At 40.0% G+C, this 144179-nt stretch overlaps 1 non-coding gene and 2 gene segments (V, D, J or C); all 3 read left to right on the top strand.

Annotated features, from left to right (window-relative positions):
- The first annotated feature begins 13229 nt into the window (after window positions 1–13229).
- Window positions 13230–34118, top strand: LOC131273840 (immunoglobulin kappa variable 1-12-like). The segment is given in 2 exon segments: window positions 13230–13310; window positions 33711–34118. A coding segment is annotated over 1 exon segment (324 nt).
- A 16365-nt stretch (window positions 34119–50483) lies between these two features.
- Window positions 50484–50617, top strand: LOC111765417 (small nucleolar RNA SNORA9). The gene has a single exon (XR_002797769.1). It is a non-coding gene; the product is annotated as a small nucleolar RNA SNORA9 (small nucleolar RNA).
- A 74338-nt stretch (window positions 50618–124955) lies between these two features.
- LOC101432591 (immunoglobulin kappa variable 3-20-like) lies at window positions 124956–125553 on the top strand. The segment is given in 2 exon segments: window positions 124956–125014; window positions 125195–125553. Coding segments are annotated over 2 exon segments (408 nt in total).
- Window positions 125554–144179: the final 18626 nt, after the last annotated feature.

Below are 144179 nucleotides of genomic sequence, written 5' to 3' on the forward strand. Positions count from 1 at the left end.
GGTGGCTGCTGGGTATGGGGAATTGGAGGAAAAGATGAGATGTGGAAGCATTTTCAGGACTTGGAGTTGTCCTGGGTGATGCTGCAGGGACAGTTACCAGACATTGTATGTCCTCCCATGGCCCACTGGATGGAATGTGGGAGAGTGTGGGCTATGATGTGGATCATTGACTATGGGGTGCAGTGATGCCCAGAGATGTTCTTACCAGGTGCAATGGATGTGTCACGATGATGGGAGCAAGTGTTGCTGTGGGGGGAGTGGGGGGTGGGGGCGGTGGGGTTAAATGGGACCTCATATTTTTTTGGAATGTAATTTTTAAAAATAAATAAATAATTTAAAAAAATTACAAATTATACCAACAATCAAGAAAACATGGTCTAATCCCATGAACAAACTAAAAATCAGGAAGAAGAGCAGAACATTGAACAACTAATCAAAGCTCTCAAAACAAATATCACAGACCAATTTAATGAAGTGAAGGAAGAGATTAAGGCTATTAAGGAAATGCTTGGAGAGCATACAGAAGAAATTGTGAACATACCCAAAAAGATAACAGATATGATGGTGATGAATGGCACAATCCAAGAAGTCAAAAATACACTCTCAGCAAAAAAACAGCAGATTTGAAGAGGCAGATGAAAGAATTACTGATGTGGAAGACAGTACATCAGAAATCAAACAGATAATAGAGTTGATCAAAAAAAGGTAGGAAAAATCCAGAAGGAACTTAGGGACTTGAATGACTATACAAAATGCACAAACATATGCATTATAGGTGTCCCAGAAGGAGAAGAGAAGGCAAAGGGAATAGAATGGGTGTTTGAAGAAATAATGGCTGAAAACTTCCTGAACCTATTTAGGGAGATGGGTGTACATGTTCAGGATGCACAATGAACCCCAACAGCATAAATTCCAACAGGCTTAGATCAAGACATATACTTGTCAAATTATCCAATGCTCAAGACAGAGAAATTACTGAAAGCAACAGGAGAAAAGAGAACCATCACATACAAGCAAGGCTTCATAAGATTAAGTGCTGATTTCTCATCTGAAACCATGGAGGCAAGAAATAAGTGGTATGACATAGTCAAGATACTAAGGAAAAAAATGTCCAGCCGAGAATACTCTATCCAGCAAAGCAAGCATTCAAAAATGATGGAGAGTTCAAAATATTCACAGATAAACAGAAACTTAGTGAGTATGCCAACAAGAAATGGCCCATCAAGAAATACTAAAGGGAGTTTGACAGGAAGAAAGAAAAAAACAGGAGAGACAGAGTTGGAGGAGAATGTAAGAAAAACTAAAAAGACAAAAAGAGATATAAAAAAACATATGACTTACACAAATCCAAAGAGAATATGGCTAATGCAAATAATTCCTTGAGAGTAATAACACTAAATGTCAATGGATTAAACTTACCTGTCAGAAGACACAGATTGGAAGAATGGATAAGGAAATATGACCCATCTATATGCTGTCTACAAGAAACCCATTTTAGATGCAGTGATTCAAGGGGTTTAAAGTGAATGGCTGGAAAACAGTCTTACATGCAAACAATAACTAAAAACAGGCAGGAGTAGCTATATTAATATTGGACAGAAGAGACTTTAAATGCAAAACTATTGTGAGAGACAAAGATAGACACTACATGTTTGTAAAAGGGGTAATCATAAATATTCATGCTTCTAACCAGGGTGCCTCCAAATATGTGAGACAAACACTGGAATAAATAAGTGAATGAATACATGCCTCTACAGTTACAGTGGGGGAACTTAATACACCACTATCATCAAGGAAAGAACATTTCAAAAGATCAATAAAGAAAAAAAGACTTTGAACAATATATGAGAGGATTTGGACCTAATAGACATATACAGAACATTACACCCAAATACAGCAGGGTATACATTCTTCTCAAGCACACATGGATCATTCTCCAAGATAGACCCTGTGTTCATCCACAGAGATAGACTCAATGAATTCAGAAAGATTGGAATCCTACAAAATAATTTCTCTGACTACAGTGGAATGAAGGTGGAAATCTGTAAGGGTCAGAGATACAGATTAGGCACCAAGATTAGAAGTTAAGGGAAACGGACTTGGCCCAGTGGTTAGGGCGTCCGTCTACCACATGGGAAGTCCATGGTTCAAACCCGGGGCCTCCTTGATCCATGTGGAGCTGGCCCATGCGTGGTGCTGATGCGCAAGAAGTGCCCTGCCATGCAGGGGTGTCCCCGCGTAGGGGAGCCCCATGCACAAGGAGTGCGCCTGTAAGGAGAGCCACCCAGTGTGAAAGAAAGTGCAACCTGCCCAGGAATGGCGCCGCCCACACTTCCCGTGCTGCTGACGACAACAGAAGCGGACAAAGAAACAAGACGCAGCAAATAGACACAGAGAACAGATGACCGGGGGAGGGGGGGAATTAAATAAATAAATAAATCTTTAAAAAAAAAAGAAGAAGTTAAGCAACACACTCTTAGACAAACAGTGGGTCAAGGAGGAAATCTCAAAAGAAATCAATTACTACCTTGAAACTAATGAAAATGACTACAAAACAGATCAAAACTTATGGGATGCAGTGAAAGCTGTACTGAGATGGAATTTCATAGCCATAAATTCATACATGAAAAAAGAAGAAAGAGCTAAAATTAAAGACTTAACTGCACAATTGGAGGATTTAGCAAAAAAAAAAAAAAAAACACATAAAAACCAAAGGTAGAAGAAATAAAGAAATAATAAATATCAGAGCAAAATTAAATGAAATAGATGATAAGAAAGTACTAGAAAAAATAAAACAAAGAGCTGGTCCTTTGAGAAGATCAAAAAAATTGACAAACCCTTAGCAAAGAAAAAAAGAGAGAAGGTGCAAATACATAAAATAAGAAATGAAATGAGAAAGGGGATATCACCACTGACACCACAGAAATAAAGACTATCATAAGAGGATACATTGAAAAGCTACATTACAACAAAGACAATTTAGAGGAAGTGGACAAATTCTTAGAAACACATAAGCAGCCTACATTGACAAAAGAAAAATTTGATGATCTCCACATAACAATCACAAGTAAAGAGATAGAAGCAGTCATTAAAAACCTCCCAACTAAGAAAAGCCCTGGGCCAGATGGCTTCATAGGTGAATTCTACCAAATATTTTGGAAAGAAAAAACACCAATATTGCTTAAACTCTTTTAAAAAATTGAAATATAAGGAACATTGCCTAATTCATTCTATGATGCCAACATTACCCTAACACCAAAGCCAAACAAAGACACCACAAGAAGAGAAAATTACAGACTAATCATTCTAATGAACCTAGATGCAAAAATCCTCAACAAAATACTTGCTAATAATGTTCAGCAACACAATAAATGAATTATATATGATGACCAATGGGTTTCATTCCTGGTATGCAAGGATGGCTCAACATAGGAAATCAATGTAATACACCACATTAAAAGATGAAGGAAAAATGACACATCATCATATTTATAGATGCAGAAAAAACATTTGACAAAATACAGCACACTTTCTTGATAAAAACACTGCAAAATATAGGAATACAAGGAAACTTTCTGAACATGATAAAGGGTATATATGAAAAACCCACAGCTAACATCATTTTCAATGGTGAAATCCTAAAATCTTGCCCTCTAAGATCAGGAACATAGATGCCCACTATCACCCATTGTATCTAACATTGTGATAGAAGTACTTGCTCAATCACTGAGTCAAGAACCAGACATAAAAGGCATTGAAATTGGAAAGGAAGAAGTCAAAATTTCACTATTTGCTGAAGACAGGACCCTGTACATAGAAAGCCCTGAGAAATCTGCAACAAAGCTTCTAGAACTTAAAATTATTTCAGTAAAGTCACAGGTTATAAGATCAAAGCACAAAAATCAGTAGCATTTCTTTACACCAATAATAAACAATCTGAGGAGGAAATCAGGAAAAATATACCATTTACAATAGTAAATAAAAAAATCAAATACCTAGGAATAAATTTAACTAAAGGTGTAAAAGACTTATACAGAGAAAACTATGCAATACTGTTCAAGGAAATCAAAGAAGACTTAAATAAATGGAAGAATAGTCCCTGTTCATGGATAGGAAGACTAAATATCATTAAGATGTCTATCCTACTGAAACTGATCTACAGATTCAATGCAATCCAAATAAAAATCAATAGAGAATTTTTTTAATGAGCTAGAAAAACTAACTATGAAATTTATTTGGAAATGAAAGCGGTCCCAAATAGCCAAAGAGATATTGAAAAAGGAAAATGAAATTAGAAGAATCACACTACCTGACTTCAAAACATACTACAAAGCTACAGTGATCAAAATGGCATGGTATTGGCACAAGGATAGACATACTGACCAGTGGAACTGAATTGAGAGTTCTGATATAGATCCTCACATATAGAGTCATCTGATATTTGACAAGCCACCAAGCCCACTCAACTGGGAGAGAATGGCCTCTTCAACAATGGTGCTTGGAGAACTGGATATCCATACACAAAAAAAGGAAAGAGGATTACCATCTCTCATCTTAAGCAAAAATCGACTCAAGATGGATCAAAGACCTAAATATAAGAGCCAAGACAATAAAGACCTTGGAAAACAATGTAGGGAAACATCTACAGGACCTTGTATTAGGAAATGTCTTCATGGTCTCCACACCCAACACATGAGCAGCAAAAGAATAAATAGATAAGTGGGACCTCATGAAAATTAAAGCCTTTTGCACCTCAAAGGAGTTTGTCAAGAAAGCAAAAAGACAGCCTACCAAATGGGAGAAAATGTTTGGTAATGGTATATCTGATAGGAACCTAATATCATGCATATATAAAGAAATCCTATATCTTAAAAATAAACAGACAAACAGCCCATCTCATTTCTATTAAACTAGTGATATTTTAAAAACAGAAGACTACAAGTGTTGGGGAGGATGTGGAGGAATGGGAACCCTTATCCACTGCTGCTGGGAATGCAGAAGGATCCAGCCATTCTGGGGGAGAGGTTGGTTGTTCCTCAAAAAACTAGCTATAGGTTTGCCATATGACCAAGCAATTCCACTGCTGGGTACATTCACAGAAGGACTGGAAACAAGGACACAAACTGATATATGCACACCAAAGTTCATAGCAGAATTTTTCACTCTTGCCAAAAGTTGGAATTAATGCAAATGACCATCAAGAAATGAATGGATAAACAAAATGTGGATTGTACATGCAATGGAATACTGCTCAGCTGTAAGAAGGAATGCAGTATTAACACTTGGGATAAAATGGATGAATCTTGAGGATCTTATGTTGAGTGAAGCAAACCAGGCATTGAAGGACAAATACTCCTTGACCTCTCTGATATGAAATAAGTGAACCAAGCTGTCTCAGAGCTAGAGACTGGATGATAGGCTTACAGCAAATTGTGGGGTAGGAGAGCAGGTTTGTGAGCTAATGCCTACATGGGTGAAATGTATGATAAATTGGAGGTAAGTAGTTGTACAGGGAAAGGATAAGATGGGGACATAGGGATACTATCAGGTGGGCTTTACAGGCTTAAGGTGGGCTAGCATTATGAAGATGGGTCAGGTGGCCAAGGAATTGGGGGGAGGGTTGTAGTGAGCAGATGAATATGGGAAATTGTCAAGTATGTTCTTGAAACTATAATGTTGAGAAAACTCTTTAGAAAATATAAGGAAGGGTTACTTGTTTAAGGTGATTAATGGGGGAGATCTGGCACAGGGGCAGGCTTTTAGGGAGTGTGTGAGTGCTCATCTTGTCATAGTGTGTTAAAACACTGGGTGGAGACACATACAATGAGTGAGGATGTGTACCCCCACCCTTGGGAGGCCTGATGTTCTCAAACATAGGGAAGGGTTGCTCTTGAGAGAATTGGTGGCTCCCAATGGAGGACAGTCTAATGTGTCAAGCTCTCAGCATTGTTGCAAGTATCTATGAATCTGGTCCTTCAAGCAGTGAAGATTGATTGTCACTGTGGGCCCTGAAGAGAGGGGGAGAGGAATAGAATAGATGGAAGCAAGGTAACTGGGGGGCAATGGAAGTGTTCCACAAAATGGTCCAATGATGAATATAGGACATGTTAAATTTCAACAAGAAGTTATAAAAGTGTATAGTCTAAAATGTAAACCATAATGTAAACCATAATGTAAGTAAAATTTTAGAAGAGTGTACAGACTAAAATATAAACCATAATGTAAACTAAAATGGAACCATGTTTGGTAGCTATGTTTCAATATCTGTATATCAGTTGCAGCAAACAGAACATGACCATGTAAAAATAGCATTGCTGGGGAAGGGGGAAAAGGGTTTGATGTTGGGTATATTGGAGTCCCCTATATTGTATATGTGACTTTACTGAGATCTAATACTTTTTTGAAGATGAAATTAAAAATTACAAATTAAAGGATGTAGACACTGAAGAAGGAACAAATTGCCCTGCCACTGTACATACAGGGCAACACCTTTTACAGTGGTGAAAGGGAAAATGTCAAAAACAAATTATTATGATATAATTCATTTTTTAATATCCCAATTTATTTTTTACTTTATTTTAGTTTTTCTAAATTAATATGTATTCTATTTCTAATCTTTAAACCTATCATTACTATTTGATTTTCCTACTACTCGAATTTGGCAATATATTAGGCTTCATTTTTTAAAGAAGTTTTGACCACAGAGTTGTTCAACTATGGCAGGGGAGGAACACTGGTGTGGGGTGTTATTGATGGGGACACATGATTGGGCAGGAGCTCTCCAGGGCATGTATATAGGGTGTGTAAAAATGTTTGGATATTAGTTGGGTGTTTTATAGTAGTTACAGTTACAAACAACAACTGAAGGAGTGCTGAGTTCTTAGACAGGTGAGCTCTGTCACATTCCCCAGTGGAACAGCAACAATCTCCCAAGTGCAAGTGCAAAGACCAGTGAAGAAGTGTAGTCCAATTATGAGCCCTTGATACTGATGACTATGCTTATGAGCCTGTGTGCATGAAATTTCAACTAGGTCTAGAGCTGCAGGGTCCCTAAGAGTAACCTCCTGAGAACCTCCAAGTTTTTCAAATGTGGCTACTCTCTAAATCAAACTCAGCTTGTAAATGCATCACCTTCCTGCCAGCATGGGACATGACTCCCGGGGATAAGCCTCCCAGGCACCAAGGGATTACTACCAATCACCAGGTGGTGATGCAACTAGAAAAAGGCCTTGAATAAAAGTGGGAAATGGCAAACACAAATGAGTTTATATGGCTAAGAGACTTCAAAAAGTGTTGGGAGGTCATCAGAGGGGTCACAAGCATGTGTCAGCAGCATCCTAGGAACAAACAAAGTAGATATAACCCCAGGTATTGGTGCTCCTGAGGGCTATGGAGACACACAGGCCCTATGGTCATGGCATATGGCTCTGGAGATCAGTGCCTTGTCAGTGGGCCCTACTCTGTAAGTTGTGCTCCTGAGTGTGATGGAGTTGGACTCAGATGTGATCTTTCTACACATGCCTCTTCTGTCACTTTTACTGAACCTATGGCTGATGCTGGTGTTGGTGTATACTCAGGAGACTTGAATTGCTGACCTGCCCATGTACTAGCTACTTGCAACTTGCAGTTGCCCTAAATGAAATTGCAGGCACAGATGCTGGACATTATATATCCTGCCATAATTCACTAAATGTACTGGGGGAGAGTGTAAACTACAGTGTAAACTTAATCCATGTGGTGCAGCAGTGCTCCAAAATATGTTCCCCAAATGCAATGAATGTCCCACAATGATGAAAGAGGTTGTTGATGTGGGTGAAGTGTGTGTAGGGGGGAAGTAAAAGGGGACCTCTTATTATTTTTAATGCAACATTTCTTTTGTGATCTATAATTAAATAGATTTTAATAAAATAAGGAAGATTTCAAATCAAAGCCCTAACCTCACACCTGAAAGAACTAAATAAAAAGAATAAACTCAAAGTAAGCAGAAGGAAGAAAAGCAAGTAAAACAGAGAGATAAAAAAATAGAGAACAACAATAACAACAAATAGAATCAAGGTAACCAAAAATTGGTTCACTGGCAATGTCAATAATACTGACAAACCTTTAGTTAGACTGACAACAAGTCAAAGTTTTTGTAATTTAAAAACTTATTTAAGAGTTGATATCAACATGGCAATGTAAGACTTCTCCTGGAAAAGTCACCCCCTCAGAGTCAACAAATAAAAGGCCAAATACCACTGGATTAGCTCTCTGGAGGACAACAGAGACAGGAGAAGGATTCCATCAACACTGAAACAAAGAAAAAGGTAAATATCAGGGTAGAGAAAATATTTGGAAACCATATATCTGATTAGAATTTACCATCCAGAATACATAAAGAACTCCTAAATTCAACAACAAAGAGACAAACAACCCAATTTAAGAATAGGCCAAAGACTTGAATAGACACTTCTACAAAGAGGATATACATATGGCTAAAAAGCATATGAAAAGATTAGGGAAATGCAAATCAAAATCACAATGAGATATTTCACACTTACTATTAATAGAATGGGCACTATTAAAAAATCAGAAAACTATAAGTGTAAAAGAGGATGTGGAAAAAGAAGAAAACTCACTCACTGTTGGTGGGATTGTAAAATGCTGCAGCCAGTGTAGAAGGCAGTTTGGCTGTTCCTCAGGAAGTTAAGTATAGAATTGCCATATAACTTGGCAAACCTACTACAAGTTATATACCCAAAATAATTCAGAGCGAGGACTTGAACAGGTATTTGAACACTGATGTTCATAGCAACATTATCCACAATAGCCACAAGATGGGAGCAACCCGTGTGCTCATCAACTGATGAATGCATAAATAATATGTGCTGTAGATATACAGTGGAATATTATTCAGCATTAAAGAGGAATGATTTTCTCGTTCATATGACATGGATGAACTTGAAGACATTATGTTGTGTGAAATAAGTCAGACACAAAAGGACAAATATTCTATGATCTCACTGATAAGAACTAATTAGAATAATTAAACTCAAAGAGTTAGAATCTAGAATGTAAGTTACCAGTGGCTGGGTTGGGAGTAGGGAATGGGGAAGTTATTGCTTAATTTGTACCAAATTTCTGTTGGGTTCATTGTAAAGCTTTGAAAATTGATGGTAGCCATAGTAGCACAACATTGTGAGTATAACTAACAGCATTGAATTATATAAGTAGATGTAGTTAAAAGGGGAAATTTTAGGTCATATATATGATACCAGAATAAAAATTAAAAGATAACGATTGGGCTAGATAATATAGTGAACCCTATTATAAGTGATGGGTTATAGTACAATTACAAAAATGTTCTTTCATGAATTATAACAAATATATTACACTAATGCAAGATGTTAGTAATAGGGTGGTATATTGGGAAAAAATACATCCTAATGTAAACTTTGGACTATAGTTAATAATGCAATTATAATATTCTTTCATCAGTTGTGAAAAAGGTACTATACTAACATAAAGTGTTAATAATAGGCAAGTGCGGTCTATGGGAACACTGTATTTTAAACGTCATTTTTCTGTAAATCTCCAGTTTATTTCTAATTAAATATATTAAATTTCAAAAAAAGGAAAAGACCTTCTTTTACACAAAATCAAAAATAGACTATAAAAATTAACTATAGCGTTAATTTTTCTCTTCATTTTGCATACTTCTATTCCTGATCTTAAATGGGAGGACAAGCAAATTAATTCTCTTTTCCTTAACATCCTACATTTTCTATGAAATTTGAAACTGTCTTATTTCAGTCTTTATCTTCCAAGACTAAAATGATACTTTTAGTTGTTATGAGAAGTGGAGACTTTTCTTCACCACATTTATGCTTTTGCTCCTTTCAGAAACATATTCTTAGCATGTTAAAAACCAGAAGGGGACAAATCAGCCAGAGGTCAGCAACTGTGGCTGGTGGGAGGAAGCCTTACATGGATCAAACATCCACAGCAAATTGTGTAGGAGGCAAAGTCTGACACTTTCAACTCAGCAAGGCACAGGAGTTTACTTTACCTGAGAGGTAATATACTGCTCTCTTTTGTCCCTTCTAAATGAGTAATTAACCTGTATATTAGCAATGGGTACCCTGTGCCAGGGAATTATGTAAAGAAGAAATCCACTGAGTATACATTTGGGCCTTTGTTTCAAATCATCTTAGGAGAGAAGATGTGCCAAATTAAATAATTTGTTCCATTCTTACCAGGTATGCATGTAGCACCTCAAAGTACAGCACATAAAAAGTTACAAAGGACTTTAGTTGACATTCTTCATTTTCCTATGTTACAATGTGCCATGCTAATTTTATTAATGATGTATAGGAAACACATGAATCAATTATTATTCCCCCAGATTCCCTTAGGGTCAGTTGAGGATGGCCCAGCATCCTTAAAATACTGCATAGCAAAATATCTCTGTGGACACAGTTGATTGTGTATAAATAAAATCACATCAAGAATGTGCTTTACTTTTTATTTTAATCTTAAATAATATAAGGGATAGACAGACTGGAGGCATAGTTACCTTTCAGTAATAGAGATCTTCATTGGAAAGGGAAGATTATTCAATACACACATAATGTAAGACCTTTGACAGCCCCTCTAAAACGGAGTTTTAGAACCTTCAGAAACTGTGCTGAAATTTTATAGAATGGATGCCTTTATATACCTGAATTTTTCTGTAAATAGTTCATAGTTATTATCAGATTCTCATATCAGTCCCTTTCCAAAACAACTTCTGTGTAAGTACTCTAGAAATTTATCAATTCCAAATGTAAAGATACAACTAGAAATCAATGTTTTGGGTTTGTTTGTTGTAATGTATGGGAGACTTGATCATGAGAATTGCTGGGGCAGTGGCTGGACTTAATTTTTGTAGTGATACTGTTTGGGGTTTTCTAAGAGTTTCAATTTCCCATATGCTTTCCCCAGCCCCACACCCCAGATAGCTCCCTTATGGTTTGCTCTTTTTTTTTGCTTGTTGTCTGCTCTTTGTCTGTTTTTATTTTAGGAGGCACCAGGAACTGAATCTGGGACCTCCCATGTGAAAGGGGGGGCACTCAACTGCTTGAGTCACATTCACTCCCTGCTCATTTATTTTTGCTCAATGTCTGTTCATTGTTCATCTTTTTTAGGAGGCACAGGGAACAAATGGGAGGCAAGTACTCAACTGCTTGAACCACATCAGCTCCCTCCTATATGCTTTATCTTTTCATTTTCATAGAAATCCACGAGTCTCAACAGGCTATGCTCAAAGAAAGAAAATAACACTTGGCCAACTAGTACTTAGAAAGAAGAATAAAAAAGAGGAAAATCCTAATGGAATACTCAATTCAATACTGTACACCATATCAAAGGAAACTTAGAAAGTTCCTTTTTCACAATTAATGAGTCCTTCCAAACCATACATCAAACCATTTTCAACAAGCATATACTACATTTTTCTTAAACATAAGCTCTCATGTTTTATCTTTCTTATTAAAGATAAATCGTTTATTGTAGCACTGCCCAGTCTTTTTCCTCTTTTATGAAAAGCACACAAAACAAATATCCAGTTTAATTAATTATCGGGAGGCAAAGACAAGTGAGCAAATCCTTGTCAAGAAACAGGGACTTTCCGTGAAGAGCTCCCAACCACACCTCTTCATATCAATAGTCACTATATTGACTTTTAAATTAATTGAAATATACAGCACTGTGTTAAGTAGTTTTGCTTATTTTGAAACTTAACTTTAGTTCTAACTGAGTTCTGGCCAGTTGCTTTATTTTATTTTCTCTCATATATTATCCTGCTGTACAAATACACCACACTTTGTTTATCAAGTCTTCTGTTGATGGACATTTGCCTTTTCTGTTTTTGATCACTGCCAACAAGTCTGCAATAAACATTCTGACCCATGTCTTCCAAGCTCATAAGCACCCATTTCTGAAGGAGGCAATATACCTGAATACTGAGCTTCCTGAGATCAAGTTTACATGGTGGCAAGCTGTTTTAATGCGGTCCCACACATTTATACTCTTACCCGGAGTGCAGGGAGCTCCCCATTGGTCCCATCTTTCCCAACACTTGGTATTGTCAATTTTAGCCAGTTGGGTGTGTGGAAATATGTCAAGATGGCTTTAATTCGTGATTCCACCGTCACTCAGGAGGTTGAATAGCTTCTTATGAACTTGAGCATTTGTATTTCCCAAATTATTTTGCCTATCTTTTTATTGGACTGTTGAGCCTTTTCTTTAAATATTCTGCATATGAGAATTTTCATGAGCTCTAGAGGGCTGGGGACAGGGACAAGAAACCAGAAGCGCCATTAGGGTTCCAGAGGGTAACTGCCCTCAGGACGGTATGGGAGGGGTGGGGGAGGGGCGCTCTAAGAACCCGGGGGACCGGGGGGCTCTGTGTTGAACCTGGAGGGGAGCTGCTGATTGGGCGAGGGGGACCTTATAAGACGCCGGTCGCCAAGGCAGCCCCAAGTGGGAGCTGGCTGCGAGGGCGCTGGACCCCGTGCGCCTGCCCCTTCAGCTCCCGTGCACCTGCTGCTGCCCCGCCGGCCTGATGACCTGCTCACCTGCCCTGGGCGCCCCCCACCTCTGCTCTGTATGTCTCATCCAAAACCTCCCCAGCCCCTCGCAGCCACCTCGTCGCCCCTTCCCAAATGCCAGTCTTCCCCACTCCCCTCCCTCCCCTCCCCCTTCCTGGGCCCCTGGGGGCTGCTCCTCTGGCTGCTCCTCCTCCAGTCCTGGTCAGTGCTGGGTCAGACAAACACGAGTGTGGGTGAACACTGCTTCCCCACGCCTTCTTCCTTGTCACGGGCTGTCAAGGGTTTGAAATGACCGGCATCATGCCTACTGCTATCAGGCTGAGTGCTGGGTCCAAAACCTGCAGGTTCCACACGAAGGGAAGATGACTTGTTGGCACCAGGAAGCAAGGAAGCCTAGCCTGGTAGGAGTCAGGAGCCGGGCTTGCTGCCGTGGGCTCTGTGCCAGTTGGGCATCAGGCTCTGCCAGCTTAGAGTTGGCCCCGCTGTGCTTCATGTTTCCACGAGTGGGTTGTTCAAGGCTCTGAAAGCTTGGCGGCTGTGGGGCAGGGGTGTCTAATGAGTGGTGTGACTGCGGCTCTGTTTAAAGTTCCGGGGGCCTTGTGAACTCTCTTTTCTGATTTACTTATTGGCTTCTAGAACATCTAGTTTGGAAACCAACTCTCCTAGAGACAGACGCGCCTCGGGGCTCCGTGTGCAGTTGGCTTGATGGGAGCTCGCGAAGCACAGCAGCAGCCTGCTCAGGTGAGTCCTGACCAGCAGGCAGATGAGTTACTGTCCTTCCCTCTGTCAAAAGCATCATGGACAGACTGTTGACTTACCCAAAGCAGAAAGTCCACAGGATTGCCCAAACATAGAGATACCCAGTCCCAGTTCTGCAAGTCTTCACTCTTACTAAAAGCCAGCATCCTCCACCCTCCCCAACCAAAACAAAACTGTCAAGCAAGTAGGGACACAGGAGAAACCCCCATAGGGAGAAGCAGGGCCCTTTGGATCCTCATGCCCCAGACTCCAAGGAAGGGATCTAGAAAGTCCCACTGGTCAGGGACAGCAGTGCAGCTGGGCAGAATGGCCCGAGCCACCCCACTCAAAGAACTGTTTCTGCAGAGCCAACCAAATCAATGAAGATAGAGATTTCCTTGCTCGTAGGCTGCCCTTTTCATAGAGCAGATGCTCTCTCCCTCATCCTTGAGCATCTCGTGTGCTTCCCACCTCCACCCTTGCTGACAACTATGTCCACCTGCACAGATCCTGACAGCCATCCTAACCATATGGAGAAGCATGGCCTTCAGGACCATCCAGAAGGCATCTTCATCTTGTGCAAAACATTCCTTGGTGTGTGTGTGTGTTGCCAGGAGGCATTTTATTTTGTTGCTCTACTGCAGGGAACTTGATTATCCAACTTCCCTCCTGGAAAAGGTCACAGGCTCTGTAAGGGAAGGTACTTGTCCATTGTCCTGCCTCTGGGGTGTTCCTTACAGGGCAAATACTCAGGTATCCTGAGACTCATTTATGCAGAATTTGTCCTTTTGAAACAACGTTCTACTTGATTTTTCACTTCAAATGAATAATTCCTTGGCGAGGATGGTCTGCAGAGGTAAACCCAAGCATCCCATGGTGGCTGGCCACAAAGATAATGACCATCACTGTTGGCCTCGACTTCTATGAGATTATGTGTGAGATCTTAAGAATTGTGATGCCACCCTGTTCATAAATGTGAAGTTGACTATGACCCATGGTTTTGTCGACAAAGATGGAAAAAAAAATGTATATCTCTTCTTTCTTTGTATTGCTCTGATTTTTTCCCCTCTTTCCAGATTCTTTCATTAAAATTTTGCTGTGGCCCCTCTCATGTTACCACACACTTAAGTAAATCAAATTCACCTTCCTTAGCTTTCAAAATGATTCCTCTTTGTATTTTTGCTTTCACCATGCAGTATTTTCTTATTTCTTGGAGGCTGAGGCACTCCCAGAAGCACAACTTCAGAGGCCCCTTTCAGAGAGACTGATTCTGGTGCCCAGAGAGCTGTGAGATGTCACAGGAACACTTGTGACAGTGACAAATCAGACAGCACATATTTATAAAGTTCCACATTTTACACACCCCAGCTGAGAGGACCCCAGATGAAAGTGAATAGACTTCAGAGGTTTGTTTTTTTCCTCTCTCCTGAGAGGTGAGTTGTTTTTTTTACACAAATCAATTTTATTGAAACATACACCCAAAGTGTACAATCAGTGGTACTTGGTAGTATTTGGTAGTTGTGCATTCATCACTTCAATACTTCAATCATTATTAGAGCATTTTCATTATTCCAATAATAAAAACAAAAAACAGACCAAAAAACTTATCTTTCAGTCTTTCTGTGCTTCCCCTGCTGTACACAGCTGTTATTGTTTCTGTCTCTCTAGTTTATTTGTATATTTTGTAAAAAGTCATACATGCAGTATTACCCATATTCATATTTCACATGAGGTTTCACTGTTATACAGTCCCATGTTACATTTGTAAGCTTTCCCTCTAGAAAAATACATGTTCTTAAACTTTCCCCTTTAATCACTCTCATATCCATCTATTGGCACTGCTAGTTACAAACACTATGATGTGCTTTCACAGTTTCTATTCACCTTTAGCAGAGGTTTTAATTTGCATGAAACAACTTGGTGCTGTGGATGAGTGTGAATTACACCGTAGATGTGTTTTCTCCTAAGATTCTTATACAATTCACTTTTTGAGAAATCAATATGTTTGCCATTTGTTGTGGTACCTATACATTCCAGAAATTTCCTATTTATTTTGCCTATGTTCATAGTTGCTGTTTATTGGCTTACAAGTGCCTTGTAAGTGCAGGCTTATATTACAGTGAAACAGGAAGGCAAATTCTTTCCTGTGGTCATTTGGAATTGGGTTTTTAAATAGCTTTGATTCACCTAACTTCAAACTTTATAATGTACAATAATCTACTATACAATAATGCACTGTTTCTCAGATATTCTATCTACTTAACAATTCAGACATTATGTGTCTTGTGTTCAGAAAGAAGCTGAATTCTGAAAGAAAACATCAACTTTTAAAAAAAGTTGACCTAACAACAGTCTGCATTTAATTTTCATTGGAATAACAATGATAACAGTAATCATCCTACTTACTTATATCAACACATTTATCAGGTATATCAGTTATATCTATACATTTATTGATATAATTGGTATATCATAACACAATGAAGCAACGTATTTATATATGCGTCTCCTCACCAAGAATTTTCTCATTTCTCTGTTGTACAGAATTTTTTTAAAGATTTATTTATTTCTCTTCCCTTCCCCCACCCCAATCCCAGCTGTCTGTTCTCTGTGTCTATTTGCTGCGTCTTCTTTGTCTGCTTCTGTTGCCGTCAGCAGTATGAGAATCTGTGTTTCTTTCTGCTGCGTCACCTTGTGTTAGCTCTCCATGTGGGCGGCGCCATTCTCAGGCAGGCTGCACTTTCTTTCGTGCTAGGTGGCTCTCCTTATGAGGCGCACTCCTTGTGCGTGGGGGTCCCCTATGCAGGGACACCCCTGCATGGCACGGCACTCCTTGAGCGCATCAGCACTGCGCATGGGCCAGCTCCATACGGGTCAAGGAGGCCTGGGATTTGAACCATGGACCTCCCATGTGGTAGACGGACGCCCTAACCACTGGGCCAAGTCCGCTTCCCCCAGAATTATTTTTAAAGATTTATTTTTTTATCCCTTCTTGCTGCTTGCTTGCTGTCTGCTCTCTGTGTCCATTTGCTGTGCATTCTTCTGTGTCTGCTTGTCTCCGTTTGTTGTGTCATCTTGCTGTGCCAGCTCTCTGCAGGTGCGGGCCATGGTGCAGGCCATCAGCTCTCCACAGGTGTGGGCTGTCACACAGGCCGTCATCTCTCTGTGGGCACAGGCCATCAGCTCTCCATGGACACAGGCCATCAGCTCTCCATGGGTGTGGGCTGTCGCACAGGCCATCATCTCTCCACGGGCGCAGGCCATCAGCTCTCCATGGGCTCAGGCCATCAGCTCTCCATGGGCGCAGGCCATCGGCTCTCCACAGGCACAGGCCATCAGCTCTCCACAGGCGCGGGCCATCAGCTCTCCATGGGCGCAGGCCATCAGCTCTCCATGGGCTCAGGCCATCAGCTCTCCATGGGCACAGGCCATCGGCTCTCCACAGGCGCAGGCCATCAGCTCTCTGCAGGCACAGGCCAGCCTGCCTTCACAAGGAGGCCCCAGGAAACGAATCCAGGGCCTCCCATATGGTAGATGGGAGCCCAACTGATTGAGCCACAGCCACTTTCCTGCACAGAATTTTAATTGCTTGTGGTTGCTTTTGCCCATTCTTTTAAACAAATCAGGTATATTTTTAGAGCCTTTGCAACATATTTACTTCAAGCAGTTTATTCATTTATCAATGAAAAACTAGACTTTTTGACTAATGTACGTTCTTGATTTCTTTTTATGGATTCATAGGTTAATAAGTCTAATTTAATTTTTTGAAAGTCTTTGAATATTTTTGTTAAGAAATGAAAAACTCTTACAATTTTTATAATTGTTTTCCTATTACTTTATTGATGTACAAGTGATGTATATTAAAATGCACCTGTGTGATTTGTTTGGTTTTACATGTTTCCAAATCCATAAAAAACATTTCTATAACCAAGATAGTAACCATACGAAACATCCCCCAATTTTTTCCTTCAGACCCTTAATAGTCCATCCACACATCTTCCCTACCAGGTCCTGGACAACCTTCAATCTACAATCTGCCATTATAGATTAAAATTCATTTTGTAGAATTTTATATAAATGGAATGTGGAGTAGATACTGTTTTGTTTGTCTGGGCTCTTATATGCACAATCATTTTTAAATCTATCCATGAAGTTGTGTGTATTGATAGTTTGTTACTTTCATTGCTGAGTTTTATTCCATTTATGGATATAACACAATCTGTTAATACATTTACTTGTAAAATGCATGGAAAGAGTGTTCTACTTAATGCTGCCAAATTCACAATTTCCAACAAGAAAATCAGCCAAGCAGAAAACATAAAGCAACCAATTTCCCATCTTTCTTGAAGCAGTAGAATCCACTGGAGGTTTTTGAGAAACCTGGTTATCTCTTAGAGGCAGATTAAAATTCCCAATGAATGTTTTTTGTGCCTCTTTCATTGTACAATTTTTGAGGTTCTCATTATGTCAAGTATTGCTATTTCAGCCAGTTGACTTCCTACCACACAATTTTCTGTCTGGACCTGGTTTTTATGGATTTCCATGGAAGCCTGTCAACATTGCTGTCTCCTTGGGAATTATTTTCATTGCTATATTCTTATGGGTGAATATTCTAGATGTGAGTATATTAACTTGTAGGTATACTGTAAGTCATGAAAAACCCAGACTTTTTTAGTCACAGGCCTTTTGTTTCATTTTAGATTACCAGTATGAATGCAAATTAATGCTTGAATTTGAAGCTAACCCGGTTATATAGTTTTAAATGTCTGGTAAACAACTCAGTAAACAAGACCACTGTATAATCTTAAAGTGAACACTTCAATTTTAAAAAACTTTCTGTCAAAAGTGAAATATTAGGTATTAGGGAGGCACTTCCATTTACTGTTCATAGAACTCTGAATTCTCATAACCATCCTAGAAAGAAATTTCATATTAGATAATGCAATGCCTTAAAAATTTATCTTTTTATTCAATATGAAACTTACTTTTCTTCTTTGCTTTAATTGCACTTTTGAGAGTTCTTATAAATCCTGAGATAGATATTTATAAATGTATCCCTCTAGTCATATAAAAGGATCTGTTTTTGACCCATAGAGGAAGTAAGAATTCATTTTACATACCAAAACATTTGTAGCATTATTTTATGAATATGGCAGGATGAAACTTGAAGTCCTGCTTCATCTGAGATCATCAGCAAGGCACACTTAATTGATATTCATAGTTCACTGTTAGGTACTAAAGTGACTTCTGACTCTAGGCCAAAGTATCTTCTTTCCATGTACTTTTTGTATATCCCCTAATCTCCCTCTTGTTTCCCCTGGGGATTTCCTTCAGATGAATTCCATGATTTTCCAAGTTGGACCTTTCTGGATGCATTTTTCTTTAACATTCTAGTGTTTCCATGTTACAATAAGATTCCATTATTACATAAGTTTTTCAGGCTGGCCTTAGCAACTAATTGACACTTATAATATTTGAATGGGGAAATATGTTCTAGGTGGAAAAGAGCTGCTACTTCACCTGGTATTTCAATGGGTCCCTGCCTAGATTTGATTATACCATAATTCAGTGATATTGTTTGGAAATGATGGGGGTTTTGAAGAACATTCTGCCCTCTACAGGAGACATCACCTAGCATTTCTGTTGTTACTTGTGCATTTTGTCCAGCAGTCCCTACTCTCCTGATCTGACCATTTCTGAATTTGTATGGGACAATCATATGACCTGGCTTATTGAAATTGTCAATTCAAACAAATATCCAACTCTTCATAAGTTATCTAATGTGCTTTCTGGTAATTGAAAGAGGTGTTTCTTAGTCCAAAGATTTGCCTCTACTTTTGTTTGCTCATGGGGTTTTTTCTTTTGGTCTCTTTTATTTTTTTAATGTTACATTAAAAAAATATGGGGTCCCCATACACCCCCCACCCCCCTCACCCCACTCCTCCCCCCATAAAAACAACCTCCTCCATCATCATGAGACATTCATTGCACTTGGTGAACACATCTCTGAGCACCGCTGCACCTCATAGTCAATGGTCCACATCATAGCCCAAACTTTCCCACAGTCCACCCAGTGGGCCATGGTAGGACATACAATGTCTGGTAACTGTCCCTGCAGCACCACCCAGGACAACTCCAAGTCCCAAAAATGCCCCCACATCACATCTCTTCCTCTCACGCCCTACCACAAGCAGCCACCATGGCCACTTTCTCCACACCAATGCCACATTTTCTTCTATTACTAATCACAAGAGTTCATGAATAGATTATCAGTAAGTCCACTCTAATCCATATGCTATTCCTCCATCCTGTGGACCTCAGAATGGTTGTGTCCCCTCCACATCTATGTCAAGAGGGGTCTTAGATTCCACCTGATGCTGGATGCAATCTTCCTGCTTTCAGTTGTAGGCACTCTTGGCTCTCTGGTGTGGTGGTTGACCTTCTTCATCTCCATGTTAGCTGAGTGGGGTAAGTCCAATAAACCAGAGTGTAGGAGTTGCAAGTCTGTTGAGGCTCAGGGTCTGGCTATCACATGGTCAGTCCAGAGATTCAAGTCCCCTGGGTATACATTAAACCCCAGCAACAACTACAGTTCCAGTAAAAGCAACAGGAGAGACTTGTGGACAAAGATCACATCTGAGTCCAGCTCCATCACATAGAAACACAATCTCCAAAGTAGGGCCAACTGACATGGGACTGAACTCCATCTGCCATGACCATAGAACATGTGGGTCTCTGTAGCCCTCAGAAGAACCAATACCTGGGGTTTTATCTACTTTATCTGTCTCTGGGACTCTGGTCAGGTGTGCATAAGGACAACCTCTCTGATAACCTCCCAGTTCTTTTTGGAGACTCAGCCATATAAACTCATTTGTCCTTTCCATTTCCACCTTTTACTCAGGTCAAAAAGCATTTTTAACTCAGGTATTATATGTAGACTGAGATATTCTGCTGGCCTGAGATAACCCTTTTATTCAAGGTCATTTTCTAGTTACATCATCAGCTGGTACTTGGTAGTAATCCCTCAGTGCCAGGGAGGCTCATCCCTGGGAGTCATGTTCCATGCTGGGGATGGCAACCCATTTACATGCTGAGTTTGGCTTCAAGACTGGCTACATTTGAGCAACACAGAGGCTCTCAGGAGGTAATTCTTAGGCACCCTGCAGCTCTAGGCCTTGTTCTTATTTCAGGTGCACAGGCTCACAAGCATAGTCATTAGTATCAAGGGCTCATTGTTGGGCCTTCCTTTTTTTTTGGTCTTTGCCATTGCACTTGGGGGATTGTTGCTGTCACTTTAGGGACTGTGATAGAGCTCCCCTGGCTAGGAACTCAGCACTCCCTCAGTTGTTGTTTTTAATTATAACCACTATGAAAATATCCATTTTTATCTACCCTGAATACTACCCTGGATATCTACCCTGGAGAACTCCCTGCCAAACATGTGTCCCCTGTCAAAAACATCCCACACCAGTATTCCTCCCCTGACATTGTTGATCCTTTCTGTGATCCAAAACTTCTTGAAAAGTGAAATCCAATATATTGCCAGGTTCCATTAATAGTAAAATGGAATATGCTGATGAGTTTAAAGGTTAGATATAGAATACATATTAATTAAGGTAAAAATTAATTGGGGTATCAAAAAATTTAAAAATGCAAAAGTTTTGTTTTTGATGTTTTGCCTTCCATCACTGCAATAAGTGTTGCCCTGTATGCAAATTGGCAAGGCAACTACTTCCATCCTTTCCTCAGTGTCTATGTCCTTTCTTTTTCTTTTTTTTCCCCTAAATATTAAGCTTATCTTCACAAAAGTTTTTTAGATCACAGTAATTCATACATACAATATACAGTACTCCCACATATCCAACATAAAACCCTCATCCCTTCCACAGCAATAATCTTTTTACATATTCATACTATATTTACTGAAACTGATGGACAGATAATGAGACAATAGCTTTCAAACAAGGTAATATTTGGGTTTACATTGTGGTTTATATTTTAGACTATGCAATTTTCTAAATTTTTCGTTATCTTATGTTTTACACCATGATTTACATTTTAGCCTATCAGCCCCTCTATATTTTTGGTGTAATTTAACATGTCTTATATCCATCCTTGTGTAAACTTGTGGAACACTTCTATTGCCCACACAGTTACACTGGTTCCATCTATTCAATACCTCTTTCCCCCTCCCCTTAGGGCCCACAGTGACAGTCAATCTTCATTGCTTGAAGGGCTATGCTCAAAGATACTGCAACAGTGTTGAGGGCTTGACATGCTCAACTGTCCTAATGCATTGGGAGCCACCATTTCTCTTGAGAGATACAATTCCCTCTATTTGAGAACATCAGTCCTCCCCAGGATGTGGGTATACCCTCACTCTCATTATATGGGTCTCTATCCAATGATATACCCCACTATGGCAAAATGAGCACTCACACACTCCCTAGGAGCCTGTCCTGCATCATTATCCCCTTTAAGCATCTTAAACAGGTAAGCTTATTATATTTTTGAAAAAGATTTCTCAGCATTAAACTCTCAACCAAATACCTGACAATCTCCTATATTCGTATGTTCCCCAAATTTCCTCCCAATTTCTTGGGCAATATTACCCATCCTCCCATCCCTAGCCCCCCTCAAGCCCACAAAAGCCCAAGCAAAGACAACACTATGCCCTTATTTTATCCCTTCCTTGTACAAATACTTACCTCTATCTTATCATAGATTTCACCAATGTAGGTGTCAGCTTGCATCCTTCCTCTACCCCTCAATTTCCTTTAAGCCTATTATCCAGTCTTTAGCTCTCTGAGGAAGCTTGGTTTACTTATTTCATATCATTGAGGTCACGTAGTATTTGTCCTTCAATGCCTGGGTTGCTTCACTCAACATAAGGTTCTCAAGATTCATCCATGTTATCACGTGTGTTTGTAGTGTATTCATTCTTAAAGCTGACTAGCATTCCATTGTATGGATATACCACATTTTATTTATCCATTCATCTGTTGATGGGCCTTGGGGTTGATTCCAACTTTTGGCAATAGTGAACAACGCTGCTATGAACATTGGTGTGCATATATCGGTTTGTGTCCTTGTTTTCAGTTCTACTGGGTATATACCCAGCAGTGGAATTGCTGGGTCATATGGCAAATGTATAGCTAGTTTTTTGAGAAACTGCCAAACTGACCTCTAGAATGGCTGAATCCTTCTGCATTCCCAGCAGCAGTGGATGAGTGATCCCATTCCTCCACATCCTCTCCAGCACTTGTAGTCTTCTGCTTTTCTCATAGCTTCCAATCTTATGGGAGTAAGATGGTATCTCATTGTAGTTTTGATTTGCATTTCCCTGATAGCTAGAGATTTGGACATTTTTTTCATGTGCTTTTTAACCATTTGTATTTCTTCTTTGGAGAAGTGTCTGTTTACATTTTTTCCCATTTTTTAAATAGGTTGTCTTTTTATTTTCAAGATACAGGAGTTCTTTATATATGCAGGTTATAAGTCTCCTATCAGATATATGGTTACCAAATATTTTCTCCCATTGTGTAGGTTCACTTTTCATTTTCTTGACAAACTCCTTTGAGGTGCAGAAGGCTTTAATTTTGAGGAAGTCCCATTTATCTATTTGTTCTTTTGCTGCTCATGCTTTTGGTGTGAAGTTCATGAAGCCATTCCCTATTACAAGGTCTTGTAGATGCTTCCCTACACTGCTTTCCAAAGTCTTTATGGTCTTGGCTCTTATATTTAAGTCTTTGATCCATCTTAAGTTGATTTTTGTATAAGGTGTGAGATGGTAATCCTCTTTCATTCTTTTACATATGGATATCCAGTTCTCCAGGCACCATTTGTTGAATAGGCCATTTTCTCCCAATTGAGAGGGTTTGGTGGCTTTATTGAATATTATACGACTATATATATGAGGATCTATATCAGAACTCTCAATTCGGTTCCATTGGTCTGTGTGTCTCTTCTTGTGCCAATAACATGCTGTTTTCACTACTGTAGCTTTGTAGTATGTTTTGAAGTCAGTAGTGTGATTCCTCCAATTTCATTTTTCTATTTCAATATGTCTTTGACTATTCAGGGCCTCTTTCCTTTCCAAATAAATTTCATAGCTAGTTTTTCTAGTTCATTAATGAATGCTGTGTTGATTTTTATTGGGATTGCATTGAATGTGTAGATCAGTTTTGGTAGGATAGACATCTTACTAATATTTAGTCTTCCTATCCATGAACAGGGAATATTCTTCCATTTATTTAGGTCTTCTTTGATTTCCTTGAAAAGTGTTGTGTAGTTCTCTGTGGATAAGTTTTTTATATCTTTAGTTAAATTTATTCCTAGGTATTTGATTTTTTATTTACTATTGTAAATGGTATTTGTTTCTTGATTTCCTCCTGAGCTTGCTCATTATTTCTGTATAGAAATGCTACTGATTTTTGCACATTCATCTTATAACCTGCAACTTTACTAAATTCATTTATGAGTTCTAGAAGCTTTGTTGTAGACCTCTCAGGATTTTCTATGTATAGGATCATGTCATCTGCAGATGATGAAATTTTGACTTCTTCTTTCCAATTCGAATGCCATTTTATCTGGTTCTTGCCTCAGTGCTCGAGCAAGTACTTCTAAGACAATGTTAAATAGAAGAGGTGATAGTGGGCATCCTTGTCATGTTCCTGATCATAGAGGGAAAGATTTTAGGATTTCACCATTGAAAATGATGTTGGCTGTGGGTTTTTCATATATACTCTTTATCATGTTCAGAAAATTTCCTGTATTCCAAATATTTTGCAGTGTTGTTATCAAGAAATGGTGCTGTATTTTATCAAATGCTTTTTCTGCATCTATAGATATAATCATGTGATTTTTTTCCTTCAGTGTGTTTATATGGTGTATTACATTGATTGATTTTCTTATGTTGATACATCCTTGCATACCCAGAATGAATCTCACTTGGTCATGGTATATAATTCATTTAATGTGTTGCTGAATATGGTTAGCAAGTATTTTGTTGAGGAGTTTTGTGTCTAGGTTCATTAGAGAAATTGGTCTGTAATTTTCCTTTCTTGTGGTGTCTTTGTTTGGCTTTTGTACTAGAGTAATGTTGACATCATACAGTGAGTTAGGCAATGTTCCTTCTGTTTTGATTTTTTGGGAGAGTTTAAAGAAGATTGGTGTTGGTTCTTTCTGGAACATTTGTTATAATTCACCTGTGAAGCCATCTGCCCCAGGACTCTTAGTTGGGAGGTTTTTATTTTTTATTTTTATTTTTTTTGACTTTTTTTTAATTGACTTTGTAATAATATCACATTAAAAATATATATATATGAGGTCCCATTCAACCCTACCACCCCCACCCCGCCTCTCCCCCCCCCCCCCCCCCAGCAACACTCCTTCCCATCATCATGACACATCCAATGCATTTGGCAAGTACATCTTTGGGCACCTCTGCACCTCATGGTCAATGGTCCACATCATGGCCCATACTCTCCCCCATTCCATCCAGTGGGCCCTGTGAGGATTTACAATGTCCAGTGATTGCCCCTGAAGCACCATCCAGGGCAGCTCCATGTCCCAAAGACGCCTCCACCTCTCATCTCTTCCTGCCTTTCCCCATACCCTTCAGCCATCATGTCCAGTTTTCTCAATCCAATGCCACCTTTTCTATGTGGACATTGGATTGGTTGTGTCCATTGCACCTCTATGTCAAGAGGAGGCTCAGATTCCACATGGATGCTGGATGAAATCCTCCCACTTTCAGTTGTAATCACTCTAGGCTCCATGGTGTGGTGGTTGTCCTTCTTCAACTCCATCTTAGCTGAGTGTGGTGAGCGCAATAAGTCAGATTGTAGGTGCTGGAGTCTGTTGAGGCTCAGGACCTGGCTATCACATTGTCAGTCCAGAGATTCAAATCCCCTAAATATATCTTAAACTCTGACACGAACTGCCCCTCCAGCACATTAGCATGAAAGTCTTATGAAGAGAGATCCCATCTGAGTCCAGATTCATCACACATAAACACCAGTTCCAAAGAGGGGCCATCTGACCTGGTAGTTAACCCCATCGGCCATGACCATAACTCCCATGGGTCTCTTTAGCCCTCGAAGGAACCGATATCTGGGGGTTGTATCTGCTTTATCTGTCTCTCAGACTCTGCTCAGTTGTGCATAAGGGCAATCCTTCTGCCAGCCTCCAGACTCTTTTTTAGAGACTCGTAGCCATATAAACTCATTTCTCCTTTCCATTTCCCCCTTACATTAGGTCAAACAGCATTTTAAAGTCATGTTATTTTATGTAGACAGGGATATTCCACTGATTCGCATTGAACCTTCCGTATAAGGTCATTTTCCAGTTGCATCATCAGTTGGTAGTTGATAGTGGTCCCTCGGTGCCAGGGAGGCTCATCCCCGGGTGTCATGTCCCACGCTGGGGGGAAGGCATTGCATTTACATGCTGAGTTTGGCTTCGAGACTGGCCACATTTGAGTAACATGAAGGCTGACAGGAAGAAATTCCCAGGCACAATGCTACTCTAGGCCTTGTTCTTATTTTAGGCTTATCAGCTCACAAGTATAGTCATTAGCATCAGGGGCTCACTGTTGAACCCTCACTCCCTCCCGGTCCCCGCCGCTGCACCTGGGAGACTGTCGCTGCTCCCCTAGGGACCACGACAGAGCACCACTGGCCAGGAACCCAGTACCCCCCCTGCTGTGGTTTTTAATTGTTGCCACTATGAGTATATAGTTGGGAGGTTTTTAATGACTGATTTTATATCTTTACTTTTGATTGGTTTGTTGAGATTTTCAATTTCCTCTTTTGTCAATGTAGGCTGCTTCTGTGTTTCTAGGAATTTGTCCGTTTACTCTAAAGTGTCCTTGTTGGGATATAGATTTTCAAGGTATCCTCTTATGATAGTCTTTATTGATCTTCTCAAAGAACCAGCTCTTGGTTTTGTTTATGTTTCAAGTTTTTTTTCTATTTCATTTAAATCTGCTCTGATATTTGTTATTTCTTTCTTTTTTCTTTTGGTTAGTTTGTTGTTGTTTTTTTACTAATTCCTCCAAGTGAGCAATTAGTTCTCCAATTTTAGCTCTTTTTTAAAGAGTTTCAGCAAGATTGGTGTTAGTTCTTTCTGGAATGTTTTGTAGAATTCATCTGTGAAGCCATCTGGCCTTGGGCTCTTCTTAATTGGGAGGTTTTTAATGACTGATTCTATCTCTTTCCTTGTGATTGGTTTGTTGAGATCATCAATTTCTTCTTTCATCAATATATGCTCCTTATGTGTTTCTAGAAATTTGTCCATTTCCTCTGAATTGTCATTTTTGTTGGAATATAGTTTTTCAAATTATCCTCTTATGATAGTCTTTATTTCTGTGGGGTCAGTAATGATATCTCCTTTCTCATTTTTTATTTAGTGTATTTGCATCTTCTCTCTTTTTTTCTTTGTTAGTCTAGATAAGGGCTTGTCAATTTTATTGATCTTCTCAAAGAATTAGCTCTTGGTTTTGTTCATCTTTTCAAGTGCTTTCATATTTTCTATTTCATTTGATTCTGCTCTTATCTTTGTTCTTTGTTTCTTCTCCCTGTGGGGTTACTTTGTTGTTTTTTCACTAATTCCTCCAAATGTGCAGTTAGCTCTTCAATTTTTGCTCTTCTTTTTTGATGTATGAATTTTTGGTTATAAATTTCCCTCTCAGTACTTCTTTTGCTGCATCCCATAAGTTTTTGTATGTTGTGTTATCATTTTCATTAGTTTCAGGGTAGTTTTTTATTTATTTTGAGATTTCCGTTTTGGCCCACTGTTTTTTCTAAGAGTGTGCTGTTTAATTTCCATATCTCGGTGTGAAATCTGGGCCTCTGGCCCTTTCAGATTTGCAGTTCCACTCCACTGTGGTCAGAGATATTATTTGTATGGTTTTGATCTTTCTGAATTCATTGAGCCTTTCTTTGTGACCTAGCATATGGTCTATCTTGGAGAATGATCCATGTGCACTTGAGAAAAATGTATATCCTGCTATATTTGGGTGTAATGATCTGTATATGTCTATTGGATCCAGCTCCTCTAATATACTGTTCAAAATTTTTGTTTCTTTATTGATTCTCTTTTGAGATGTTCTGTCCAAAGTTGATAGTGGTGTATTAAAGTGTCGCACTATAATTGTAGAGGCATCTATTCTTTCACATAGTTTTTCCAGTGTTTGCCTCACGTATTTGGAGGCACCCTTGTTAGGAGCATAAATATTTAAGATTGTTCATTCTTCTTGAAAGATTATCTGTTTCACTAATTGTAGTATCCATCTTTGTCTCTCACAATTGTTTTGCATTTAAAATCTGTTTTGTCTGATATTAATATAGTACTCCTGCCTTTTTTGGTTATTGTTTGCTTTTAAGATTGCTTCCCAGCCATTCACTTTCAACCACTTTGAATCCCTGGGTCTAAGATGTGTTTCTTGTAGACAGCATATAGATGGGTCATATTTCCTTATCCAATCTTCCAGTCTGAATTATTTGACAGGTGAGTTTAATCCATTGACTTTCAGTGTTATTATTTTCAAGGAATTATTGATGTTAACCATATTTCCTTTGGACTTGTGTTTGTTATATTTTGTCATATTTTGTTTGTTTCCTTTTCTTTTTGTCTTTTTTGTTGCTCTTACACTCTCCAACTCTGCCTCTCCTGTTTTTTTCTTTCTTCCTGCAGACTCCCTTTAGTATTTCTTGAAGGGCAGGGTTCTTTTTGGCATACTCTTTTAATTTCTGTTTATCTGTGAATATTTTGAACTCTTCATCATTCATCATTTTTGAATGCTAGCTTAGCTGGGTAGAGTATTCTTGGTTGGAAATTTTTTTCTTTCAGTACCCTGACTATATCATACCACTGCCTTCTTGCCTCCATGGTTTCAGATGAGAAATCAGCACTTAATCTTATGGAGCTTCCATTGTATGTGATGGTTTTCTTTTCTCTTACTGCTTTTAGAATTTTCTCTTTGTCTTGAGCATTGGATAATTTGACAAGTATATGTCTCGGGGTGGGCCTGTTGGGATTTATGGTGTTTGGGGTGCATTGTGCTTCCTGGACATGCACATTCATCTCTCTCAGTAGATTTGGGAAGTTTTCAGCCATTATTTCCCCCAACACACCTTCTGCCCCCTTTCCCTTCTCTTTTCCATCTGGGATGCCTATAATACATATGTTTGTGCACTTTGCATTGTCATTCAGATCCCTAAGTCCCAGTTGGATTTTTTTTTCTTATCTTTTTATCAATCAGTTCTACTCTCTGTTTGATTTCAGATGTACTGTCTTCCATGTGGCTAATTCTCTCCTCTGCTTCTTCAAATCTGCTGCTATTTGCTGAGAGTGTATTTTTGATTTCTTGAACTCTGGTGTCCATCACTATCATATCTGTTATCATTTGTGTATATGACTGCAATTTCTTCTGTATTCTCTCCAAGTGTTTTCTTTATATTGTTAATCTCTTCCTTTACTTCATTAAGTTGGTCTCTAATATATGTTTTGAGAGTTATAATTACTTGTCCAATGTTCTGCTCCTGTTCCTGGTTTTTAGTTTGTTCATTGGATTCGGCCATGTTTTCCTGATTATTGGTTTGGTTTGTAGTTTTTTGTTGCTTTCTGGTCATCATTTTATCTTGACAGGTTTAATCAGTTCCTTAGCTTCTTTGTCTAGTCTTGGGGATTAATTAGTTGTTCATGCATAAGTGTAATGCCATCTCTTTGTCACTTTGTTCTTCTTACTCTATTTTCTTGTTGCTGGCTAAGTTCACTTTGAAGGAAAATATTAGGGCCAGGGAAAGCAAAATGAATAAGAAAATGTATAAAGTAGTATTGGTAATAAATGTTAACAGAGCCACAATGTGAGATCTAGAAGAATAGATACTAGACTCATGTAAGTTATGTAGAGTTATAGCAGTAAGTAGAGTACCTATAATTGGACGGTCAACTGAATATGGGGAAGAATATAGTATGAATTAAAAGGCCAGTGTTTTCATGAGAGAGCAAAAGAGAAAAGAATGACAATAATATCAAGAGTGGATAAAAGACAGAAAACAGAACAAAGGTATAAGAAATAAAAAGACAATTTGGGAACCAAAGAAAGAGAGGTGGAATGTAAGAGAAACAGTAGATGAAGGAGGATAGAAAGATGTAGGGAAAAGAGGATCGTATAGGTGTCCAAAATCAATACACACAGAAAAGAAGAAATGGAGGATGAGGAAAGACAGCAAATGTGAAGCATTCCCTGCAGCACCTACTATATAAAGAAAATAAAATAAAAAGAAGAAAAAGAGAGAAAAGGAAAAAAAAGAGAACAGAAAAAGAGGGGCAAAGAAAAGGGGGGAAACAAGCTAGAAAAAGAAAAAGAGAAAAAGACTAAATAAATGAAAAAGGACCTCAGGGATAAAATGGGAGAAAAGATGGGAGACCAGGAGACAATGCAATATTAGCAAAAAAGAACCAACGTTTCAAGTTAGGAATCCTCTTTGCAGTTAAATAATACACTTAGGGATCTGACCTTCCCCCTTTCTCCTTTCCTCACTTCTCTCTCTCCCAGGGCAGCAGGAAAGCTACCTAAAAGGTCCAGTAGGAGATTCAAGTAGGTCCTTATTGAACCAACTCAACACAGAAGACTATGACTCTTTATTTCCAGCATGAGAGCACCTACACCTCACTGGAAACCCCAAATGTGCTATTGGAAGCTTGGATAGCACCTATAGTCACTTCCCCTTAGGTGTGCTAGGGGAGGTCTAATTGATTTTCTGACTCCACCTTCTCCCAGACCAAGTTTCCCATCCCAGGACGTTTAGGTAAATTGGGCTTTCTCAGCAGATTTGCCTCTCCTTTCTTCCCAGACTCTCCCCAAGTCAACTGGTACACTCCAAGTTCAAGGAGAGAGAGAGAAAAAAACAACACAAAACACGGAGGGCTTGGGTAATCCAGGACCTCAGATGGACCTCAGAGTGCAGTGGATTCGGGGATGGGAAGTCCATGATATTGCAGACTCAAGGTGTGTGAGTCTCTGGAACATGGGCCACTAGGGTTTAAGGGACACAGACCTGGGAACCATGCATCTGGTTAACATGGGGCCTGGGAACACCGCAGCACAACAAAGTTTTCAGGGATCACAGCAGCCGGGCTGCCAGCCCTAGGGGGAGGGGTTCCATCCACAACTTCTGACCTCCATGTCAGAGACCCAAAATTCCACCTCTTGTAAGAATCTCTTCTGTCACTGTCTCACCAAATCGACATCCAGACATCTCCTGCCCTGCAAGCCACCGAAACAGCCTGTTTAGGGTTTGGTAACACCACAGCACAACAGAGATTTCAGGATCACTGTGCCTGGGCTGCCAGCCTGAGGGGGAGGGTCTCCACTCACAACCTCTGATCTCCATGTCAGAAACCCAAAATTCCACCTCTTGCAAGGATCTCCTCCGTCACTGTCTCACCAAATCATCATCCCACCCTGCAAGCCCCCAAAATGTCTGCTCTGGGCTTGGGAACAACCCAGCACAACAAAGCCTTCAGGAATCACTGCAGCCGGGCCACCAGTCCCAGGGGGAAGGGTCCTACCCACAATCTCTGACCTCCATGCAAGAGACCCAAAATTCTACCTCTTGCAAGAATCTCCTCTGTCACCGTCTCACCAAATCGATGTCCAGATACCTCCTGCCCTGTGAACACCCAAAACAGCCCGGTCCAGCAGGACTCCGACCCTGCCCAGCCGCATCTCTGCAGGAGAGATTATGAGGTGCACTCACTCAGACACCATCTTGCCCCACCTCCCCTGCTCATGGGTTTCTAAAACAATTCCTGAATCTGAAACTTGTGTTTCCATTTAGGAATTGACAAATAAATGATTTGAGGCTAACCATATCATATCATATTTATTATAAAAATATCTGTAATTCCTGTTATTAAAAACAAATAGATTTGTACATGTTTAAGAAAGGTGTAGACAGACTTTAATTCCAAAATAAGGTATTTGCCTTAGTGCTTGTACCACAAATTGATTTTTTTAAATTATTTTTTATTTATTTCTCTCCCCACCCCAGTTGTCTGCTCTCTGTGTCCATTCTCTGTGTGCTCTTCTATGTTCACTTGTATTCTTGTCTGTGGTACACAGAATCTGTGTCACATTCTGTTGCATCATCTTGCTGCATCAGCTCTCTATTTGTGTGGCACCACTCCTGGGCAGGCTGCAACATTTTTTTGCTCTGGGCAGCTCTCCTTATGGGGCGCACTCCTTGTGCATGGGGCTCCCCTATGTGGGGACTCCCCTGTGTGGCACAGCACTCCTTGCATGCATCGGCACTGTGCATGGGCCAGACGGGTCAGGAGGCCCTGGGTTTGAACCTTGGACTTCCCATGTGGTAGGCGGATGCCCTATCCATTGGGCCAACTTCGCTTCCCCAGAAACTTATTGTGAAGTATTACTTACCACTTAAATGAGAAGTTCTTTTTAAAATGCTTTTCTATTTTTTCACAGATATCTCCTGTCATTTCTCTTTCCTTAGAGAACCCTGAGTAATACAGGATTCATTATTCTAAACAATCCAATATTAAAATTTCTCTTGCTTATGATTTTGAAGCCTTATCAGGATTTAGAAGATTTTTATCAATAAAATGTTTTGACATTAAATTTAATTTTGTTTACTTGCTCTTAGGTAGAGCATAGATTTTATCCAGGCAAGATTTTAGCTTATGTTGTCTACACAGTGTTTTCTCAATATTGGTTCTTGGTGTGGGTTCTAATGCTGTTAGAAGAAGATTCAGTGATTTCTGATGCCTGGTATCTTGATAACTTGGAAAAATTTAGAATTAATGGCTTATTGATCTGAATGAAGGAGTAGATAGCAATACCACCAACTGAGAAAGGAGACTGAGAGGGGGAATAGACTGTGGGACTCAGGAGAAGAGGAGTTTGATTTAGTGTAGAAATTCTTAGGGAGCACTGATGATCATCTGAGGTTTGGGGTGAGTGGTGTCTGGCACAACCTGGCTCTATGGACAAAGTAAAAAGAAGACACTGTTGATGTGTATCAAGAAATGTAAGGCTCAGGAAAGACTCCAAATATTGCTGGGCAAATTAATTCTCTACTAGGCATTTAAGCCAGATGTTGTGAAGGTTAAGTGGAAGGAGCCATTAATTCCAGAGGAGAATGAGGAGAAATAAGCATGATGCAAAATGGGGATAATGAATTCCATACGTGCATCATATGTGGGGCAATTAAGATATAGTGTTTCTTGAGATCCATGGCCTCAATACATTATGTATTAGGTCAGATTAGAGAATTCAGTACCAGTCAGGGAAGTCTGAAATCCTAAGTATTGTCCTAGATAACAGATCATGTGCCTTTGCTCCTAATAATTAGGGTATTTCCATTTTATTCATTTCTCCTAATTTTCTTATGGGCAGGTCTATGTTGAGAAGACAAAATATCTGAGACTTTGAAGTACTGCATGGGGGAAAACAAAATACTCATGAAAATAGTATCCAATTATAAAGAGAAGGTATTTTTAATTTTTTCAGGTTTCAACTTGAATTCTTTCCATGCATCTTCTGATTCCATTATTGGATGATTTCTTTCATTAGAGTGTCGTAGATCAAAATTTTCTATAAACAATCTAAATCTTTGGGATGCCTTTGAGATGTTGAAGAGGAGCTTCAAATATCTGTTTAAAATCTAGACTGAGATAGATACACCATACGTGCACTGCATCTTAATCTATCCAATGATATGAGTATATTCCACCTAGGTTTGGGAACCATATTTATAACATTTAATTAAGTTCTGATGTTACACTTACAGATGCATGTATTTTCTTACAAATTCCTTTTGTTTTCAAGATGGGTGCGGTTGATTTGAATGAGTACAATTACTGATAAAATATTTCATTTTCCAAATTGTGCTGAATATTGTTGAAAGTTGTGGTGTTAAGCTGATTCTTGCCGTTTGCAGGAGTGTAGTTACATTTCCTGGGGTCATGCTATTTTTATCTCTTTCCATTATTTATCTTCACAACTCACTGCACAGGTACATTTGCCTTTATACTCCCTATTGATTTGCATATGCTCCTTGGGGACTTGGTTGTCTGCTCAGAGCTCTATTAATGCAGTTTCCCTCAAAATGGGCACTGAGTACATCAGATAGGTGAGCAAGATGATGTCACATTCCCAACTGCTCATTCTGCTGGTGTTCTGGTCCTCAGGTGAGAGATTTAGAAGGGTATTATCTTTATAAATTTTGAGAATGGTTTTAACATGCAGAGTGAGCAAATCATTTCATCTAAAGCAGATCTGAATATACATGATAAATAAGAAAACTTAGTTTTAGGTACATATTTTATACATTCATGATTTAATGTATTCTCTATATTCTTTTCTGGTTGCAGGTGCCAGTGGGGACATCGTGATGACCCATTCTCCAGGCTCTGTGGCAGCATCTGCAGGAGAGACCATCACCCTCAAGTGCAAGTCCAGTCACAGTGTTAGTGACAACTTACATTGGTACCACCAGAAACCAGGACAGGCTCCTAAACTGCTCATCTATTATGCATCCAACAGGACATCTGGAGTCCCTGATCGATTCAGTGGCAGTGGGTCTGGGACAGATTTCACTCTCACCATCAGCAGATTCCAGCCTGAAGATCTGGGAGATTATTACTGTCAGCAAGGTAGCAGCTATCCTCCCACAGTGCTTCAGCCTCGAACACAAACCTCCTCCCCAGGGCTGTAGGGCAGTGAGTCTTGCAGCACCAGCTGCTTCCTCCTCGAATAGATTTGAATATGTTTGCTTCCTCCATCTGTCTGAGAAATCACATCCTTTAGGGGACTGTACCATAGAAATCTTTTTTTTCTCTTAGCCAGATCAAGTGACAGGGTGAATTGACTCTCTAGGTTAGGGTCTTTTAAACTTTACAGCCTTATGGATTGATTACCTATTCAATGTATCTCCTTAATGTTTAAAAATTTATCATCTTCTTTCCTTATCCCTTCCATATTCTTCATTCTCCCCCATCATCCTTCAACTCTGGTCCTTCCCTAGATTAAATCCTTGATCCTTCCTATTCAAAGCTTTCCCTACGGAAGGTCATTTACTTCCCTTACTCTTTTCCTTCACTGGACCCTTTGCCATCCATGCCTTTCTTTTCATTGTCACAAAAGATGATCTGATTTGCTACTCTACCTTCTTTTTTAATTTAGATAACCATTTTCATTTCTTATTGCCATCAAATAGTAACTGTGGGTGCCTTAATATACTGTATTCATTCAAGACTGCTTAGGTTATAAGGGATGATGCTCAGCCAATGAAATATGATGATTTCAGTTTGGCCGCTGCTTTTGGCTGGAATTGAAAGCTCCACTTTCAAAATAAGGGGAGGAAGAGACAGTTGGGCACCAACTTCAGCTACTGATAAGTAAATTCACTGGACAAAAATATAACCTTAAGGACAGTTACGTTTGAAATAGTTCCAGTGAGAAAAAGGCCAGGACCTGGCATCTTAACTCAGCACCTGGCAGAGGGGAAGCTGGGATGAGTGAAAATCACAGTGTATTGGGGACCGGCTTCCTTCCATCCAGGCCATATTGCAATTCTAACCTAGGCCCCAGCCCCACCTCTACAGGAAGGAAGCTGGGGCCTGAGGCAGCCTCTCTAGGAAATTACTGGCCAAGTCTCAGAGGCATTTGATCACTGGATGTTGCCAACGCAAGTCACACTGGGGGAATTCTGTGGCTGGAATTGGAAGCTCCATTCCCAAAAACAGGGGAGAAGCAGATATTTGGCCACTGCTTTCAGCTACTGATGAGTATATTTGGCTTGTTAAAGTATAATACTAAGAATATCTAAAGTTTGAAACTGTTGAAGTCTGAAAGAGACCTTTGTACTTCATTTTGACCCTGCCCCCAGTGTGAGGGGAAAATGGGCTGAACAAAATCACAGTGACTGTAGGAACCAGTTTACTTCACCCAGATCACCCTGAAGCCTTAGCCCAGGCTTCAGCCCCAACTCTTGCAGGGAGGAGGCTGGAGGGCCCTGCACAAGCCTATCAAGGTAACCACAAGTACATCTGGTTAGCAAAGACTGAATAATCAGAACTCTACTGGGGCAAATGTGGTCATCTTTGGACCTGAACTGCCTAGATCATTGCCCACATATACAGCTCCACCCCTACCCAAGGCAAGGGAGAAAGGGATGTGAAGCTTCATCAGGCTCTCTGGGCAGCTATAGAGTAGGCTAGCACAACTTGTATTATTCCACAAAACTGTGACTTTGTCCCTTCCCCTGGGAAAGGAGAAAGTTGGGAGAAGCTTCCTTGGTCCCTGGTGCAATGAGGGCAGCTTCAGCCTCCATATCTTGTAACACCAACTACATCCTTGGCTCCTACTGCACAACCAACAAGGGAGAAAGGGCAGGAAGCCTGAAACTAATGAGAAAAACTAAACCCAGAATAAATACTCTAGTAAGCCAGATGTCAAGACACAACCAAAAATTATAATCCACACCAAGAAACAGGACGATATGGCCTAGTTAAAAGAACAAGATAAGCCTCCAGATGACATAAAGAAGTTGAGACAACTAATCATAGATGTTCAAACAAATCTCCTTAATAAATTTAATGAGGTGGCTAAAGAGATTAAGGATATTAAGAAGACATTGGATGAGCACAAAGTAAATTTGAAGGCGTACATAGAAAAAAAGCATATCTTATGGAAATGAATGGTGCAATATGTCAAATTTAAAAATATTGGAATCATAAATAGCAGATTTGAGGAGGCAAAAGAAAGGATTGGTGAGTTTAAAAATGGCCTCTGAAAGTGAACATACAAAAGAACAGATGAAGAAAAGAATGGAAAAAATTGAACAAGGTCTCAAGGAACTAATGACATGAAAAATCTTGAAAACATACATGCCATGGGTATCCCAGAAGGAGAAGAGATGGGAAAGGAGGACAAAACTAATATTTGAAGAAATAATGGTTGAAAATTTCCCAACCCTATTGAAGGACATAGATATCCATGTCTAAGAAGCCTAATGTATTCCCATTCAAAATACTCCAAATAGAATAACCTCAAGGCACACACTGATCAACATGTAAATGCCAAAGTCAAAGTGAGAATTCTGAGAAAAAGATAAAGGCAATGCATAAAAATAAGGATACCCAATAAGATAGAGTGCTGATTTCTCACAAGAAACCATGGAGGCAAGAAGACAGTGGTATGATATATTTATGATTCTACAAGAGAAAAACTTACATTCAAGAATCTTATATTTGGCAAGATAATATTTCAAAAATGAGAGTGAGTTTAGAATATCAGATATAAACAGAATCTGGGAGAATTTCTAAAGAAGAGACCAGATCTTCAGGAAACACTAAAGGGTGTGCTAAGCCTGAAAAGAAAAGACAGGAGAGAGGCCTGGAAGAGTATCTTGAAATGAAGATTATCTCAATATAAGTACCAAATGTTAAAAGAATGGTGAAAATAAAATATGGCAGATAACACTCAAAGAGGCAGGAATAAACTAACCAATGATATAAAACACTAGTATTCAGAAAACTGCAACTCAGTGTTAAAAAAAAAAAGAAAAAGAAAAACGGCCTAAATAAATGGAAGCACACTCCATGCGCATGCATTGGAAGACTAAATATCATTAGGATGTCAATTCTACTCTAATTTATGTATAGAGTCAATGAAATCCTGATAAAAATTCTACCAACATTTTTTAAAAATTTGAAAACATAATTATCAAATTTATTTGGAACAGTAAGAGGTCCTGACCAGCCAGAAACATTTAAAATGGAAAAGCACTCTCATCTCCAGATTTTAAAGCTTGTTATCTAGCTGTAGTGGTAAAACAGCATGGTACTGGCATAAAGACAGACACATAGACAAATGGAATCCAATTGATGCTTCAGAAACAGACCTTCACATGTATGGTCACGTGAATTTTGATTATCCTGTCCAATCTACATATCTTGGGCAGATCAGTCCATTCAACAAATGGTGCTGAAAGAACTGGGTATCTATAGCCAAAAGAAGAACAGAGGACCCCTATCTCACACCTTATCCAAAATGAATGAAAAACCTAAACATAAAAGCAAGAATCTTAAAGCTTCTAGAGAAAGTGTAGGAAAATATCTTCAAGATCTCTGGTAGGTGGTAGATTCTCAAAGCAGATAAGAGAAGGCCAGGGATGGGCTACTGATATTTAATGTCTATAGAAGTTTTAATTAACTTTTCTGTATAAGGGTGGAAATGTATAAAGTGTCTGATAATACATAGCAATGAACAGTTAGTTTATAAATGGGGATGTGGCTGAAAATGGTTGTAAAAGAAAATCAACAGAATGCTAGAGAATGTTCTAGGAACTGAAAAGCATGATAAACCAATATGTGGATGGGAATGGTGTTTGATGGTACAAATGCAGGAGTGTCCTTTGTTAGCTAGTGGAAATGTACATCACTACCCGGGGTGGTGGGAATGTGGTGAAGCATGGGAAAAATACAGGTGGATTGAACTGTGGATTGTAGTTAGCAGTAATTAAATATTTTTCTTTTTTTTAAAGGTATATTTATTTATTTCTCTCCCCTCCCCTCCACCCCTGTTGTTTGTTCTCTGTGTCTATTTGCTGCGTCTTCTTTCTTTGACTGCATCTTTTGTTGTCAGCAGCATGGGAATCTGTGTTTCTTTTGGTTGCATCATCTTGCTGCATCAGCTCTCCATGTGGGTGGCACCATTCTTGGGCAGGCTGCACTTTCTTTTGCACTGGGCGGGCTTTCCTTATGGGGCACACTCCTTGCATGTGGGACTCCCCTACGCGGGGGACACCCCTGCATGGCAGGGCACTCCTTGTGTGCATCAGCACTGCACATGAGCCAGCTTCACATGGGTCAAGGAGGCCCAGGGTTTGAACCGCAGACCTCTCATGTGGTAGACGGATGCCCTAACCACTGGGCCAAGTCCGCTGCATATATAATATTCTTGCATCTATGCCAAAGATGTACTTTGTTGATAATGGGACAGTATGCAAAGTGTGTGCCAAATGTACACTCTGGAGGTGATAATAATCAGATGACATTATCTTACCTGTAACAAATATCCTGCCACAGTGTGGTGTGTTGCTAGAGGGATGTTGTTTGGGAATTCTACAAATATACAGATTGTTTTATAGAATTACAACTTCTTTCATAAAAATATATTTAAAAAATAATAACAGTGTGTTTTGTGGGAAAATACACCAAATGTAAGATAATGATTATAATTAGTAGTAAAATTTTGACAATATTCTTTCTTCAGGTGTAACAAACGTCTCATGACAATGCAAGTTGTTGTTGGAGGGTTGATGTATGGGACTCCTGTATGATGTTATGCTTGCTTTGTAAGTTCACAACTTTTACTATGTACTTTTTTTTGTATCTTTATATATAAATGATACATATATAATAATAATAGGGTTGGTTGGGGGAAAACACTTTAGTTAGTAGTAATATATTGACAATGCTCTTTAATAACTAGTTAAAAATGTTTAACAACAATGCAAGGTACTGGTGGTAGGGTGAGGTACAAGAGTCCTGTATGCTGTTATATATGTTTGTTTTGGAAGTGTTCACAATTATTACTATATACGTATTGTTTATGTAAGTTTATGTATGAGTGACATTTGTCAATAAATTTAAAAATATGCATAACCAGAAAACAATTTCATAGACTGAAATAATTGTTGAATTAATGTTGTATGTTCATTCAACAGGGAATTTTAAGTGACATCTCTTGGCTTGACATAGAGAGACTTTACTACATAGCAGTATAAAAATCCAGTATTTGGAATATGTGGTCCTGACATAGCTACATGGAATTTTTCAGGAAGTTTACAATATAAGACAAGTTAGGATGAATTCAATCTAAAATTTGATTAAAAAGATGGGTTGAAGTATATTCGGGTAGCTATAGATATTCTTCTTAAAGTCAATAAAAAGTGTCCATTAAGCAACTATTGCTTGTATGACAGACGATGTATGTATGGAAGGTTGAATAATGTAACTACAGTGCTTTATACACCTTTTATTTTATATTAGAAAAATAAGTGAAATATTATTGAAGATTTAATACCTGATATATAGGAGTATCAGGTATTAAATTTGCACATATCTTCTCTCCATTTCACATATCGTTAGACAAGAGGGTCCTCCACAGATATTTCTAGGATATTCCCATCTCTGTTCCTCATTTGTGCTCCTTGTTTGAAGTGATCTATAGGTACATGCTTAATCTCTTTTCACCTGCGAAAGTTGTCAAGTCTCCATTGAACTTGTCTCCAGTTCATAATTTCTTTTTAGTAGATATCTTAATTTTAGCATCTTTTACAATCTAGACAGATGGAGGATTATCCAAATCATAATTTGTAGTTCCTTTTTACTTAACAGGTTTTTTTTTCATTTTACCATTTTAACTTTCTTCTGTAGTTTACATATGTAGCAAGATGAACCTGGGACATGGTGTGAAGACTTCACTTGGAAATTTCCTAGGCTACATGTAGAAGTTTATTGATTTCAACTGATTTTCACACAAAAAAAACACTCATAAAATTCAGCAATGTTCTGCTTCTATATAAAAGGATTGTCGTCTTTCCCTTTTAAGGTAACAGTTTGTCATTTCCTCTGAGCTCTCAACAGAAGCAAATGTCTGCATTTCTACCAATGTTCTGCTTGAGGAAATATAGGCTTTATCAAAGGCCTCAAAATTCTTCCAGCCTTTACCCATCAACCATTTCCAAAATCACTTCCACATATTTGGTATTTGTTATAGCACCATCCCATGCTTGGTACTAAAATCCATTAGAATTTCACTACATAAATAGATCATAAGACCTATATTAAGAGCCTTCTTGCAATGAATAATTTGACTGATGTGGCTGACTTGCTTCAGACCTCAAGGCTTCTGATTACTGTCTTTACTGTTTTAACACCACTTTATTTTCTATTTGTGGTCAAATGTCCCTCCTATGAGAATATATGTGATGGCATTGGGGGTCCAGTGTTTTAATCCAGGCAATTCTCCCATCTGAAGTTTTAACTTAATAACATCTGCACAAAAATTTTACATATGAGATAACTCATATAGATTTCCAGGATTAGGATTGTTTTATGGGGTCTCCTTCAGATGACTACATACACACAAAAATATACCTTCAAACATCAAGATTATTCTAGGATCTTCTTCTTGACCAAAGCAGTGTGACCCTTGCTATGCCATTTGCTATCATCGTCTCTGGGACTATCCCTCATGAGTTATTGTGATGTCTTTAATCGTCTCAGTTCAGTCATCTTGTAAGTTGATGATAATCAGCCTGGGGGAGGGAATGGATGGGGGCATGGCTGGTGCTTGAGGGATGAGATGATGGAAAATTTTGGGCATGAAGAGGATTTTTGGTAAAGGAGTTACATTTCCAACCTCCATTCTTATTTCTCCTTTTTTGCAGAGTTGAATGGATTCCTTCCCTGAGATGTCTGTAATTAGTTCACTATTGCATTGAGCAAAAACAAAAAAGGACTTAGGTTATGTAGTCAGTTGATTACATACACCGCTGACTGCAGCTATAATCAGCAAAAGAGATTTTCCTCAGCAATGTAGGGAGTCTTTTTATCCAATTCGATGGTGGCCTCAAGAAAAAAAAAATAGAAGCAAAAACATAGGTATATGAGCACTTGTCTCAAATTTCAATTCTGTCCCTAAATGACTAGACCATGTCATTCAGTTGCTGTCCTCCAGTCTCCTTAATTAATAAATGAGAAATTGCATGTCCCACATGATGAAGACATTGCTGATGTAGGAGGAGTGGGCTAGAGGTTTGGGGGGCTATATGGGGACCTCATAATTTTTGAATGTAACATTAAGAAAAATAAAGAGAAAAAAAAGTAATTCAGAAAATGGGACCCATTCCTTATGCCATTAAAAACTCCTTAAAGAAGTACATGAAGCGGGCATGTTTCAAGGAGAACACTTTTATTACCAAAAATAAAATCTTGCTCTAGTAACAACAAAACATAAAAATAAATGAGAAATGTCATTTCTAAGCTCCTTTCTCACTCTAAGGGTCTCAGAATCTTTGTCCCTGAAAGTAGCAACTGTGAGTAGTAGCTATTGAGGGGCCAGCAGTATGTTTTAGAATTAGGGCTCTTGATCAGGCTTCCTGAGTTTGAATCCTGATTTCTAGATTTACTGATTGTGTGACGTTGGACATGGTATTTACCCCCTCTAAGTCCTATTTTCCTTATCTATATAATGAGGATAACCCAACCTGCCCCATGGGGCTATTGGAGGATCCACTGATACGATCCTTGTCAGAGTCTGGGACATTGTATCCCTTACTATTATCGTAAAGTATTATAAAAACCTGTTGCAAGTTGGCATTTGTTGAACCATCAGCTATATCATAGGTCTCCTCTGTTCTCATTTAGTTTCTTACTGTGATTATCAACATTTTCTTACTCTGACATATGCTTCCACAGTGAATCTATGGTAAAATAGAAGCTTGTATATTTTCTTGAGAAAGACTCATAGAGAGGGAAGAAGCTTATTCACCATCTAATCTGATCCCTTTATTAGTTAATATTTGGTTAAATCATGGTTCTACTGCTCAGGAGTTTTGTATTCCTAAGCACATGATATCACCTTTCTCAGCCTTAGATTCCTTATTTGGGAAGCAGGGCATGTGGCAGTACTAGCTAATGTCAGTTCCCTGCTCTCCTCTGCCTCCCTGACCCCATTGTCCTCTCCTTTCCTTCAACCCTGTCCAAACTTTACCCAGAGAACCTTGCTAGCTTCAGGGATACTGAAGATTAGGGCCAGAGTAGGGAGATAGAATCTTCTCATCAAGAGATAAATTTGCCACATGTGATGCCACGTGGCAGGGTAGAAAGGACTAGTTGAAACCTGAGAAGAGATGGGTCAATAAATGGAGGGGCAGGAAGGCTGAGAAGAACTGGGGAAAGAGAGAGGGGGAAGAAGAAAGAGAAGCCATGCTTACCTGAGAATGGGGAATGGAGAAAGAAGAAGGAAGGGGACAGAGGAGAGGGAGGGTGGAGGGTGTGGGGAGGAAGAAAAGTTGGCTTCATTGGGGAACGTCTCTTGGTGTGTCCATGGGAGTTTTTGTACATGACAATGTTGGTAAGTGGAGCTGAGGAGAGAGGAACTGGCAGGTGGAAAGGGATCATCCTAGTCAGTTTCCCCCTTCTTCCCCATTGTTTCTTCTCTTACCTTCATCCTGCTCAGACACTTTGTTTAAATCTATAAGGTCTTCCCAGCCTCCCAAAACTACAAAATGCAAGTGATACACATTTATTAGAGAAGTCATGAGCAATTCCCACTACAGCCACATGCTCCTCTCTGCTCTGCTCCTGTGTATACAACCTTCTCTTTTATAGTGAACCATCTCTGTCCCTTGCTAAGGTCAACATCTCCAGCGGTGCTCCATCTTCTCCTCTTACCTACTCAAGGACATCACTCCAGCAATTCTCTCCTCTTTCCCTTGCAACATCAGACTTTTCTCTCTACTAGATCACTATCATTAACACTTAAAAATTTTGTCATTCAGCTCAATTTAATATATACCCTGAGTAGATGCCAATTCTTATTCCAGGAACTGCCTTACTGCTTCCCATTTCTAAGTCTTTCCTTAAAGAGTTGTCCATGCTGGCTCTTTCCAATTTATCATCTCCCACTCTCTTTGAACCCATTTCAGTCAAGACTTTTGCCCCTGCCATTCCACAGAATCTACTCTTATCCAGTTCATCAATGACTGCCTCATTGCTAACTCCTGTGGTCCATTTTCATTCCTAATCTTCTTGGACCTGTCATCATCATTGACATTGTTGGTCAGTTTCTCCTCCTTGCAGCAATTGGATTGCATTCCAGGGCTCCACTACCTGATTTTCCTTCTTTGTCTCTGACTGATACTTGGCAAACTTTCCCATTCCTCCTCATATTGCCAAGTTTCTTAAAGTTGGAGTGCCTCCCAGCTCAGTACTTGGATTCCTTCTTCCATACACACCCCCATGTGCTCTCACTCAGTCTTAAGGCTTTAAACACCATCTCTGTGGGGAAGAAACCATGCTTATGTCTCTGGCACTGGCCACTCTCTTCTGAATTCCAGACTCATAACTAGCTGTTTACCTAACATCTCTACTTGGTGGTCTAACAGTCACCTCAGATTAAACATGTCCAAAATAGAGCTCCTAAACCCTAGAAATCAAGAGAGTATCTATTGGCATAAGGATGTTGAAATAGAACATAGAAATGGAATAGAGCCCAGAAATAGGCCAAATTGACATGGACAGTTGATTTTCAATGAAGATGTCGAAGCAGTCCAATGGGACAAGGAAGTCTTTCAATAAATGTTACTGGGACAACTTGATATCCACAGGGAAATTCATGAACCTTGACCCCTACATCATACCATACAAAGAAATTAACTCCATAGGGATCATCATTTAGCTCTTGGTCTTTCCTCCCAAATCTGCTCCTTCTACAGGTTTTCTTAATTTCAATTAAAGCAACTGTATTCTTCCGATTCCTCAGCCTGTGCATTCTGGAGTCACCCTTTTCTTTTCTCTCTCTTTCTTTGTCCCTCTCACGTCCACAGTCAGTATATCCTGTCAGGTCCACTTTCACGATAACTTACAGTGTTATAATAGCCTCCTAACTCTGGCCTCGACCTCCATACTTGCCCCTGAACTGAACCCTGATTGCTGTTCTCATCAGAAAATCTAGTGAAATCACGTTTAAATACAAGTCAAAGGCAAAGGTGCCCCTACTCGAAACTCACCAATATTCATGTCTCTTGGAGTGAAAATGTTCAACCTGTGACCGATAAGAACCTACATGATCTGCTGCTCTTCCTGACCTCTCTGGCCACTTCCCTGGATTGTGAACACACCAGGCACACACCCACCCGAGGACTTTTTGTTTTGTTGTTCCTGTGCCCAGAATATTTTCTCCTCTTTATCCACACGGTTTGCTTCCTCACTTCATTTAGTTCTTTCCCTAAATGTTACCTTCTCATTGACACCTTTCCTGATTTACCCAAACCTATAAAACTGCTCTAGCAACCTCTGCCCTTCCTCCCAACCTGAATTTTCTTTTTAGCACATACTGTTATCTAAGAGAGTACATTGTGTACTTATTAATATTGTTTATTATTTTTTCTTCCCACTAGACTAGAAGCTACATGAGGGCAGAAAACTCTACTTGTTTGGTATTCTCAGAATCTAAAACAGTATCTGACCTAGTACAGGCATTTAGTAAATGCTTGTTAAATGAGTGAGTAAACTGGGGTTCTAGTCCACGAGCTATTGGTCATAAGTTTTCTGTTTCCCCACACTGCGTTTCCCATCCGATGCTGTTGTCTTAAGGGACTGTTTCAGTTTCTTGTGTGTATCTTGATTGTGGAATTAGATTGTAAGAGCATCAGTGGCAAGGAACAAGAAACTGGTCTCATATTGTTTTACTTTCCCCAGTATTGCTAGCATTGGGAGGGACATGTAGAAGCTGCTAACCTCCCTTTAGCTCCCTACATCATATGTCATGTCCAGTAAATATGTGAGCTTGTGTAGATACGTGAGAAGTTAGTTTTACCACCCTCTAATACTTTGTGAAATATTTCACACATTTTTTAAAATTATTTTTTTACTTTTTAAAGAAGATTTAGATTATATAAATGTTCCATAAAAAATATAGAGGGTTCTCCTCACATACCTCACTCCCTCCCCCTCCCACACTTTCCCACATTAGCATCTTTCATTAGAGTGATACTTTTGTTAAAGTTGATGAGCACATATTGAAGCAATGCTACTAACCATGGACCGTAGTTTATATTATACTCTATACTCTGCTCAACTCAATTTTATAGGTTATGACAAAATGTATAATAGCCTGTATCATTCATTGCAATGTCATGTGGGACAATTCCAATGTCCTGAAAATGCCCCCAGGTTACACCTATTCTTCCCTCTCCCTCCCCTCAAAACTTGTGGTATTTCACATCTTCTAAATATTTGAGTCCGAGTATATTTGTATTCCTAGGAAGTTATGTAATTATGGCTTACATTGTTGTAACTTCTATGCCCATACTTGTGCAAAAAAGGATTGAGAGATTTTTTTGAGGAATAATTGATTAGAAGGAGATAGAGTGGTAAAGAGGAATCAATAGCAAATTAGATGTCAGGACACAGGAGCCCAGGTGTTTAGCAGCTGAACCATCTGAAGCAGGCATCCCTCTGCTGGAGTTTTCATCTGTATGAGGGGACTGTACTGGAAAGAATATTTTCACTAATAGTTACTTTAAGCTTTGCTAAGGTGTTGGGTGTGAGCCCAGGGAAATTCATCTCATTTTCCCATGGGGCAGATTAATGTCAAATTCAAAACATTTTTGTGTAAAGCCTTGGATATGTGGGGTAGTAAAGAATTATCTAGACATCCCTGCTTTAGAGAAATATAATGAGAACCATATACATAACTAAAAAATTTCCAGTGGCCACATTAAAACAGTAAAAAGAAAGCTGTGAAATTAATTCTGACAACTTATTTGATTTAATCTAACATATCTAAAATATTACCATTTGAACATCTAATCAATATAAAATTATTAATCAGGTATTTCATACACATAATTCTGTACTAAGTTTTCAAATTTGATGTGTTTTTACACTTACAGCAAATCTCAGTATGGACTAGCCTCATCTCTAGGCTCAGTAGCCACATGTGGCCAGTGACAGCTGTACTGAAGACAGAGAGGAACAGCAAGCTTCAAATATCTTGGAGCTTGAAAGATTTATGACTGTGAAGAATGGGCTCAAGGAGCCCTGGAAGGAAGTCAAACAATAGGCAGATTGAGCTACTCCTGTTAGTACAGTGATTGACATTTTTAGCAACCGGAGTGTGTATTAGGCCAGCTGCTTAGCACTTTATGTGATTTTTTACATTTAATCCTTACATCGGTCGGTCTTACTAAGTCATATTCTTCCCCTTACATATGAAAAAAATGAGGCATAAAATGCAAGTAATTACTTATTATGATGTGTGAGCCTATTTTCCTGGGCAATTACATGCAGACAATGATGTGGGAAAAGGAGCTCAATAGTTTATCCACTGAGTCTTTCCAGGCTTAAATCCCAGCTGCCTTGACCCCTGGTGGTAATTCACCTGTGCTCACCCATGGGGATGGGGCCTCGGAGCTCAGGGCCCGTGTCCTGGCATCTTGGCCTTATGTCCTCCAGTGGCCACTCTGTCAACAATTTAGCATGGTACAATGTTAGGTCCCACCTTGCTAGCCTTTATAAACCCTCCTCTTCCTCCCCAAACCCCAGAGCCAACCTAAGTGGCTCCTTCTATGGGAAGATGAAAAGGCCTGACCTACACGTGATCTCCCTGGGAGCCAGGATTACAAGAACAAATACAATTGTTAGGATGGAGTGATGCTGATTGAAAAGCTAGGACTTGGAATTGTCAATGCCTGGAACAAGGCATGCTATAAAAAGACAAACAACAAACAAACGTCTCTTATTTCCCTCTTCTCTTCCTATTTCATATCTTATCCTCTCATCAGTCAACTCTTGCCTCTTTTTCTGCTTCTCTCTCTCTCCCTTCCCAATTTCTTTCTCTCCATCTTCCTTTGCTTCTTTTTTTCTTTTTAAGGAGGAACCAGGGACCTTGTACATGGGAGGCAGGCACTCAATCATGAGCTACATCTGCCCCCTCCTGTACTTTTTATTTTGTTTACTCATCCTCTCCACTCCCTTTTCCCATTGCTTCAAAATACTATGTTTACCTCATGGAATTGCTCCAGGTCTTGTGGGCAGGAACGTGCAAGCATCAACATGAAGAAACATGGAGTATTCTAAAAACCTCCTTTTACAGAAATGAGTTAAAAACAGAAGCTACATTCCACTATTGAAGCCAAAGAGGATCTCATCCAGAGGCCTGGACATCAGAGTTGGAAAAGGGCCTCAAGGTCCCCAAATAGGCTCTTGGTCTTGCAGACTGGCTGAGGGAGGACATGAGTGAAGTGGTGCACCCAGGGGTGCCTGCTGCGGCGTGTGTGGCCAAAAGCAGGGACAGGTGGGGTGACGAGTGAGCAGCTGACTGCCCCAGTCTTGGGAGATGAAACTTTTGTTGTTATTATAGAACTTCCTCCAGGTACCAGGAAGTCTTAGCTCCTCTCACTGTGTCTTAGTTTATGTACAGTCCACATGCTCTTTCTTTTTTTTTTTTTTTTAAGGTGGATGAACAGTTTTATTATGCACAGGCCCAGAGGAGAGTCAATCTCCAAATTCTGAGCCCCTTTTTCCAGTTTTCATAGGTTTATATAGGATTTCAGGTGGGATCAGCATAACTTTTGTTCATTGGCTAACACATTGCTAGGCAAAATTTTGCAAGCAGGGGGTTTAGAGAGGCAGAATGCAGCTGCAAGGTTGCAGGTTGATTTATAGAAGCAGGGGGATGAAGTTACTCGTTTGATATCTTTCTACTAGGCCATATTTTCACAGGCTGATTTATGGAAACAGGGGTGGGAGTTATTTGATATTCTTCTGCAAGGCCATGCCCTCACAGGCCGATCCACAGAAGTGGGGGTAGGAGTGGCTTGTTAGATATTTTGTAAGGTTATGCTTTTTATTCCTCAACAGTAGCACAATGGCAAGTGGATTACATCAGACTCCTCCCTCTCTCAGAAGGGGCAAGGTATGCCTTCAGTGCTGCAGACACTGCAAAGGGACTCTTGTAACTTTGTAACTGAATCCTTACAACAATGTACTAAGTTTAAATTACAAGTTAAAGTGCCAGCTGCCCCAAGCCCAAAAGGGAACATAATAAAAAATTGTTGTTCCCTATGCTTCAAACTATATAAACTGGGGGAAATGTGGTAATTTTGATCACCGTACTGGTCAATGCAGCGCTGCTGGTTGGGAATCTTAAATACATGAAAAATCACTCAAAAACATCATTATGAAACCACAGTTAATAATCCAAAGTCTCCTATGTCAGCTAAAACTCTATGTATATAAACCCATCAAATCATTTAATTTCACTGTCAACCATTAATGCCATTAATGTTTAATGCTGAATGTATAATCTTTTTTTATTAAAATTATTTATTTTTAAAAATTACATTCAAAAAATACGAGGTCCCAATCAACCCCACCGCCCCCACCCCCCACTCCCCCCACAGCAACACTCTCTCCCATCATCGTGAGACATCCATTGCACCCAGTAAGTACATCTCTGAACATCACTGCACCCCGTAGTCAATGGTCCACATCATAGCCCACACTCTCCCACGTTCCATCCAGTGGGCCCTGGGGGGATCTACAATGTCCTGTAATTATCCGTGAAGCACCACCCAGGACAACTCCACGGCCCGAAAACGCCTCCACATCTCATCTCTTCCTCCCATTCCCCAAACCCAGCAGCCACCATGGCTACCCTTCCCACACCCATTCCACATTTTCTCTGTGGACATTGGATTGGTTGTGTCCATTGCACATCTATGTCAAGTGTGGGCTTAGATTCCACATGGATACTGGATGCACTCCTCCTGCTTTCAGTTGTAGACACTCTAGGCTCCATGGTGTGGTGGTTGACCTTCTTCAACTCCATGTTAGCTGAGTGGGGTCAGTGCAATAAATCAATCTTTGCTCCCGACAGTTGATGTCCTCTGCCATGTGTGGGTCTCCCCGTCTCAGGAGGAGTTGCTCTCTCTGCCCTGAGAGAGGACAGCAGCCCTGCCTGACAGGGCGTCCCAGGGCAGGGCCTTCCTAGTTTTCCTTGCCAGAGATCCTTCCCTCATTCTTGCTTTCTTTCTTTTTTATTTCCCTCTTCTCCCTTCCCTTACCCTTTCCTCTTTAATTTCTTCTCTTTCCTTTTCCTCCCCGTTTTCACCCTTCCCCTCACTTCTCTCTTACAGGTACCACCGCGCATGCTCAAAGCTGTCTGCATTCAATAGGCTGCACCCACTGGGCTTTCAGAGGTGCCAGGGTGTGAGCTCCTCACCTGCTATCGCTTTTAATCTTTGCAATTTTTTTAACCTACCAGGTGGTGACTATCGTTATCTGCATTTTAAGGGAGACAACGTGAGGCCCAGGTCGATGAAGAACCTTTCTCAGAGTCCCACAGCATGTAAATGGCAGAGTTCTGACCCAGAGTTCATGATCACAACCCACAGGTGCAGCCTGGCTCTCTCACCTGCTTGGACGTGAACACATGTTGGCATGAACTTTCTGGATCTGAGGAACGTTCAGAGCCTGCGGTGTCCCATTTCTGGGAGGGGATTCAGCCATACTGGGGTACACAAACCCTTACTGGGGCCCACTGGACCTTGTGGAATGAAGCCTTGGGGAGCTGAGCGCTCTTCTTTGCCAGCCCCATTGGGTTAGCTTCTTAGTGATGTTGCAACAAAGTGCCACAAACTGAGTGGCCGAAAACAGCAGAAACTGCCTGGGTCAGCTCGGGATTCCACCACCTGTCCACCAGCCGCCTGGAAAATCCCCACCATCAGCACAGTCTGTGAAGTCCAGGGATGCCCCGAGGGATGCTGGACCTGTCTGCCCCGCCTTCCCTTCCCTCCAGGTCCTGGAACAACCTCTGCTCATGGCAGCCTGACGCAAAGCTTTATTGAACTAAAAAGCAAACAGAAATGTATTCTCTCACAGTCCTGGGGAGCAGAAGCTGGAAATCAGGGTGTTGCAGGGTTGGTTCCTCTGGAGGCTCAGAGGGAGAAAACGCCCCTCCTCTCTCAGAGCTCCCGGGGCTTCCTTGCTGGAAGCCTTGGCGTTCTTTTGCTTGCAGGTGTGTCCCTGCGCTCCCAGCTGACCTTCCCGAGCTGGTGTTTCCCATCTCCCCCTCCTTACTAGGACACCAGCCACTGGGTTAGGGCCACCCCAGTCCAGCAGGACCTTATGTGAACTAAGTGCATCTGCAAAGCCCCTATTTCTAAATAAGGCCACGATCACAGTATGGGGAGGTTCACACGTCAATATATCCTTTCAGGGGACACAATTCTACCCATGACACCTGGTTTTACTGGTTGGGTCCTGGGGTCTGGCTTCAGAGTGTTGCTTTCTGAAGAGAAGTTGACGTCAGGTTCATAGAAGAATTACAGAAGGATGAGGGGCTTGCCAGCCTCCAGTGTGCTTGGGTCTGCAGTGACCCTGTGCATTCCTACAGTGCTTGCGAGAACAGTTTTGAAATGGTTTGATGCCTTGCTCTGCTCCATCTACAGAGAAAGGTAATAGAAATTCAGACAGTGGCTTGCCCCCTCCCGAATCTCGTGTACTGGGCATCTTGTCTGAACTGTCTAATACTGTAGCCACCTGGCCATGTGTGGCTTGTTTAATGCTAAGTGAAATTTAAGATTCAGATTTTCAGAGGCTCTGAGTCTAAAGGATGTTTGATTAGAGAAAAGAAGGCTAAGTTTTTACTGAAGAGCTGAATGCCTAAGGAGCTAAGGGAGGGTGAGGGCAGCACGAGCTGAATTTAATGGAAGAGCATTGGAGTCAGGTGAGAATGTCTGCTGAGCACCCATCCTGTGTCAAACCTGCTGACACTCAGCTTAGTTTCAATGTTGAGGAATAGTTGTAGCTCCAGAACAGCATGGGAACAGAGGCTGAACATGTTGGACCTCAGCAGGGTTCCTGTTGGAGACAAATCTCGGCTGTGATGTCTTCCCATTATGGTGCACAGCACTTTGGAGACTACCATTTCCCTGGTGTTTGAGCAGCAAAATTCCCATAATGCCAGAGCTGGAAGATCCTTGAAAGGCTGCACCTTCGGTGCTCATCAGGCTGTTCCAGGGAATCTGTGCAGTGATGAGGCAGTTGATGTGGCTTAAGAAGTTGGGTGCCTGTCTACCACATAAGAGTCCCCAGATTTGGTTCTGATGCCTCATAAAGAAGACAGCAAGCTGATGCAATAAGATGATGCAACAAGGAAACACACTGAGAAATACAGCAAGTAGTGAGCAGGGGTGGCTCAAGAAATTGGGCACCTCCCTCCCACATGGGAGGTCCCGGGTTCACTTCCCAGTGCCTCCTAAAAAAGAATAAGAAGATGAGCAGTCCCTGTGAGTGCAAACAACAGGGAGGAGGGATAACTTATCCCCCAAAAAATCATTGGAATTTCTGGGTCTTGGAGTAACGCTGGAGAGTAGAGAGTCCAGCTGAGACTTAAGCCTGGGGTGGGGTGGCAGTGGTTGAATAAAGGTGGCTTTAAGTCTGTGGGGGGAAAAAAAAGAACAAGGGGAGCCTTAAGTGTTGAATGTGGCTCCCAGGGATGGCTGAGCAATTTTATATAATTTGAAGGGATAGTATTGAACCTTTCTCAACTCTACTCAGACCTTCTAAGTTTCAAAACTGTGGTAATAGTGAATATTCTCGAGAGGAAGGATGGCAAGGGGTCTCCCTATCCAGCTTTCCCACCACTGTGCTTTCCCACCTGCTGCTCTAGGTTTGATGAGGGAAAGGAAAAAGAGTAGAAAAACTGGATTATCAGTTGTTTGAGGGAAGGGATGCTGCCTTAGGTGTCTCTGTACTTCCTTAAGAGAATTTGCTGAAAGCAAACTCAGTGAGTGTTAGCTTGAATGGGTGGGAGAATGAGAGGGGAAGGCTCGGTGCCCACACAGGAGTGGGAGGAGAATCAAAGTGGGTTTGACATGCTCCCCCACCCCACCCCAATACGTGACGCTTCATACGTGGGCCCCCAGCGCTGTCCTTTGTGCCCTGCAGAAGCCTGCTCCCTTCTGTTTCCATACCTGGTGCTCCTCACTAGGGGGTGGAGGCGGGGAAGGAGCACGTCTGACCACGTGGTCTGTGGAGCCCCGTTAGCGCTGGAAGGAGAGCAGTGGGGGCTTCAGAGGGCGGGTTCAGGCAGGAGGGATGTGATCCCTGCCCACCGTTTACCAACTGTATGGCCTTGACTTGTTACTTATTCTTCTCAGGCTCTCTTACCTGTAAACTGGGTCTTAGACATTTCTCTAGATGAACTTATTTTGAAATATAATATACATACAGAGAAGTGTACAAGTCGTAATCATACAGCTTTCACAAAGCAGCACTGCACAAACAGAGGGCAGAGTAGTGCCGAGCTCCAGACCCTCTTCTTGGCCCTCCCAGTCATCCCCCCACCCCACCTGATGCAAGAGGACCCCATCCCAATGTCTAACTTTATTTTAGTTTTCTCTGCTTTTGAATTTCATATGGATAGAAACATATAGTATGTACCTTTTGCATTTGGTTTCTTCTGCTTAGCATCATGCTTATAAGATTCATCTACATTGTTGGGTGTAGTTGTGGTTTCTTGAGTCTCCTTACTGAGCAGTGTTCTAATGTGTAAGTATACCACAAGGTAATTATCCCTTTCACTGCTGTAGACATTTCAGTTATTTGCAGTTTTGGCTCTGAATGCTATTGCATATATAATTTTTTTTTGGTGGACAGGTGTTAGGATTGGAATGATTCCATCTAGGAGTGGAACTGCTGGATTATGGAATATGACCAGCTCTGAGCTATATAGAACCTGCCTGAGAGTTTAATGTTCATTTTTAACCTCACAGGGTTGTGAGCATTAAAGAGCTTGTTAGGGCGCTTGGAAGACAGAAGGCCCCCAATACACCTTTAAAAATGTAACCAAGGCAGTGGACTTGGCCCAGTGGTTAGGGCTTCCATCTACCACATGGGAGGTCCAAGGTTCAAACCCCAGGCCTCCTTGACCTGTGTGGAGCTGGCCCATGTGCAGTGCTGATGTGCGCAAGGAGTTCCTTGCTGTGCTGGGGTGTCCCCCACGTGGGGGAGTCCCACACACAGGGAGTACGCACCATGGGTAGGGCCGCCTAGTGTGAAGGAGGGTGCAGCCTGCCCAGGAAAGGTGCCCCACACACGGAAAGCTGACGCAACAAAAAGAAACACAGATTCCTGTGCTACTGGCTACAACAGAAGCAACAAAGACGATGCAGCGAGTGGACACAGAGAACAGACAACCGGGGCGGGGAGGGAGAGGAGAGAAACAAATAAATAAATAAATATTTTTTAAAAAATAAAATAAAAATGTAACCAAAGCTTAATACGCTCCATTAATTTGAAGTACCATAATGGACTTAAACATTTTCTTATTGCTTGTTTATTTAGGTGGTTTCTGTTTTTTCTTTGTTTTAAATATTATACTGCAGGGAATGACTCTCCTTATAGCTGTTTCCTTCTGAAAACTTGCTTGGGTTAAGTTCTCAGGACAGGTTTATCGGGATCAAGCATGTGTGACTTTGAGAACTTCCTCCCTGGAAAGACCACATGGGCTGGCTGAGAAGGGAAAGCAAGGCAGCCTCTCATGCCCTGTGCGGTGGAGCAGGCTCTGAAGACAGTGGGCTCTTATAGAGGGCAGGGTAGAGGATGGATTTCTTAAATGGTGGTGTCCTTGGGGCAACTAATGACTTAGTTCCTTAGAAGAAAAAATTGGCAATTTGAAAAACAACGTATTACAACATTAAGTCAGGAAAGAGAAACCACAGGTGCAAAGCATTTTCATTTACTTTATTAGTTCATTCTTTTTGTTCTTTTGACCCAAATATTAGGATCTTTAACCTAAAGGGGCAGGGGAAGCTGAGCTGGGGAGGGGCTGCAGGACTGAGAGGCTCGGGCATCTCTGGGGAGAGGGCAGCGCCCTGGGCGGGGCGGCCTCGCAGGCTCCAGCCTGGTTCCTGGTGCAGCTCTTGACCAGCGGGAGCGCAGGCCCTCGGGGTGACCTGCAGTCCTCCTTGGTGTGGGCGCTGTGCTGGGCCGCGGGCGGCGTCAGGACGCTGTGGAGGTGGAGGTGCTGTCCTCGCTGTCCTGCTCCAGGCGCTGCTCTGGACGTCCTTGGTCCACTCGGCTCCGTCCACCTTCAGGTGACCTTGGCGTTGTCGGTACAGTAGCCGTTCACAGGCACACGACGGAGGCCGTTCCAGAAGCGAGCTGCTCCAGGGACAGGGAAGAGGAAGGGACGGGCTGGCCACGCTCCCTGGGGAGGGAAGCACAGAGGGGTGGTCAGGCGAGGCGTGGGGACAGACACACAGCAACATGCCTACTCTGTGTCAGTGCAGCCGCGAGGCTGTATTTTTTTAAGATACCGAGATAAAAAGAAAGTTACATTAAAAAATATAAGAGGTTCCCATATGCCCCCACTCCTCCCACATCAACAACCTCTTTCTCCTGTGGCTCTTTCCTTGCGTTCGGGTGGCTCATCGCTGCTCTAACTCTGACACCACCTGAGGTCTCCTGGCTGGCTGGTCTGACCTCACCTTCTGTCCTTCCCCTGTTCTCCCTGCCTCGTGCAGTGATCTCAGTGTCACGGGCAGAGAAACCCACACCTCTTCTTCTGACCCTCCTTCAGAACCCAGGACAGGTGTGTGCGGTCACCCCTCGGGCTGAAGTGTGGTTTGCTGGCCTGGCGGGGGAGCAGCCGCGGTAGGCCTAATTCCGCTGCCCCCATAATAGGGTGGTTGGTCGGGCCCACCGCCACCCCTGAAGGAAGCTCGGCATGGGCGCAGAGTGCCCTCGGGTCTCCCCTTCTCGGCACCCATGCTTCCGCGGCCACCCCTCCTCCCAGATGGCGCCACCCGATGCCTTGTGGGGTGGCACCCTTCTTCTTCCTTCTCCCTGCGCAGGCGCAGGGCAGAAAATTCCAGTCTGCCCTTTTCCCCTTCCCCGACAGCAGCAACAGCCAGGCGTGGGCGGAGAAATCCAGCCCGCCCTTTTCCCCTCCCCCGACAGCAGCAACAGCCAGGTGTGGGCGGAAAAATCCAGCCCGCCCTTTTCCCTTCCCCCGACAGCAGCAACAGCCAGGCATGGGCGGGAAACTCAAGTCTGCCCTCCACCCCAGCAACAGCAGCCACCAATCCCTAAACCCTGCCCCTTCCCCCAGCAACAGCGACAGCCAATCCCTAACCACCACCCCTCCCCCATCCAGTACCGCCCACTGACCTTTCGCCGGCAACCAATCAGAACAGGGTGTGGCTTCGACCAATCAGCCTTCCCCAGCCCCTATAAAACTGTTGCCTCTCCCTCAGTAAAGTGGACTTGTGTGTTTACCTTGTCTCCGCGGTAGTTCTTCTGCCGTGCACCCTCCAGTCCTGAGAGCCCCCGACAAGGGCCTGGCCTCCCTTGTCCCCAGTTCGTCGCCTGCTTCTCCGGGCGACCCCTTCGTCGCCGGCTTCTCCGGGCGACCCCTTCGTCGCCGGCTTCGCCGGGCGACCCCGTCAGCCGAACCGCGCAACCCCTTGTGAGACCGATCCCTCGTCTGCTGCCGGACCGACCCCTCGTCCCAAGTGGGACTGACCCCTCGTCCCAAGTGGGACCGACCCCTCGTCCAGAGCTGGACCGACCCCTCGTCCGCAGCCAGACCCCACCTCTACCGACTGAGCAAGCCGCCGCAGGTGTGGGCTGTCCCCGTGGAGGAAGACGAGGCAGCGGCCACTGGGGAAGGCTCCGGCTCCCACTGCCTGGTCCCCCTTCCAGAGCTGCCCTAGGCTCGAGGCTGCCCCCGCCCCGTGCTTCCCTCGCCTTGGCAGGGCTGGATGCACCCTGCAGAGTGGGTCCCAAGCCCATGTCTGCGCCTGGAGGGGGAGGCCAATTTGCCTTCTGGGCCCTGCCACCCACTCTCCCCCTCCCCAGAGGCTCTAGGTGAGTCCTGGGCCCTGGCCCGAGTCTCTAGCTGTGCGGGGGCGAGGTTCAGCCAGCCCAGGGGTGCTGAGATGATCTGGGGTCCACTGTGACCTTGGCCACCTGCCCAGGAGGAGCTGGCTGGCTTCAGCTCTGACCTTGAGCAGCTGCCAGGTGGCCCCTGGAAATGCCCCTTGTGTTCCAGCCCCGAGTGGGACAGCAAGTCCCCAACAGCCCACTCAGTTTGCTCTCGTTTAAAGTCACAAAACAAATCGAGAATCCTTTGCTAGGAGAAGTCAGCAGATAAGTGTAAGTTTCTTATAAAGTTAGCCAAGCAGTTCAACATAAGACACTGCTCTTTTTAACTCTCTCTTTTAAACTTACACACTAATTTTCCCAGAGAATTGTATAAAATTAGCCATGGCTGAAAAATAATATGATCTCTAGAAATTAAGGACAGGAAAATCTTCTGTGATATTCCCATCTGGGTCTCCCTACACATTAAAACATTGAACAATTACTCCATTCGATCAGGGCATTATTTCAAATAATCTTATTAGATTTTAATAGAGTTTTAAAGGCCATAAATACCCCTGTCAAGTTTGTCCGGACCAGAATAATCCCTCTTAAACATCACTTTTGAAATCAGCTGATGCTACAGAAAGCCAAATTAATAAACTCTTTCAGAGGCGATGGGATAAAAATACATAGATTAAAATGGTCCTATAAAAGAATTAAGGTATTGAAAATATGTTTGTTTTTATTAATCACATTTATATGTAATTAGATATTCTGTACAAGTGAAATATCATACTCCTACCCAAATCAGTTTAATTTTTGAAAATTAAAAACATCACAAATTTAGCTTATTTCTATTTTATCAGTTAATATGTATTAATGATATTTGATATGAACACAGTACAATTTATCAAGACCTGAAAGGTTAGACTGCTGGCATTAAATTTGATTTTTCCTGCTGTGGAGTTTCCCCTGAAAGAGTTATATACATTTATCTCTTTTGGATTATGCACAAGCGCACCAGAGACCCCATGGGTGTATTCTTCTAAGTTCTGGAGGCCGAAGTCCAAAATTCTGGTGTCATCATTGCTGGACCCTTTGAAGCTGCGAGCAGAGCCCCTCCATGCCCGGGGGCTCCAGTCCTGGGCGGTGCCTGGCATGGGGGCCCCTGCCTCTCTGCCCGTCTTCACGCCACCCTCCTCCGTGGCTCCAAGTCTCCACGTCCCCTCCTTAGAAAGACACCAGCCCCTGGATTCGATCCCCTATTCCAGGATGGCCTCATCTTCATCTAACTAATTCCATCTGCAGAGACCCTATTTAGCATTCTGAGGTTCTAGGTGGGCATCAATTCTGGGAGAAGGGAGGACAAAAAAAAAAACTTCAGAAAATTCATTCTGCTGGAGGCCCAATGTCTCCTATTATTAATACTATTGTAAGCTCAATAAAAACTTCAATATTGAGGACAACTGATCCATGTGTGTGTGGTTAAGGTAGAACAAATTTCCACAAAGCAAAATGTGGTTGTAAGAATAATTTTCTTTCCAATTTAAGAAAGCAAAGATTTGATTTTGGTAGAAACTTCTTCATATTTTGATGCAAGAAACCTGTGTTATTCTATTCACACAAAGAGAAACTAAGGTGATCAAAATTTACAAATGCTTATAGGCATAAATATTATAATGCAAATATATAAAAATATTTATGTCTAAGCACAGATATCTGTACACACATGCACAAACAAGCACATACAGAGTAACTGAATAGAGACTTAGACAATTTGATATTAAATAAAAGCAAAATCCATTCTACACCTTCTCTCTTTGCTAATTATAGGTTAGTTTTCAAAAATTTTTGAGCCTTTGTTCAAAATACATAAAGTAACCAAGGTGTCTTCTATGTTAATGAAAATTTTTAAAAGAAATCTTGTAAAAATTTCTGAAATTATATTCAATATTAGTTGAAAATATTTAATCACTTTATTTAAGGAAGTGGGAAATTTCAGCTTGTACTGTTTAGCTAGTTCCAATTAGTCAATGGAAAGTTTTCAATCAGGTTGGTTATTAAAATATATAGGAAACAAGGTGGATTCAAGCTATGAATTTTGAAATTCCCTAATGGTCTGACAACTCAAGTAGATCTTCCTTCAGTTTGTTGGGTGTGAAATATTTGGCACCACAGGAAAGTTGCCATTTTCTAGTCATTCACTTCCTGTGTGTTGACCCACGTGGAGCTCTGAAAAATCCCTGCATTTCTTGGTGCATATTGTTTTGGAACCCATGGAAATGTCCATGGTAAGAGGAGTGAGTGCTCATATCTTCCTAAATCAGTTCAGGGTGATTGTGCACATAAGGTAGGAAAGGAGAGTCAACAGCACTACTTGACTGTTCTTGGAAAGATACAATTTAAAAAAGAATCTGAGCAGGATACATAGATCTAGAAATGTATTCCATTAAGCCTATTCTTGGCCATGAACCCCTGGGAAAACATTTTTGTCTACCCAGTGAGACACATACCCTGCTTGAAGAGTTTGCTCTAAAGTAGGTTTCTTCGGACAAAAGGGTCCAATGAGAATACTTCTCATTGGAAAATCAGGAGTCAAAGAATCAGTTTTTGTTGTGGTTTTTGTTGTTGTTGATGCTGTGTAGTATTTTATTTCATTTTATTTTTTAAAGATCTATCTATCTGTCTATCTATCTATCTATCTATCTATCTCTCTATCTATCTATCTATCTATCTCTCTACCCTCCCCCTGTTATCTGCTCTCTGTGTTCATTCACTGTGTATTTTTCTGGCCCATTTGCATTGTGAGGCAGCACAAAGAAACTGTGACTCTTTTTTTTTTTCTTTTTGCTTCATCTTGCTGTGTCAGCTCTCCATGTGTGCAATGCCACTCCTGGGAGGGTTGCTTTTTCATGTGGGGTGGCTCTCATTAGGGGGCACAATCTTTGCATGTGGGGCTTCCCTACTTGGGGGTGCACCTGTGTGGCACAGCACACACAGCAGCACTGTTCATGGGCCAGCTTACCACACAGGTCAGGAGGCCCTGGGTATCGAACCCTGGATCCTCCATCTAGTAGGCAGATGCTCTATCACTTAGTTGACCCATGTCCACTTCCACAAAGAATCATTTTTGCAAGTTGTGCAGCTCAAACTTGCTAAGAGAGGTGCTGAATATCTGGAGCAAGAGTTTTAATGTCCCTACAGATGGGGTCTGGCTTTAGAGTAGGATTATCTTACAGGACCTCATCTTTGGCAACATTCACCTGGCCCCACAATGTTCACTCAGCTAAAATGAGATATCTCTCCTCGTGTTTTATTTTTAAAAAATTTATATTTGAATAATTTTAGATTATTATGTAAGTAGCAGAAGTTGTCCAGAGAGTTCCCTGCACGCCCTTGCTCACTTCCCCCTAATGTTAACATCTTATATAATCATGGTACATTTGTCAAACTAAGAGATTTACATTGGTACAAATTTAGTAACTATAGTCCAGACTTCATTCAGATGTAAATAATTTTTTACTCCTATCCTGATCCCCTTCCATATTCCAATCCAGGACACCACGTGCAATTGGGTTCCATGAGTCTGTTGCAGGAATATTGGGTGATATTTACTGAAAAATGTCTTGGTCACTTGTGGGGACCCGCCGGGAGCTACATGCATTTGCGGTCTCCAGCAACATGGCGGTTTTCATAACTACACCTACTCCACCCCTGTGCTTCTGCCTTCTTCCCCTTTCCCCAGTTTCCCGGGCAAAAAGTTTCATGCCAGCGCAACAAGATGTTGAAGCCATGATCAGCATTGAAGACTCGCAACCTATAGCAAGTGGTGTAACAGCATTTTATTGCCTTATATGGAAGAGCCACTTCATCAGCCTATCACCCCCTGCTAATACCCTCCCCTTAGTATATATTCTGATGCTCTACCCTCAATAAACGGAGACTTGATCAGAATCCTGTCTTGTCTCTGTTTCTCTCGCCTCTTGTCCCCCAATTCCCACTCCCTCTTTCAGGTGCCGGTTCATTTGACCTGTGGGCCGGGTCAATTGGCGCCCGTACACAGGGACCTGAAAACGAGGGATCCAGTGAGGAACACCGACAGACAGTCCGGCCAGACCAAGTGTAACATCCAGAAATCAAAAAGGAGAATCAGAGAGTAATACGAGGACGCCACGAGGGAACCTGCCTCCCGGTTGCGAAGCCTTGGTAAGTGATCGGCGAATATGGGACAAGCAATGAGTGAGCACGAACTTTTTATTAAGAACCTTGGCGAGACGTTAAAGGCGAGAGGAATAAAGGTTAAATTTAAGGAGCTAATAGAATTCTTTGGATTTTTGAGAGAAGTCTGTCCGTGGCTTCCTCAGGAAGGGACCATAAATGAAAGATGGTGGAGTAGAGTTGGGGACGCTCTACAAGACTTTTATAAAACCTTTGGCCCTGAGAGAGTTCCCGTAACCGCTTTCTTCTATTGGAATGTTATCAATGACCTCTTCGCGATCCGCCACACCAACGTATGGGCTGCACAAGTAGTTGCTAAAGGCACGGAACTCCTAGCACAGGACAGGTCTAAATCCCCCCCCAGCAAAAAGTCCTGCTAAATACCACCTCCCCATTCAGACTTGGTGTCTATTAAAATAGATAGCAATGATGAGAGTGCCCCTTCCCCTTGCTCTAAGGGAAGAGCTGGCCCTAATCAGAGGAGGAGAGTTATTAGTAATCCAAACCCTAACGCTGTGTATGGATTCCGATAACTCCAACCCTGAGGCTGAAGAACGCTCTGTTGGTTTCCGCCCACTCCCATATGCACCCCCGCTTCCGCCCCCGCTAGCCTAGACCCCAATGCAGATCTAAAGTTATGGCTCTCTCTTTTAAAAGAGAGAAAGGATCTACAGTTTCAATGCGCAACTCTGCAGCGTCAGCTCAACTTAACCCCTCCTCTAAAAAATCCCCTAACTGCCAACTTCCGCAAACCACCCCTTTTTTCATTCTCTGTTATCGAGAGGCATGAGAGCTCTAATGAGGCTGGTGAGGGGAGCGAGGTTGCTGTTGAACCTGAGCGCATCTATAGCCCTTTCCCTTTCAAAACCTTGAAGGAGCTTAAGTCCGCAGTCACCACCTATGGCCCCACTGCTCCATACACCCTCTTTCTGTTAGAACACATTGCTGATGGGTGGCTCACCCCCCATGACTGGCACACCCTTGCCCGCGCCACTCTCAGTGCAGGAGATTATCTCCTCTGGAAGTCAGAATATTGTGAGTTTTGCAAGGAAACCGCACAGCGGAATCTCAGAACTGAGAATGGGTGGACCGAGGACATGCTTCTCCGCGCAGGAGATTTTAAGCAGAACTCAAATCAGTTGCATTATGATGCCGGACTTTTCAAACAAGTCCCTGCAGCAGTCCTTAAGGCCTGGAAAAGACTGCCTACCAAGGGACAATCCCTTACCTCCTTAACTTCTATCCGTCAGGGCCCTGAGGAACTATTCTCCGACTTCGTAGGTAGACTTTGCACCGCCACTGAGAGAATGCTTGGTGATACAAATACTGATGCTGACTATGTAAAACAACTTGCCTTTGAAAATGCTTAATGCAGCCTGCCAAGCAGCTATCTGGCCCTATAGAAAAAGGGAAAATCTCTCTGGCTACATTAAGCTTTGCTCAGACATAGGCCCCACAAAGCAGAAGGGCCTGGCTATAGCTGCCGCCATAAGGTAGGCCACCTCTGAACAGGCCCAAGCCTTCGCCGCGGCCTTGAGAGAAGTGCTTCCATCCCCGGTGCCCCGTGCACCTAGGGCCTGTTTCTCTTGCAGCAACCCTCGCCATCTAGCCAGAGATTGTCATCCCCGCCCCCCTGCTAGCCAAAAGCCACCCCCCTTCCCAACTCCTGCCCCCATTGCCACAGGGGCAGACACTGGGCTAATGAATGCAAATCAAGAACCAATTCTTCAGGTCGCCCACTCCCACCTTATCAGGGAAACGGGAGAAGGGGCCAGCCCCAGGCCCCGACAAACAATCAGACTTATGGGGCAATCAGCTTTGTTCCTGCCAGCTGCAATCTATTTCTGACCTCTGTAAAGCCACCTCAGGGAGCGCAGGATTGGATGCTGTACCTCCTCCCACACAGTACTAACACCACCTATGGGCGGTCAAGCCTTGCCTACAGGCGTGTTTGGCCCACTACCAAAAGGCACTTTTGGTCTCATCATTGGGCAAGGCAGCTCCCTTATTAGTGGATAGTGATTTCACCAGAGAAATAAAAATTATGGCTTCTGCGCCAAAAAGCATTATTTCCTTCCCTGCCGGACAGCGGGCCGCTCAACTACATTCTGGGGCTGACCACTTCTGGCACCCTAATACCAGCACAAAACATGCCGCAGTCCTATGGAAAGACCCAATGGATAATACCTGGCATGGACCCGATCCCGTCCTTAAATGGGGCAGAGGATAAGTTTGCGTCTATTCCAAAGAACTAGATGCAGCCAGGTGGCTGCTGGAACGATTGGTAAAACAAATAGATAATAACAACCTATCCAGGGTAGAGAACTCTTCCTGAGATGAACTCTGCTTTCTTGCAGGAGAGCAACCAACGCTAAAACCCATGCAGCTGTACAGCCCCCCTGGAATCCTTCTGTGATGCCGGCACTCTGAGTCTTTAGCACAACCTAAGAGTGTATCGGCCAACGCTGCACACCACATCTGCCAGCGCCAGCTGCTCATGACTGAAGAGCCCATCCTTGCTACAGCCCCCTCATGTTTCTCTCTCCTCCTCTTTCTTTCACCTCCCCAGACCTCCATTATGAAACTGCAGTAAGAGAACGTGGTGCGTACTGCACCTCCCTCTGGCCTCCACACATTATAACCATAATGGGAGCACCCTGACTGCTGGCAGTGGTTCTCAAATACATATGAACCCTGTCAGGTTCTGAGGTGATGAACTGGATAGCCAATGGCGGGCAACTGGGCGTGATCGGTTCCATGGCAGAGCCACCTAAGACAGAGACACAGGCTTTCACCGCTGTTGCATTCTCCATGACGGGTAAGGCAATCCACCTAACCGTTTGCATGCCCCGACCTAAGACAGGCACAGTTCCCCCTGAACTCAGGGTGCTTCATAAAATATAATAAAGAAGGGGGACCTGTGGGGAGCCACCCGGAGCTACGTGCATTTCTGGTCTCCAGCAACATGGCAGTTTTTATAAGTATGCCTACTCAACCCCTGTGCTTCCGCCGCCTTCTTCCCCTTTCCTCAGTTTCCAGGGCAAAAAGTTTCGTGCCTGCACAACAAGATGTTGAAGCCATGACCAGCTTTGAAGACTCACAACCTATAGCAAGTGGTGTAACAGCATTTTATTGCCTTATATGGAAGAGCCGCTTCATCAGCCTATCACCCCCTGCTAAAACCCTCCCCTTAGTATATATTCTGATGCTCTACCCTCAGTAAACAGAGACTTGATCAGAATCCTGACTTGTCTCTGTTTCTCTCGCTTCTTGTCCCCCAATTCCCACTCCCTCTTTCAGGTGCCGGTTCGTTTGACCTGCGGGCCGGGTCAGTAACTATTAATGCATTATTCCCATTTAAAGGGAATAGCATCACCTTTTATTCTTTACATCAATATTCTTTGCATTTGGCAACAAATCTCATCATTTCAAGTTTAAAGATTAATTTTGCCTTAATATTAAGAATTTGCTAACACATTACTTTCATCCATTCATGGTTAAACTATTTGAGCACATTACTTGGGGCATTTTAGCTATACTGGGTAACAGGAATTCTATAGATAATGCAAAATTGTTTGAGAACCCTGAAGCATGTTAGATCTGGCTGCATGTGAATTGCACCTCATAAATCACTCAGCCTGGTTTTATGTCTGCAAAAGGAGCACTTGCTTGAATGCCCCCCAAGTAAGTTCATGGGGTAGGGTGAGTGGTGCCCAGAAATATATTTGTGAAGTTGATTTTATGTATAATTAATTAAGAATTTTTGGTCATCTGAACAACAGGAGTATACAATATTAAATAAAACACATAGAATTACAAATTCTATCAGAGAGGGTGCAGGGCAAGATGGTGGTTGAGTGAGTGCACCTGATAATCTCTCCTGCAAAGAAGTGGATGGGCAGTCTTCGAAATTCTTCAGGATGGACCAGGCTGATTGGGGATTTTGCAGGGCAGGAGGTGTCTGGACATCGATTTGGTGGGAAGGTAACAGAGAAAATTCGTGTATAAGATAAAATTGAGGCTGTCTTACACGGAGGTGGTGGCTGCAGAGGGACACTCCCTCCTGCGGTGGATGGAGCCAAGGCGCGGGCACCGCAGAGATGATTCCTGGAGGCTCTGTGGTACTGGGGAATTCATAAGCCCTGAGAGGGCTATTGGGAGGCTAACAGGGCAGGAGGCCTTCGCAGACCAATTTGGGGAGACAGACGGGAGTTTTGTGTGAGGCGGGGAGTTTTTGATTTCCGACTCAAATAATAATGCTTCCAGCAGAGCCGCACCCCCAAGGCCAGCTGCCAATCTGCAGTGGCCTTAAATTGCTCACAATAAAGAGATGTCACTAGGAGATTGTTTCAGGGGCCTGCAGGGTGGGAGACATCTGGAAGCCGATTAGGGGAATCTTTTGGAAGGTGTGGGAATTTTGGTTTTGGACACTGATATTGGCGCTTCCAGCTGGAGCCCCACCCCCTGGGCCTGGCTGCTGATCTGCAGTGTCATTAAATTGGTTGCAGTGTAGAGGTTCCCCCAGGTGGCTGTTTCAGGGGCTTACAGGGCAGGAGGTGTCCTGAAGTCGAATTGGTGATACAGCCAAAAAAAAGAGACCCTAGTGAGAGGGGGAATAGGGGGGTTCTGACACATAGGTCAGAGTTTGCGGATGTGACCTCCCCCATAGGGCTGGCACCCAGCTGCGGGGATCCCTGAAGGCTGTGTTGCACTGTGGTGCTCCCATGCTCCCTGTTAAACAGATTTGAGGTTACCAAGTCTGTGTCCCCTAAACCCTGGTGGCCCACACACCAGAGACTCACACTTCTTGAGTCTGCAATATCACAGACTTTCCATCCCTGAATCCACCATGCCCTGTGGTCCATCTGAGGTCCTTGAATGTCCCAGGCCTCAACCTTTGCATTTTTTCTGTTTTGATTTTTTTCTTTTTTCTTTTTCTTTTTGTTTTGTTTATTTTATTTTATTTTATTTTTTATTTTTTATTGTCCTGCTTTCTAACATTGCATTATCTCCTAGTCTTTTCTCTGATTGGATTCCCCAAGGGTTTTTTTTTTTTTCAGTTATTTAGGTTTTTTTTTTTTGTTGTTGTTGTTCTTTTTTTCTTTTCCTCACTTGTTTCTCTCCCTTTACCCACCACATTCTTTCTTTCTTTCTTTCTTTCTTTCTTTCTTTCTTTCTTTCTTTCTTTCTTTCTTTCTTTCTTTCTTTCTTTCTTTCTTTCTTTCTTTCTTTCTTTCTTTTTCATTCTTTCTTCTTTTTTTTCTCTCTTGGCCATCATTTTCTTCTTATTTTATTTTATCTTAATTATACAATAGGTGCTGCAGGGAACACCTCACATTTGCTGGGTTCCCCCATCCTCCATTGCCTCATTTCTGTGTTAATTGATTTTGGCTACCTACACTATTCCCTTTCCCCCACATCTTGATATCTTCCATCATCTACTGTCTCTCCTATATTCCACCTCACTTTCTTTGATCTCCAAATTGTCTAACTCTTAATTTCTAATACCTTTGTTTTGTTTTCTGTCTTTGATCCACTCTTGAAACTATTGCCTTTCTTTTTCTTTCCCTCTCTCATGAAAACACTAGCTTATTAATTCAGACCATATTCCTTCCTTATTCGGTCGACCGCCGCATTATAGGTACTCTACTTACTGCTATAACTCTACACAACTTACATGAATCTAATATCCAACTTCCCAGATCTCATATTTTTGCTCTGTTAACATTTACTACCAAAACTACTTTACACAGTTTCCTTTTTTACACAATTATCTTTCCCTGGCCCTAATACTTTCCTCCAAAGTGATCTCAGGCAGCAATAAGAAATTAGAATAAGAAGAACAAAGTGAGAAAGAGAAGATATAACATTTACACAAAAACAACAGCTAATTAATCCCCAAGACTAGACAAAGAAGCTAAGGAACTGATTAAACCTGTCGAGATAAAAGGATGACCAGACAGCAAAAAAAATCTACAAACCAAACCAGTAGTCAGGAAAACATGGCTGAATCCAATGAACAAACTAAAAACCAGGAAGGGGAACAGAACTTTGCATAGGTAATTAAAGATCTCAGAACATATATCACAGAAATATTTAATGAATTAAAGGAAGAGGTTAACAATATGAAGACAACACTTGGAGGGGAAATTGCAGACATATGCAAAAAGATATAACAGATATGATGGGAAGGAACACCACAGTTCAAGAAATAAAAAATACACTCACAGCAAATAGCAGCAGATTAGAAGAGGCAGAGCAGAGAATTAGTGATGTGCAAGACAGTACACCAGAAATCAAACAGATATTAGAATTGATAGATAAAAATATAGAAAAATCCAGCTAGGACTTAGGGACCTGAATGACAATGCAAATGCACAAACATACATATTATAGGCATCCCAGAAGGAGAAGAGAAGGGAAAGGGGTCAGAAGGAGTGTTGCAGGATATAATGGCTGAAAACTTCCCAAATCTCCTGAAAGAGACAGATGTACATATCCAAGAAGCACAGCACACCCCAAACATCAAAAACCCCAACATGCCCACTCCAAGACATATACTTGTCAAATTATCCAATGCTAAAGATAAAGAGACAATTCTAAAAGCAGCAAGAGAAAAGAAAACCATCACATACAAGGGAATCTCCATAAGATTAAGTGCTAATTTCTCATCTGAAACCATGGAGGCAAGAAGGCAGTGGTATGATATAGTCAAGGTCCTAAAAGAAAAAAATTTCCAACCAAGAATACTCTATCCAGCCTAACTAGCATTCAAAAATGATGGAGAGTTCAAAATATTCACAGATAAACAGAAATTGAAAGAGCATGCCAACAAGAAACCTCCCCTTCAAGAAATTCTAAAGGGAGTTCTGCAGCAAGAAAGGAAAAAACAGGACAGGCAGAGTTGGAGGAGAGTGTAAGAGCAACAAAAAAGACAAAAAGAGAAGGGAAAAAAACAAACAAAATATGACAAATATAAGTCCAATCAAAATATGGCTAACATAAATAATTCCTTGAAAGAAATAACACTGAATGTGAATGGATTAAACTCACCTATAAAAAGATTCAGACTGGGACATTGGATAAGGAAATATGACCCATCTATATACTGTCTACAGGAGACACATCTTAGACCCAGAGACTCATGGAGGTTGAAAGTGAATGGCTGGAAAACAATCTTACAAGCAAACAATAACCAAAAAAAGACAGGAGTAGCTATATTAATATCAGACAAAATAGAACTTAAATGCAAAACAATTGTGAGAGACAAAGAAGGATACTACATACTAGTGAAAGGGACAATCTCTCAAGAAGAATGAACAATCATAAATATTTATGTTCCTAACAAGGTCACCTCTAAATACGTGAGGCAAATTCTGGAAAACTAAGTGAAAGAATAGATGCATCTACAATTATAGTGGGGATTTTAATACACCACTATCAACTCTGGACAGAACATCTCAAAAGAGAATCACTAAAGGAAGGAAATATTTGAACAGTGTATTAGAGGAGCTGGATCTAATAGACATATACAGATCATTACACCCAAACACAGCAGGATATACATTTTTCTCAAGTGCACATGGATCATTCTCCAAGACAGACCATATGCTAGGCCACAAAGAAAGGCTTAATGAATTCAGAAAGTTCAAAATCATACAAAATAATATCTCTGACCACAGTGGAGTGAAGTTGCAAATCTGCGAGGGCCAGAGGCCCAGATTTCACACTAAGATATGGAAATTAAACAGCACACTCTTAGAAAAACAGTGGGTCAAAGAAGAAATCTCAAAAGAAATCAATGACTACCTTGAAACAAATGATAATGATAACACAACATACCAAAATTTATGGGATGCAGCAAAAGAAGTACTGAGAGGGACATTTATAGCCATAAATTCATACATCAAAAAAGAAGAAAGAGCAAAAATTGAAGAACTAACTGCACATTTGGAGGCATTAGAAAAACAACAACAAAGTAATCCAAGAGGAAGAAGAAGGAAGGAAATAACAAAGATAAGAGCAGAACTAAATGACATAGAAAATAAGAAAGCACTTGAAAAGATAATCAAGACCAAGAGCTGGTTTTTTGAGAAGATCAATAAAATTGACAAACCTTTAGCAAGACTAACAAAGAAAAAAAGAGAGAAGATGCAAATACACAAAATAAGAAATGAGAAAGAAGATATTACCACTGACCCCACAGAAATAAAGTCTATCATAAGAGGATACTTTGAAAAACTATATTGCAACAAAAATGACAATTCAGAGGAAATGGGCAAATTCCTAGAAACACATAAGCAGCCTATATTGTCAAAAGAAGAAATTGGTGATTCAACAAACCAATCACAAGTAAAGAGATAGAATCAGTCATTAAAAACCTCCCAACCAAGAAGAGCCCAGGGCCAGATGGCTCACAGGTGAATTCTAAAAAACATTCCAGAAAGAACTAACACCAATCCTGCTGAAACTTCCAAAAAATCAAAACAGAAGGAACATTGCCTAACTTCTTCTATGATGCCAGCATTACCCTAGTACCAAAGCCAAACAAAGTCACCACAAGAAAGGAAAATTACAGAGCAATTTCTCTAATGAACCTAGACGCAAAAATACTTAACAAAATAATTGCTAATCGTATTCAACAATACATTAAATGAATTATATACCACGACCAGTGAGATTCCTTCCAGGTATGCAAGGATGTTTCAACATACGAAAATCAGGGAAGCAGACTTGGCCCAGTGGTTAGGGCATCCGCCTACCACATGGGAGGTCCGTGATTCAACCCCCGGCCTCCTTGACCTGTGTGGAGCCAGCCCATGCGCAGTGCTGATGTGCACAAGGAGTGCTGTGCCACACAGGGGTGTCCCCCACGTAGGGGAGACCCACATGCAAGGCGTGTGCCCTGTAAGGAGAGTCACCCAGCATGAAAGAGCAGCCTGTACAGGAATGGTGCCGCATACATGGAGAGCTGACACAACAAGATGATGCAACAAAAAGAAACACAAATTCCCATGCCACTTACAGAAGTGGACAAAGAAGAACATGCAGCAAATAGACACAGAGAACAGACAACTGGGGTGGGGGTGATAGAAATAAATAAATCTGTAAAAAAAAATAAAATCACTAATGTAATACAACATATAAACAGATTGAAGGGAAAAAATCACATGATTATATCTATAGATGCAGAAAAAGCATTTGGCAAAATACAGCACCCTGTCTTGATAAAAAACACTCCAAAAGATCAGAATACAAGGTAATTTTTTGAACATGATAAAGAGTATATATGAAAAACCTACAGCCAACATCATTTACAATGGAGAAATCCTAAAATCCTTCCCTCTAAAGTCAGGAACAAGACAAGGATGCCCACTGTCTCCCCTTCTATTTAACATTGTCTTAGAAGTACTTGCTCGAGCACTGAAGCAAGAATCAGATATAAAAGGCATTCAAGTTGGAAAGGAAGAAGTCAAAGTTTCATTATTTGCAGATGGCATGATCCTATACATAGAAAACCCTGAGAGATCTACAACAAAGCTTCTAGAACTTATAAATTAGTTTAGTAAAGTCACAGGTTATAAAATCAATGCGCAAAAATCAGTAGCATTTCTGTACACAAATAATGAGCAAGATCAGGAGGAAATCAAGAAACAAATACCATTCACAATAGTAAATTAAAAATCAAATACTTAGGAATAAATTTAACTAAAGATATAAAAAACTGATACACCGAGAACTACACAAGCCTGTTCAAGGAAATCAAAGAAGACCTAAATAAATGGAAGAATATTCCTTGTTCATGGATAGGAAGACTAAAAATTATTAAGATTTCCACCCTACCAAAGCTGATATACATATTCAATGCAATCTCAATAAAAATCAACACAGCCTTCTTTAAGGAACTAGAAAAACTATGAAATTTATTTGGAAAGGAAAGAGACCCTGAATAGCCAAAGACATATTGAAAAAAGTAAAACGAAATTGGAGGAATCACACAACCTGACTTCAAAACATACTACAAAGCTACAGTAGTGAAAATAGCATGGTATTGGCATAAGGAGAGATACACAGTCCAATGGAATCAAGTTGAAAATTTTGATATAGAACCTCATATATATGGCCATATAATATTCAATAAAGCCTCCAAACCCTCTCGCCTGGGAGAGAATGGCCTATTCAACAAATGGTGCCTGGAGAACTGGATATCCATATGTAGAAGAATGAAAGAGGATTACCATCTCACACCTTTTACAAAGATCAACTCAAGATGGATCAAAGACCTAAATATAAGAGCCAAGACCATAAAGACCTTGGAAAGCAGTGTAGGGAAACATCTACAGGACCTTGTAATAGGAAATGGCTTCATGAACATCACATCAAAAGCACGAGCAGCAAAAGAACAAATAGATAAATGGGACTTCTTCAAAATCAAAGCCTTCTGCACCTCAAAGGAGTTTGTCAAGAAAGTAAAAAGGGAACCTACACAATGGGAGAAAATATTTGGCAACCATATATCTGATAAGAGACTTATAACTTGTATATATAAAGAACTCCTATATCTTGAAAATAAAAAGATAAACAACCCATTTAGAAAATGGGAAATAGATTTAAACAGACAATTCTCCAAAGAAGAAATACAAATGGCTAAAAAGTACATGAAAAAATCCTCCAAATCTTTAGCTATCAGGGAAATGCAAATCAAAACTACAATGAGATACCATCTTACTCCCATAAGATTGGCAGCTATGAAAAAAAACAGAAGAATACAAATGCTGGAGAGGATGTGAAGAAATGAGAACACTCATCCACTGCTGGTGGGAATGCAGAGGGTTCCAACCATTCTGGTGGACAGTTTGGTAGTTTTTCAAAAAACTAACCATAGATTTGCCATATGACCCAGCAATACCACTGCTGGGTATATACCCAGCAGAACTAAAAACAAGGGCACAAACCGATATATGCACACCAATGTTCATAGCAGCATTGTTGGAATACTACTCGGCTTTAAGAACAAATACACTACAAACACACGTGATAACATGGATGAATCTTGAGATCCTTATGTTGAGTGAAGCAACCCAGGCATTGAAGGACAAATACCAAATGACCTCAATGATATGAAATAAGTAAGCTGCCTCAGAGAGCTAGAGACTGGAAGATAGTCTTACAGGAAATTGGGGGGTAGAGGAAGGATATAAGCTGACATCTACATGGGTGAAATCTATGATAAGCTGGAGGTAAGTATGTGTACAAGGAAGAGATAAAATGGGGGCATAGGGTTACTTTTGGGTGGGGCTTTGTGGGTTTGAGGGAGGCTAGGGATGGGAGGATGGGTAATATTGCCCAAGAAATTGGGGGGAGGGTTGGACAACATATGAACATAGGAGATTGTCAGGTGTTGATTGAGAATATAATGCTGAGAAAACCTTTTCAAAATATAATTAGGAAAGTTACCTGTTTAAATACTCAAAGGGTAAAATCTGATGCAGGACAGACTCCTAGGGAATATCTGAATGCTCATTTTGCCAGAGTGGGTTATATCATTGGGTAGAGACCCATATGATGAAACTGAGGTTATACCCACATCCTGGGGAGGACTAATGCCATCAAATAGAGGGAACTGTATCTCTCAAGAGAAAGGGTGGCTCCAGGGCATTAGGGCAGTTGAACAAGTCAAGCCCTCAACACTGTTGCAAGTATCTCTGAACATGGCTCCTCAAGAAATGAAGATTGACTGTCACTGTGGGGCCCAAGGAGAGGGGGAAATGGATATTGAATAGATGGAACCAAAATAAATGTGAGGGCAAAAGAAGTGTTTCAAAAGAGTACACAAGGATGGATATAAAACATGTAATATTACACCAAAAACATATAGGGGACGACAGACTAATAATGTAAACCATAATGTAAAACATAGGATAACTAAAAAATTTAGAAAACTGTGTAGCCTAAAGTATAAACCACAATGTAAACACAAATGTTACCTTGTTTGAAAGCTATTGTCTCAATATCTGTACATCAGTTTCAGAAAATATGATATAAGTTAAAAGATTATCGCTGTGGAAGGGAAAAGGTTTTATAATGGATATGTGGGAGTACTGTATATTGTATATATGAATTACTGTGATCTAGGGCTCTTGTGAAGAGAAGCTCAATAATTAGGAAAAAAGAAAAAAAAAGATAGGATGTAGAATTTTTCCAAATCAATATGTATTCTATATCTAACCTTTAAACTCATCACTATATTCCGTTTTACTAGTAAGGGAACTTGACATTATATTGGGCTTCACTTTTCAGGAACTTTTGGATCACAGAGTGGTTCAACAATGGCAGTGGAGGAATACTGGTATGGGATGTTATTGACAGGGGACATATGGTTGACTGGGAGTTATACAGGGTATGTGTTCAGGGTGCATGGAAATGTTTGGATATACTCATAGTGGAAACAATTAAAAACAACAGCTGGGGGGGTACTGGGTTCCTGGCTGGGGGCGGCACTGTCATGGTCCCTAGAGGAGCAGCAGCAGTCCACCAGGTGCAATGGCAAGGACCAGGAAGGAATGAGGGTCCAAAAGTGAGCCCCTGACACTAATGACTGTGCTTGTGATCATATACACCTGAAATAAGAACAAGGCGTAGAGCAGCACTGTGCCTAAGAGTTCCCTCCTGACAGCCTCCATGTTACTCAAATGTGGCCAGTCTCAAAGCCAAACTCAGCATGTAAATGCAATGCCTTCCCTCCAGTGTGGGACATGACACCTGGGGATGAGTCTCCCTGGCACTGAGGGATCAGTACCAAGTACCAGCTGATGACGTAATTAAAGGTTCAATGCAGACCAGCAGAATATCCCTGTCTACATATAATAACAGGAGTTAAAAATGCTGTTTGACCTAAAGTAAGGGGGAAATGGAAAGGACAAATGAGTTTACATGGCTATGAGTCTCTGAAAAGAGTCTGGAGGTTGTCAGAAGGATTGCCCTTATGCACACCTGAGCAGAGTCTTACAGACAGATAAAGTAGATACAACCCCAGGTATTGGTTCTTTTGAGGGATAAAGAGACCCACGGGTTCTGTGGTCATGGCAGATGGGGTTCACTGCCATATCAGATGGCTCTTCTTGGGAGCTGGTGTTTCTGTGTGATGGAGCTGGACTCAGATGTGATCTCTTTTCACAAGCCTTTCATGCTACTTTATTGGAAATGTAGTTGGTGCTGGGGTTTAAGATATATCTAGGGGATTTGAATCTCTGGACTGACAATATGATAGCCAGGCTCTGAGCCTCAACAGACTTCAGCTCCTACACTCTGATTTATTGAACTTACCCCACTCAGCTAACATGGAGTTGAAGAATGTCAACCACCACACCATGGAGCCTAGAGTGCCTACAACTGAAAGCAGGAGGATTGCATCAAGTATTCATGTGGAATCTAAGCCCCCTCTTTGCAGTCACCCCTCGGGCTGAAGTGTGGTTTGCTGGCCTGGTGGGGGAGCGGCCGCGGCAGGCCAAGCCGCTGTCCCCATAATAGGGTGGCTGGTCAGACTCACCGCCATCCCTGAAGGGAGCTCGGCATGGGCGCAGAGTGCCCTCGGGTCTCCCCTTCTCGGCAGCCATGCTTCCGCGGCCGCCCCTTCTCCCGGATGGCGCCACACGATGCCTGTAGGGCGGCACCCTTCTTCTTCTTTCTCCCTGCACAGGCGCAGGGCGGAAAATTCCAGTCTGCCCTTTTCCCTTCCCCCGACAGCAGCAACAGCCAGGCGTGGGCGGAAAAATCCAGTCTGCCCTTTTCCCCTCCCCCGACAGCAGCAACAGCCAGGCATGGGCGGAAAAATCCAGTCTGCCCTCCACCCCAGCAACAGCAGCCACCAATCCCTAAACCCTGCCCCTTCCCCCAGCAACAGCGACAGCCAATCCCTAACCACCACCCCTCCCCCATCCAGTACTGCCCACTGACCTTTCGCCGGCAACCAATCAGAACAAGGCGTGGCTTCGACCAATCAGCCTTCCCCAACCCCTATAAAACTGTTGCCTCTCCCTCAGTAAAGTGGACTTGCATGTTTACCTTGTCTCCGCGGTAGTTCTTCTGCCGTGCGCCCTCCAGTCCTGAGAGCCCCCGACAAGGGCCTGGCCTCCCTTGTCCCCAGTTTGTCGCCTGCTTCTCCGGGCGACCCCTTCATCGCCAGCTTCTCCGGGCGACCCCTTCGTCGCCTGCTTCTCCGGGCGACCCCGTCAGCCGAACTGCGCAACCCCTTGTGAGACCGATCCCTCATCTGCTGCCGGACCAACCCCTTGTCCCAAGTGGGACCGACCCCTCGTCCCAAGCGGGACCAACCCCTTGTCCGCAGCCAGACCCCACCTCTACCGACCGAGCAAACCGTCGCACCTCTTTTTTTTTTTTTTTTCTTTATTTTATTTTATTTTTTTTAAATTTTTTTATTTTATTTTATTTTTTTGACTTTGTAATAATATTACATTAAAAATATATATGTGAGGTCCCATTCAACCCCATCGCCCCACCCCCCCTCTCCCCCCCCCAACACTCGTTCCCATCATCATGACACATCCATTGGATTTTGTAAGTACATCTTTGGGCACCTCTGCACCTCATATACATTGGTTCACATCATAGCCCATACTCTCCTCCATTCCATCCAGTGGGCCCTGTGAGGATTTACAATGTCCGGTGATTGCCTCTGAAGTACCATCCAGGGCAGCTCCATGTCCCAAAGACGCCTCCACCTCTCATCTCTTCCTGCCTTTCCCCATACACTTCGTCCACTATGTCCACTTTTCCCATTCCAATGCCACCTCTTCTATGTGGACATTGGATTGGTTGTGTCCATTGCACCTCTATGTCAAGAGGAGGGTCAGATTCCACCTGGATGCTGGATGCAATCCTCCCATTTTCAGTTGTAATCACTCTAGGCTCCATGGTGTGGTGGTTGTCCTTCTTCAACTCCATCTTAGCTGAGTGTGGTAAGTCCAATAAATCAGATTGTAGGTGCTGGAGTCTGTTGAGGCTCAGGATCTGGCTATCACATTGTCAGTCCAGAGATTCAAATCCCCTAAATATATCTTAAACCCCAACATTAACTGCACCTCCATCACATTGGCATGAAAGTCTTATGAAGGGAGATCCCATCTGAGTCCAGATTCATCACACATAAACACCATTTCCAAAGAGGGGCCATCTGCCCTGGTAGTTAACCCCATCGGCCATGACCATAACTCCCGTGGGTCTCTTTAGCCCTCAAAGGAACCAATATCTGGGGGTTGTATCTGCTTTATCTGTCTCGCTGACTCTGCTCAGTTGTGCATGAGGGCAAACCTTCTGCCAGCCTCCAGACTCTTTTTTAGAAACTCGTAGCCATATAAACTCATTTCTCCTTTCCATTTCCCCCTTACTTTAGGTCAAACAGCATTTTAAAGTCATGGTATTTTATGTAGACATGGATATTCTGCTGATCCGCATTGAACCTTCCGTATAAGGTCATTTTCCAGTTGCATCATCAGTTGGTAGTTGATAGTGGTCCCTCGTTGCCAGGGAGGCTCATCCCCGGGTGTCATGTCCCACGCTGGGGGGAAGGCATTGCATTTACATGCTGAGTTTGGCTTCGAGACTGGCCACATTTGAGTAACATGAAGGCTGACAGGAGGAAATTCCCAGGCACAAAGTTGTTCTAGGCCTTGTTCTTATTTTGGGTTTATCAGCTCACAAGCATAGTCATTAGCATCCGGGGCTCACTGTTGAACCCTCACTCCCTCCCGGTCCCCGCCACTGTACCTGGGAGACTGTCGCTGCTCCCCTAGGGACCACGACAGAGCACCACTGGCCAGGAACCCAGTACCCCCCTACTGTGGTTTTTAATTGTTGCCACTATGAGTATATCCAAACATTACCATGCACCCTGGACATATGTTCTGTACAGCTCCCTGTCAGCCATATATCACCTGTCATTGGTACCCCATACCAGTATCCCTCCATTGCCATTGTTGAAACACTCTGTGATCAAGAACTCCCTGAAATTTGAAGCCCAATATAATTTCATGGTCCCTTACTAGGGAATGGCATATAGCGATGAGCTTAAAGGATAGATAAAGAACTTGGATAAAGTTAGATAAAGAACTTAGATAAAGAATGTTGACTTGAAAAAATTCCACATCCTATCTTTTTCTTTCCCCCCCCCCCCCCTACTTATTCAGCTTTTCTTCACAGGAGTCCTAGACCACAGCAATGTATATATATAATATACAGCACTCCCACACATCAACCAGAAAACCTTTTCCCTTCCACAGTGATACTCTTACGCCCTATTCATATCATATTTACTTAAAGTGATGTACAGAGTCTGAGACATTAGCTTTCTAACAAGGTGACATCTGTGCTTACATTGTGGTGCATACTTTAGGATACACAGTTCTTTACATTTTTAGTTATCCTATGTTTTACATTATGGTTTACATTATCAGTCTGTCATCTCCTATATGTTATAGTGTAATATTACATGTTTTATATCCATCCTTGTGTACTCTCAAGAAACTCCTCTCTTACCCCCCATTTACTTTGGTTCCACACATTTAACGTCCATTTTCCCTTCCACTTTAGTGTCCTCAGTGATAGCCAACCTCCGTTTCCTGAGGAGCCACTTCCAGAGATAGATGGAATAGTGTTCAGGTCCTAACTTACTCAACTGCCCCAATGCCCTGGGAGCCACCCTTTCTCTCGAGGGATACAGTTCCCTCTATTTGATGGCATTAGTCCTCCCCAGGATGTGGGTCCACCCCCACTCTCACTACTTGGGTTTCTACCCCATGGTGTCACCCACTCTGGCAGAATGAGCATTTAGACATTCCCCAGGAGTCCGTCCTGCATCAGACCCTCCCCTCCGAGCATTCTAAACAGGTAACCCTCTTTATTATATTTTGATATGATTTTCTCGGCATTTTACTCTCCACCAACACCTGACCCTCTCCTGGTTCGTATGCTACCCCTCCCTCCCCCCACTTTTGGGCAACGTTACCCATCCGTCCCTCCCCAGCCACCCTCAAACCCGCAAAGCCCCAAGCAAAGGCAACACCTTGCCCCCCTTTTATCTCTTCTTTGTGTTCATACTTACCACCATCTCGTCTTAAATTCGACCCCTGCAGGCATCGGCTCATATCCTTCCTCCACCCTCCGATTTCCTGTAAGCCTATCGTTCAGTCTCTTGCTATCTAGGGCAGCTTGTTTATTTCATATCATTGAGGTCAAGTAGTATTTGTCCTTCAATGTCTGGGTTGCTTCACTCAACATAAGGTTCTCAAGATTCATCCATGTTATCACATGTGTTTGTAGTGTGTTTGTTCTTACAGCCGAGTAGTATTCCATTGTGTGTATATACCACATTTTATTGATCCACTCATCTGTTGATGGGCATTTGGGTTGATTCCAACTTTTGGCAATAGTGAACAATGCTGCTATGAACATTGGTGTACATATATTGGTTTGTGTTCTTGTTTTCAGTTCTGCTGGGTATATACCCAGCAGTGGTATTGCTGGGTCATATGGCAAATCTATGGCTAGTTTTTTGAGAAACCGCCATACTGTCCTCCAGAATGGTTGGATCCTTCTGCATTCCCACCAGCAGTGGATGAGTGTTCCCCTTCCTTCACATCCTCTCCAGCACTTGTATTCTTCTGTTTTTTTTCATAGCTGCCAATCTTATGGGTGTAAGATGGTATCTCATTGTAGTTTTGATTTGCATTTCCCTGATAGCTAGAGATTTGGAACATTTTTTCATGTGCTTTCTTGCCATTTGTATTTCTTCTTCGGAGAAGTGTCTGTTTAAGTCTTTTTCCCATTTTTTAAATGGATTGTTTATCTTTTTATTTTCAAGATATAGGAGTTCTTTATATATGCAAGTTATAAGTTTCTTATCAGATATATGGTTGCCAAATATTTTCTCCCACTGTGTGGGCTCCCTTTTTACTTTCTTGACAAACTCCTTTGAGGTGCAGAAGGCTTTAATTTTGAGGAAGTCCCATTTATCTATTAGTTCTTTTGCTGCTCGTGCTTTTGGTGAGATATTCATAAATCCATTTCCTATTACAAGGTCCTGTAGATGTTTCCCTACACTGCTTTCTAAGGTTTTTATGGTCTTGGCTCTTATATTTAGGTCTTTGATCCATCTTGAGTTGATCTTTGTATAAGGTGTGAGATGGTAATCCTCTTTCATTCTTCTACATATGGCTATCCAGTTCTCCAGACACCATTTGTTGAATAGGCCACTCTCTCCCAGTTGAGAGGGTTTGGTGGCTTTATCGAATATTATGTGGTTGTATATGTGAGGTTCTATATCAGAGCTTTCAATTCGATTCCATTGGTCTATGTGTCTCTCCTTATGCCAATACCATGCTGTTTTCACCACCGTGGCTTTATAGTATGTTTTGAAGTCAGGTAGTGTGAGTCCTCCAATTTCGTTTTTCTTTTTCAGTATGTCTTTGGCTATTCGGGGTCTCTTTCCTTTCCAAATAAATTTCATAGTTAGTTTTTCTAGGTCCTTAAAGAAGGCTGCATTGATTTTTATTGGGATTGCATTGAATGTGTAGATCAGTTTTGGTAGGATAGACATCTTAATAATGTTCAGTCTTCCTATCCATGAACAAGGAATGGTCTTCCATTTATTTAGGTCTTCTTTGATTTCCTTGAACAATTTTGTATAGTTTTCAGTGTATAAGTTCTTTACCTCTTTAGTTAAATTTATTCCTAAGTATTTGATTTTTTTATTTACTATTGTGAATGGTATTTGTTTCTTGATTTCCTCCTGATCTTGCTCATTATTGGTGTACAGAAATGCTACTGATTTTTGCGCATTGATCTTATAACCTGCGACTTTACTAAACTCATTTATGAGTTCTAGAATCTTCGTTGTAGATCTCTCAGGGTTTTCTATGTATAGGATCATGTCATCTGCAAATAATGAAATTTTGACTTCTTCCTTTCCAATTTGAATGCCTTTTATTTCTGGTTCTTGCCTCAGTGCTCGAGCAAGTACTTCTAAGACAATGTTAAATAGGAGCGGAGACAGTGGGCATCCTTGTCTTGTTCCTGAGTTTAGAGGGAAGGAGTCTAGGATTTCTCCATTGTAAACAATATTGGCTTTAGGTTTTTCATATATACTCTTTATCATGTTCAAAAAATTCCCTTGTATTCCAACCTTTTGGAGTGTTTTTATCAAGAAAGGGTGCTGTATTTTGTCAAATGCTTTTTCTGCATCAATAGATATAATCATGTGATTTTTTTCCTTCAATCTGTTTATATGGTGTATTACGTTGATTGATTTTCTTATGTTGAACCATCCTTGCATACCTGGGATGAATCCCACTTGGTCGTGGTGTATAATATGTTTAATGTGTTGTTGAATACGATTAGCAAGTATTTTGTTAAGTATTTTTGCGTCTAGGTTCATTAGAGAAATTGGTCTGTAATTTTCCTTTCTTGTGATGTCTTTGTTTGGCTTTGGTACTAGGGTAATGTTGGCATCATAGAAGGAGTTGGGTAACGTTCTTTCTGTTTCAATGTTTTGGAATAGTTTCAGCAGGATTGGTGTCAGTTCTTTCCGGAATGTTTTGTAGAATTCACCTGTGAAGCCATCTGGCCCTGGGCTCTTCTTAGTTGGGAGATTTTTAATAACTGATTCTATCTCTCTGCTTGTGATTGGTTTGTTAAGATCATCAATTTCTTCTTTTGTCAATATGGGCTGTTTATGTGTTTCTAGGAATTTGTCCATTTCCTCTAGATTGTCATTTTTGTTGGAATATAGTTTTTCAAAATATCCTCTTACGATAGTCTTTATTTCTGTGGGGTCAGTGGTGATATTGCCTTTCTCATTTCTTATTTTGTGTATTTGCATCTTCTCTCTTTTTTCTTTGTTAGTGTTGCTAAAGGTTTGTCAATTTTGTTAATCTTCTCAAAAAACCAGCTCTTGGTCTTGTTTATCTGTTCAAGTGCTTTCTTATTTTCTATTTCATTTAGTTCTGCTCTTATCTTTGTTATTTCCTTCCTTCTTCTTCCTGTTGGGTTGCTTTGTTGTTGTTTTTCTAATTCCTTCAAATGTGCAGTTAGTTCTTCAATTTTTGCTCTTTCTTCTTTTTTGATATATGAATTTATGGCTATAAACTTCCCTCTCAGTACTGCTTTAGCTGCATCCCATAAATTTTGGTATGTTGTGTTATCATTATCATTTGTTTCAAGGTAGTCATTGATTTCTTTTGAGATTTCCTCTTTGACCCACTGTTTTCTAAGAGTGTGCTGTTTAATTTCCAAATTGTGGTGTGAAATCTGGGCTTCTGTCCCTTGCAAATCTCCAGCTTGACTCCACTGTGGTCAGAGATAATGTTTTGTATGATTTCAATCTTTCTGAATTCGTTCAGCCTTTCTTTGTGGCCTAGCATATGATCTATCTTGGAGAATGATCCATGTGCGCTTGAGAAAAATGTATATCCTGCTGTGTTTGGGTGTAGCGATCTATATATGTCTATTAGATCGAGCTCCTCTAATATACTATTCAGATGTTTTGTTTCTTTGGTGATTCTCTTTTGAGATGTTCTGTCCAGAATTGATAGTGGTGTATTAAAATCCCCCACTATAATTGTAGATGTATCTATTCTTTCACTTAGTTTTTCCAGCGTTTGCCTGACGTATTTAGAGGCACCCTTGTTAGGGGCATAGATATTTATGATTGTTCGATCTTCTTGACAGATTTTCCCTTGGACTAAAATGTAGTATCCTTCTTTGTCTCTCACAATTGTTTCACATTTAAAGTCTATTTTGTCTGATATTAATATAGCTACTCCTGCCTTTTTTTGGTTATTGTTAGCTTGTATGATTGTTTTCCAGCCTTTCACTTTCAATCTCCATGAGTCTCTGGGTCTAAGATGTGTCTCTTGTAGACAGCATATGGATGGGTCATATTTCCTTATCCAATGTCCCAGTCTGAATCTTTTGATAGGTGAGTTTAATCCATTGACATTCAGTGTTATTACTATCAAGGAATTATTTGTGTTAGCCATACTTTGATTGGATTTGTGTTTGTCATATTTTGTTTGTATATATTTTTTTCCTTTTTTGTTGTTGTTGTTGGTCTTATACTCTCCTCCAACTTTGCCTTTCCTGTTTTTTCCTTTCTTCCTGCAGCACTCCCTTTAGAATTTCTTGAAGGGGAGGTTTCTTCTTGGTATACTCATTCAGTTTCTGTTTGTCTGCGAATATTTTGAACTCTCCATCATATTTGAATGCTAGTTTAGCTGGATAAAGTATTCTTGGTTGGAAATTTCTTTCCTTTAGTACCTTGACTATATCATACCACTGTCTTCTTGCCTCCATGGTTTCAGAAGAGAAATCAGCACTTAATCTAATTGAGCTTCCCTTGTATGTGATGGTTTTCTTTTCTCTTGCTGCTTTTAGGATTTTCTCTTTGTCTTGAGCATTGGATAATTTGACAGTATATGTCTTGGGGTGGGCCCGTTGGGGTTTATGACTTGTGGAGTGCGCTGTGCTTCTTGGATATGTACATCTGTCTCTTTCAGTATATTTGGGAAGTTTTCAGCCATTATTTCCTGCAACACTCTTTCTGACCCCTTTCCCTTCTCTTCACCTTCTGGAATGCCTATAATACATATGTTTGAGCGTTTTGCATTGTCATTCAGGTCCCTAAATCCTAATTGGATTTTTTCTATCTTCTTATTGACCCCTTCTACTATCTGTTTGATTTCTGATGTACTGTCTTCCACATCACTAATTCTCTGCTCTGTCTCTTCTAGTCTGCTGATATTTGCTGCAAGTGTATTTTTGATTTCTTGAACTGTGGTGTTCATTCCCATCATATCTGTTATGTTTTTGCGTATGTCTGCAATTTCCCCTCCAAGTGATATCTTCATGTTGTTAACCTCTTTCATTACTGCATCAAATTTGTCGGTGATAAATGTTCTAAGATCTTTCATTGCTTGTGCCAAGTTTTGCTCCCCTTCGTGATTATTGGTTTGTTGATTGGATTCAGCCATGTTTTCCTGATTATTGGTTTGGTTTGTAGATTTTTGTTGCTTTCTGGTCATCTCTTTATTTTGACGAATTTAATCAGTTCCTTAGCTTCTTTGTCTGCTCTTGGAGGTTAATTAGTTGTTATTTTTGCATAGGTGTTATATCTTCTCTTTGTCAGATTTTTCTTCTTATTCTAGTTACTTGTTGTTGGTTAAGTTCACTTTAGAGGAAAGTATTAGTGTTGGGGAAAGGCAATTGTGTAAGCAAGGGAAAAGTGTAAAGTTGTATTGGTGATGTATGTTAACAAAGCAAGAATATGAGATCTGGAAGGATGGAGGTTAGATTCATGTAGATTGTATAGAGTTATAGCTGTAGGTAGAGTACCTTTTATGAAGTAGATGACTGAATTTGGGAGGAATTTGGTATGAACTACAAAGCTATTGTTTTCATGAGAGAGGGAGAAAGAAAGGAGAGGTAATAGTTTCAAGAGTGGATAATAGACAGAAAACAGAACAAAGGTATTAGAAATTAAGGGTTAGACACTTTGTGGATCAAAGAACGGGAGGTTGGGGGTGGAATATAGGAGAGACAGTAGATGATAGTAGATATCAAGATGCAGGGGAAGGGGGATAGTGTAGGTAGCCTAAATCAGTTCACACAGAAATGAGGCAGTGGAGGATCGGAAAACCCAGCAAATGTGAGGTGTTCCCTGTAGCACCTATTGTATACTTGAATTAAAATAAAAATAAGTGGAAGATGAGGGACAAGAGGGAAAGAGAAAACCGAAAAAGAAAAAAAAACTAATTATAATAAAGAAAAAAGAAAGACAAGAAGAAAGGAAGAAAGAAAAAGAGGATGGGCAAATGGTGGGGAACGGATAGGGAGAAGAGAGATACAGGTATACACGTGTCACAATTGCAACACTATCTAAAACAACAACTTCCCCCCGCTTTGCCCTAAAACCCCCCGTCTGTCTGCCCAAATGGGTCTGCAAGCACCTCCCTTCCCACAAACCCCCAATAGGCCGCCCAGGGCCCACGAACTCCCCAGTACTGCAGATGCTCCAAAAAAATAAATAAATAAAATAAAATAAAATAAAGTAAAATAAATTAAAAAAAAAAAAAAAACAGAAACCCCTCCGCAGGCCCAGCTCCGCCCGCCGCGGAGGCTTGGACTGGCTCTGCCCGGCTCCTTACGCCGCCTCGGCCTGGCCTGGCTCCGCCCGGCTCCGCTCGCTACAGCGGCCCAGCCGGCTCCCGCGTCCACCTCCCGCCCCCGCGGCCTGGACCGGCCCCGCCCGGCTCCGTACCCGCCGTGGCCTGACCCAGCTCCGCCTGGCTCCGCTCGCTACAGCGGCCCAGCCCAGCTCCGGCATCCGCCTCTTGCCACCGTGGCCTGCACTTGCCCCGCCCGGCTCCGTATCCCGTCGCACCTCTTGACGTAGATGTGGAATGGACACAACCAAGCCAAGGTCCACAGGAAGGAGGAATACAGTAAGGATTGGAGTGGACTTAATGATATTCTATTCATGAACTATTGTGATTAATAATCGAGAAAATGTGGCATTGGTGTGGAAAAAGTGGCCATGGTGGCTGCTGGGTGCAGGGAATGGGAGAAAGAGATGAGATGTGGAGGCATTTTCGGGACTTGGAGTTGTCCTGGGTGCTGCTGCAGGGACAATTGCCAGACATTGTATGTCCTCCCATGGCCCACTGGATGGAACGTGGGAGAGTGTGGGCTATGGTGTGGACCACAGACCATGGGGTGCAGCGATACCCAGAGATGTACTCACCAGATGCAATGGATGTGTCATGTTGATGGGGGAGAGTGTTACTGTGGGGGGGAGTGGTGGGGTGGGGGCAGTGGGATGAATGGGGGCCTCAAATTTTTTGAATGTAATATTTTTTTTAAAAATGAATAAATTGAGTAGAATTTGAAAAAAAAAAGAATTATAAATTCTTAAATTAATGGAAGAATAAGACAGTTTATTTCTTAGATTAAAACCAAAGGCAACATTCCTTGTTGTCCCATGTAGAAGGGAAGGAGTCATCCACATTTAGGAATCTGAAACAATCTGAGGTCTTAAGGAAATGTGAAGACAGCAGCATGGTTCAGGTCTACCTGGGATGTCCCCAGTGAACTGGCCTCTCTTACCAACAGCCTTGTCTAGAATTTCTTCAGTTGTCGGAGAACATGGCCATGGAAACCAGAGCGGACAGATCCTGACCACCTTGAAAGCTAGTTCTCTTCTTACTTGTATTTTCATACCACTGTACTGAGCCGTGATCTTGTGAATGTGCTAAGATGTCAGGAAATTATCTGTGTGTAAAAGGGGCATAAAGCGCCCCACATTGCCTGAGAAAAGAGAGGTGTTAGCGTCATTCAACCATGAGCTAAATGGGATGATAATTTTTGTATATGGATTTATGACTTCCCTTTTAACATGTGGCTCATTTTAATACATATAAAATATAAATACATAAATATATATATATACACACACACACTAGTTTTCTCTCATTTCATAACTAATTAGCAATTTATTAGGTCAGAGTTTTGTAGATCAGGAGTCTGGGTCCAGGGTTAATGATTCTCTTGTCAAATTCCTACATGATTAAAATATTGCTAACCTCTATGCAGAGCACAGAGTTCTCTTTCAAGCTCACAGAGTTTGGCAGAATTAGTTCCTCAGGTGGTAGTGCTGAGATCCCATGTCCTTGCTGGCTGTCAGCTCTCACCTCCTAGAGCCTGCCCACATTCCTTGCCACATGGCCCCCTTGATCTCCACAACCAATTTCAGATATATCTTCCATTTCAAACCATCCTTATTTTGTAATCTCCTTTGTCTCTGACCAGCAGAGAAAAATTTAATGGACACCCCTTCTTAAAGTCAACAGCTTTAATGATATATGTCAGAGCACTTCACAGCTGTATCTGAATAATGTTTCAATAACTGAGACTTGTGTACATATAAGGGGGTAGGAGTCCCTAGGCATTTTTAGAATTCTACTTAACACAATGTGTGTTTTTGAAATCATTTACTAAAGATTGATTGGGCCTCAAATGGATCTTTGGCATTGGGGGAGCATTTGGAATATCTCACTTTTTTTTAAGATTTATTTTTATTTATTTTTCTCCCCTTCCCCTCTCCCTCCATTCCCCTCCATCCCCCTCTACCCCCACCCCCACCCCGGTGGTCTGGTCTCTGTGTCCATTTGCTGTGTGTTCTTCTTTTTGTCTACTTCTGTTGTTGTCAGTAGCACGGGAATCTGTGTTTCTTTTTGTTACGTCATCTTGCTGCATCAACTCGCAGTGTGTGTGGCACCATTACTGGGGAGGCTGCACTTTCTTTCGTGCTGGGTGGCTCTCCTTACAGGGTGCACTCTTTATGCATGGGGCTCCCCTACGTGGGGGGCACCCCTGCGTGGCATGGCACACCTTGCACGCATTAGCACTGTACATGGGCCAGCTCCACATGGGTCCAGGAGACCTCAGGTTTGAACCACAGACCTCCCATGTGGTAGACGGATGTCCTATGCACTGGCCAGAGATTGGTCTGTTATTTTCCTTTCTTGTGGTTTCTTTGGCTTTGGTATTAGAGTAATGTTGTCCTCATAGAATGAGTTAGGCAATGTTCCTTCTATTTTAATTTTTTGGAAGAGTTTAAGCAAGATTGGTGTTAGTTCTTTCTGGAATGTTTGGTAGAATTTGCTTGTGAAACCATCTGACCCAGGGCTCTTCTTAGTTGGAGGGTTTTCAATGACTAATTTTATCTTTTAATTGTGATTGGTTTGTTGCCAAGTGCAATGGGGAAGACCAATGAAGACAGATGATCTAAAGATGAGCCCTTGATACTGATAACTATGCATCTGAGCCTGTTTGTCTGAAATATGAAGTAGGCCTAAAGCTTCAGGGTGTCTAAGAGTTACCTCCTGGGAGCCTCCATGTTGCTCAAATGTGGCCACTCTCTAAGTCAAACTCAGAATGTAAATGCAATACTTTTCTCCAATGTGGGACATGACTTACAGGAGTGAGCCTCCCTGGTGTCAAGGGATTACTCCAAATCACTAACTGGTGATGCAAATAGAAAGATAACTTGAATAAAAGAGTCAATTCAGACCAGCAAAATATCTCAGCCTATATGTAGGATCATGTGTTAAAAACTGCTTTTTTACCTTGAATGAAAGGGGGAAATGGCAAAGACAAATGAGTTTATAATGCCAAGAGTCTTAAAAAAAAGAGTCGGGAGGTCATCAGAGGAGTCATCCTTATGCACGCCTCAGCAGGACCCCAGATACTTTCAAAGTAGGTACAACCTGAGGTACTCATTCTCCTGAGGGCTACAGAGACCCACAGGATCAATGGTCATGGCAGATGGCTCTGGAGTTCAGTGCCTGTCAGTGGGCCCTACTTTGGAATTTGTATTCCTGAGTGTGGTGGAGTTGGACTCAGATGTGACCTTTCTACACAAGTCTCTTCTGTTACTTTTACTGAACATGTGGTTGATGCTAGGGTTGATGTATTCTCAGAGAACTTGAGTCTCTGGACTGTCCAAATGCCAGCTAGGCCCTGAGTCTCAGCAGGGTTGCAAATGCTACCCTCTCTTCATCTCTTCATTGGACTTACCCAAGTCACCTAATAGGGAGGTGAAGATTGTCAACCACCACTCCAGGGAACCGAGTGTGCCTACAACTGCAAGCAGGAGATTTGTATCCATTATCTGTGCAAAATCTAAGCCTCCTCTCAATGTAATGGTGGAGTGGACATTACCCTTCCAGGGTCCACAGGATGAAGGAATACAATATGAATTAGAGTGGAATTACTGATATTCTACTATAGAATGGTTGTGACTAGTAATCATAGAAATTGTAGCACTGGTGTGGAGAAAGTGGCCATGGTAGTTGCTGAGAGGGAAGAAGAGATGTGATGTGGGGGAATTTTCATGAATTGGAGTTGTCCTAAATTATGTTGCAGGGATAGATGCTGGATATTATATATCTGGCCATAAATCACTGAATATACTGGGGGAGAGTGTAAACTACAATGTAAACTCTTATCCATGTAGTGGAGTAGTGTTCCAAATGTATTCACCAAATGCAATGAATGTGCCACAATGATGAAAGGGTTTGTTGATGTGGGAGGAGTGGGGTATTGGGGGATGGGGTATATGGGAACCTCTTCCATTTTTTAATGCAGGATTTTTTTGTGATTTTTGTGTTTAAAAAATACAATTATAAAATGATGGGGATGGGGGGTGGGGGTATATGGGACCTCTTATGTTTTTTAATGTAAAATTTTGTGTGATCTATTAATTTCTTAAAAAGATAATTAAATAATAAACTAATCAAAAAAGAAAACCTACGTTTATGTACATATTTTATATATTTGTGATTGAATGTATGATCTAGGTTCTTTTCTGGTTGCAGGTGCCAGTGGGGACACTGTGATGACCCAGTCACCAGGCTCTGTGGCTGCATCTGCAGGGGAGACCATCACCCTCAAGTGCAAGTCCAGCCAGTGTGTTAGCAGTTACTTAACCTGGTACCAGTAGAAACCAGGACAGGCTCCTAAAATGCTCATTTATGGTGCATTCAGTTGGCCATCTGGAGTCCATGATTGATTCCATGGTAGTGGGTCTGGAACAGATTTCACTCTCATCATCAGCAGATTCCAGCCTGAAGATTTTGGAGATTATTACTGCCAGCAATATTAGAGCTCTCCTCCCATTGTGCTTCAACATCAAACAGAAACCTCCTCCCCAGGACTTTTGGGCAGTAAGCTTGCAGCACCCACTGCTTCCTATTCAAACAGACTTGAGTATGTTTGCCTCCTCCATCTGTCTGAGAAACCACGTCCTTTAGGGGACTGATCATATAAATCTTTTCTTCACATGGCCAGAAAAATGACAGGGTGCATAAATTTCTACCTCTTACCCTGTAGGCCAGCGTCTTTTAAATTTTACACCTTGATGGATTGATTCTCTCTTTATTGTACCTCCTTAATGTTTAAAAACTTACCATCTTCTTTCCTTATTCCTTTGATCTTCTTACTTCTCCCCCATCATCCTTGGTTCTTCCCAAGATTAAATCCTTGGTCTTTCATATTCAAAACAACCCCCATGAAAGGTCATCTTCTTCCCTTACTCTTTCTTTCACTGGATCCTGTTGCCATTCAAGCCTTTCTTTCAGTGTCACAACAGGTGATTTTATTTGCTACTGTAACTTCATTTTTTATTTAGATAACTATTACATTTCCTATTGCCATCATATAGTAATTGGGGTGCCTTTATATACTATACTCATTGAATAATGCTTGGGTTATAAGGGATGATGTTCAGCCAGTGAAATATGTTTGTTTCAGTTTGGATATAAAATTTTCTGGTGAGCTTCATATTCCTGAGATCATCACCCTATTTCTATAGTTCTCTTATAAAATTGTTGAAACATAAAATTTGCCAAAAGTTAAATGTTTTTCATATTGTTATATGGTCTGTGTTTACTTCATCTTATTCCCACATCTTTGACATGACACATAAAATTTTATTCTCTACATAATTGCCTAATATTGAATGTTCCATATGTGTAAAACATAAAAACAGTGCAAAAAGGGATATATGTGTATTTGATGGTGTGAAGCACTATGGACCTCAGTAAAGTAGGATCTGAAGGTGAATCCATTCTGTGGATGTAACCTATTGTGGATGGTACCCTTTGAGGAGGTTACTTCAGCTCATGCCTGGCCGACTGTGGGTCTCAGTCCCTTTCCTGGAGTCTTTTATAAGAGAATGAGATTCAGACAAAGGAGAAAATCATGGCAGCAAGAATCTGAAGCAATGAAACCTGGAAGTTATGGAAGAAACAAACAGATGTTACCATGTGTCTTGTCATGTGACAGGATTCTGGCATCACTGGCAGATGGTCTTTGGGAAGAAGCCCTTGCCCGATGATGTCTTTTTTTGATATTCTTTTCTTTTCTTCTTTGTTTCTTTTAAATGTTATATTAAAAAAAAATGAGATCACTGTATACCCCCCACCCCACCCACCCTTGATTGAGACAGTTTTCTCAAAGTTAATGAATACCTCTTATGAAAGCCAATCCATTTCAATCTGGCTAATAGAACAGTCTATATCCAAATACTTATAGAACAACTGAAAATCTGCCTCCTTTTGTAAAGCCCTTTTCCTTTTCTCCATCTTTTTTAGCTATTCATATTATTTCATGGCAACTCTCTAATTCTTCAGTTTTAACCTTCTAGAAATGTATGTCAAATTTCCTCTTGAACTTTTCCACCAATTGGGAACATTCTCTCATATCACCCCTTGGCACTGAGGGGATTATTGGTTCTTAAGTCTGCTATAACTTTAACACCTTGGATAAAATTTAATTAACATGTTATTCTCACTGCGCAACTGGAAATACATGAGACATTCTAGTATTATTTCTTAAATTTCTTCATAAATACATTGGTGGACAAAATTTACTTTCAGCGAGTGTCTCATTAAACCTGAGGAGACTATGCCAAACATGCTGACACACAAAATTGCTCTTTACTCTTAGAAATGAGAGGTATTTAATACTTCATTCATTCACTCAAGAAATATTTATGAAGTGGTTCCTCTGTCAGTTGAAAATATCCCTCCTATCATTGTAGTTGATAAGAAAAAAACACATATGAAAAATATACACTAAACCATTTTTTATTGATAGGATGAAAAATAAATGAATTCTGGGAGGAGATTGTGGTTTAAGAATGAATAGCATTTTATTTAATTATTTTTTTAAAGATTTATTTATTTATTTATTTATTTATTTCTCTCCCCTCCTCCCCCACCCCAGTTTTCTGTTCTGTGTGTCTATTTTCTGTGTCTTCTTCTTTGTCTACTTCTGTTGTTGTCAGTGGCAGAGAAATCTTTGTTTCTTTTTGTTGTGTCATCTTGTTGTGTCAGCTCTCTGTGTGTGCAGTGCCATTCCTGAGCAGGCTGCACTTTCTTTCATGCTGGGTGGCTCTCCTTACAGGATGCACTCCGTGCACATGGCGCTTCCCTACATGGGGGACACCCCTGTGTGGCAGGGCGCTCCTTGCGCGCATCAGCACTGTGCATGCGCCAGCTCCATGGGTCAAGGAGGCCCGGGGTTTGAACTGTGGACCTCCCCTGTGATAGATGGATGCTCTAACCACTGGGCCAAGTCCGCCACCATGAATAACATTTTAAAAGATGATAATATAACAGTTAGCTACTGTCATGTAAGATTCCATGCCCCAAATCGGTAGTATAAAGCTTACACTGGTAAGTTTTTGGTGTGCTGTGCAGTCTGTTCATATGGAGGCCTGACTGACTCATCTGGGCCTGCTCTTGGTGTATAGTTACCTGGCAGGTCTCCTGAGGTCTGTGGGTTCTAGGCTCAATCATCTTTGCTCTCCTTCACATGCTCCTTAGCTGGCCATCAGCCTGACTTTGGGTTGACTGCACCACATGTCTTTTACCACTTGGCAGACTAATTCTAGATTCTTCTGATGGCTATTTTCCTGCTCTGAAAGATGAAATGAAACCCCTTTTCAGAGTGTTTTATTCCCTGATGGATCAGCTACTTCTACCCTATATCTTCTTTATTTAAACTTTCCTATTTTGACTCCTTCTCATTCTCCTTCCCTTTGTCTGGTTCCTGCTATTAACCTCCAAATATGATATAAAGATATAACCCTGCCCAGCACAGGTTCACACTCTCCTCTGGAGATCTTGTCTGTCACTCTCCTTTCTTACTTACTTGACCCTGCGTCAGGGCAGGCCCTTCTGCACAGCGTCTTCTGTTGTATTTTCAGGCCTAGATCAATGCCTTTGCTTCGTCCTATGCTTTCTTTTGGAAGTAAAAGAAAATTGAAAAAGATTGAAACTTATCTCTCTCTGTCATTCTCTTCCTATTAAAGGGAATTCCACAATTTTCTAATCCTACTTATAAGTATGTTTTATCTCCCAATGACCCTTTCCCATCAAGTATCGATTTAGTTATTTTTTGTACATATTTGACACTTTCTGCCAATGGGTCCTCAGGTAAATTACTTAATGTCACAGTGTCAAGATTTTCTCAGATATAAAGTATATATTATAATTGTGCCTGTTTTGTGAGGATGTTGCATGGCAAAATGATTCGACACACTCAACCTACATAACAGGCTATGAGCCAAACTTGATCCATAGAAAATCCTTGTTTCCAATGATTGATACTCTTTTGATATCTCTTTTAAAAATCCTCAGTTATTCATCAATTATAAATGATTAAATTAGTTTTCTATGGCTGCTTTAACAAATTGAAAATATAACTTGATAACTCACAACAGCAGAATTCAAATCACTTACACTTTTGTTGGACAGAGAATTGAAATCAGTATCTCAAGGCTGAAAGCAAGGAATCTGTAAGGTCAGACCTCTGGAAACTCTCCAGGAGCATATATTCCATGGTTCTACCTGCCTGTGGAGGCTGCCAGAAATTTTTTTGAGATTTCATTACTCCAGCTTTCAAGTTCAGCATCTTCAGATTACTCGATGCTCTTTTCTCACTTGCATTTTTATGGTTGTCTGCCAAATTATCCTGTATCCCTTTTATAGGAATACATGTGATCGCATTTTTGCCCAAACTGAAATCCCGGATAATGTCTCCATCTCAAATGAAACAAAGTACAATGAATGTTTCATATGAGGTAGCATGCATGGGCACCATGATTTAAGACAAGGTATTTTCAGCCTGGTATTCAGTGTATAGTGTGTTTCCTTCAGCCCCAATGATGCCCATTTACCCCACATGCAAAAACATTGTCCTCATCCCAACGTGTCCAAACATCTAAACAATTACAGCCTCAAGTCAATTTCCAAACCTAAATATCATCTCCTGTGCAGTCCCAAGTCACCATCTAAATCTTCTAAATTAGGTACGTATTACCTTCTCAGTAGAATCCAGTCTGGGGTAAATCCATTTCTCTCTGTAGACCAATAAGTAGAAAAGAATTTTTATTGATTCCAAAATACCCTGGTAGGGCAGGCATAGTATAGATATTGCAGACATCCTAATTCCAAAAGGGAGAAGATGAAGGAAGAAAGGAAGCAATGCTCCCAGGCAATTCTGAAATCCAGATATTCTGTTAGGTTCATTGCTTGGTGTCATCTCTGTGGCCCATGGTTTTCCCTTGGGCACATGGCTCTACCTTCTGGAACTTTGGCTTTGTCCTCTGCACCCAGGTCTCTGGACTTTGAGCCCATGTCTGTGACATCTCTTCCTACAGACCTGGCCTCTGTCTTTATCTGTAGTAGCCTGAGTTATGTATGTATTCATAATCATAGTCAGTATTCCTGTGGGTGTGGGTTCATTGTAGATAAGACTTTGAATATGTTATTTTATTTAAGGTGTAGCCAACCTGATTGAAAGGGAGAGTTATTCTAGATTATTGGATTCTGTTATAAGCACAAGAAATTAATTCAAAGATATAGAAGCCACAGGGAGAAGTCAGAAGATGGAAGTGAACAGAAACCAGAACAGAAAGAAGAGGACATTGCTAGGAATGCAAGGCAGGGATTATAGCCCAGGAACTTCAAGGATCTAGGGTAGCCAGGAATGGAATGTTATCAAGTTTAGGGAGAATGCAATGCCTTGCTGATGTCACAATGGCGTACATCTCCTAACCTCAGAACTGTGAACCCATAAATTCCCACTGTTAAAGCCATCACATTCTGTACTTCATGTGATAGCAGCCTGGCAAATTAAAATAGCATATTTTAATTATGTTCAAATTTTTTTTGAAAGTTCATAGTTTGATCAGTATGTAGAATTTTGTAATTCCACAGCCTTCTTTAATTTCATTCTCTTTTTGTCCCTTTCAGCTCAGCTGACAGTGTTTTTTATAATATAACATTCTCAAAAATCTTCTGGATTAAGAGAACACAAACCAATAATTTGGGGAGGGAGAATTGATATGGAGTCTGAAATTTCATAAATCCTGAGGACCTCTAATAGACCTTTCACTTAAATTAGAAAAGTTTGTTACAACTGGATTCTATTAGAGGGACACAGTGCTGTACAAGAAAGAAGCACATTAGGATCAAATAAATGCAATCTTTGAAATATGTCCAATTCCTCATAATATCCTCAAATATATTTCCACATATTTTCTTTTAAAAATGTGCATAATCTGAGAGAATGACCAGCAAGATGGGGGCAGAGTAAGGAGCCTCTAGGGTCAACTACTGCTTCAGGACAGTTAGTAAACACTCAGAGTTATCTGGAGCTAGCTGAAGCACTGTTTGTGGACTCCAGGAGACAGGAAGAGCATCCTGCAACATCTTTGGTGAATGGAAGGAGGAGACTGCCCATTTGCAGAGAAAACTCATAAGTAGAATGCTCCAAGCCACAGAGGTGGTGCCCGTCCTCCACTGTTGGCCACGACGAGAACTATTTTGCAGCTGGAATTGAAAGCTCCTCTTCCCAAAAACTGGGGAGGAAGAGAGGGTTGGGCATCAACTTGAGCTACTGATTAATCAATCTAGTGGACAAAAGTATAACCCTAAGAACAGCTAAGGTTTGAACCTATCACAGTTGGAAAGAGGCCAGTAACCACCATTTTTACTCCACCCCCACCCTGAGGGGAATCCAAGTTGACAGAAAATCATAGCGATGGTAGGAACTAGTTTCTTTCAACCAGATTACCCTGCAGTCCTAGCCTAGGCTTCACCTGCACCTCTGGCAGGGCAGAGGCTGGTGGGGCCTGCATCAGACTAATCAGTTAACCATAGATATATTTGACTCGCAAAGACTGAATATAGTCTTAAGTCTACCAGGGCAACTGTGGTCACCTTGGACCCAGACTGCACAGATTGCTGCCCACACTTGCATCTCCACCCCCACCCGAGACAGGGGAGAAAGAGGCATGAAGCTTCATCAGTCTCTCTGGTCATCTACAGTCTAGGCCTGTATGATTAGTATTATTCCACATAGTTGTGACTTTGTCTCTACCCCTGACAAAGAAGAAAGTTGGGAGAAGCTTCAGTAATAATTGATGTTTTAATGTTGTCTGTTCATTCAACAGGAGTTTTTAAGTGGTATCTCATTGCTTGTTTCAGAGAGACTTTATTTAAGAGCAGTATAAAATTCCAGAATTTGGAATATGTGTGTTCCTTTCATAGCTACATGGATGCTTCCAGGAGGTCTATAAGAGAAGATAAGCTAGGATCAATTCAATCTAAAATTTGATTAAAAAGATGGGCTGAAATCTATTTGGGTAGCTATAGATATTCTTCTTTAAAGTCAATAAAAAATGTCCATTAGCAACTATTGTTTGTATGATGGATGATATATTTATGACAGGTTGAATAATGTAACTACATCATTTTATTTTATATTAGAAAAAATTAGTGAAATATTATTGAGAATTTAATATCTGATATGAAGGAGTATCAGGTATTAAATTTGCACATGTCTTCTGACTATTTCACATATCATTAGCCAAGAGGCTCCTCCACAGGTCTTTCCAGGATATTCTCATCTCAGTTCTGCACACTGCTCCTTGGTTGAAGTTATCCATATGCCCATGCCTAATGTCCTTTCCACTTGCAAACATTGTCAAGTCTCACTTGAACTTATCTCCAGTTCATTCTTTCTTTACAGTTGATATCTTAATTTTAGCATCTTTTGCAATCTAGACAGATGGAGCATTACCCAAATCATAATTCTTACTTCCGTTTTACTTAACACTTATTTTTCACTTTACCATTTTATCTTTCTCCTGTAGTTTATATATGTAGCAAGATGAACCTGGGACATGGTGTGAACACTTGAGTTGGCTAAGTGTAGAAGTTCATTAATTTCAAGTTCTGCTTTTCACACAAAAAACTCTCAAACAAAATTCAGCAATGTTCTGCTCCTATATACAAGGATTGCCAGCTTCCCACTTTTAAGGTAACAGTTTGTCATTTCCTCTGAGCCCTCAACAGAAGCAAATGTCTATATTTCTACCAATGTTCTGCTTGAGGAAATCTAGGCTTTATCAGAGGCCTCAAAATTCTCCCAATGTTTACCCACCATTCATTTCCAAAAAGTCACTTCCACATATTTGGTACTTGTTATAGCACCACCCCATGCTTGGTGCTAAAATCAGCCAGGATTCCATCACAGAAATGGAAATTAAGACCTATATTAAAGACTTATTGCAATGAATAATGTCATTGTTGTGGCTGAGTTGCTTCAGTCCTCAAGACTTCTAAGCCCTGTTTTTACTGTCTTAATACCACTCTATTTTCTATTTGTGGTCAAACATCCCTCCTGGGGGAATATATGTGATGGCATTTGAGTTCCAAGTTATGATCCAGGCAATTCTCCCATCTGAAGTTTTAACTAAGTCGCACCTACAAAGATTTTACATCTGAGGTAACTCACACAGATTCCCAGGATTAGGATTGTTTCATAGGGTCTCCTTCAGATGACTACAAACATAGAAAATATATCCTCAGACCTCATGAGTCTTCTAGCTACTAATCCACTTTATCTTTGTTTACTCCATTTCTTACCTTACCTTGTCTTGAACACTCTACTTTATCTTCCTTTTTCACATTCTTCTCAATGAGGGACAACATGATTCTTATACTAAATCAAATTCACATTTTCATTTCTTCATGAGATATCATTACATTAATAAATAGTCAATGTCCAAATCCATGAATGCTCAGAAAGTTTACAAAAGAAAAAAAATTGCGGTCTTGATTGTATATGGCCCAAACTCTGGGAATTCTGACCAGGTTAACTGGAATGTAGCCCAAGATTCATATTTTTAACAAGTTTCCCAGCTGATTTTCATAAATATCTCATTTCATAAATTGTGACCATCTTTGATGATTATAAGATGTTGTGTCATGTCCTTTCTGTGGGTGAGTTCATTTTTGGGTAGTATTGCATTAGGCTTGCCTGAAACTGTCCTGGTTACTCTTAATAATAGACCTCTTGTCTTTTCTAGTTAAGCAATTATCTGAAACATTGTATATCCTCATAAAACATTATTGATAATTAAGTTAAAATAAGCCAGGATGACTTCATAGACCCTTCTATTTTAAATTACACTAGCATCTACTGCCATGGTAGAAAAGATTGATGCATGGTAGAGAATACTCTTAAGTTTAACAAGTTAAATTTGCGACTGACCAGCAATTATGCACCTAACTTTTCTTGGCCCTTGTCCATATAAACTTTGCACAACTAAGTCTTCCTGGTCACACACAGTGATTAGTGAAGCATGTCATGAAGAATGAAAGTGTATGGCTCACAACTACTGATTTTTTTCTCAACCATTAGAAAATTATATATACAAAATAGGCAGGTAAGTTTATAGATATTTACTCTATGCCTTTGAGTTGACCACATGAAATCAGGGAGACATGAATCTGTTAAATGACCTAAGTATGCAATGCATGCATAAGCACTTAAGAGTTTGGGGCATGACAAATTTTACTATGTGTAGCGGTTGAAGGTACTTTTATATGTGCATGAATTATGAGCTTTCATTTAGATAATAAGGGTTCTTTTTATTTTTTATTTTATTTTATTGCCTTTCTTTTTAAAGATACATAGATTGCAAAAAAATACTATATTTAAAAAATATAAGAGTTTCCAATATACTCCACAATCTAACCCACTCCTCCCATATCAACAACATCTTTTGTCATTGCTGCATATTAATTGCATTTGGTGAATACATGTTGGAGCACTGCTGCACCACCTGGATTATAGTATATATTGCTGTTTACACTCTCCCCCAGCACATTCACTGGGTTATGGTAGGTTATATAATGTCCAGCATCTATTCCTGCAATATCATTTAGGAGAACTCCAAGTCCCAAAAATGCCCCCCTCATCACATCTTTTTCCATCTCCCTGCCCTCAGCAACTCGATCCTGATGACTATGCTTATGAGGCTGTGAGCCTGAAATTTCCACGAGGCCTAGAGCTGCAGGGTGCATAGAAGTTTTCTCCTGAGATCCTCTATGTTGCTCAAAGTAAGGGTTCTTATAAAATAATTTTTCTCATTTTGATTCTGTTTCCCTATAGAGAAAAATGAAGTGATATCTTCTATAGCTTGCCCCATTAATAGAAGAATAATTTTGCAGAAAGACAAATGGTACCAGTTTTATAAGAGCAAGTCCTCCTTTAAATAGAAAATCAATTGATTTCTATAGTGATTTAGTTTTGCAAGTTATGATAATTCAGAAAAGATTTGGAAATTCATTTTGTTGCTAGTAAAATATCTAATATTACAGTGAATACTATTATAAATTCAAATAAAACCCTCAGTAATAAAGATGAGTGATTTGTCTATGTGATTGTTTTAAAATAAATTTGGATAACACACAATTATCAATTCAAGTTGGAATTTAACTCCCTTCAAGCCATTTATGCTCAGGAATCTCTGGGAGAACCCTTGTATATATTGGTGTTCCAAATAGCCTGGTTTGAAGAGGGCTGCATTAAAAAAGGAGTGTTTGGAATGAGTAAAGAAAAATTAAGTGTCAAAGAAAGATGGCCCATCCAGTGTTCAATAAGCTTTACAAATACATATATTTGACTGTTTTTAAAATAACACGTAATTTTTAATTATTTTAGATTTACAGAAATCTGCAAGGGTAGTACAGTGTTTCATTTTGCCTTACTACAGTATACCCAAATGTTAACATTTCATGTAACCATGGTGCATTAATACATCTAAAATGATTAGCCACAGATTTTATTTGAATTTAAGCATCTCTCCACTAATATCCTTTTCCAACTCCAGGTTTCAATTATGGACAATATGCTGTAATTGTTTCCTATGAATTTTGTTATTTGAAAATAGGGTACACTTTATACAGAAAAGCATGGCTTCTCCTAATGCTGTGGGTTTTACATGGACAAATTATATTATATTGTATATATTAATATTCAATGAGTTTGCCACAAAATCTGATCATTCAAGACCAATTATTAATCTCGTATACAAGGGTAAGACCGAATAAGAAAACCTGCTTCCTGATATATTCATTAGAAGAATTACACCTGAGACTTCTCTACAAAAGTTATAATGCAGCATCCCATCTCCTTTAGAAGTACATTTTAAAAAAGAAATGATTGTATAACTTGAGAAACATAAACTCAACCTATGTCTCAAACAAAGCATTAGTTTATAAAATTTCAATGGTTAAAATAATATGTGCTCCTAGATTCAGAATTTCCTGCTAAAGTACTTGAACTTATTTTTCTATTAATATAAACAGTAATTGAAGGTCTATTTTGTATGTTTAGAGCACAGCAGAGATACAAGTGTCCCAAACCATGTACAATTGTTTGAGGATCCTGAAAGATACTAAACCTGCCAGAGTTAACCAATCCTTCCACACTCATTTATTCTGGTGGTATATCTGCAACTGGAACATGATGTGTTGGGTATTACCTGGATAAGAGCATGAAGTGAGGGAACTGTGCTGAGAAAATGTTCAATGGGAGAACATCCAGGAAGATGGAAGATTAGAGAGGCACAGCAGTCACTTGTCTCCCAGAAAAATTGCTAGAGGACAGGCAGACACAGTCAGAACATAGTTCTAGGGCTTAGGACAGCTGGAAAAGGTTGTCCAGCACCCAGAAGACAGAGGGGTCAAGAAAAGGTGTCTCAGTTCAGAAGATCCATGAGGAAATCTGCAGTTGCTGGCACCCAGTCCCCCACCCTCAGAACAGACAGTATGGATCCACATACCTGTGGCTGTCAAAGGATAAAATGGTTTAAGTAAGTAATATATTAAAATAATAACATTGGATGTTAATGGATAAACTTTCCCAATCAAAAGATACAGGATAACAGAATAGATTAAAAAGTGGGCTATCTATATGCTATCTGCAAGAGAGTCACATAAGAACAAAACATATAAGTAGGCTGATATTGAAAGGATGGAAAATGATAATTTTCTCAAATGTACCCAACACAAGAACAGGGACATATACATAAATATCAGTAAAAAGCGATTTTAAATGAATCGAGATTCAGTAGGACATTCAATTTAATAAGAGGGACAATTCACCAGGAAGGAGTAACAGGCATAAGTATCTATGGAACTAACCAGGGAGAACCAAAATACATGAGGCACACTGTGACAATACTGAAAGGAGTAAAATATATCTCTTCAATAATCAATACGTAGAACAAATAGACTGAGGGTAAAAAAGTAAGCAGAGAACTTGAACAATATGGTAACAAGCTAGACTTAAAAGATGTAAAGATAATTGCACCCCAAATCAGCAGGGTATGCATTCTTTGAAGTATTCATGGACCTTTCTCCAGGAGTGAACATATGTGGAATAAAAAATCAGGTCACAATATATTTTAAAATTTTGAAATTATACAAAGCCCTTTCATGCATCATAAATGGAATGAAGCTGGAAATCCATAACAGACAGAGAATGGGAATATTTGCAAATATATAGACACTAAACAATAAATGTAAAACAAACTGTTGGTCAAAGAGAAATTAGTAAATGTGTAGATTTCAATGAAAATGAAAAGTGCTTATCAAAACTTATAGTATTCAATGAAGGAAGTTCTAGGAGTGAAATTCATTACCCTACCTTCCTATATTAAAAAGTATGAAAGAGCTAAAATCAAAGATATTATTGACTTCCAGGAATGAGGAAAAGAACAGCACTGCAATCCAAAACAAGCAGAAAGAAGTAACAAAGATTACTGCAGGAATAAATGAAATAGAGATTTTAAAGAAATCTACAGTGAAAACCAATAACACCAAAACATTGATCTTTGAGAATTAACATGAAATTTATAAACATTTAGTGGGACTAAGCAAGAAAAAAAGAAAGAAGATGCAAATAAATGAAATCAGGAATGAAGGGAGAGACATAAAGACTGACACCAAATAAATAAAATGGATGATAAGAGGATATTATAAAAAAACTTTGTGTCAAGAAATTAGACAACCTATGTGAAATGGACAAATTCTGAAGAAGCACAACTACTTTGACATTACAAAGAGTGAAGAAATAAATCCCAATAAAGAAATTGAATTAGTCAAGAAAAATCTAACAACAAAGAATAGTCAAAGACCAATGGCTTCCCAAGAAAATTCTATCAAACATTTCTAGAAGAATTAGGACCAGTCCTCTTTAAACTCTTAAAAATATTGAAGAGGATGGAACATTACCCAGCTCACTTTATGAAAGCAAACATTGCCTTAATACCAAAACCAGATTAGATACCACAAATAAAGAAATTTACAGACCAATCTCTGTCATGAGCAAAGATGAAAAAATTGTCACCAAATACCTGCAATTAGAATCCAACAGCATATTAAAATTATTACACACCATGCACGAGTGTGTTTTATTACTGATGTGCAAGGGTGGTTCAATACGAGAAAATAAATTAATGTAATCCACCACCATAGCAAATCAAATGGAAAAAACTTCATGATCATCTTCATTGATGCCAAAAAGGTAGATGGCAAAATTTGACACCCTTTCTGGATAAAGTTCTTTGAAAAATAGGAATAGAAGGAATATTTCTCAACCTGATAAAAGGCATGTATTGAAAACTCACAGCCAACGTTATTCTCAAGGCAGCAGTGCTCCAAAATGTATTCACCAAATGTAATGAATGTGCCACAATGAGGAAACAGGTTGTTGATGTGATAGGAGTGGGGTGGGCAGGGGTGTGGGTATATAGGTGCCTCATATATTTTTTAATGTAACTTTTTTTGTGATCTATGTATCTTTTAAAAAAGACAATTAAGAAATAAATAGAATAAGGAATTTTAAAAAGTTTTAAATCATTCCCTCTAAGACTGTACACAAGACAAAAATGCATCTGTCATCACTGTTATTCAACATTGTATTAGAAGTTGTAGCTAAAGTACTTAGACAAGAAGAATAAATGAAAGGCACCCAAATTGGAAAGAAGGAAGTGACACTCTCACTGTTTGCACATAACCTGTTCTTACATTTAGAAAATTCTGAAATATTTATGAAAAAGTTACTAGAGCTAGTAAAAGAGCTCATCACAGTGGTTTAATATAAGTTCAAAGAGCAAAAATCAGGAGTGTATCTATACACTACTAATGAGCAAACTGAATTTTGATTAAATTACTGCATGCCTGGCATATCTTCTTCCAGCCTTTCATTTTCAATATTTGTATTCTCAGGCCAAGGTTGAGTCTTTTGTATACAGAAGAGAAATAGACTCTATTTTCTTATCCATTCTGCCATCTGTGTCTTTTTATTGGGAAGTTTAATAAATTAGCATTCAATGTTATTACAATATAGGCAGTTTTTCCTTCAATTATTTTAAATTTATTTTGAAAGAAATTTTAGATTACAGAAAAGTTACATCAAAAATACAGGTGATTCCCCAAAACCCTAACACATTTTACTGTCACATTCTCCCATATTAAAACCCTCTTTAATTGGTTTGGTAGTAGGTTACAATAATGAATGCATACTGAAGAATTACTACTAGCCATGGCCTACACATTCCAATATATTTTATACTTTGCAGCTCATAATTTATAGTGTTGATAAAATCTATTATGGCCTCTATCTGCCATTACAATATTACACAGGACACTTCCATTGTCCCGAAAATGCCACTTTATACTATTGTTCCCTCTCCCATCCCATCAGAAATTCTGGAGACCCCTGTCTTCATAACAATATTATAATTTCCTCAGTTACTAGAATAATAAGTTTACTTTGGTCGATAGGTGCATTTCCACTTACATTTGTTCATTCCTCAGTTGGAGGCCTTTGTGTTGGTGAGGACTACTCTGCTTCTGACTTAGAGGGAGCTGAGATCCAATGGGGGAGATGGATGGAACTGTCTCACCTTAAGTTATAGATTTTCTCTTCCTATTTTTGAATGGATGCTGTCCTTAATCACTGTTTTGTTAGCTTCCTGAGTAAGTCATATAAATTAAAGAGTAGGTGTTGGCTGCAACTTTGCTGAAACTCAGGCTTAACGAGCTTATGAACAGACTGAAGATTTAAGTCTTAGGGACAGATATTTAATGGATGTAGTGCTAAGTATAGGTTCAAATAAAAGGGGAAGAATAACCATGTGTAAGGAAATTCTATATGAGCCTAACTGGGTTACATTGGAAAGAAAGCTTAATATATATTCCAAGGAAAGACCCACTGATGGTGCTGATTTGCTTGGGTTGTCTGCCCTGCCAATAGTGTCCACATGTCTCTAGAGACCTCAGAAGCTCTGGAAATGAAGGTAGACTCTTTATACTACCCATAAATAATTATTGTATAAAAATGACTTTAGAGTTAAAAAATTATTTGTTGTCTGACTTTTATAAAATTTCTGCCCAAAGTTACACTTTTTCTTCTCTTCCCCTCTCATCCTATCTCTTCTTTGCTCTAATCTGATCTAGCCTTTCGTCTTTCTTTAAGTATTCTTTTCCAACATATATTATTATTTTACCAGGATTGCTGACCTCAGGGATCTGGCCCATCATTTTTGGAAACTGTACCATTTATACCCATTTATTTGGGAAACCGCCTGTAAATTAAGAAGTGATAAGTCATGTTGTTGCAAAATCTGGGCTACTGTGAAAATTTAAAAGTCCTGTTAAAGGCAAAGGCACACACTTGTAAATGGTGCAAAAATTCCTTGTTTATCGTTCCCCCCAACCTACTTTAGTATACAAAGTATAACTTCATCTCCACTTTTTCTTTTCTTTTTTTAAAAGATTTATTTATTTATTTATTTCTCCCCGCCACCGCCACCCCAGTTGTCTGTTCTCTGTGTCCATTCGCTGCATCTTCTTTGTCCTCTTCTGTTACTGTCAGCAGCACAGGAAACTGTGTTTCTTTTTTTGTTGTGGCATCTTGTGTATCAGCTCTCTGTGTGTGCGACACCATTCCTGGGCAGGCTGCACTTTCTTTCACGCTGGGTGGCTCTCCTTATGGGGCGCACAGCTTGCATGTGGGGCTCCCCTACGAGCGGGACATCCCTGTGTGGCACGGCACTCCTTGCGTGCATCAGCACTGTGCATGGACCATCTCCACACGGGTCAAGGAGGCCCAGGGCTTGAACCGCGGACCTCCCATGTGGTAGGCGGATGCCCCAACCACTAGGCCAAGTCCGTCTCCCTCACCTCCACTTTTGATACTGAGGCTTCATCAGAAGAAACTCATTTTTAAAATGAATTCCTTGATGTCAAAGCATTATCTGATGCCCCAAATCACATCTAGGAATTCATTCTTCCTGCTAAACATTCCTGAGCATTGGTACAGAGCAACATTTCTGGTTAAGGCACTTGGCAAGAAAATTCCAGCAGATGAAACTCAAGGTCAACAGTTCTGATAAGTAGTGGTGAGGTACTCTTGTAGGGCACAAGATCACAGGGCTGTTTGGTTTATCCGCCCATGTCCTTCCGTTCTTGGAAGTATTAACATGGTTTGTGCCAAACGAATACTGTAGCCTTAGGAAGCACTGGGAACTTTATGATAATTATTAATAAAATGCAGAATAATATTATCAGAAACCAAGGGTTTCCCTTTTAATTAAAATATAAAATAAAGTTATTCCTCAGTTCTTCTTGTCAAATGACAAATTAAAGACCATTCAAAGAATACATTGACTGATATCCTGGTGGGTTGCGTCTTTCCTCCTAGTAGATGGAAATGAAGGGATTCCAGTACAAAAAGGACAGATTAGAAAGTGTAATAATGTTCATTGGATTCCTGTGAATCAAGGGCCCTGCTCCCACTCACCCAGATGGTTAAGAATTTCTCCAGAACATATCTAAATCATACAGTGATTGCTCCATTCACCCTTAGCAGTCTGTTTGCAATCAGATAAATTGTCAGGACATGAGTTCGGAAGGAGGTTTGATAAACATGGTGACATTAGGGCATCTGAACACAAACAGAACCAGAGAAGTCATGTGCATTTCAGTTCCAAGTGCAAGTCCCATGCAGTTCATCAGTTTGCTTCCTTTGGATTGTAGAAGAGGTAGGTCATTAGCAAGAAACTGTGGAGGAAACACACTTTTCTAATATTTAGATGAATAGAGTTTCTTGTTCCAATTCAAATTAGAGTGTTTCTGGCTAAATTTTTGAAAGAGCCTCCCAGGATGTAAGGTCACTAGGGAGATGGTGAGCAATTTAAGGGAAGTTTTCTGGAATAAAATAACATCCAGAGAGATAAGGGATGATAAGTTGGAGACTGTCTTTATACAAATGAAATGGTTTGGTCCCCTTTACCAGGAAGCAGGAGACCATCAACTGTTTGCCAAAAGTCTTGTAGAGCAGGTAGCAGCACGTAGCCCCCACAGATGTTTGCAAATCATGCAGCAGGTGCCCCAGCCATGGACCAAACAAAGCACCAGCTAAAGCACCGAGGAGCTGGAGCCTCTGTTGGTGAAGCCCTGTGTGTAGAGTGTAGAGGCAGGAGCTTCAGAAGGAGGAAAACAGAGGCCTGGGGCCCCTTCCTCTGGTCTCTGAGGACTCCAGGTCTGTAGGAGATGGATGAACTGAACTGCTGCCAGCCTCCTTGGCCCAGCCTATTCTGGTTCTTTCCCCCTTACCAATTTCCTTCTTCACCCACTGATTGTCTAAGAGTGTGTTGTTTAACTTCCATATCTTTATGCCTGTTATGGTTCTCTGCACCTTATTCATTTCCCGCTTCATTCTGTTGCAGTCAGTGAAAATAGTTTGTAAATTTCAATCTGTCCAATTTTGTTGAGACTAGTTCTGTTAACAAACATATAGTGTATCCTGGAGAAAGTTCCAGGTGTGCTTGAGATCAATCTTCACCAGGAATAGATTATATTTCAAGACTCCATTTTCTTTCTTCATTCAGAAGAAGGATCTCCTTATCGGTTAAATATGTATCATGAGATTGCAGAGGTTCAGTCTCATCTTCAGGCTCCACTTCTTGCTCAAATTCTCTTTCTCTTTCTTTTTTTTTAATTAAAAATATTTTTACTAAAGATGTGAGCTTACAAAACAATTATGTATAATATGCAGAATCCCCAAACATCACCCCTCCACTAATACCTTGCATTGTTATGGAATATTTGTTACAGATGAGAGTAGCAAAGCCAGGAAGAGAAACTAGACAGTGTCACACATGCCCTTGTTCATATTTCAAAGAATATTCTCTAAATTAGCTTGTAGGAGAAATGAAGGAGGTAAGATATAGTAGAAAGAATAAAAGAAGCAATAATTAAAGCTCTTGGTTTAAGTCCCCAAGATCTCAATCTTTTGTTTTCTCTGGACCTCCCTTTCCTTAGCCATACAATGAGCTAAAAATATCTACTTTGGGAAAATTCAACATATAATATATAATATATATAACATATAATATAACATATAATATATAATAAATATGTTACATGAACTGTGAAGGACTTAGGAAATATACAGAATGATAATTCTTTTCTTTTGAGTAGGTGTATCTAGGGAGAGGGAAGAAGAAATATGATGTGGGGGCATCTTCAGGACTTGCAGTTGTCCTGGGTGGTACTGCAGGGGCAGATGCTGGACATTGTATGTCCTGCCATGGCCCACTGGGTGGCCTCGGGGAATGTGTCAACTACAATGTAAACCACTATCCTTGTGGTACTGCAATGTTCCAAAATGTATTCAGCAAACGCAATGAATGTGCCACGATGATGAAAGAGGTTGTTAATGTGGGAAGAGTGGGATGAGGGGGATGGGAGGTATACAGGGACTTCATATTTTTTAATGTAACTTAAAAAAATAAAGAAGGAGACAATTATATAAAAAGAAATAAAATAAAGTATAGAGAAAAATGATCAAGTAAGAAAAATTTTATGAAGGAATTTGCAAAGCTTAAACATTCTATATTTCATATAATGTTACTTATTTGAGTAAATGCTGTATTAATTCTTTTAAAGTGAAAACAATGACATTCTATTTCTCTTCCTATATCCACACTATCTGCAGTTACTTCCCCTGAACATCTTCCATGCGAGTTGGAATCAAATTCTTCCAAAGTCCTGTTAATTTTGATAGTTTGAACTCCTCCCATGAATCACAAATGAACTTAATGTCATCTATAATGGTGAATCAATTTCACAATTTTTTCCATTTACTTTGATAAGATCCATAAGAAAACTCAATGTCTATAGCGACTGTAACTTATAAAATGTGTTTTTAAATAATAAGGCCTGAATTCAAAGTGACTTCTCAATCCATGGTTTGCGAAATGGATGTTGGGTTGTCAGGCATGAAAATGATCTGAATTTCACTGTACAACTCCATCAGAGCTTTGGGTGACTAAGTGCATTGTCAGTGTGCAGTAATACTTTTTTTTCTATTTTTTTGCTTAATTTTTTTCTATTTATTTTTTAAATATTATTAAAAAATATGAGGTCCCCATATACTCCCCACCTCACACACCCAACTCCTCCCCCCATAACAACAACCTCCTCCATCAACATGAGACATTCAATTCATTGCATTTGGTGAATACATCTCTGAGCACCGCTGCACCTCATGGTCAATGGTCCACACCATAGCCCACACCCTCCCACAGTCCACCCAGTGGGCCATGGGAGGAAATACAATATCTGGTAACTGTCCCTGCAGCACCACCCAGGACAACTCCAAGTCCTGAAAGTGTTCCCACATCTCATCTCTTCCTCCCAATCCCTACCCCCAGCAGCCACCATGGCTACTCTCTCCACACCAATGTCACATTTTCTTTGATTACTAATCACAATAGTTCATGAATAGAATATCAGTAAGTCCACTCTAATCCATACTCTATTCCTCCATCCTGTGGAACTTAGAATGGTTGTGTCCACTCCACATCTATATCAAGAAGGGGCTTAGATTCCACATGGATGCTGAATGCAATCCTCCTGCTTTCCATTGTAGAATATTTTGAAAGGAATCCTTTGTTCAGAGCAGTGGCCTCAACAGTGGGCTTAAATTTTTTAGCTAACCATGTAAGCAGATGGGCTGTCATTCAGCATTTCTTTTCAATTTCTAGAGCATAGGCAGAGTAGATTTTGCATTTTTTAAGGGTCCTTATAATCCAACCCTCATACTTTCCCCCATTAATAAACTTTCATTAGTGTGGTATACTTGTTGCAAATGATTAACAAATATTGAAACATTGCTATTAACCATGGTCTATAGCTTACATTATAGTTTACACTTCAGCCACAAATTTGAACCACATGACAATTGCACCAGTTATCCTTCCCTGCCATAGTTGTAACTTTTATGTAATCCAAAACTCCCCTCAAAATTAAAACCAAATTTTTTGTATTGTACCTTTCATCACTGTATATCTTTTATGAATATTGATAATTTCTTCTATATGTTCCCTCAGTGTCTTATTTGTGTTTAACATTTCACTTTCAAAGAAGCTTTAAGTCACAGAAAAGTCACATAGAAAATATAAGGGCTTTCTATACACCCTATCTCCCCCTCATCTCACATTTTAACCTGTTAATAATATCTGACATGAGTATGGTCCATTTGTTATAGTTGATGAACACATATTGAAGCTTTGCTACTATCCATGGACAATGGTTTCCATTATGTTTACACTTTGCACTGCACTATTTTATGGGTTTTCACATAATGTATCATAATGCATCCATCATTGAAAGGTAATGCAGAACAATTTCAGTGATCTCAATATGCCCTATGTCCCTATTCTTCCCTCTCTGTCCCCTTGGAACCTTTGATAACCACTAAGTTTCAGCCTTCCAAGAATAAGTTTCATAGTCTCACATGAATATTAAGGTCTTGAATGTGTTCATCTTGTCCTAGGGTGTCATTTTAGTGGGTGGAGACCCACAAAATAAAAAAGAGCATATTAAATTTCCATCATGGTGTGTCCTGCTTCATTCTCTAATAGAGTGTCAAGAATCTCAAGAGTACATATATAGTGTCTAATAAAAGAAAACAAATCAGTATGCTAAGCAACTATTTGTCTTTTAAAAATATATACCTTTGAATAGTGGGGTGGGGTGGAATGTGGAGTATATGGGAACCTCTTATATATCTATATTTTTAAAGATTTATTTATTTATTTGTCTCCCCTTCCCCCCTCCCCACCCCGGTTTTCTGTTCTCTGTGTCTATTTGCTGCATCTTCTTTGTCCTCTTCTGTTGTTGTCAGTGGCACGGGAATCTGTGTTTCTTTTAGTTGCGTCATCTTGCTGTATCATCTCTCCATGTGTGCGGCACCAATCCTGGGCAGGCTGCACTTTCTTTTGCGCTGGATGGCACTCCTTGCGCGTTGGGCTCTCCTACTCAGGGGACACCCCTTGGTGGCAGGGCACTCCTTTGTGCGCATCAGCACTGTGCATGGGTCAGCTCCACACGGGTCAAGGAGGCCTGGGGTTTGAACCGCAGACCTGTGGCAGACGGATGCTCCAACCACTGAGCCAAGTTCACTTCCCCCTCTTATATTTTTTAATGTAACACTGTTAGTGATCTATATATCTTTATCAAAAAGCCAATTAAAAATAAATAAAAAATAAAAACAAAAAATATACATACCTCTGAAAAGGACAGAGAACTCATTTAAAATCTGAATTTTTCTAAAATAGGTGGTCTAAGAAAAAGGAGGAGAGTAAAGGCATCTACCTTCTTGTATGAGGGAAAATCAAATTTTCTTTTTTTCACATTTGATTTTACTTTTATAGATGACTGCACCATTTATTTCATATCCTATTTTTATATGATGGACTTCATATCTGAACAGGAGGATGACCTTGGAAGGAAAATACCATGTTCAAGTTTATACACCTTCTCTTATCTGAAACACAGCGGGGCAGGAGCCTGAGGTTCTGAAATGGTGTCATCATCTTGTTGCCTTTCTTTGTTTTTTGAAACCTAGAATCAGAGCAATTTCCTATGGCTGCCTTGTTTTGATTAATGGAATTCCCAAGACAAGCTCACATTTAAGAGGAAAGCAAATGGTCTGTACTTCTTTGTAGGAAAAGTTGTAAAGACACATGCTCATAAGCATGGAACATGGAGAAGTTAAAAATTGGGGACATGGAATGTCATGGAAGTCTCCACTGAGAAGGAAAGATTGGATCAAAGTCTTAATGGTTGTGAGGAAAAGACAGGGGACTGATCCAGAGATGTTGTTCAGCTCATGATAGGAAAAATCATCAAGGAAAAACACAGTCTCTAACTGTGTTAGGTAGAGAAGCTTGTGTTGCTGGTAGCATTTGACTCATATCCCATTTACTGTATTAGATCTACCTGAATAGGAGGATCATGTACTAGGAAAACCCCATGTTTATAAAAAATCTGAATTAAGATCACTGTAGAATAGGAGCCTGAGTAATTTTTAACTTATCCCTAATTGTTGTTTCTCTGGCCATATACCTCAGATAAAAGGTTCCATTTGTGAGACTCAGACCAACAATGCTGCTCCAAAATGTATCTTGGCTAAGGGAGGTTCCTGCAATGAACCAGTGAAGATGAAGGTGAAATTCTCAGAGCACAGTGTTAGGGATTAAAGCCTTGTAAGCAGAGCCTCCCAGCACAAAAGAAAGTGCAGCCTGCCCAGGAATGGTGGCGCACACATGGAGAGCTGACACAGCAAGATGACGCAACAAAAAAAGAAACACAGATTCCCAGTGCCACTGACAGCAACAGAAGTGGACAAAGAAGAACACGCAGGAAATGGACACAGAGAACAGACAACTTGGGTGGGGGGGGGGAGGAGAGAGAAATAAATAAATAAATCTTAAAAAAAAAAAACCTTGTAAGCTGGTTTCTCTCTATATATGTATATGTATATAGATATACATGTATATGTATATACATACATATATAAATACATGTATATTTAAATTTATTGAAGTATATCAGTCATAAACACACATACACAAATAATAAGTGTGTAGTGAAGGATCCAACCATTCTGGAGGACAGTTTGGCGGTTTCTCAAAAAACCAACCATAGATTTGCCATATGACCCAGCAATACCACTGCTGGGTATATACCCATCAGAACTGAAAACAAGGACACAAACCAATATATGTACACCAATGTTCATAGCAGCATTGTTCACTATCGCCAAAAGTTGGAATCAATCCAAATGCCCATCAACAGACGAGTGGATCAATAAAATGTGGTATATACACACAATGGAATACTACTCAGCTGTAAGAACAAATACACTACAATCACACGTGATAACATGGATGAACCTTGAGAATCTTATGTTGAGTGAAGCAACCCAGGCATTGAAGGACAAATACTACATGACCGCAATGATATGAAATAAGCAAACTGCCTCAGAGAGCTAGAGTCCAGAAAAGAGGCTTACAGGAAATCGGGGGGTGGAGGAAGGATGTGAGTTAACATCTGCAGGGGTGGAATCTGTGATGAGCTGGCGGTAAGTATGAGCACAAAGAAGGGACAAAATGGGGGCAAGGGGTTGCCTTCGGGTGGGGCTTTGTGGGTTTGAGGGGGGCTGGGGATGGGAAGAGGGGTAATATTGTCCAAAAATTGGGGGGAGAGAGGGGCAACATATGAACATGGGAGAGTGTCAGGTGTCCGTTGAGAACAAAATGTTGAGAAAATCGTATCAAAGTATAAGCAGGAGGGACACCTGGTTAGGATGCTCAGGGGGTATGGTCTGATGCGGGATGGAATCCGGGGGAATAGCTGAAGGCTCATTTTGCCAAGGTGGGTTGTACCATTGGGAAGAGACCCAAGAAGTGAGAGTTGGGATGGACCCACATCCTGGGGAGGACTAATACCGTCAAATAGAGAGAACTGTATCTCTCGTGAGAAAGAATGGCTCCCAGGGCATTAGGGCAGTTGAGAAAGTCAGGTCCCGAATACTGCTGCAAGTATCTCTGGACATGGCTTCTTGGGAAATGGAGATTGGCTGGCGTTGTGGGCCCCAAGGGGAGGGGAAAATGGATGTGAAATGGATGGAACCAAGGTAAATATGGGGGCAAGAGAGGAGTTCTGTGAGAGTACACGAGGATGAATATAAAACATGTAATATTACACCAGAAACATATAGGGGACGACAGACTAATAATGTAAACCATAAGGCAAAACATAGGATAACTAAAAAATTTAGAAAACTGTACAATCTAAAGTATGGACCACATAGTAAGCACAGATGTCACCTTGTTTGAAAGCTATTGTCTCGGAATCTGTACATCAGTTTCAGGAAATATGATAGGAATAAGCTAAAAGATTATCACTGTGGAAGGGAAAAGGTTTTATGGTGGATCTGGGGAAGTACTGTATATTGTATATATGAATTTCGATGATCTAAGACTCTTGTGAAGCTGACATTATGTTGGGATTCACTTTACAGGAAGTTTTGGATCACAGAGTGGTTCAACAATGGCAGCGGAGGAATACTGATATAGGATGTTATTGACAGGATATATATGGCTGACAGGGAGTTATACAGGGCATATGCCCAGGGTATATAGTAATATCTAGATACACTCATAGTGGAAACAATTAAAAACAACAGCTGGGGGGGTACTGGGCTCCTGGCCGGGGGGTCACTGTCATGGACCCTGGGGGAGGAGCGGCAGTCCCCCAGGGGCAATGGCAAGAACCAGGAAGGAAGGAGGGCCCAACAGTGGGTGCCTGATACTAATAGCTATGCTTTTGAGCCTATACACCTGTAATAAGAACAAGGCCTAGAGTAGCACTGTGCCTGGGAGTTTCCTCCTGACAGCCTTCATGTTACTCAAATGTGGCCACTCTCACAGCCAAACTCAGCATGTAAATGCAGTGCATTCCCCCCAACGTGGGACATGACACCCGGGGATGAGCCTCCCTGGCAACGAGGGATCACTACCACATACCAGCTGAAGATGCAACTAGAAAATGACCTTGAATTAAAGGTTCAATACGGATTAGCAGAATATCCCTGTCTACATATAATAACATGACTTCAAAATGCTGTTTGACCTAATGTAAGGGGGAAATGGAAAGGAGAAATGAGATTATAAGGCTATGAGACTCTAAAAAAGAGTCTGGAGTTTGTCAGAAGGAATGCCCTTATGCACAACTGAGCAGAGTCTAAGAGACAGATAAAGTAGTTACAACCCCAGGTATTGGTTCTTTTGAGAGATAAAGAGACCCACAGGTTCTATGGTCATGGCAGATGGGGTTCACTGCCATGGCAGATGGCCCTTCTTTGGAGCTGGTGTTTCTACGTGATGGAATTGGACTCAGAGGGGATCTCTTCTCACAAGACTTGCATGCTACTTTATTGGAATTCTGGTTGGTGCTGGGGTTTAAGATATATTTAGGGGATTTGAATCTCTGGACTGATAATAAGACATCCAGGCCCAGAGCCTCAACAGACTTCAGCTCCTACACTTTGATTTATTGGACTGACCCCACTCAGCTAACATGGAGTTGAAGAAGGTCAACCACCACACCATGGAGCCTAGAGTGTCTACAACTGAAAGCAGGAGGAGTGCATCCAGTATCCATGTGGAATCTAAGCCCCCACTTGACATAGATGTGCGATGGACACAACCAATCCAATGTCCACAGAGAAAATGTGGAATGGGGGTGGGAAGGGTAGCCATGGTGGCTGCTGGGTTTGGGGAATGGGAGGAAGAGATGAGATGTGGAGGCGTTTTTGGGACGTGGAGTTGTCCTGGGTGGTGCTTCACGGACAATTACAGGACATTGTAGATCCCCCCAGGGCCAACTGGATGGAACATGGGAGAGTGTGGGCTATGATGTGGACCATTGACTACGGGGTGCAGTGATGTTCAGAGATGTACTTACTGGGTGCAATGGATGTCTCACGATGATGGGAGAGAGGGTTGCTGTGGGGGGAGTGGGGGGTTGGGGCGGTGGGGTTGAATGGGACCTCGTATTTTTTTAATGTAATTTTAAAAAATAAATAATTTTAATAAAAAAAATAAGTGTGTCGTAACAGTTGTGCACTTACAACTCAAACATACATAACCTCATAGAGGTCTCTCATAACTCAACCTACCAACAATACCTTGCATTGTTATGAAACATTTTTAACTAATGATTAAAGAGTAACTTCAAAATATTCTTGCTAACCAAACCAAAGTATTTTTCCAAAAACCACCCTATTATTATATTTATATCATTTATACATGAACATGCATGAATAATAAATGTATAGTACAAGTTGGCAACTTAACAAGCAAAAATGCATAACATCATACAGGGGTCCCATATATCAACCCACCAACAATACCTTGCATTGTTTTGAGATATTTATTAGAAATTATGAAAGAATATTGCTAAAATCTTACTAACTATAGTCCTTATCTTAAATTTGGTGTATTTTCCCTTAACATACCCTAATACAATTTTTAAAAATATATTTTTATGACAGAAGTTGTAAGCTTACAAAACAATCACGCACATGTTCAGAATTCCCAAACAACACCCCTCTATCAATACACCACACTATGGAGGAACATTTTTCAGAGATTATGAGATAGTATCATCAGATTATTATAAGGTCCTTAGCATATATTTGGCACACCTTTTCCATTCTCCCCCATTATCAACATAGTGCATCTTTGGCATAGATGCATGGATATTACATTATTACTATTAGTCAGAGTCCATTTGTCACCTGAGTTGAATTTTTCCCATGCTTCTCCACATTCCCACTACCTGTAATAATGATGTACACCTGCTCTAGCTCACCAAGGACACTCTTGTCGCTGTACCATCAACCACAATTCTCATCCACTTCTGGGTTTATTGTGGTATTCATTCCCTAGATTATTCTCTAGCTTTCTTTCAATTGGTGTTTACATCCCTAGACTACCATTTTCAGCCACAATCTGATTTATAAACCAGCTCTTACTCACTAAATGTGTTACCATCAAATCTATATATTTCCACACTTTTACAGTAAAGTTAACTAAAACTTCTACATACAGTAAACATCAGTAGCCCATCTCAATCATCCTCTTATCTCCTTTAAGAAATCACCAGCTACCACTAGGTCTTGAAGATACTTTCTACAATTTCTTCTAGAAGCAATAGCTTTCTTGCTTTTATATTTAGGTTTTTGGTCCATTTTGAGTAAAATTTTGGATAAGGTGTGAGAAAGGGGTCCTCTTTTCTTCTTTGGGTATGGATATCCAGTTCTTTCAGCACCATTTGTTGAATGGACTGTTCTGCCAGATGTGATTATGTTTGACACACTAATCAAAATCACTTGACCATAGATGTGAGTGTCTGTTTCTGAACCATCAGTTTGGTTTCATGTGTCTGTCTTTATGATAGTAGAGTGTTGTTTTTACCAAGATAACTAGTTAATGCAAATTAAATTCTGGAAATGAGAGTTCTCCAAGTTTGATTTTCATTTTAGGATCCTTCTGCCTATTCAGAACCACTCAACCTTCCACATAAAATTTATACTCATGTTTTCCATTTATTTAGAAACTCTGGTGGAATTTTTATCTGGATTGTATTGAATCTGCATATCAATTTGAGTAGAATTGGCATCTTAATGATATTTGGTCTCCTAAACTATGAGTATAGAATGTTCTTCCAATTATTTAGGTTTTTCTGATTTCTTTTACCAGTTAGTTGTATTTTTCTGGATGCAAGTGCTTTACATCATTGGTTAAGTTTATTCCTCAATATTTGTTTTTTTACTCTCTTTTATTATTTTCACCACTCTTCTGATACTTTTAGATACTTTTATTGATATGATCTTCCTTTCTTTATGGTCTTCCAGGTCTTTCTATCCAATCTTTTCATTTTAGGCTGTAGCACACCCTTTAGTATTTCCTGCAATGCTGGTCTCTTGGTTTATTTGGATGGGAGTATGTTGTGCTTCTTGATATGGAAATCTCTGTCCTTCAGTAGGGTTGGGATATTTTCTTCCATTATGTCTTCAAATATTCCTTCTGCCCCCTTCCCCTTCTCTTTCTCCATCTGGGACAACCATGAAACATGTGTTTGCATATTTCTTGCTGTCATTTATTTCCATGAGACACTGTACAATTTTTTCCCTTCTTTACTTCATCTGTTCTTTTGTTCGTTCACTTTCAGAGGCCATTTCTTCAAGCTCACCAATCCTTTATTCTGCTTCCTCAAATCTGCTATTATATGACTCCAGTGTATTTTAATTTCATTTATTGTGTCTTTCATTTCAATAAGATCTGCTATTTTTTTATGTACGCTTTCAAATTCTTCTTTGTGCTCATCAATGTCTACTTAATATCCATAATTCCTTTAGCCATCTCAATGAATTTATTAAGGAGATTTGTTTGAACATCTATGATTAGTTGTTTCAACTCCTTTATGCCATCTGGAGACCTATCTTGCTCTTTTATCTGCGTCATGGGTTCCTGTTTCTTGGTGTGTATAGAAATTTTTTTATTGGTGCCTTGATGTCTGGCTTCCTAGATTATTCACTCTGGGTGCAGTTTTGCTTTTTAGTTTAGGGCTTTCTTGCCCTTTCTCCCTTGCTGGTTGTGTAGTAGGAGCCAAAGATATAGTTGGTGTTGTGAGCTATGGAGGCTCAAGCTGCCCTCAGTTCCCCAGGGACTGATGAAACTTCTTCCACATTTCTTTTGCCAAGTGTTTGGACCAAGCTACATCTGTGTGTAATAATCCAAGTTGTATAGATCTAGACTGTGGTTGCCCAGAGAGACTTATGAAGCTTCAGGTGTCTTTCTCTGCTTCCTGAGGCTGGGATGGAGCTACAGATTTGGAGAGCAATCTATGCATTACAGGTCCAAGGTGACCGCAGTTGTGCCATACATATCATGCTATTCTGTTAGTGCTAGCCAAATGCACCATCATTTTCCTGGAAAGGCTATTGCAGGACCTGCCAGCTTCCTCCCTGCTAGAGGTGGGACAGAAGCCTAGGCTTGGGCTGCAGGCCATCCTGGATGAAGGATACCTGTCCTTACAATCACAGTAATTTTCAGTGAGCCTGCTTGTCCTCATGCTGTGGGCATAGTGAAAATGGTGGCTACCAGTCACTCTCTGACTTGGACATTTTAAAACTTTAGTTAATTTTAGAGTTATACTCTAGCCATCCAAATTTATTAACCAGTAGCTGAAATCAGTGGTCAACCATCTCTTCCTCCCTGTTTTTGGGAAATGGAGATTCAAATTCCAGCCACAGGATAGGTCCTGAGGTGGCCTGTGTGGCCAAGTAGGATGATCATCAGCCTCCTTGGTGTGGCCTATAGTTTCCTGGATAGGCTGGTGCATGCCTTTCCAGTTATATCCCTGCCAGACGTGGGGATGGGGTTTATGCTGGGACTGCATCTGTCAGGATGGAAAGAAGCTGGTCCCTACCAGCACTTTGATTTTCAGTCCATGCTGCTTCCCCTTGTGCCAGAGGTGGAGTTAAAATGGTGCTACTGGCCACTTTTGGACTTGGACAGTTTCAAACTTTAGCTCTTCTTTGGGTTATAAGATAGCCCACCGGATTTATTGATCAGTATCTTAAGTTGCTGCTCAACCATCTCTTCCTTCTCCATTTTTGGCAAGTGGAGCTTCCAATTCCAGCCTTTGCATCATTCCTTAGGCAGCACATGCAGCCAGTGGAAATTGGGTACCAGTCTCTGGGATGTGGAGTGCCCTACTCACAAATTTTCTCTGCAGATGGGAGTATTCTCTTTCCAATCTTTCAATGATGTTGCAGGATGACCTTCTTGTCTCCTGGGGACACCAGACAGGTGCTTAAGATAGCTCTGGGTGATTACTAACTGCCCTGTAGCACGAGCTGAGTCTAGGAGCTCCTTACTCTGCTCCCATCTTGCTTGTTTTACTTCTCCTTTCTTATATATTTATATACAGAAAGAGATCGTATCTTGTCATGGATTCTCTAATAATGCTAAGTTGGAAAACAGTAATTGCACTTAGCAGTATTTTACATTTACTAGATTCACACAATTTGGACATAGCATGTAGAAATTTTTCTAATATGTATCTCTGAATCTAAACTATTTCAGACTGAATCCTCTGCCATGATGGCAGCAGTAGATGTCTTCAACCTCCAATGTCTCATGACTGGCATCCAGCACAGAAGTTGCCATCAGGAGTGTCCACCATCCATCTGTGTAGGAGTGGGATCATGTCTTTCTCTTTTTGTGATATTCCAAACTGTGTTAATGCCATCTAAAGTCCAACACATTTCCTATGCTGCCCCAGCTTGTGATCAGATCTGCAAGCCACACGATATTCATTTTATACTTTCATTTTAGTCAGCAAAACCCACTCCATTTCTGCTGTGCATCCAAGAGCATTAATTCCTAAAATATTTTTCATATTTGGTAGGATTACTCTGTATCAAAATTTATTTCCCCTTGAATATTGATGGCTATGCTAACCTATTTTCATTTCTCCTAATTTATGAAATAGCAAAAAATAATCTAAAATTACTCGTTAGTTTTTTGCTTAGAATTCTGTTTTACTTGTGAATAAAGTTGACATAATTTATCGATGCCCTTTATTTATTTAACTTTTCATTCATATAATTTTTAAAGAAATACTAGTTGCAATCTCATATAGTCCTGGTACTCTCTTTTTGTACTAGGATCATAATAATGGCTGTTAATGAATAGCCTGACTTTTGGATGTGAGAGGGTGGGAGATAAACCCAACAAAATACAGCGTTCTTCCATCTCAGTGTATTGATCCTATGAGGGCTCCCCTACCTTGTCAACTAGGTGACAGTACCTGCAGGGCTAAGGCAATGCTTTTCAGGAAGCTTTGTATGCTCTAAATCAGCATTCACTCTATCGTGCTATTTCTCCACTAGCTGGATTTCACAATCCTGGAATCAAGTGGTGGAAATGTAAGTGGCACCACCCACTATTACCCCAGTATTCTACCAGGAAAGTTTTTATTTCCTGTCCCTGCAACTTTAAGCCCAACTAGTCTTCAGGTCTTAGTCCCAAAGGAGGAGGGCTTTCACCAGGAAACACAACAGGATTCCATTGATCTTGATGGTAAGCCTGCAGCCTGCCCACTTTGATATTTTCATGCCTCTGAATCAAAACAGAAAGAAGGGAATTACTGTACTGGCTGGGGTGATTGAGCCTATCAAGAGGAAAAGGACTGCTACCACAAAATGGTGGTAATTAAGAGTTTGTCTGGGATGCAGATGACCTGGGGAACCTCCTAATATGACTGTGCTTTGTGACCAAAGTCAATGGAAAACTGCAACAGGTCAACCCAGGAATGAGTGCAATGGCCCAGAATCTTCAGGAATGAAAGCTTGAGTCATTCTACCAGGCAAAGAAACAGGGCCAACTGAGGTGCTGGGTGAGGGTGAAGGGAATATGGAATAGGTAGTGGAAGAATGTAGTGATGAATACATACTTTAACCATGTGACCAGTTACAGAAATGAAGTCTACAATGGTCATGAATATTTATTTATTCCTAGCTAGAGGTAATAAAGGATTTCAGTAGAGTGTTAGGGTACAGGATCAATATGCAAAAATCAAGCTAAATAGAATTTATACTAAATAAGTTTGATTTTACACTTCATGGATTCATGCTTTATTGATATCTACCCATTAAATTGATTTATTTTAATAAAAGAAAGCAAAACACAGAAGATGGCAATCATCTCTTTCTTTCATACGCCTACTAAGAACCACTCTATTTTGTAAATATACCTATCAATAAATGAGTACAGATTTCTCTAGGACCTTGATCCCTAAAGTGTGAAGTTTATGCTTATAGTTCAGGTACTTCCTAGTCCCAGAAATTGAAGCTACTTTACTACTCTGTGGTACAAGGATATAAAAATTGTTTCATGTTTTTTAGGATTGTTGTGAGGCTCAATGAGTCTATTTATGTAAAATATTTGAGAAGTGCCTGGCACTTAGACCACATTTGGGCACTGTCTTCATTTTCAGAAACTACAGGTGGCTGTTCCTTCTCAGTGTATTGTGTCCTGAGTCTTTATCATTATGAAGATATATTCTCATATCTCAGAATCCTCTAGGTTCTGATGTAACCTATTTTTTTTTTTTGCCTTTTCTTCTCTTGAATACTCTGCACATTCCTGCTTTTGCCAAAACCACAATATAGTCAGAGATTGATCTTTAATTTCAAAATCACATCTTCATTTTTCAGTCCTCAACCAGGTTGTCATTTCTTTATTTTTAAGATAAATGTAATAATTATCATGTTATGCTCTATTTATCTCAATCTTCATAAAATCTTGCTAAAAACATTGAATTCTGTCCTTGATGTCACTGGGACAGCTTATATGTTGCAGCATTAGTTTCGAAATGCCCATTCATGGACTTGTGCAGACAGGCTACAAATTCGGTGAACTTTGCTCAGAACAGATTCCCAAACTCCAATTCTGGAAATTCTGACGAGTTTGTCCAAATGTGCCTCAAGATTCATATTTCCAAACATTTTGACACATGATTCTGATATTCAGCGAATTTGAGATGCTGAGATGATATTAGTTGGTTATGTAATTGGTCAACTTTCAGAGACTGAGTTTTTTTGTCAATTTCTCAACCTTCTTTCTTCAAGAATGTCTGAAAAAGTCTATCTTTATATCAATTGTTGTAGTGTATTTTCCTGTTTAACATTTGTTCCAGATTTTTTATTACCAGTAAGTGTCATTAATAGCTACAATTTAAAAAATCATTGTGGTTTTAGTAATTGTTTGTTTATGTTTTTCCTTCTAGCTTCTGCTCTGGTCTTAGTTAATGAGATCCCAGTGCAGAGAACAGAGCTGTCTCTTCCTTGTGGTTAGTCTGAAAGAGACCTGAATCAACCTTTCTTGTGTTCTTCACCATTTCCTTATCATCCTGGGAAAGATAACTCCATCTAGTCTCAGAAGATATTGGATGAAATATTTGATGCATCTCAAAATCCCCATTTCCTTCGGTACACTATCTTCCTCTATGCTGTCCACCTTGATGCATGAAGAGGCCAAGTTGGACTTGGTGTAAATACTTGCAAACATGGGATTTTATAGGTTAATCAAATGTAAAATATTTGCTGGAGAAGAGACACAGGAGTCCTGCTATGGAAGTAATAAAGGTTAATGCAAATTCTCTTGCTAAAGTGGCTCTGTCATTTAGTGTATGGGGTCCATTGAAACTATTTTATTGTTTTCCTCCAACTTTTTGTTCTCAAAAAACCTTTTAGGCAGCAATAAAAAAAGAAAAATGAATGTTCAAAACAAAAATTAGTGAATATTTTTCTTTTTTAAAATGTGTCTATTTCTTTTTTTATACTTTAAAAAAGTTTTATAAATATTTATATTACATAAATTTTACATAAAAATATTGCATCCAACCACTTCCACACTTTCTTATATTAACAAAATCCTTAATTTCTGTGGAACATTTCTTATCATTGATGAACACATTTTGGAATATTGCCATGTGGCATGGATTTTAGTTTACATTGTAACTTATACTATCTCCTGACCAATTTTGTAAATTATAACAAGATATACAATGGCCTGTATCTGTCTTTACAATGTCATTCAGGATGATTCCCACATCCTGAATATGCCCACATAGGACACCTGTTTTCCCCTCTCCCTCTTCTCAGAAACTCCTGTGCCCAGTGCCTCCATACCAATGAGAAAATTTCTTCCACTGCTAGAATCATGTCTATAGTAGAATAACAGTAAGTCTACTCTAGTCCATCATTCATTCTCCAATCCTGAGGATTCTTCAATGGTGAAGCCCACTCTGCCTCCAAGTGAGAGTGGGATTAGATCTCAATGGGCAGATGGATGGGACTATCTTGTTTCCAGGTGCAGACTCTCTTTGTTCCTTGAAATGTCCATTGTCATCTCCTTGTTAGTTATTCTGGGTGAGTCCAATGAACTCGAAAGTAGTTGTTGGTAACTGTTGAGATAAACAGTTACAACTGGCACATGGAAAGCCCAAAGATTTGTCTCCTCTATAAGTTGCAGAAGCTGTCCAGAGAGTTCCCACACACCCTTTCCCAATTTCCCTAATGTTACCATCATACGTAATCATGACAAATTGGTCAAACTAAGATACTTACATTGTTACAAATTTAGTAACTATACTCCAGACTTCATTCAGATGTATCTAATTTTTTACTCCTATACTGTCCCCTTCCAAATTCCAATCCAGGAAACCACATGCATTTGTTTTCCATGAATCTGTTGCAGGAATGTCATGTGACTTTTACTGAAAAACGTCTTGCCCACTGCTAAAGCATTGTTCCCATTTTAAGGGAACAGCATAATATTTTATTCTGTACATTAAGAATTTGCTAACACATTGCTTTCATCCATTCATGCCCAAACTGATTGAGAACATTCACTGGGGCCCTGATTCCACACTGGGGAATAAGAATTCCATTGATACTGTAGAATTGTTTGAGAACCATGAAGCAGGCTAGGTCTGGCTGCATGTGATTCGTGCCTCATATATTGATCAGCCTGATTTCATGTCTGCAACAGCAGCACTTGGCTTGACTGTCCCCTGGTAAGATCATTGGGTAGGGTGAGCTGTGCCCAGATAATGTTCCTGCTAAGTTGATTTTATGTGTAATAATTGAGATTTTTTTGGTCATTTGAACAAGAGGAGTATAGAAAATGAAATAAAACATGTAGAATTGTAAATTCTAAATAAATAGAAGTATAAGACATTTATCTCTTAGATCAAGACCAAATGCTACATTCCCACATTGTCCCACATAGAAGGAACAAGTCATCCACTTTTAAGAATCTGAAAGTTTAGAGACTTTTAAGTAAATGTGAAGACAGTAGCTAGGTTCAGGTCTACCTGGGATGACCCCAGTTCTCTTTCCTCTTACCAACAGCCCTGTCTAGAATTTCTTCAGATGTCAGAGAACATGGCCATCGACACAGAGGGGACAGATCCTGACCACCTTCAAAGCTAGTTCTGCTTTTACCTGTATTTTCGTAGCACGGTATTGAGCTCTGAACCTGTGGACGTGGAAACACATCAGGAAATCATGTGTGGATAAAAGGGGCATAAAGCACATTACATTTCAAGAGAAGAGACATGTGTCAGTATCATTCAACCATGAGCTAAATGGGATGATAATTCTTGTATCTGGAGTTATGACATTTCTTTTAGCACATGGTTCATTTTAATACATATATACCTATATCAATCTATCACTTTTCTCATTTCATAACCAATTAGCAATTTATTAGGTCAGAGATTTTAGATAAGTAGCCTGGGTCCAGTGTTGATGATTCTCTTCTCGGGTTCCTATATGGTTAAAGAGGGCTGCCTTCTGTGCAGAGCACAGAGATCTCTTCCAAGCTCATGGGGTTTGGCAGAAGCAGTTCCTCAGGTGGCAGTGCTGAGATCCCATGTCCTTGCTGGCTGTCAGCTCTCTCCTCCTAGAGCCTGCCCACATTCCTTGACACATGGCCCCCTGGAACTCCACAATCAACTTCAGATGTGTTCTTCCATTTCAAATATTACTTATTTATGAATTTCTCTGGGCTCTTTCTCTCTGACCAGCAGAGCAAGATTTAACAGACCCCCCTTCTTAAAGTCAACAGCTTTAATGATATCTGTAAAATCACATCACAGCAGCACCTGAACAGTGTTTCAAAAACTGAAAGAAGGTATGTATATACAAGGGGCAGGCTTTTTTAGAATTCTACTTAACAAAATGTGTTCTTTTTAAATCATTTACCAAAGACTGATTGGGCCTAAATCGGATCTTTGGCATTGGGGGAGCATTTAGAAAATTTCACTTTTTAAAATCATTATATGACAGTAAAGCTAATTTCCCAGCTGCACAGAAATGTTAGTTACTTCCACTGTGTCTGCATCTTTGGAGTGTTATTGGTTGTAAAATGACCCAGAAATACCTGCTAAAATGAAAAATTAATTCTAACTCTTTTTCCATGGATTGTCATAGTACATAACCTAAGCCTCAACCTTTCATCAAAATAATTTTCCCCTTGGATCATGCCCATTCTGCTTTCATGCTCTGTTTCTTTAGTCTTTATTAAATATCCAGGACCATCTTTTCCCAAGCCCTGTTCATTTTCTGATGTGCTCTTCCCTGGGCTTTGAAGGACAGCCCCCTCCTCTGTTCACACATTAGGCCAACTCTCCCCTACTTGAAGACAATATTTCCTTACTCCACATTTTAGGTGGACCCCTCTGGGCCAGTTACCCTGGATGACACATCCTGTTCTATCATCCTGTCATCCATTATCACTTTAAAATTTTGAATGTGTGTAAGAATGGGAAGGAAATTATATTACGCTGATGTAGGAAACCTATCAAATAAGTAGTAGAAATTCAAGCAAAATAAGTAAACTTAAGAATGTATATTAAATACAACTTCATGGAAGAGGAGGAAAAATTACATGGGTGTGAAGAGCAAACCTGAATTAATTACTAACATCTTCTAAACACAAATACTTGGTGGACCAAGGTGAATTGTTGATGAGAAGGACTGACGTCCCTGAGGATGTGGGTATGTGCAGCACCATTCCTGAATGCTGGGAGGGGACCCTCTCCTAAGGTAAAGTGTTCATAAAGAGATAAACTACAGAAAATGAACTTATTAATTAGAATTAGAACAATACATGCCTTAGGATATTCCACATCATGGGAAACCTCAGGAGCTTTGGAAAAAGTCTGCAGGAAAAGTTATACTCATGGTATTGGAAGAATTTTTATCCTTATAAATTGTTAAAGTGTCCTAAATTTTCTCTTACCTCTGACTGTTCGTGCAGAGGGTTGATCCTGAAATGGAGCAGGTTCACATGGCCCTACCTTTCCTGAGTAACAGCTTAGCGCAGAGGAGGAAATCTCAAAGAAGCAGGTTAGTAGTGGCTGCAGAAAAGTTACTTGTTTATTGTGTAACCTCCCAGTAAAACGAATCGTTCTACTTGTTCATAATTTAACGTCCTATGTCTAGAAGTGTTTGTGATATTGTCCTTTGCAAAATTCTTAAAGTATTAGTTTTGTGCAGGAATAAATGAAGAAATGCTCTATCAGACCTTGGGAGCTGAAGCCATTTTACCTATGACCACTAGGTGGAGATGCTACACTTCAGGTCTGCTAATCCCTTGATTAGTGATTTTAGAAAGTGGTAGACTTAAATGACAGTGCTAAAGGTGACTTGTAAATATTTGATGACTCCTTTCTGGGAGTAATACTGTATTAAGGGCAATAGAGAGAACTTGTTTTGGATGTATAAAGTGAGGTTCCTTTGGGATGTTAAAATTTAGAATAGACCGAGTAGATAGACCATACGTGCACTATATGCTAATCTATCCAGCGATGTGACTATATTCCACCTAATTTTGGCACCATATTTGTAACATTTAATTAAATTCTGAAATTACACTTACAGATGCATGTATTTTCTTATAAATTTCTTTTGTTTTCAAGATGGGTGCAGTTGACTTGAAAGAGTAAAATTGTGCATAACAGATTTCATTTTTTGAATTGTGCTGAATAGTGTTGAAAGTTGTGGTGTTAAGTTGATTTCTTGCCTTTTGCAGGTGTGTAGTTAAATTTTCTGTGGTCATGGTATTTTTATCTCCTTACATTATTTGTCTTCACAACTCACTGCACAGGTACTTTTGACTTTATACTCCCCATTCATTTGCATGTGCTCCTCGGGGACTTGGTTGTCTGCTCAGGGCTCTATTAATGCAGTTTCCCTGGAGATGGAGACTTAGTACATCAGACGGGTGAGCAAGATGATGTCACATTCCCAACTGCTCTTACTCCTGGTCCTCTGGGCCTCAGGTGAGAGGTTTAGAAGAGTATTATCTTTATAGTTGGAGAATGGTTTTAATATGCAGAGTGAGCAAACCATTTTATCTAAAGCAAATCTGAATATATATGATAAATAAGAAAACCTACATTTAAATAATATTTTACACATTTGTGATTTAATGTACAATCTATGTACTTTTCTGTTTGCAGGTGCCAGTGGGGACATCGTGATGACCCAGTCTCCAGGCTCTGTGGCTGCATCTGCAGGAGAGACCATCACCCTGAAGTGCAAGGCCAGTCAGAGTGTTAGCAACTACTTAGCCTGGTATCACCAGAAACCAGGACAGGCTCCAAAACGGCTCATCTATGCTGCATCCACCCGGCCATCTGGGGTCCCTGATCGATTCAGTGGCAGTGGGTCTGGGACAGACTTCACTCTCACCATCAGCAGAGTACAGACTGAAGATTTGGGAAATTATTACTGTCTGCAGTATAAAAACAATCCTCCCACAGTGCTACAACCTCGAACACTAACCTCCTCCCGAGGACTGCAGGGCAGAGAGTCTTGAAGCATCAGGTGCTTCCTCTTCAAATAGACTTGAATGGTTTTGCTTCCTCCATCAGTCTGAGAAACCACACCCTTTAGGGGACTGTGCCATAGAAATCTTTTTTTCACTTGGTGGGATCAAATGACAGGGGGAATTGACTCTCTAGGCTAGGGTCTTTTATACTTTTTGCCCTGATTCATTGATTCTCTATTCATTGTATCTCCTTAATTTTTAAAATTCATCATTTTCTTTCCTTATCCCTTCCATCTTCTTCCTTCTCTTCCAACATCCTCCACCTCTGGTCCTTCCCAAGATTAAATCCTTGATCCTTCATATTCAAAACTTCCCCTGTGGAAGGTCATTTTCCTCCCTTACTCTTTCTTCCCTGGACACATTGCCATCCAAGCCTTTCTTTTCAGTGTCACAAAAGATGATTTGATTTGCTACTCTACCTTGTTTTTCTATTTAGATAACTATTTTCATTTCTTATTGGCGTCAAATAGTAATTGTGGGTGCCTTAATATACTATACTCATTGAAGAATTCTTAGGTTATAAAGGATGATGCTAAGCCAATGAAATATGTTGATTTCAGTTTGGATATAAAATTTTCCAGTAAGCTTCACATTCCTGCAATTGTCACACTATTTGTATTGTTCTCTTATAAAATTATTGAACAGTAAAACTTGCCAAAAATTAAGTTTTCTATATTGTTATATGGTCTGTATTTACTTCATCTTATTTCCATATATTTGAAAGGACACATATATAATTTTATTCTTTACAGTATTACCTAATGTTGCATATTTCATCTGTTTAAAAATGAAAAAAACAATTTAATTAGAATATATGTATATTTGATGGTGTAAAGCAGTATGGACCTCAGTAAAGTAGGATCTTAAGGTGAATCCATTCGTGGCTGTAACCTATAGTATGTGGAGCTTTTTGAGTAGGTTACTTCAGTTCATGCCTGGGTCCCTGTGGGTCTCAGTCCCTTTCCTTGAGTCTTTTTAAGAGAATGAGATTCAGACAAAGAAGGAGAAAGTCATGGCAGCAAGAATCTGAAGCAATGAAACCTGGAAGTTACAGAAGAAACAAGCAGATATCATCGTGTGTCTTGCCATGTGACAGAGGATTCTAGCATCACTGACAGCTCAACTTTGTGAAAAAAGCATTGCCTGATGATGCCTTGATTTAGACAATTTTCTCAGGCTCAAAATTGTAAGCATGTAAGTTAATAAATACCTCTTGTGGAAGCCAGGCCATTTTTGTCTGGCTAACTAGAACAGTCTATATCTAAATATTTATAGAATAACTGAACATCTGCCTCCTTTTGTAAAGCCCTTTTTCTTTTCTCCATCTCTTTCAGCTATTCTCATTCTTTCATGGCAACTGTCTAATTCTTCAACTTTAATCTTCTAGAAATGTGTGAGAACTTTCCTTGTGAACTCTTTCACCAATTGTCAACTTTCTCTCTTAACATCCTTTGGCACTGAAAGAATTCATGGTTTTTAAGTCTGCTCTAACCTGAACACTTTGGATAAACTTTATTTATTCCTTTATTTATTTCTCTCCTTTTACACCCCCCCCCCCATTTTCAGCTCTCTGCATCCATTTCCTGTGTATTTTTCTGTGTTCACTTGTATTCTTATCAGTGGCACCAGGAATATTTATCTTTTTGTTGCATCATCTTGCTGCATCAGCTCTCCGTTGTTTGCTGTGCCACTCCTGGGCAGGCTGTGCTTTTCTTGCATGGGGTTGCTCTCCTTTTGGGGGGCACTCCTTATGTATTGGGCTCCCCTACATGGGGGACATCTTTGGGTGGCATGGCATGGTCCAACTCACCCCATTGGTCAGGAGGCCCTGGGTTTGAACCCAGCCCCTCCTAAGTAGTTGGTGGATGCCCTATCAGTAGAGCCACATCCGCTTTCCTGGACAAAGTTTAATGAATACATTATTCTCAGTGTGCTGATGGAAATACTCCAGATATTCTGGTATTATTTCTGAAGTTCCTTCATAAATATGTTGGTAGATGAAATTTAGTTTCACCAAATATCCCATCCAACCAGAGAAGAATACACCAAACTCTCTGCCACACAACTGCTTTTTGCTCTTAGTAATGAGAGGTATTTTGATCATTGAATCCATGTCATTCATTCACTCAGGAAACATTTATTAAGTGGTTCCTCTGTCGGTTGCAAAAATCCCTCCTAACATTTTAGTTGATGAGAAAAAACACATATGAAAAATATACACAATGCCATTTTTTAGTGATAGGAAGAAAAATAGGTCTGGGGAGGAGATTGTTGCTTAACAATGAATAACAATTTAAAAGATGAAAATATGTCAGTTAGAAACTGTCATGTAAGATAGTGTGCCCAAAACCAGTATCATAAAGCATTAGCTAGTGAGTTTTTGGTGAGCTGTGTAGTCTGTTCATATGGAGGCCTGATTGACTCACCTGGGCCTACTCTTGGTGTGTAGTTATCTGGCAGGTCCCCTGAGGTCTGTGTGTTCTAGGCTCAGTCATCTTTGATCTCCTTCACTTCCTTAGCTGGCCACATGCTTTGGGTTGACTGCACCACATGCTTTAACCACCTGGCAGACTAATTCTAGATTCCTCTGATGGCTATTTTCATGCTCCAAAAGGTGAAATGAAAGCCCATTTCAGAGTGTTTTATTCCCTGATGGATCAACTACCTCTACCCTGTGCCTTCTTTATTTAAACTTTCCTATTTGACTCCTCCTTCTCCTTCCCATCCTCTGGTCCCTGCTATTGTCCTCAAAATATGATATAAAGGTATAATCCTCGCTAGCACAGGTTCAGACTCTCTTCTGAAGGTCTTTTGTCACTCTCCCTCTTTACTTACTGGACCCTCTGTCGGGGCAGGCACTTCTGCTCAGCATCCCCTGATTGTATTTTACAGGCCTAGCTCAATACCTCAGTATGCATTGAGGCATTGGATCTCAGTAGGATCAGATTTGGGGAAAATTCATTTCTCTCTGTAGACCAGTAACAAGAAAAGAATTTTACTGATTTGAAAATACCCTGGTGGGACAGGCATAGTATAAATACTGCAGACATCCTGATTTCAAAATGGAGAGGATGAAAAGAAGAAGAGAAGCACAGCTCCCAAGTAATTTTGAAATCCTGAAGTTCTGTTAGGTTCATTGCCTGGTGTCATCCCTATGGCCTGTGGTATGTCCTTGGTGACACATCTCTGCCCTCTGGACTTCTGGCTTTGGCTTCTGTACCCAGGTCTCTGGCCTCTGAGCTCATATTTGTTATAACTCTCCCTGCAGAGCTGACCTCTGTGCTATCTGGTATAGATTATATTATATACATATTTTTAATCATTGTCAATATTCCTGTCTGTGTGGGCACATTGTAGATAGGACCTCGAATATGTTATTTGAGGTAAGGTGTGGCCACCTAATTGAAAGGGGGCCATAATTCAGATCATTGGATTCTGTTATAAGCATGAAACATTCATTCAAAGATACAGAATCCACAGCGAGGAGCCAGAAGATAGCAGTCAACAGAAACCAGAAGAGAAAGGAGAGGACATTGCTATGAAAGCAAGGCAGGGAGAGTAGCCAAGGAACCTCAAGGATAGCTGGTAGCCAGCATTGGAATGTTATAGAGTTTGGGGAGAAAGCATTTCCTTGCTGCTTTCTCAGTAGTGGACTTCTCCTAACTTCAAAGCTGTGGACCTAAAAATTCCCAGGGTTCAAGTCATCCCATTCTGTAATACCTGTGATAGCAGTCTGGCAAAACAAGGTATCGTACTTTGATTTCTTCAAAGGTTTTTTGAAAATTCATAGTTTCATCAGTATGTAGAATTTTATAATTCCACAGCGTTCTTAAAATTTGTCCTCTTTTTGCCCCTTTCAGCTCCTTCAGCGGTGTTTTTTATTATATATCATTCTAAAAAATCTTCTGGTTTAGGAGAGCACAAACCAATAATGTGGGAAAGGAGTATGGATACAAAGTCTGAAATTTCATAAATCCTGAGGACCTCTAATAGGCCTTTCTTTTAAATTAGAAAAGTTTGGTTACAACTGGTTTCTATTAGAAGGACATGGTGCTGTACAAGAAACAAGTGTATTAGGATCAAATAAATGGGAACTTTGGAATATTTCCATTTCCTCATAATATCCTCAAATATATTTCTACATATATTCTTTTAAAAATGTGCATAATTTCAGAAAACAGCCAGCAAGATGAGACAGAGGAAGGAACGTCTAGAGTCACCTCCTGCTACAGGACATAGTGAGTAAACATTCAGAGCACTTGAGCTAGCTGATGCACCTGCTTGGGGGCTCCAGGAGACCAGAAGCGCATCCTGCAACATACTTGAAGGAATGGAAGGATGAGACTGCCCATCTGCAGAGAAGACTCAAGTAGAGCACTCCAAGCCACTGAGGCTGGTGCCCATCCTCCACAGTAGGCACAAACCGCCTCGGGAGCTGTTCCGTGGCTGGAATTGAAAACTCCACTTCCAAAAACTGGGGATGAAGAGACAGTTGGGCACTAATTTCAGCTACTGATGAGTAAATTTGGTGAACAAAAATATAACTCTAAGAACGCTAAAGTTTGAAATTGTTCAAGTGAGAAAGAGGCTGGTAGCTGGCATCTTAACTCTGCGCCTGGCATAAGGGGAAGCGGGGAGGACTGAAATTCACAGTGCTGGTGGGGACCTGCTTCAGTCCATGCAGGCCATATTGCAGGTCTAGCCTTGGCCCCAGCCCCACCTCTACAGGGAGGAAGCTGGGGCCTGTGGCAGCCTCTCTAGGAAATTACTGGTCAAGTCTCAGAGGCATTTGATCACCCGAACTTGGCAACGCAAGTCACACTGGGGGAATTCTGTGGCTGGAATTGGAAGCTCCATTCCCAAAAACAGGAGGAGGAGATGTTTGGCCACTGCTTACAGCTACTGATTAGTAAATTTGGCTCACTAAAGTATAACCCTAAGAACATCTAACGTTTGAAACTGTTGAAGTCTGAAAGAGGCCATTTTTGACCCTGCCCCCAACATAAGGAGAAACTGGGCTGAACAAAAATCACAGTTTCTGTAGGAAAAAGTTTATTTCACCAAGATCACCCTGCAAACTTATCCTAGGCTTCAGCCACAATTCTCACAGGGAGGAGGTTGTCGGGCTCTGCACAAGCCTATCAAGGTAACCACAGGTACATTTAGCAGGCGAAGACTGAATAATCGGAAGTTTACCAGGGCAACTGTGGTCTTCTTTGGACCCGAACTGTGTAGATTGTTGTCCACACTTCCACCTCCACCCCTACCCAAGGCAAGGGAGAAAGGGGTGTGAAGCTTCATCAGGTTCTCTGGGCAGCTACAGTTTAGGCCAGCACAACTTGTATTATTCCACAAAGCTGTGACTTTGTCCCGTCCCCTGGCAAAGGAGAAAGTTGGGAGAAGCTTCCTTGGTATCTGGTGCAATGAGGGCAGCTTCAGCCTCCGTATCTTGTAACACCAACTACATCCTTGGCTCCTACTGCACAACCAGCAAGGGAGAAAGGGCAGGAAGCCTGAAATTAATGAGAAAAACTGCACCCAGAATAAATACTCTAGTAAGCCAGATGCCAAGACACAACCAAAAACTACCACACCAAGAAACAGATAGACATGGCCCAGTTAAAAGAACATGATAAGCATCCAGATGACATAAAGGAGTTGAGACAACTAATCATAGATGTTCAAACAAATCTCCTTAATAAATTCAATGAAATGGCTAAAGAGATTAAAGATATTAAGAAGAGATTGGATGAGCACAAGGTAAAATTTGAAGGCATATGTAGAAAAAAAGCAGATCTTATGGAAATTAATGGTGTAAAAAGTCAAATTAAAAAAATATTGGAATCATAATAGCAGATGTGAGGAGGCAGAAGAAAGGATTGGTGAGCTTAAAAATTGGCCTCTGAAAGTGAACATACAAAAGAAAAGATAAAGAAAAGAATGGAAAAAAATTGAACAAAGTCTCAGGGACCTAATGCATGAAAAATCATGCAAATATTCATGTCAGGGGTGTCCTAGAAGGAGAAGAAAAGAGATAAGGGGCAGAAGGAATATTTGAAGAAATAATGTTAGAAAATTTCCCAACCCTATTGGAGGACATAGATATCCATGTCTAAGGAGCCCAATGTGCTCCCATTTGAAAAACTTCAAGTAGACCAACTTCAAGACACACACTGATCAAAATGTCAAATGCCAAAGACAAAGTGAGAAATCTGAGAACAATATAAAAGCATGCAAAAAAAAAAGGGACATCAATAAGATAGAGTGCTGATTTCTCACAAGAAACCGTGGAGACCAAAAGACGGTGATATGATATATTTATGATACTACAAGAGAAAATCTTCCATTCAAGAATCTTATATTTGGCAAGATTATATTTAGAAAAATGAGGGTGAGTCTAGAATATCAGAAATAAACAGAAGTTGGGGGAATCTAAGGAAGAGACCAGATTTTCAGGAAACACTAAGGGGTGTGCTGGAGCCCAAAAAGTGAAGACAGGAGAGAGAGGCCTGGAAGAGAGTCTAAAGTGAAGATTATGTCAATAAAAGTACCAAATGTTAAAAGAATGGTGAAAACAAAATATGGCAGACAATACTCAAATAGGCAGAAATAAATATTACCAATGATATAAGGCACTAGTATTCAGAAAACTGAAACTCAATGTTAAAAGAAATAAAAAACGGCCTAAATAATTGAAAGAACATTCCATGCTCATGCATTAGAAAACTAAATATCATTAAGATGTCTACTCTACTCTGTGTATAGCTTCAATGCAATCCGGGTAAAAACTCTACCAGCATTTTTTTCAATTGAAAATGCAATTATCAAATTTTTTTGGAAGGGTAAGTGGTCCTAAATAGCCAGAACATTTAAAAAGGAAAAGCAACCTCCCATCTCTGGATTTTAAAGCATGTTATCTAGCTATAGTGGTAAAACAGCATGGAACTGGCATAAAGAGAGACACATAGACAAAAGGAATCCAATTGATGCCTCAGAAACAGACCCTCACATGTATGGTCAAGTGATTTTTGAATAGCTTATCAAACCTACACATCTTGTGCAGAACAGTCCATTCAACAAATGGTGCTGAAAGAACTGGACATCTACAGCCAAAAGAAGAAAAAAGGACCCCTATCTCACACTTGATCTGAAAATTAATTCAAAATGAACCAAAAACCTAAAAATAAAAGCAAGAACCATAAAACTTCTAGAAGATAATGTAAGAAATATCTTCAAGACCTGGTGGTAGGAGGTATATTCTCAAAGGAGGTAAGAGGAGTGTAGATATGGGCTACTGATATTTAGTGTTGTAGAAGTTTTAATTAGCTTTACTGTATAAGTGTGGAAATGTATAGAGTGGATGATAATACATAGTGATTAACAGTTATTTTATAAATGGGGTTGTGGCTTAAAATGTTTGTCTAGGGATGTAAAAGCCAATCGACAGAATGCTAGAGAATATTCTAGGAACTGAATAGCACAGTAAACCAAGAGGAGGATGGGAATTGTGTTTGATGGTACAAATGCAAGCGTGTTCTTTGTTAGCCAGGGCAAATGTACATCATTATTGCAGGGTGGTGGAAATGTAGGGAAGCATGGGAAAAATACAGCTGGAGGGAACTATGGATTGTGGTTAGCAATAATAATTATAATATAATATAATAATAATATTATAATATAAAGATGTACTTTATTGATAATGGGCCAGTATGCAAAATGTGTGCCAAATGTACACTATGGAGATGGTAGTAATCAGATGACATTATTTTACCTGTAACAAATATCCTGCCACAGTGTGGTGGGTTGCTAGAGGGATGTTGTTTAGGAATTCTGCACATGTACATGATTGCTTTATAGGATTATGACGTCTATCATAAAAATATATTTAAAAAATATTAACAGGGTGTTTTGGGGGATAATATACCAAATGTAAGAAAATGACCATAATTAGTAGTAAGATTTTGACAATATTCTTTCTTCACATGTAACAATCGTCTCACGACAATGCAAGGTGCTGATAGAGCGTAGATTATATGGGACTCCTGTATGATGTTATGCATGCTTGCTTTGTAAGTTCACAACTTTTCTATACACTTCTTGTTTTTGTATCTTCATATATAAATGATTCAAATATAATAATAGTAATAGAGTAGGTGGGGGAAAATACTTTAGTTAGTAGTAATATATTGAAAATGATCTTTAATAACTAGTTAAAAATGTCTAACAACAATGCAAGGTACTGGTGGTAGGGTGAGGTGCGATAGTCCTGTATGATGTTATATATGTTTGTTTTGTAAATTCATAGTTATTACTATACACATATTGTTTATGTAAGTTTATGTATGAATGATATACTTCAATAAATTAAAAAATGTGCAAAACCTGTAACAATTTCATAGACTGAAATAACTGTTGACTTAATGTTTTCTGTTCATTCAACAGGAAATTTTAAGTGGCATCTCTTTGCTTGATTCAGAGACACTTTGCTACAAAGCAGTATAAAAATCCAAAATTTGGAATATGTGTGTTCCTGAAATAGCACTTGGAAGTTTCCTGGAAGTTTATAAGATAAGACAAGTGGATCAATTCAATATAAAATTTGATTAAAAAATGGATTGAAATCTATTTGTGTAGCTATAGATATTCTTCTTAAGGTCAGTGAAAAATGTCCATCAAGCAACTATTGCTTGTATGATGGATGAGGTATGTATGTCTGATTGAATAACTACAGTGAACTATACATCTTTTTATTTTATATTAGAAAAAATAAGTGAAATGTTACTTAAAATTTAATATCTGATATATAGGAGTATCAGGTATTAAATTTGCATGTCTTCTCTCCATTTCACATATCATTAGACAAGAGGGTCTTCCACAGATCTTTCCAGGATATTCCCATCTCTGTTCCTCATTTCTGCTCCTTGACTGAAGTGATCCATATGCACATGCCTAATGTCTTTTCACTTGCAAAAGTTGTCAATTCTCCCTTGACCTTATCTCCAGGTCATTCTTTCTTTACACTTGATATCTTAATTCTAGCATCTTTTGCAATTTAGACAGGTGGAATATTATCCCAATCATAATTCATAGTTCCTTTTTACTTAACAATATATTTTTTTCATTTTACAGTTTTACCTTTCCTCCAGTAGTTTACATACGTAGCAAGATGAACCTGGGACATGGCATGAACTATTCGCTTGGAAATCTCCTAGGCTAAGTGTAGAAGTTTATTGATTTCGAGTTCTGCTTTTCATACAAAAAACCCTCAGACAGAATTCAGCAATGTTCTGCTTCTATGTAAAAAGATTGTCACCTTGCCTTTTAACGTAATAGTTCATTATTTTCTTTGAGCCCTCAACAGAAGCAAATGTCTATATTTCTACCAAGGTTTTGCTTGAGGAAATCTAGGCTTTATCAGAGGCCTCAAAATTCTTCCAGTCTTTACCTATCAACCATTTTCAATATCACTTCCACATATTTTATATTTGTTAAAGCACCTCCACATGCTTGGTACTAAAGTCCATCAGGATTCTACCACAGAAGACCTATATTAAGAGCCTTATTGCAATGAATAATTTGATTGTTGTGGCTGACTTGCTTCAATTCTCAAGGATTCTAATGAATGTCTTTACTGTTTAAATACCACTTTATTATCTATTTGTGGTAAAATGTCCCTCTATGAGAATATATGGGATGAAATTGGGGGGCCAGTGTTTTGATCCAGTCAATTCTCCCTTCTGAAGTTTTAACTTAATCACATCTGCAGAAATTTTACATATGAGATAACTCATATAGGTTTCCAGGATTAGGATTGTTTTCTAGGGTCTCCTTCAGATGACTATAAACACACAAAAATATATCTTTATTGGATGTGGTTACCAAATATTTTCTCCAATTGAGTAGGTTGTCTTTTCCTTTCAAGATAATGTCCTTAGATGCACAATGAGTTTTAATTTTTAGAAGGACACATTTATCTATTTTTTCTCTTGTTGCTTGCACTTGAGTGTAAAGTCTAAAAAATCAATGCCTAAGACAGGATCCTAAAGACACTTATCTATTTTTTCTTATAGGAGATTAAAAAATATATTATTTATTTATTTATTTATTTATTTTTTTTTTTTTTTTACCTCCCATTTGTGTTTGCACTTGCTTTTGGCTCTCTTTGTCTGTCAGTGTGTGCTTTCTGTGACTGCTCATCTTCTTTTCAGAAGGCACCGAGAACAAAATCTAGGATTTCCCATGTGGGAGGGAGGCACCCTATCTATTGAGCCACCTACACTCTCTTCTTGTTGTGTCTCTCATTGTGGTTCCTCATTGTGTCATCTTTTTGCATCATCTTGTTGCATCATCTTATTTAATCAGCTCTCTGTGCCAGCCCATCCCGCCAACTCACTGTCTTGTTCATCTTCTTTAGAAGGCACCAGGAACTGAAACCGGGACCTCCCATTTGGTAGGTAGGTGCAAATTTCTAGGAGATTTAGAGTCCTATTTCTTATATTTAGGTCTTTTGCCCATTCTGAGTTAATTCTTGAAGATGGTGTGAGATGGGGATCCTTCTTCATTCTTTTGCATGTGACTATCCAGTTTTCCCAGCACATTTGTTGAAGCAACTTTTCTTTCCTGATTGAGTGGAATTGGATAACCATGTTAAAAATCAGTTGGCCATTTGCTTCCTCAGCAAGCTAAATATAGAACTGCCATATGATCTGGCAATTCCTCTACTAGGAGTATGTCCAGAAGAACAGAAAACAGTGTTTGAACAGACACTGCACACCAGTGTTTCTAGCAACACTATTCACAATTGCCACAAGATGAATACAACCCAAGTGTCCATCACCTGATGACTGGATAAACAAAATATGGTATATACATATGATGGAATACTATGCTGCTATAAAAAGAAATGAAATTGGAACACATATGATAACATGGATAAACCTTGAGGACATTATGCTGAGTGAAATAAGCCAGATACAAAGGAACAAATATTGTATGTCCCACTAATATGAACCAAATACAAAGAATAAACACAGAGAGTTAAAACCTAGTGTAGAGGTTACTAGGAGATAGGATGAAGGCTGAGAAGAGACACTGTTGCTTGACTGTAAAAATTTGTGGAAATGGATAGCTTATGGTAACATATTACAGTGAGTATAACTGAAATGGCTGGCTAATAAATGGGACTGTGGCTGAAAGGAGTGGTCTAGTGATGTAAATTTCAATCAAAAGAAAACTAGAGAATAATCTAAGGACAAAAATAACATAGTAAAACCAGAGGCACATGAGTATTGTGTTTAATAACAGATATACAAGAATATTGTTCAATGAATTATAACAAATGTATGCCACTCATATGGTGGTAGGAATGTCATGATTCATGGGAAAACACAAGTAATGTGTCTTATGGGTTATAGTTAATAGCAATGTTGTAATATTCATTCATCAATGTAAAAGAAGGTATCAATGCTTAGGGCAATAAGAAGAAGATATGAATTTTTTTTCTTTTGGACTAAGGAAAACTTTCAAAATTTATTGAGGCAATAACTGCATAACTCTGTGATGAAGGTGAGAGCCATGGGTGTACACTTTGGAGAGATTGTACATGGCATGGGATTGTATAACACAGTGAACCATGTGGTAGAAAATGGACTGTGGTTACAAGTACAAACATGAGTGTTCTGTCATGAATTATATATAAATGTACAATACTAATACATGGTGTTATATAATAGGGGGTGTATGGAAAAATACAAATGTATGCCATGGACAGTAGTTACTGGTAATAGTCTGATGGTGTTCTTTCATAACCTGTAAAAAATGTGCCAGCTCTGCCCTGAGCCTCACCAGAGGGGCAACACCTACTCTCCAGCTCGTTGGACTTATCCAGTTTAGCTAACAGGGAGGTGAGGATGGTCAACCACCACACCAGGGAACCAAGATAGTCTACAACAGCAAGCAGGAGAATTCCGTCCATTAGCCATGTGGTATCTAAGCACCCTCTCAATTTAGAGGTGGAGTCCACAGTGCCATCACAGAGTCCTCAGGATGGAGGAATAAAATATGGATTAGAGTGGACTTACTGGTGTTTACAATAGAATAATTGTGACTCTAGCATTAGAAGAAATTATGCCATTGATGTGGAGACAGTGGTCATGAGAATTGCTGAAGGCAGGGAGAGGGAAAAAGAAATGTGATTTTGGGGCACTTTTGAGACTTGGAGTTGTCCTCAATGATATTGCATGGGCAGATGCAGGACATTATATATCCTGCCATAACCCACTGAATGGACAGGGAGAGAGTGTAAACTACAACAAAAACTATAATCTGTGCTGTGTAGCAATGCTCCAAAATATACTCATCATAAGCAATGAATGGTCCATACTAATGAGAGAAGATGTTGATGTGGGAGGAGTGAGTGGTGTAGGAAGTGGGGTATATGGGAACTTATTATATTTTTTAATGTAACACTTCGTGTGATCTATGTATCTTTAAAAAAAAAAGATAATAAAAAAAGAAAAAAATATTCCACAACAATATAAGGTGTGAGTGGAGGGGTGTTATATGGGTGTTATGTACATTTTGCGTAATTGTTTTGTTGTCTCACAACTTCTCTAAAAAGATAAATATTTAAAAAATAAAAAATCCACTTCTCCATATTAAACAAAAACAAACCTAAACCCCAAAAGGACAATGGAAATGTTAAGTTCGTGATGGTGATGGTGGTGGAGGGGAGACAGCATGGTTTCTCCCGTTAAAGATGAACAATAGGCAAAATTAAAAAACATTAAAATGTGACTGAAAACTTTTCCCCTAAAATAGGATCAAGACAAGGGTGTCCACTGTCATCACTGTTATTCAGTATACTGGAGTACTTATCAGAGGAACTTGACAAGAAAAGGAAATAACAGGCATTCTGATTGGAAAGGAATATTTCCCTATTTGCAGATGACATGATCTTATATACAGAAAGTCCTGAAAAATACACAACAAAGATCATAGGGCTAATATGTGAACTTGGCAAACCAATAATCAGCCATGTCTTTATACACAAGCAATGACCAACTGGAAGAAGAAATCAAGACAAAAATTCCATTTACAATAGCAACTAATGAATAAAATATCTAAGAATAAATATGCCAAGGATTTAAAGGACTTTTACAGTAAAAACTATAAAACATTACTAAAAGAAATCAAAGAAGACCTAAATAAATGGAAGGACATTCTATGTTCTTGGAACTAAACATTGCCAAATTTCAATGCTATCCAGAGCAATTTGTAGATTCAGTGCAATCCCAGTCAAAATTCCAACAACATTTTTTGCAGAAATGGAAAAGCCAGTTATGAAATGTATATGTCCTTCTGAAAGCACAATATCCACTCCAAGTAACAGATATCATCTGCAACTGCAAATAAAATAGTTCCATCCACCTGCCCCATGGGATCTAAGCTCCTTCTCAGTTAGAAGCAGTGGGCATCACCATCCTGGTGTCCTCAAGATTGGGGTATGAACAATGGATTGAAGTAGATTATCATTTTTCTACCATAGACTTATTATTATTCTAGAAATGGAAGAACTCTTATCATTGTCCACCAGAGATTCTGAGGGATGAGAGAGGGAAGAATGGGTGTAATGTGGGGGAATTTTCAGGACTTTGGAGTTGTGCTGAATGACATTGCAGTGATGGATACAGACCATTGTATAGTTTGTCATAACCTAAAAACTTGTGCAGGACATGGTTTAAATTGCAATGTAAACTGTAGTCCATAGATAGTAGCAATGCTTCAATGTGTGCTCATCAATCGTAACAGATGTACTACACTAATGAGGGATGTTGTTGATGTAGGAAATTTGGGAGATGGAAGGAGTGGGTCATATGCAAATCCCTCATATTTTTAATGTAATACTCATGTAATCGAAGTCTTCTTTAAAAATAGAAAAATTAGTAAAAAATTTATATGGAAGTGTAAGGGACCCCAAATAACTAAAGCCAAGTTTAAAAAGAAGAATAAAGTTGGAGAACTCACACTTCTGGTGTTAAGAACTTATGACAAAGCCACAGCAATCAAAATAGCAAATTATTTGTACAAGGACAGACATACAGACAAATGGAATAGAACTGAGAGCTCAGAAACCAATCCTCACGTTTATAGTCAACTGATTTTTTTTTTTTTTTAGGATTTCAGCTTTACTGAGAGATTCATTAATTAAGCAGCATCCATTTCTAAAGGTAGAAGGGAGCTCCCTCAAATAATTTTTGCCCAGGTGGTAAAGACCACTGATTTCACAAAAAATATTCTCTTCAACAAATGGTGTTAGGAAAACTGGATCTCCATTTGAAAATAAAAAAAGGAAGGAGGATTCTACCTGACACCATATGCTACAAAAATCAACTGAAAATGCTTCAAGGACATTAATATAAGAGACAGAACTACCAAACTCCTAGAAGAAAACACAGGGAAGCATCTTCAGGGTCTTGTGTTAGCCAATGATTTTATACCCAAAGCATAAGCAAGAAAAGAAAAATAGAAATATGGGACCTCATCAAAATTAAAAACTTGTGTGCCTCAAAGAACTTTATCATGAAAGTAAAATGACAACTTTCTTAATGGCAGAAAATATTTGGAAACCACATATCCAATAAAGGTTTACTATCCAGAATATATAAAGAAATTCTTTAAGTTTAGAACAAAAAGATAAAACTCAGTTTAAAAATGGGCAAAAATTTAAATATTCATATCTCCAAAGAGGATTTATAAATGGTCAGAAAGCACATGGAAGATGCTCAATATCATTAGTTATCAGGGAAATGTGATATCATTTCATAGTCATTAGAATGGCTATGATTAAAAAAAGAAAAGAAAAGAACAAGCGTTGACGAAGATTCAGAGAAATAGTTACACTGATTCATTGCTGGTGGGAATGTCAAATAGTGCAGCCACTGTGAAAAACAGTTTGGTGGTTCCTCAGAAAACTAAGTATAGCTACTAGGTAAATACCCAAGATAATTGTTAAAAGCACGGACTAGAATAGATTGCACACTGATGTTCATAGCAGCAATATTCACAATTATCAAAATATGGAAGTATCTCAAATGTCTATCAACCAATGAGTGGATAAACAAAATGTGATATATACACACATGAAGTTCTATGCATCCTCAACAAGGATGAACTTTGAAGATATCATGTTCAATGAAGTAAGACAGACACAATAGAACAAATACTGCATGATCTGACTGATTTGAAATAATTAGAATAAGGAAACTCCTAGAGTCATGAGTAGAATACAGGCTACCAGAGGATGGGGTGGGGGTAGGGAATGAGAAATTGAGTTTTAAAATGTACCGGGCTCCTATTTGGAATGATGTAAATATTTTTGTATGGATGGTGGTGATGGTAGCACAATGTTGTGAATGCCATTAACAGCATTGAAATATATATCTGAATTTGATCTAAGGGGAAATATTAGATTGATCTTTCATAACATAATAAAAAATTTTAAAAATCCATGATCTACACTACACGGTGAATCCGAAGTTAAACCATGGACTTTTAATTAATGGTATAATTTTACGAATGTGCTATCATCAATGTAACAAGTGTTCCACAACAATGCAAAGTGTTTGTGGTGGGCAGTGTATGGGAATCCTATATTGATGCATGATTCTTCCAGAAACGCACAAATTTTCTAATATAGAAAATAAAGATCATACAAAAAATTTAATTGAGCATTGATGCAAGGGTTTATTTCTGAACTTTCTATTTTATTTACTTGATCTTTATATCTGTCCTTGTGGCAGTACCATACTGTTTTGACCCCCATAACTTTGTAATAATTTTAATATCAGGAAGTGTATGTCCTCCAACTTCATTCCTCTTTTTCATGACGGTTTTGGCTTCCAAATAAATTTGATGATTTGTTTTTCCATTCCTGTAAAGTAGGCCGTTGGAGTTTTGATTGGGATTGGATTGAAAGTTTAAATCATTTTGGATAGAATTGACATCTTAACAATACTGAGTGTTTCAATCCATGAGTGTGGGATGTTCTTCCATTTATTTAGATCTTCTTTAATTTATATGAGTAAAATTTTGTAGTTTTCCAGGTATAAGTCCTTTACATCCTTAGTTAAATTTATTCTTGTATATTTCATTGTTTTAGTTGCTATTGTAAATGGAATTTTTTTTTATTTCTCCTCAGATTATTCTTTACTATGGTATAGAAACACTGATGATCTTGGACCCTGCCACTTTGCTGAATTTGTGTATTATGTCTAGTCACTTTGTTGAGTTTTGGGACTTTCTATATATATGATCATGCCATCTGCAAATAGTGAAAGTTTTACATCATCCTTTTGATGTATTTTATTTAATTTTCTTGCTTAATTTCTTTGGCAAGAACTCCTTTACAATGTTGTATAACAGTGGTGAGAGAGGTTATCCTTGCCTTTTCTAAATCTTAGAGGGAAAGCATTCAGTCTTCATGATTGAGTATGTTGTTAGCTGTAGGGTTTTCATATATGCCTTTTATCATGTTGGGGGCATTACCTTTTTGCCTATTTTTCTAAGTTTTTTTTTAAATCAAGAAAGGATACTGAATTTTGTCAAATGACTTTTCTGTGTCAAATGAGATGATTGTGGGGTTTTTTTCTCCTTTGTTGATGTGTGGTGTATTGTATTATTGATTTTCTTATGTTGAACCACCCTTGCATACATGGGATAAAACCCACTTTATCATGGTGCATGATTCTGTTAATATGCTGTTTTAATCAATTTGCAAGTTTTTTTGAGAATTTTTATTTATATTTTTATAAAAGAAATTATTCTGTAATTTTTTTTTGTAGTATCTCTATCTGACTTAATTTTAGAGCGATGTTCTCACAAAATGATTTAGGTGGTGTTCCCTCCTCTTCAATTTTTTGGAAAAGTTTGAGTGGGACTTGTATTAATTCTTTCTGACATAATTGATAGAATTCCCCTGTGAAACCCTCTGGTCCTGGGATCTCCTCGGGGGGAGGCTTTTGGTAACTGATTCAGCTCTTGACTTATAATTTATCTCTTGATATTTTCCATTTCCTTTACGGTCAGTGTAGGCCGTTTGTTTCTAAGAATTTTTCCATTTCATCCAAGTTGTCTAATTTGTAAGCACTAACTTGTTCATAGTATCCTCTTATCATCCTTTTTATTTTTGTGGAATCAATAGTAATGGATCCCCCTTCATTTCTGATTTTATTTACTTTAATCTCCTCTCTTTCTATCTTTGTTAGCCTAATTAAGTGTTTGTCAATTTTGTTGATCTTCTTGAAGAACTAACTTTTGGTTTTGTTAATTCTCTTTATTTTTTTTCTTCCCAATTTCATTTATTTCTGCTCTAATCTTTGTTATGTCTTTTCTTCTTCTTGCTTTGGTGTAGTGGTCTATCATTTTTCTAGTACCTCTGGGTGTGTAATTAGGTCTTTGATTTTAGCTCTTCTTATTTACTGTAGGCATTTAGGAGTATAAATTTCCCCTCAGCACTGCCTACATTGTATCTCATAAGTTTGGTGTGTTGTGTTCTCATTTTTATTCATCTCAAAATATTTACTAATTTCCCTACAGTTTCTTCTTTGACCTAGTGATTTTTTAGGAAACTTTTATATAGCTTCTCTATATTTGTGGATTTTCCAGTACTCTGCCTGTTTTTGATTTCCAGCTTTTTTTAAAAATTTATTTATTTTTTTTATTGACTTTGTAATAATATTACATTAAAAATATATATGTGAGGTCCCATTCAACCCCATCCCCTCACCCCACCTCTCCCCCACCCCCCAGCAACACTCATTCCCATCATCATGACACATCCATTGGATTTGGTAAGTACATCTTTGGGCACCTCTGCACCTCATAGTCAATGGTCCACATCATGGCCCATACTCTCCTCCATTCCATCCAGTGGGCCCTGTGAGGATTTACAATGTCCGGTGATTGCCTCTGAAGCACCATCCAGGGCAGCTCCATGTCCCAAAGATGCCTCCACCTCTCATCTCTTCCTGCCTTTCCCCATACCCATCAGCCACCATGTCCACTTTTCCCAATCCAATGGCACCTCTTCTATGTGGACATTGGATTGGTTGTGTCCATTGCACCTCTATGTCAAGAGGAGGCTCAGATTCCACATGGATGCTGGATGCAATCCTCCCACTTTCAGTTGTAATCACTCTAGGCTCCATGGTGTGGTGGTTGTCCTTCTTCAACTCCATCTTAGCTGAGTGTGGTGAGTCCAATGAATCAGACTGTAGGTGCTGGAGTCTGTTGAGGCTCAGGACCTGGATAGCCAGGTCTTGAAGGCACTTTGACTGGAGAAAGACTTCGGCTGAAAGGGGTTCTCTGTCAGTACCATTGCCTTCTCAGCTTCATGCCATTGCCTTCTCAGCTTCATGTTTTCTGATGAAGGAATCAGTGCTTAGTCTTACTGAAGATCCCTTTATGAGACAAATTGCTTTTCTCTTGCTGCTTTATAAATTCTCTCTTTATCCATGGCCTTTGACATTCTGATTAGTATGTGTCTTGTAGTATGTTTCTTAGTGTTTTTTTCTGTTTAGAGTATGTTGCACTTCTTGGACATGTATATTAATGTC

This window comes from Dasypus novemcinctus, chromosome 17, assembly GCF_030445035.2.
Source record: "Dasypus novemcinctus isolate mDasNov1 chromosome 17, mDasNov1.1.hap2, whole genome shotgun sequence".
In the NCBI taxonomy this organism is placed as follows: domain Eukaryota; kingdom Metazoa; phylum Chordata; class Mammalia; order Cingulata; family Dasypodidae; genus Dasypus; species Dasypus novemcinctus.